Here is a 144,179-nt window from a genome sequence, read left to right on the forward strand (position 1 = left end):
GGGCCACCAGCAGAAATCAGGAGACCAACCCCATACTACAGGTATTGGATCTGTTATCCGAAAACCCATTATCTAGAAAGCTCCAAATTATGGGAAGGCCATCTCCCATAAACATAATAACATAGTAAGTTAGGTTGAAAAAAGACACACGTCCATCAAGTTCAACCTTTTAACTTTTTTTTAACCTGCCTAACTGCCAGTTGATCCAGAGGAAGGCAAAAAACCCATCTGAAGCCTCTCCAATTTGCCTCAGAGGGGGAAAAATTCCTTCCTGACTCCAAAATGGCAATCGGACTAGTCCCTGGATCAACTTGTACTATGAGCTATTTCCCATAACCCTGTATTCCATCACTTGCTAAAAAGCCATCCAACCCCTTTTTAAAGCTATCTAATGTATCAGCCTGTACCACTGATTCAGGGAGAGAATTCCACATCTTCACAGCTCTCACTGTAAAAAACCCCTTCCCAATATTTAGGCAGAACCTCTTTTCTTCTTATCGGAATGGGTGACCTCGTGTCAGCTGGAAAGACCTACTGCTAAATAAAGCATTAGAGAGATTATTATATGATCCCCTTATATATTTATACATAGTTATCATATCTCCCCTTAAGCACCTCTTCTCCAGCGTGAACATCCCCAATTTGGCCAGTCTTTCCTCATAGCTAAGATTTTCAATACCTTTTACCAGCTTAGTTGCCCTTCTCTGGACCCTCTCTAATACAATAATGTCCTGTTTGAGTGATGGAGACCAAAACTGTACGGCATATTCTAGATGGGACCTTACCAGTGCTCTATAAAGTGGAAGAATGAATGCTTCCTCCTCTATGCCCCTTTTATCATCTGGGTTGTGAATTGGTTGCAAATGGAAATGGCATTAGTATACACAGTAAGCAGGGGTTCTCCCATAGCCCTAGGTAAGGAATCCCAATGGCATCCTACCCGGGGAACGGTGATCTTGCAGTTCCCTGAGGCAAATGAAACACAATATGGCCACTCCCTGTCTCCATAATCCCCAATGCTCTTTCTTCTGCTAACAATCACAACACCACTGAGTGTAACTTTGCCGTAGGGCATAATTAACCTTTTCTCTATAAAATCTATCTGGAAATCTCACACAATGAATATAAACAATTTTATGAGCTGGTAACATAAAGTCCTGTAGATCCATTTGATACCTGGTGTGGCTGGAAGCTAGTAACAGTGATAGATTGAAGAGTCTTAATTGTTTTATTTGCCTCAAATCAGCTACACAGCAACAGCACATCATCTATTTTAAAGGAAAAACAGGAGTGTTATCAGTGACAATCACGTCTGCTGCATCTCTACTATAAACTGTGCTCCTTGGTTTCCAAGCTACCGACCAAGATGACTATGTTGTTCATTAGCTTCTTGCTGTTAGAATGCCATCTAGTGTTTTGTAGCAATAAAGCAAATCAAAGACAATTTCACTACTGTTTATAAAGGGGAAATAATCATAAACGTACAGTGGCTCTGTATTGATGCAATGAATTAGGCATCCCTACTAACAGGAGTGTTTCTATACCTCTTTCTGCCCTGAGGCAGCCTTTCCTATGCTGCCTCCCTCAATTACCTTCGGGAGCTCCATTGTGGCCGAGGGTGGAGGGGCTGGATCTCTATTGCGCTCTCTGCACTACAAGAGCCCGAAATACTGATTTAAAAATTTGAATTTCAGCTCTTAAAGTTACCATTAACCTGTGGTAACTTGCAGCCTCTATTACTCTACTCGCCTCCAGTGGCGTAACTAGATATTACTGGGCCCCACAGCAAATTATTTTGCAGGCCCCCAAAATGTTTAGATGTTGACTTGATTCTCCAATATTTATTGAAATTGTATATGAATACAATACATAGGGCCCCTATACCTCCTGGGCCCCCCTGCAGCCGCAGGGTCTGCTTCCTCTATAGTTACGCCCCTGCTCGCCTCATTGGAGCAGCACCCCTGTCTACTAAGTAATTGTACCTTGCAGTAAGTTTCTCTTAGTGAAAAAAGGGAGACCAACTTATCTATGTGACCTAGATAGGTAGAATAGTCCCAGTAGCCAAAGTTAGATATTGTAGGTGGGCTAGAGTCTTATTAATAAAGGCGTAAGTGTCACCACCAGAAGGTATAAAGAGCTGGGCAGGAACCCTCTTAGTGTGGAGGCTAATTGTGGGTCAAGAGACTGAAGTAGTCTCAGAGGTGTTTATGTCCTGATAGAGGGACTGGAGGGCTGGAACCAATGTATACAATATATAGGAGCATAAGATAATAAAGATATTTATTGGGTAGATTTGGTGTAGGGCTGGTCCCATTGTAGTGAAGGCAAGACTTGCTCTGGACTCTACTGGCTGAAACCCTTATGTGAATTATTAATGGCGCAGGTACTTCTGGACATTAAGGAGGTTATTTATCAATTAATTAACAATTAATTAACAAATTAATTTTCTTATATACAGCACCACAGCCTGAACCAGCATCATGAGAGGAAAATCAAAAGTTGCCTGTCACAAGAGCCAAATTTGAGAGGCTCAAATAAGGATGGGACCTGTGTGAGACGTATTTGTTGAGTGTGGGAGTTAGACTAGTGTGTGTAAACTGATATTTAGTAACAAAAACCTCCTCACTAATATGATGTGTTATACTGTTATTTATAGTCAGTATGCCTATTGTTGTGTGGTCATAAAGTTTTCTTGAAACCTGTGCATTCTGCCAAGTTTCTCCAGGATGTGATGTTATACAGTTTTTCCTCTGCTTGATGTAAGGAGAATATAAGTATAAGCCATACCTGCAGCATCATCCTGATTGTTAGCCTGACTGTTACTACATCTCCAGATTAATTAGATATACTCTGCTAACAAGTGGGAACTGGAAGTTCATAAAAAAGGAGATTTCCAAAAGCAATTAAGTTCTCACAATGAGAAACTTGGAATAAAGAAGGAACCCCTGCTCCATCTCTCATTAGGTCTGTTGAGGATTGGTCAGTGAAAGAACCAGAAGTAAGTTGAGTTAGGAGTTGGGTAGTGGAGCTCAACACCAAGTGCCTTGCAACATCGCTTTTTTGCCTTTTGGCTAATATCTAGTGTAGCACCTGTTCTTGTCATTAGGGGCTCCAAGGGGCTGGGACTGCTGCCATGTGGCAAGTTAAGAAACTCGACTCAGGAGGCAGCAACTCACGGGTTACCAGGTAAAAAGCCGCTCCTGGTAACTTAAAGAGATGATTTTTAAATCAGAATTTCACTTTTCTAGTGCAAAGAGCGCAATTGCACTCTCTGCACTAGCGATGTGCCCCCCCCTTCGACCCCAAGTTAAAGGAGAAGGAAAGCTACGGAGGCATTTTATTGCCAATAGATTAGCTGCAATAGTGCAAGCTAGAATGCTATATTTATTCTGTAGAATGTTTTACCATACCTGAGTAAAAAGCTCTAGAAGCTCTCTGTTTGTTTAGGATAGCGGCTGCAGTATTAGCTTGGAGTGACATCACTTCCTGCCTGAGTCTCTCCCTGCTCACTCATAGCTCTGGGCTTAGATTACAGCAGAGAAGGGGGGGGGGAAGAGGAGCAAACTGAGCATGCTCAGGCCTGGGTCAAGGAGGTTTAAGGTGAAAACAGGAAGTCTGATACAGAAGCCCATGTGTACACAATAGAAGGAAAGAAATGCAGTGTTTCTTTTGACAGAGGACTCAGAACAGCATTACTTTGAGGGTTTACTGGTATATTTAGGTGGACTTTTTCAGCTATAGAGTTCATGCTTTTTGTGCCCCAAGCCTTGTAGACCTGCGGTGCCATAAAATCATGGTGGATTACAACACTGATGGCATTTAGAAGTTTCATTTGGCAATTTATGCTGCATACTGCTCTTATGCCCTGGCCGATGGCAAGATAATTTTTTCAAAATGCAGTAGATAGACTGTGGCTGTACACAGCCTCTTTCTTATACATTTTTATCTACTTATTCATTTTTTATTCAATGGCTGTCATCTGAACTTTATTTTTATGTTTATTTTCAATTGGATCCCTTGGACCTGGTGGGCCTGAAAGCTTTATTTCATTGTGGGACTTAAGGTGGCCATACACTATAAGATCCGCTCGTTTGGTAAGGTCGCCAAATGTGCAGATCTTAACCCGATATGCCCACTAACGGCTGGCCGATATTGGATGAATCCAAACGTTCGGCCATGGGGCCGAACAATCGGATTACAATACTGCAAATGGGCTCAGACTGGTTGCAGGACCGCATCAACTAGCCAATGCGGTCCTGGATTGTAGAATAAAATCAAACTTGACCGATCGATATCTAGTCGATTTTTGCCCTGACATAGATCGGGAGGACCCGTCGGGAGCCCCCACACAAGGGCAGATAAGCTGCCGGACCGATATCGGCAGCTTTAATCTGCACGTGTTTGGCCATCTTTAGTGATGAAATACTAATCAGTACCTTTTACAGCATGGTAACTAATCAGAATAAATCCATGTTAATGCCTGCTTAGTGTGCGCCTGTGCGAATTTCCGCATGCGCAGAAGCGCACATAGCACAAAAAATACATAGAGTCGGGCAGAGAAGGGAACTGGCGCCCTCCCAGCTTTGCGCCCTAGGCACGTGCCTACTCTGCCTACCCCTAGTTCCGGCCCTGATTCCAGATATTTGCATTCTATTCTCTATTATATAGTTACCTGCAAAGAAAAATACAGATCTGCAAATGTACAGGAGAAACCAAGCCATATATTGCCTTCTAGTGGGCAATTAGGACACTGCAGGCACGGAGCTAGATGAAGCCATATAATGCATCACAACAACTAGGTCATGTTCATATAATCTCAAGCGGACAGAGGCCCCCCGGTGGTTGAAGTGTTATGAAAAATGGTGGAATGCCAAGTGGTAGCTCAAACACAGAAGGCCTCATTTAAAAATAAAGGATAAAATTGTATTTGCATTCCCATACAAAAAGTCCTTGAGGTTAGAGCCTTATCACTGTAATGTCCAAAATCAATATTTTCTCTCTACAAGGAGCAATGAGAAGGTGTATAAGGTGCAAGGGCATTGTGTATGTATACCTGCCAAATATGAAGTCCAGGGTTTCCACCAGTGTTGGATGAGATGTGAGACCTCAACGCTACATGCACAGAACCCCCTTCTAGGCTACTGTTGGGTCCGGATGCATGCAGATCCAGGCACACGTGTATTGGAGCTCTCTATGACAGTTCAGGTTCGGTGTGGGCTAGTGATGTCACTGGATCTGTAGACATCCAGGTGCAAACACGCTCCTTGCCTGCCTCCTTCTCCCAGCAGGGGCACTGGACCCAGCAGCACAAATAAAAAGAAATATTAAAAGAAAATAATAATTGAAAAAAAAGTTACATCGCAATGGCCCCTAAGATAAAGCCTAAGGTAGTCTGTGCATTAACCCTCCCCTGGTTCCTACTGCTTGTTGCACTACATATGTTGGGCCAAGAAAATCGTTCACAAATAAAATGGCCTTGCTCACCCGCATGAGGGCCTTGATTATGCACATAAAATGCACCAATGTCATCATGTTTTATTACCCTGTAGGGTTGATAAATTGGTCCCAATATTAATTATGGGCATATGCCACACAGGGACAGTAGTAGGTGCTCTTGGACAGGTTTATTGTTTTCTGTGGGGCAGGTGGTCTGTCCTATTCCTTTTATATAAGGATTGACTTCAAGAATTGATTCACCAAATATATGTGCCCAAGTCCATGACCCTTTGTAGTGTGTTGATTTTGGATGGAATGGCAGAGATAGTAGAAGCAGTTACTGCAGCTAAGCAAATTGAAAGAGTGAGACTTGGCATAGGCGCCAGCATGCTTCAGCGTAAATGGGCAAACAAAACAAGGCCGTTGGCTGCATGACCGTGCCTACTGTGCAGTATGAAGATAGAGTCCTGGTGCACATTTTTATATGTTTCACATTTTATTATTAATCAAAATATGGCATATACCAGAGCACAGGAGGGGAGTATTTTTTTGCAACAAGAAATGTGATTAGGCACCATTAGACTTTTAAGGCTGAAAAAATACCTTGAGTGCATACGATATAACCTTTGCACAAACCTCTGTTTGTTAATCCTGAGAAAGGCAAATAAAAGGCCAACTGCCAGTTTAGCCCGTGAATCCATTCCTGCTCAGCTGTACAGTTCTCTTCATTCAAAATTACTGATTTGACATAATCCCCTTTGTGAGAGTTTATGAAATGCATCCAGTCTATGACTAGTTCATCATCACCTCCGTGAGTATTGAATTCTGTCCTATGCCTTTACAGAAAAGGGTACATGCCCATAAACTCCCCGAAATAAGTAGGAAAGTGCAGAGGAGATGCGCTGGAGTCCTGATTCCCGTCACTGGAAGCCAATTATTGTACATTCAGAACAATGGGAGATTCTGGCAGACTCTCTATGATCCAAGTGTGTGTGTGTGTGTGTATATATATATATATATATATTGGAAAAAGAGAATGAGGGGATAATATGTCAGTTTTGGTCAAAAACAGCTGGACCTTATTGCTATGTGTATGGCTAGCTTTAAAGGGGTGCTTGGCCATAGCTAAGCAACTTTTCAATTGGTTTTCATTATTTATTTTTTATAGTTTTTGAATTTTCTTCTTTTTCTGACTTTTTCCAGCTTTCAAATGGGGGTCACTGACCCCATCTAAATACAAATGTATTGTTATTGCTGCTTTTTATTACTCATCTTTCTATTCAGGCCTCTCCTAATCATATTCCAGTCCGTTATGCAAATGAGTGCATGGTTGCTAAGGTAATTTGGATCCTAGCAACAACACTGCTGAAATAGCAAACCGGAGAGCTGCTGAATAACTAGCAAATAGCTCAAAAACCACAAATAATAAAAAATTAAAACCATGTGCAGATTGTCTCAGAATATCACTCTCTACATCAGTGATTCCGAACAAGTAGCTCGCGAGTAACATGTTGCTTGGATGTTGCTCCCAGTGGCCTCAAAGCAGGTGCTTTTTTTTAACTTACAGGCTTGGAGGCAAGTATCGGTTGCATAAAAAACAGGTGTACTGCCAAACAGAACCTCCTGTGGGCTGACAGTCCACATAGGGGCTACTAAATAGCCAATCACAGTCCTTATTTGGCACCCCAGGAAGTTTTTGCATGCCTGTGTTGCTCCCCAACTCTTTTTATTTTTGAATGTGGCTAACGGGTACAAAAAGGTTGGGGACCCCTGCTCTACATCATATTAAAAGCAAACTCAAAGCAAAGATAACAAATGTATCAACTAAATGCATCAATTTAGAACAGTTAAAGAGCCAGCGACCCCCCCCCCCAGAGCTGCTTTAGAAGGTGAAAAATGAAACTTTACACTTCAATATTAGAAAAACGGTCACACATCGAAAATAGAAAGTAATTGGAAAAAGTCTTTATTGCTGGTGAACTTTCTTAAACCAACTAAATTGAAAAAAGTGTTTGAAGATGAACAACCCCTTTAACCACAGTAATTACTGTGCAAATTTGCACCTGGGCAGTAGTGTTGTGTCAAATAAAAGTTGACCTGCACCCTACACTGGAGAACCTGCACCCGACCCTAAACCGGTTCACTCTCCTATTTATACAGTGTACCTGTTCCTGCCCTGCTGTGATGTCATGAAAGGAGGTAGGAAACGAGTATATAAAGAGGCATAAATCTGGATGGAAGTGGGGCACTAGAAGGTAACCACAGTCATGATGTGGCTTCTAAAGCAAATAAAGTTCTGTCTTGCGTAAAAAGGGGCATAAACTCAAGGGGTGAAAACATAATTCTGCCTCTTTATAGGTCCCTGGTGAGGCCTCATCTGGAGTATGCAGTGCAGTTTTGGACTCCAGTCCTTAAAGGGCATGTAAAGGCATGTGCACAGTCTTAGTCTTGCAAAAATGTTTAACAAAGTTACAAGATGGTGACCCCCTGTAGCCAACTTTGAAAGCAAAAATTATTTGTTTGATTAGGCTTATGGTAAGTTCATGTTTATATTAAGTATACAAAATACAGCATTTCTAGCCTTATTCTATTTTAGACTTTACATGCCCTTTAAGAGGGATATAAATGAGCTGGAGAGAGTGCAGAGACTAAGTGCAACTAAATTGGTTAGAGGGACGGAAGACTTAAATTATGAGGGGAGACATGTCAAGGTTGGGGTTGTTTTCTCTGGAAAAAAGGTGCTTGCGAGGGGACATGATTACACTTTACAAGTACATTAGAGGACATTATAGACAAATAGCAGGGGACCTTTTTACCCATAAAGTGGATCACCGTACCAGAGGCCTCCCCTTTAGACTAGAAGAAAAGAACTTTCATTTGAAGCAACGTAGGGGGTTCTTCACAGTCAGGACAGTGAGGTTGTGGAATGCACTGCCGGGTGATGTTGTGATGCTGATTCAGTTAATGACTATAAGAATGGCTTGGATGACTTCTTGGACAGACATAATATCAAAGGCTCTTGTGATACTAAACTCTATAGTTAGTATAGATATGGGTATATAGAATTTATGTGAAAGTAGAGAGGGGTGTGTGTATGGATGCTGGGTTTTCATTTGGAGGGGTTGAACTTGATGGACTTTGTCTTTTTTCAACCCGATTCAACACCCGTCTGTGTCGGCAAACAGTGTGTGTAAGTCGGGCCGAACCCGCCTGACCCGCGGGTAAACCTCAGTTGTGTGTGCCAAAAATTTTTGGTTAGTGCCACTTTTCTCTTTGATTTTATATAGTGGTCAGTGATCCCAAAGTGAGCGCAAAGTTCTGCTCAGAAAATTAAGTGAGTGATCGATCATGATGTTTCTCTGGTCAGTTCTAAGTAATGTCTTTAAGTCTCTGAAATGAACAGCAAGTGGCTCTGATAATGTAAAAAAACAGCGTATGCAAATTGCTAAAGTGTTCAGAAGAACAATCAGCAAATTGACATTGATTAGTTTTGAGGGTTTTCATTTAGTTTAAAAGGCAAACTGAGCTCACCATTCTACTGCAGCTTTCCAGAGACATCAACAAATAAAAGAGATGCTCCCACTATCACTTCTCTCTGATCTCTTTTCCTGAGATACAGACCTATAGGACACACTGAAACCTGTTAATACTTGTGTTGTTACCCTGGGGTAAAATCCACAGCACATCAAGTAAATACACGCTTGCATAAATAGCAACCCATTAATGTGCCCTGAGAATAATAATCTGTGCATTGGTTCCTGCCATGTTGGAATGTGCAGCTGGATAACTTCCAATTGACTGCACCTTCCATTAGCCCCCCAGCTCATAATACCTGCTATTGCATATTGAGCAAATAAATCCTACCAATCAATTCTGTGTAACAAAGGGGTAAGTAGAAAGGCAAATTTACATATGAATATAGAGGTGTCTTTACACAAGGTCATAAGAGCAGCAGCTCTTGAGGGGATTCAGTTGTCAGAATTTAAAATTTCCCTTTTCCTTGAAGGCAATTTGCAATGTTGTGTAATATTATTAACAATAATGGGCACTTAAAGGGCATGTAAAGTCTAAAATAGAATAAGGCTAGAAATGCTGTATTTTGTATACTAAATATAAACATGAACTTATTGCACCACAAGCCTAAACAAACAAATAATTTATGCTTTCAAAGTTGGCTACAGGGAGTCACCATCTTGTAACTTTGGGAAGTAAGGCGGGGGCGCCCCCTGCTGTTCATAAGTATGATTGTTTCCCTGCTCAGCAGTAAGGGACCGTCTGACAATTCCTATCCACAGCAGTAAATGAAGGGAGAATTTCACTGCATACAGTCAGGTTTCTTATAAAAACGGTACACATTTTTTAATTAAACTATATTGGAGATAAGTTTCTTTTTCATTAAAGAAAGTAAAAATGGGATTTTATTTTTTTGCGTTTACATGCCCTTTAAAGGGGTTATTCATTTTTAAATGAACTTGGGGAAGCCCATTTATCAAAGTCCGAATTTACTTCATTGGGAATGGGAATTTGTTCATGTTTTTTTTGTAAAAAAATAAATGTCTATCCTTAGGCTAGCGACACACGCAAGATTCAGGGAGATTTAGTCGCCCGGCGACAAATCGCCTCTTCTTCAGGTGACTAATCTCCCCGAAAAGCCTTCCTGCCGGCTACCACGGTTTTTTACCGTGTGCGGTCCTAGCCACCAATATTTTTTAATGGGGCGCCCTGACAACAAATGTTTTTTGTTATGGGGGGGGCCCTGACCACTAATATTACTTTTATGGGGGCCCCGACTACAAATGTTTTTATTTACGTGTGGGGTCTCATGACCAAAAATTTTTTTTTTATTAACATGTGGGGACCCTAGTCACCAATGTTTTTTTTTTACTGTGGGGTGGGAGGATGGACCTGTGGGTGGGGCTTGCAGTGGGCTCAGCCCAGGAAATGTTGTTGTATGGGGCCCTGTGATTTCTGATGGCGGCCCTAGGCTTCTGTATCAGCCCAAGGCAACCACAGCACTTGCAGTGAAGATTTGGGCCTCTGAAGATGCCCCAGTAGCTCCCCATATTCTTTTCTGCTGATTCACTGCACATGCTCTGTGCTGCTGTCACTTACTGAGCTTAGGGACTAATAATAAAAATATACTGTATATTGTATAGCCGATATAAGTTATGTTACAAGGCTGTTCATTAAAGGGGTGCTTCACTATCAGTTCATATTAGTATGTTCTAGAACGGCCAATTCTAAGCAACTTTTCAATTGGTCTTCATTATTAATTTTCATAGTTTTGAAATGATTTGCCTTTTTCTTCTGGGCCTTTCCAGCTTTGAAAATCATTGAAAAAATGGAGGTCACTGACCCAATCTAAATACAAATGCTCTGTAAGGCTACAAATGTATTGTTATTGCTACTTTTTTTTTTTTAAATATTTTTATTTGTATTTTAAACATATGACAATGTTTGGTTATACCTACCTGGAGTTCCCAAGTTATGAGCTATTATGTTAATTGTCTTTACACAAAGAAATAAACAATGCTAGACCATTTTGAAAAAACAATTTAGAAAGAATACGGAAACAGAAAAGAAAAACAAAAAAAAGAAAGAAAGTACATGGCATAAGTGTAACGGTTTTGTTCATGGGTTTGGTACTATATGTCGCGTTTTTGAGGCTGTAATGTTGGTTTGGTCTACGGGAAGCTCAGGTAAGTAGACCCTGAGAGATATTTCGGTAGTTTAACCAGGGGCTCCAGGTTTTATTGTAAGCTTTGGTTTGGCCAGTTTCGATGCTTTCCATAATTAGTAGGTGTAATTACTACTTTTTATTACTCATCTCTCTATTCAGACCCTCTCCTATTCATATCCCAGTCTCTTATTCATATCAATGCATGGTTGCTACGGTAATTTGGACCATAGCAACCAGATTGCTGAATCAAAAGCTAAATACCTCAACAAAAAAAAAGCAATAATAAAAAATGAAAATCAATTGCAGAATATCACTCTCTCCATCATACTAAAAGTTAATTTGAAAGTGAACAACCCCTTTAAGATTCACATCACATGGCAGCATAGAAACCAGGGCAATCTGCACCAGAACTGATTAATATTCAGCCCTGTAGCATCAGCTTCTATGACAATAATTGTAACCTCACTTTCTGGTAATGAACTGATGATCCCTAAGCTTAGTTTCCTAGCAGCAGCCCAGAGAACACTGAGCATGTGCAGTGCCACTGACACTTGGTCAAACAAAAAAACGGGGAGCTGCTGTGACCTGGATCATTGCTGTTATAGGGCCGCTGCACCTCTGGCTGGTACAGTAAGGCCAGGGTGATAAATACATCATTTCTAGCCATTTTTTTTAAAATATATTTTTACTTCCCTTTAAGCAGTGGAAGAGTTGTAACAAGATTCTATTTTGATTGGTCATTGGCTTTATGAAGAATCATGGGATCTGTACAGAACTGTCCAACACTGAGGTTACACACACACTGAAAGTCCTTTCTGTAGAAGTTAAATGCTCAGCAGCGTGAAACCAATTACAAAATATTTTGCCAAAAGTGATTTTCTCCCTATAACAAACAGAATGTACCTGCTTTTAAAGTCCAAGTCACGGCTCTGTATTAATCAGCTGGTACAAACAGTATAAAATGTTCCTGGGGACACACGTACTGTACATGGGATTTCAGAACTTGACATGTTGTTATGTACAAATTAGAGGAATATAAAAGCACTATTATACTGTACAGTCATATCTACAAAATGACACATAAATACAAACATGTAGATGAATATTAACAATTTACACATATAAAAGTTAAAAAATACACAAACGCAGGTGACTCCTTTAGGCAAAATTCACATTTTCCATTTGAATCCCACTGATCCGAGACACTGAAATTACAGTTGGGAATTTCCCACGACTAATTCAATGGGAATTGTTCCTAATGAACTCCTGTCTCTATACACATATAACTAATAGGTATACACCGAATCCACTATTTTAGATTCGGCCGAACCCCAAAATCCTTTTGTCTGAATACCGAACCAAATCTGAATTTGCATATGCAAATTAGGGATGGGAAGAGGAAAACATTTTTTACTTCCTTGTTTTGTGACAAAAAGTCACGCAATTTCCCTCCCCACCCCTAAATTGCATATGCAAATTAAGATTTGTTTCGGCCGGGCAGAAGGATTCGGCCGAATCCTGGATTCGGTACATCCCTAATAATTAGGGATGCACCAGGTCCACTATTTTGGATTTGACCAAATCCTAATTTGAATATGCAAATTAGGGATGGGGAAACATTTTTTACTTCCTTGTTATGTGACAAAAAAGTCATGCAATTTCCCTCCCTTCCCTAATTTGCATATGCAAATTAGAATTTGGTTCGGCCGGGCAGAAGGATAGGGGGGGGGGGGCTCCCATGATATGTGCAGAAAAACACAAAGGCCTATTTATCAAAGTCCAAATTTATCTCATTTTCTTAAAAATACTCAGACCAAATCTGCATAGGTTTTCCCCCCCTTTTTATCAATAAATTTTCCCCAAAATTTCCTGTGCAGGGAAAAAAACTGAAAAAAACCAAATCGGATTCCATCCTCGAGGTATAATAAATCGTGAAAAAAAAAAAATGTTGTTTTTTTGCATTCAGACTTTAATAAATAACCCCCTTAATATGTCAGGATGGGAAGCACCACCAGTGGATAAAATTTAGTTGCATTGGGCTACCGTCTGTGGCAAGCAATACAGCAGCCCTATATATTATTATAAGCAAAATGATAAAGACACATGCTCTGAGCCTTTTTTTCTTGCTGGTTGTGAATCCTCAGGCAGCTTTGTTGTGTCTCAGTCTCACAAAAGAATAACAATCATTAAACCAAATGAAATCAACTGCCAAAGGGAATATATCTAGCCATCCCATTAGAGCTTGGAGAATTATATCTATGAGATGATGTAAAAAACAGCCCAACACCAAAGTGCCTCGTTGCAATACTAAAGAAAAATTAAAACATAGCAGCATCCGGTTAGTGCCTACAGAATGGGGAAAGGATTACACACTCAATTAACAAAAAGATTTTTTTTCAGTGCCTTTTTCATTATTTGTGCCCCTGAGGAACAGCACTATGGTCGAAACGCGTTGGGCTCACCAATAATTTTGTAATTTTTTTTTCTTATGTAGTACAATTTTTTTGTTAATTGAGTGTGCAATCCTTTCCGGGTTATTTACATTTTCGTTTTGGAGACCCTTATGGGGAGCCTCCTATGGATTAGCACCTCGCAGTATAATTTTAAGGGTGTGCGCCTTCTTTCCCAGTCTTTTTACTTGTAACATGTACAGTAGAAGTAACACTTGGACTACTCATTGAGGTCATGTGTTAAAGAGGAGTGCTCTATTTCTTATTGGACTACATTAAAACAAACACAAGGTTCTTAAGCTCCAATCTCTCTCTCAGTCACCAAGTTCTTCCCCAGGGTCCGTGCAAGCTTTCTGTGCTTTCGGGGCTCAGTGGTTGGTGGAGGTGGTGCCTTGTTGTGCAGGATCTGATCGATGCATTGAACGCACACTGCAGTGGCTTCCCGAGTCTCTCTGGACAGCTGAGATAAACTAAGGAATCCATGAGGCAGGTTCTCCACTACCTGCAGTGTGACTGGGCGATTTAGTGCTCGCAGACGCTTGGCAAACATGACCGAATCATCTAACATTGGGTCCAGAGCACAGGCCTTGAGGAAAAATAAAAAGGAGATGTTGGGGGTTAGAAAGAGAAGATAGAGGAGAAGCATGCAATGAAATCTTAAGCCATGCTTATTTCATGGCTTTGTGTATTCCCAGTATTTCATATTGACTCATAGTTATGCCCACACTATAGTCTGCCAATGAATGCGTTATTTGCAGCTGTCAATCATATGACTGTACGTTAATGTCATCATATCTTTTTGGCTAATAGTAAAACTGTAATTGCAAATATGAACTTTTTTCATTGGACATTTGTGCAAATTCTTTTTTGCACTTAGCACCCACAGGTCCGGATTAGTAGAGAAGACTCCAAGGCCCGGGCCTAGGGCGGCAGGAGTTTGGGGGACGGCATGCTTCCCAACCACACCAAAACACTGGGGAGGAGCAGGAGATACGATCGTTTTTCAAAATTTCCTGTACGCCAATCCCCATTGCTCTGGTCCCGATGATGAAAATTTTATTGAATAAAAGGGAGGGGATGAGGCGACGATTGACAGGGGTCTAGATGTGCCTGATATGTAAATCCAGCCCTGCAGGCAGGTTTGGTCTTCAGAATGGAGCTGAATACAGTGACAGCAGCGTAATCATGTGAGAAGCACAGGTAGGCTTGTAGGCTGGGGGCGTCATAGTAGGTGTAAGGTACAAGGCAGAATTGAGTCTATGCAATGCTAAGATTGTGGGGGAATGCAGTATATTAAAAAATGTGTCCTACTTTGGTGATCAATTTTACTAGGACTAGGCAAACTTTGCTCATGTCATTTCATTCTTTTATGTGTATGCGCAAATGAAACGATGAACTGTGATATAATTATATAGGATTTATTATGGCCATCAGAATAACCCTGACTAGATTACTCCATATATAGTATTAACTAGACTGTGCAAAGTTAACTACAATGTAATTGTCGCCCCTGCTTATGTACTTACCACTATATGAACAGGGGGTAAGCCTTGCAGCATATTGTCAGGAGCCAGCAGGGGAGACATGTATGGGTTGTGTACAATTGCTGAAGTCTGTAGAGTCATGTTAGCAACACCATTCTGAGAGCGCAGAGGCTGGAAACCTTCTGGGAATCCGAGCAGGAGTAAGGATGTATTGTCCTCATTGCAGTGAAATGGAGGGATGTTCTCTTTCAAATGTATAGGGCTTTCACCCTTTAAGAATTGCCCAGATGTGTCACTGTCACTTTCACTCTCTGACAGAAAGAAGCTCCCTCCCTGCATTTGGGGGCTGAGAGGAGAGAGCTGCTCTGTGCCATCCTGACCTGGTTGCACTGGCAAGGTAGAAAATGGCCACTGGACTTTTCCACAAGGGCCACAACCGTTCTGTATTCCTTTAGCTGTGCTCTGTTTGTGGGCTTTGTGTGCTAGATGTTGGTTCAAATTTTCATCCTGCTCAACATACTGATGCCTTCTTAAATCCTGGCAGGTCCTGCTTTTTAAAGAACCCCTGCCGTGAGACGCACTCTCTCCCGTTAGGGCTGCCTCCGAGACACTTGTTCTCATGGATTCTGCAACATTATGGATGAAACTGTGGTTAGGCAATGATGGATGCTGGGGGATACAGAGGGAAATAAATATAAAAACAGCAGTGCCTGGGGGCCCAGATGGAAGGCCAATAAGGATAAGATATAGGGATAACTACATATGTACTCAACAAAGTAGTCCTGACAACCCAGTGTGAAGGTCCATTTGATTAAAGTATGTGGTGAACACATATTTTTGCATATTCTTGGAATTAGTACTAATTGCCTCAAATAATAAAATTTTCACATACTTGTAATAATAAGGGCCATCCCTTGAGATCGTATGATTCACGATGCACACAAACAAACCATAAATGTTAGGTCACATGAGCCAATTAACAGACAGAGTTTTGTCTTTTGCTTCCACACTTCTTCCTGTTACAGTTAGAGTTGCAGTATTTCTGGTCAGGTGATCTCTGAGGCAGCACAGAGACCATCACAAAATGGTAGTTAAAAGGGCAATATTTACTTAAATGTATAAACCAGTTTGGTTAGATTCTTTAATATGCCACTTAATTTGATATAAACTATCTGTTGCTTAAATATTCATTTTGGGGGTAAAGTTTTCCTTAAAGCTCTGGCCAGTCATTTTAAAAAAGAACAAGTTACTGTATCATTTTTTTATGTAAAGGGGAACTACCATGGGAACAGTTTACCGTAAGCTTTATCTCATAATAATTTTATGAAATTAGAAATGCTAAAGAATTTTTAATTGATCAAACTTTTTTGCTACTTCTATGAGATCAAGCATCTTAAATTCTTATTTCCTTATTAAGTGGTGGCACCACTTCGATGAAGCTGCAGAAGTGAATCATGAGCATGTTAGAAAACCGCATCTGTTCCATGTTAGTAAACCCAAGTTAAAGTTAAGCAATTGCAGCTATCTCAGATATCCTGTGGACTATTCTGGGAAAATACAGAAAATTCCTCGGTCTACACAGCTGCAAATATAGGACAAAGTCCTGTAAAAAAAAAAACCTTCAGAACCCACCTAGGTTCCCCTTCTCTTTTCTCCCCTCCACAAATGAACTCAACCAGGATGTGGCTCCATGACGAATATCTCTCAAAAATAAAGCAGTCCCTCTCTTTACTTGACTGAGGGCACTCTGCTTTTCAAGAGAACGATCATCAATTGGGACTCGCTCGGTGCCTATAAAAGCAGGAACATGGAAAAAGAGTCACGCAAGCTCACTATATCAGAATATGGGCAGGTTCACAAAAATATCCTGATACCTGCATAAGCGCTGAGACATTTGGACAGCACGCTGAGAGGAAGTAGGGGGTCCATTAGGGTCAACAGGCGGGAAGGTGAGGCAGTTGCTTGCAGCAGCGTTGCAGGGTAGGCAGCCATGATCCCATCGGGCATTCTGATACCAACAGAGGCAGCACGAAGTGACACAGTGATACACAGATTACCACCAGCACTATCACCAGCTAAGCAGACACGTTCTGCTGTGGAACCTGAGAAAACATAAGAATGTCCAATATTATGGGGCCCATTCACCAAGCTTGAGTGAAGGAATAGAGGAAAATAGAGGAAAAATAGTTTGATTTTCGAATGTTTTTTTGGCTACTTCAACTACGACCTTCGAACGATTCAAACTAAAAATCGTTCGAATATTCGACTATTCGATAATCAAAGTACTGTCTCTTTAAAAATTTCTTCGACCCCCTAGTTCGCCACCTAAAACCTACCGAGGCCAATGTTAGCCTATGGGGAAGGTCCCCATAGGCTTTCCTAACTTTTAATGATCGAAGGATAATCCTTCGATCGATGGATTAAAATCCTTAGAATTAAAACTCGAATTTAGTTTCGATAATTCAAAATTTGAATTTGAATCTTTTGACCAAAAAAATAAAAATTAGAAAATTTGAATTTTCACTTCATTCCTTTATAAATCTGCCTCATAATGTCTCTGCTAAGAAAAACAGATGGTACATTGTTATATATACATGCAAGTATTAAAAGAATATGCTATCCCATATTTACTATATAAAGTATATAGAACAAGGGAATAACGAAAAGTTTCAGCAGCAAGGATCACAATAATACAATACGAACACCCCATGACACAAAATAGCGCAGATAATAATAAAATAACTAAATTCACTAACCTAGAAGTCGGCAATTCTTCAGTGCCCAGCAATATGCATAGAAACATTCCTCCAATGCCCGTGGGAAGGGAGCCTCAGGTGCCAGAGAGTAATCGACAGACAGAATTGGGGCTTCCAACTCTTGGGCCCAGGTTCTTAGGTAGGGTTCATGGGACTTGGAAGTCTGAGCCACAAAACCTCCACCGTGGAAGTGAATGATGAGGTCAGGAGACAGGGGAGCTGGACGGGATCGAAGACGTAGGTCCAAGCTTAAAGGACCCTCAGGTTTTATAAAAGCACTAAGCTGCTCGCTCTCCTGTGGGACAAATACAGACAAAATATAAACTGATGTAAGTATGTCTGAGTCATGGTTGGTAATGGTGAGGAAGACTGCCATGATTATTCATATGTGCTGAACAGAGGTCGATGGACAGCGTGACTAATGATATATATATATATATATATATATATATATATATATATATATATATACTATATGTGTATGATCATGGTGCGATTAAAGGAATTGTTCAGTGTAAAAATAAAAACTGGGTAAATAGATAGGCCGTGCAAAATAAAAAATGCTTTCAATATAATTAGTTAGCCAAAAATGTCATCTATAAAGGCTGGAGTGACTGGATGGCTAACATAATAACCAGAACACTACTTCCTGCTTTGCAGCGCTCTTGATTTCCACTGGTTGGTTATCAGGTAGCAACCAATCAGTGACTTAAAGGAGAAAGAAAGTCTGTTAGAACTTGGCCAAACGAATGAAAAGCCGAACGTTAACTAAAAAGTCGGCTATTTCGTTCTACTGCAGATGCGTTTGCCAGGGGAAATTTGAAGAAAGAAGACGCCGGAAGATCTCTCCGTGGTGCTTGCTAGAAAAACCTCGGGCCGGTGAAGTTTTCTACCGATAGGAGGCCCGAGGTTTCAGGTCAATACAGAAGAATAACTGAATTGCTTTTGAATCTGAGCTGAATGCTGAGGATCAATTACAAACTCACTGAACAGTTATGTCCCATGTGGCCCCCCCCTTCAAGTCGCAGACTAATTCAAATTTAGAGAGCTAAAAAGCAGGAAGTTGTATTCTGTTCTGTGAGATATCTGCTCACTCAAGCCTTTATAGATTGATTATAGATTATTATTATAGATAGATTATCGATTGTAAATAATGTGTTCTGTTGAATTGTCTTACCTGCCCTTCCCGCAGCTGGTAGGAAATTAAGCGCATATGTACAGGCCCGGGGCCAGAGTGAGCCACAGGGGGATTAATGGTGACTGTAAATTGGGGATCAGATGATAGAGGCATGTCCAGTGGTTCGGGGGGCACAGACAAACATTTGTTGATACGCACGTTGGTTGATGCAATGCCAACTATGGACTGGAGAGGAAGGGGGGAACAAAAATGCATTGAAGATACAATAGTGAGTAAACAGATAAGGAGACAGAATATACAGATTATCTTAGTACTTTAAAAAAGTACTTTCCCTATTAATATTTCTTAGGGAAGCACCAAATCTAAGACTTGGTTTGGAATTCAGCCATGTTTCGGCCTTTTCAGCAGGATTTGGATTCAGATGGATAAAGTTACATTTTATCTGCATGTAGTTATCTTTCAATCATTGTTTTCCGAATTTACATATGCAAATTAGGGTTCAGATTTAGGTCGATATTTGGACAAATCTTTCACAAAGGATTCATCTAAATCCTAAAATAGTGGATTCGGTGCATCCCCTAATGTTTTTGCCTTTCTCGCTGTGCTACCATGGGGAACATCAAAAAAACTGAAAAAAAAAAACTGTATACCAAAAAACTGAAATGGTTCACTAGCATCTAACTGAATGTTCTGATTGCACTAATCCAGTAAATGCTGGCTGCTAAGTGATTGACTGTTGGACTGGGACAGATTTTGCTCATGTTGCTATACAACCCTAAAGCTGCCCTAGATGTTGAGATTTTTAAAACATGTGATCCACATCGTGAGACCACGATTTTCTTGGAACGATCGTACGAATTGACGATCAACTAAAAAGACCAATTTGGCAGGAAAACAAAGGGGAGCTGCCTGCTTGGCCCTGCAAACATAGATAGATTGCACAGGGGCCGACAAAGATTTTTTTGACCTGGTCGATCAATTTCCTGACAGATGTCGGCCGAAAAATCGTAAGATATACGATCGTTCGAATCCCACTAACCGCACGATAATTTCGAAGGATTGGTCGGACTTCTCTAAAATTGGTCGTTCGGAAAGAAGAATCTTCGCTGTCTATGGGGAGCTTAAGTGTAACGATTGTTGGACTCTTGGAGATCCAACCTTTGTTCAATCCTTTACCTCATCACAATGTTCCATATACAGAAAAACACTGATCTACCATTAGATCTAACAGTAGTTCCAAAATTATCTAGGGAATCAAAGAAGTACTCTAAATCCACCCCCCCCATTGTTTCAGCCCCCCAGTTTGTGCCCAGTTCTTACTGTAAGCACTTCCATCTCAGTGATATTCCAGAAGGACTTCCAGAAGTTCACGTCCAAATTCTGAGTAATTCTTTCAAATTCTGCTCCTCGAAGCTCTGGGTCAATTGCATATCTCCCACTTATAAAGAAAGAGCTGGCAGCCACACCTTTGGTGGGGGGAGATAAACATTAAAGGGTTAATTAAACAATACCAATGGAATGCAAGGTGATATCACCAATGGACTTTTTATACACATGGAGTCTCAAGGTCAGTTATGAGTGTTTCTTCTCATTAGTGGGCTATGAGTATTACTCGTTAAATCCTTACTTACCATAGTAAGTCCCAATAGCTCCCTCATCTGCCAGTGAGAGCATTGGGAGGAGGAAGAAAGCAAATAGTCAGTAGACAGTAGCATCCTTCTTTGACACATTGGATTAAACAAAATCATAGTCACCAACAACCTGAAAATCATGCATATTCCCTAAGGGGGTTATTTACTAAACTCTGAATGCCAAAAATCCAAAGAATGTGTTTTTTTAGTATAAAATCCGAATTTGCAGTGGAATTTTTTTTCGGGATTTATTATACCCCGAGGATGGAAAAAGTCAGAATTTGGAAACGCTGGGTTTTGTACAATATTCAGAAGATTTCATGGTTTTCGGGCAAAAATCTGAAAAAAACGCATGATTTGTTTTTTCCACTAATTTTTGGGTTTTTTCCCCGCAAACAAAATTTTTGGAAAAGTGTATTGATAAATAAGGAGAAAAAACCTGTATGGATTTGGTCTGAAAATTCAGAAAACATTATTAAAAATTCGGACTTTGATAAATGGGCCAAAGCTAGTCCAGGTCTCATCATCAACGGCGGTGTGAGAATGACACAACTGTAACTATAGTACAGAATAACTAGTCTTATTAAAAGGTAGTAATAGCACCAAAACGGAGGACGATGTTTGCTAAGGGAACAGCATGAAGATTTCTTTGGTCTGGGCACCCCAGATCCCGCCCATTCCACACAACAGTTAAAAGACCACACAGACATCAGTGCTAAAAAAGGTAACCCCCACACACAAGCTATTGGTGGTCAAAAAAAAAAGTTTTTTTTAAAAATTGGTGGTCAGGGCCCCCCTATCAGTTAAAAAAAAAAAATACAATAGCACTAGGGGCTCCCTTAAAAGTTAAAAAAAAATTGGGGCCCAAAGAAAATTTTTAAAAAAAACATAGGTATCAGGGCCCCTTACAAGTTAAAAATAAAATTTGAGCCACAAAGAATATTTAAAAAAAAAAAAACATTGGCGCCAAGGCCCCCCCTAACAAGTTAAAAAAATTGGGGCCCCAGAGAATATTTTTAAAAAAAACATTGGTGGCAGAGGTCTTTAAAGTAATTTGGGCCCCAAAGAATATTTTTTAAAAAATACAACGGCGCCAGGGCCCCCATTACAAGTTACAAAAAATTGGGGCCCCAAATAATATTTTTTTTAAAAAACATAGGTACCAAGGCCCCTTACAAGTTAAAAATAAATTTGGGCCACAAAGAATATTTAATAAAAAAAAAAACCATTGGCGCCAAGGCCCCCCCTAACAAGTTAAAAAAATTGGGGCCCCAGAAAATATTTAAAAAAAAAACATTGGTGGCAGAGGTCTTTAGAGTATTAAAATAATACATTGGTGGCCAGGGGATAAAAATATAAAAAAAACACAAATTGGTGTTCAGTAGAATTGAACTCATGGCTTCAGGACTTCAACTTCGCCTCCTTTCGTGACTTTGGGCCTTTTCGCCACTTCAGGACTTAAATTTCGGCTGTTTTCGTGACTTCGGTCTTTTCGCCCCTTCAGGAGTTCGGCTTCAGCTATTTTCGTGGCTTCTGGTCTCTTTGCCGCTTCTGAAGTTCGGCTTCGGCTGTTTTAGTGTTTTTTCGCAGCTTCGGGACTTCGGCTTTTCTGCATTTCGGCTGATCGTGACTTCAGAAAGGGCCGCATGGCTTTGGCGCTGTCAAGGTGGCACGGCTCTTTCAAAAGTGCAGCACTGCTGGGCCTCCCTTCAGGCCCGGGCCACCTGTACCCCGCCCCCCCCTGATGGCGGCCCTGACTGTAGAAGAGTGATTTGCCCCTACAAAACCTCAACAGGCAGTGCCAGTGGTTAGCACTTTAGCAGAAGGAGGAGTGCCATTGTAAGGTGGGATACACATCTTACTTAGGAACAAACAATTACTATAATTGTATTAGATATAGAAATGGATGGGACACGTCATGGCTGATGAGCAGGTTCCCTGAAATCAACAACTACTTTGTGATTTGCTCCACAGAGCTGAAACACTAAAAGGGTCAAAATTAAAATTAGAATTTTCGACTTTTTTTAAGTTCAAAACTGTTAATTTAGACTAGGGAGTTATTCAAATTCGGTCCAAGGATCGATTTGCAGTCTTCCTGATATTCAAGTTTTTTTTGGAGAAAAAAACTCGAAACGAGTTTCTTAAATTTGAACCGAATTTGATCGAATTCATCCCAGTTTGAAAAATTCTATTTTTTTGTAATAAATTTCGATTGGTCAAATTTATGGGAGTTTTTAAAACCTCACATGAATTTGAAATTCGACCATTGATAAACATGCCTCTATGAATTTGATATATAAATGATTAAAAGGGGCAATTTTTCTTAAAAAGTTCATGTAAATCTAGAGTAACAATGTCAAATGTACTGATTCATACTTTGATATAAAAGGCCAGCAAGTTGCAAACCATCTGTGTGCTGGAATCATACACATGCTATTCTATTTTTTGCACTGCTGTAGATCATGCAGTAATATGCACAGCAGCAATAGGTTTATGTATAATCTGCACAAATTGTTGTGTGAGAGAGAAGGTATAACAAACATGTACAGGCAGGGCTGCCATTAGAAATAAATTCAATAGGCGCAAATTTGCGGTGAAAAATCAGCTGCGTCAAAAAAATGTAAGAATAGTCGCGCAGAAAAAACAACTGACGCGCATCGGAAACTTTGTGACTTTTGGGGGCACGCGCAGTTGGAGGCATTTGCCGGTACGGAGCTACTGCGCCCACGAAAGTCAAGAAATTTCCGTGTTTTTTTTTTTGGAAACTTCGTGACTTTCGGCGCATGCGCAGAAGATCCTTACCGGTAAATGCCTCGTACTGCACATGTGCCAAAAACGCTGGTCAAAGCAGGAAGAAGAGCACTCGGGAGAAGATGGCGCCCGTGAACTCCGCAGCAGAGGACCTGCGCCGAGGGGTGAGTAACAAGTTAGGGGCATTTGCCCGGGGGGCCTACACAGGGGAGGGTTCTTTCCCCGTACAGGTTGACTTCTCCTTTAAAAGCATGTGATTTTTGTCATACAAACAAGGAAGTGATTTTTTTCTTTCACCCAAAGCACTAATTTACATATGCAAATTTGGGTCAGTATTTGGCTGAATCTTGTGGATTTGGTGCATCCCTAAATAACATGTACAAAATATACAATATGTAGAGTGCTTCATGAAAAAAAATGTGACTTGTTATAAGATCTTTTCCCACAAAAGTTTCCTATACTGCTAGATTGACTAGGTTATTTCAAACAGCTACAGAGCCTAACAAGCAAGCACACACCAGTCTCACATATTGCAACAATGTACTTACTGATCCCTGATTCATGGCGCTTGTAATTTTCCCCGAAAGACACCAGTCCAATGGAGATGGTCTGAAGGAAGGGGCGAATCGAAGGCGTGAACTAGAGGCAAATGACAATGGTTAGAAAGAAAAGCCTATATCAAAAGATGTAAAACTGGGGCTTGTTTACTGACGTATTTATTGGGGCTTATTTAGTGGGCAAATTTGCACTTGGGTAGTAACCCATCAGTGATTAGCTTTTTTCAACCAACTGCAACCTGGAAACTGATTACCTGATTGGTTGTCAGGTATTATAACAGTAATCCTCAGTAAACAGTAACTTTTCGGTCTTATGTATTAACAGCAAGCAAATTGCAAAACAATGGCACCTTTTTTAGCCAAAATACACCGAATCCACCGAATCCTTCATGAAAAATTCGTGCGAATACCGAACCAAATCCTAATTTGCATATGCAAATTAGGGGTGGGAAGGGAAAAACATCTTAGACGTCCTTGTTTTGCGACAAAAAGTCACGTGATTTCCAGGATTCAGATTCGGTTCGGCTGCGAAGAAGGATATAGCCGAATCAGAATCCTGCTGAAAAAGGCCGAATCCCGAACCGAATCCTGGATTTGGTGCATCCCTACATATTTGTGCCTGGTGCAAGCTAGTGATCTGCGGGTTGAGAATTTCTCGACCCGCACCCGACCCTTCCCGAACCGCACCCAGCCTGGGCCCGCTGCTGCGCTCTTTTTATAGTCACGTCACAAAAGGGGCGGGGGCAGGCAGAAGTCTATAAATTCTGAAAGCCGGAAATACTAGGTCCCGGAAAGCAGGAGAAGAACTCGACCCGGCCCGTCCTGAAGATTTTGTGCAGGAGTCGGCCGTGGCTGCAGTTAGTCACTATTTATTGGGCCTGTTTGGGCCATACTTGAAATGCCAGGGCCTATTTTGAAACCCAGTTCAGACCTGAACACTGGCTGCTATATGTTTACATTCTCTTTGACAGTACATATATTTATTAACACTAGGGATTCAGATGCATCACAGTCTACAGACAATAGAACAAGTGAGGCAAGCAGATGGGCAGCACCTCCCCAACTGGATTTTTTCTGGGAACATGTATTATGTTAAATAATGGGAAATAACTTGTGCAGAGTATACTGTATTTCAGAAAATAATGAGATAAATTTGGATTTTGATAACCCCCAATGTTTACAAGGCATGCCCTAATCCTTTACCCTTCAAAAACACCAATGCAAAATTAACACTTTTTAGAACAAAATTCCCCCTTAGTAATGAATATCAGTCAGACATCAACCTCCCACCCCCAAAAAAACAAAACAAAACAGGAAGCACAGGGTCAAACACATCTTTGGGTTCTGGCATAGAGGTTACATTTGTGTAATTACCAACAAACAAAAAAAGGATTAAGGGACATATGCACCCTGAGAGGCTACGGTGTCAATACAGATTAGAAGCTGCCACTATAATTGCAAAGTGATGAGAAACAATTTAGTGTTTCAAGGAAAACACCTTAATCCAAAACGAGTCGTGCTCAGCATCCTGCTAACTAATGCAAGAGGGAAGGTAAAATGGAATTTCAATCAATGTCAAATCAAGGGGAGAGATTCAAACGCTGTGCAAATACAGCTTTCATTTCAATCAAGTATCAGCTCATATGTTAGCCCAAAACTGATATTCTGATGTAAATCGGTCCTAGATCTACAGGATTCTGATTGGATATTATGGAAAAAAAGGGGGTCAACTGTAAAAAAGAGTGCAAAGGTCCCCTATTATTCATTCAGCTCAGCAGGCTGTAGACAAATCTGGTGACAAATCTGGACACAGCATCATCATCATCAGAAGCCAGATAGGGTGGGGACAATTTCAGCTCCTCATCTGGACCATGAGTCTCCAGCGGGATGAACCTAATATATTATATAGTGTTACTTGGTTGCAGCCTTCTGTTGCATGTGAATGACCCAAAGAAATGTTGGCTACATCTCTCAGCATTTACTTTTGGATGTGTAAAAGGAACAGCTGTAGGTCTTAACAATTGTATCCCATTTAGGATATTAAAAGTTACCCTGGGGCTCCATTTCATGCTTTGTTAATATGGTTATTGATCTTGGTAACTACAGCCATAAATAACAATTTACAGATCCTTATCCAGGGAAACCTCAATTTTACATACCTTGATGTTAAGTTTTCCTGAATTTTACAGTTTTTTTCGAGTTCCCACCATTTCATAATGCATTTCCCTGATTTTACATATTGTTTCCCAGACTTTGCATGAAAATTGTGTCATGATATTGTGGGTGAATGTAGGTGGTGAAAATTGAAGTCATTCACATGCAAGCTAAAAGGAAAAGGTGAGTCACGCAAATGGCCAAAAACCAGGCAAATCTCCCCTGATCCAATCACTATTGCAGATAAGAGCCAGTGATGTCACATGCCTTGTGCCAGCAGAAAATCAAGGCTGTGCATAATGTCGAGGTCAGGGGAGTGCAGTGCCCGGGTGTAAAAACAAAAAAAAATGAAAAGTAAATAGCTGCAGGCTGCCGGGGAAAGACAAAAGAGGTGTAACCTGAGAGTGGGATTTCAGGACAGACAAGGTAACAATGAGAAAGAAGAGTTAAAAGCAATTAAGTGGAATGACAACAAGCAAGAGAAGACAAGCATATAAAGCAATGTACTGCTGACCAGTAGGCAGGAAGGAAAGTTTACTAAAGGTGGCCATACACAGAGATCCACTCGTTTGACGATGTTGCCAAACAAGCTGATCTCTCCCCGATATACCCAACTTGAGGTGGGCGATATCGGACTAGGGATGCACGAATCCAGGATTCGGCCGAATCCTTGTGCATGGCCAAACCGAATCTGAATTTGCATATGTAAATTAAGTGTGGGAAGGAAAATCATGTGACTTTTTGTCACAAAACAAGGAAGTAAAAAACATTTTCCCACCCGTCCCTAATTTGCATATGCAAATTCGGATTCGGCCAAATCCTTGTGCATGGCCAAACCAAATATGAATCCTAATTTGCATATGTAAATTAAGTGTGGGAAGGAAACTTGTGACTTTATGTCACAAAACAAGGAAGTAAAAATTTTCCCCACCTTGTCCTTTCCCGTCCCTAATTTGCATATGCAAATTCAGCCGAATCTTTCATGAAGAATTCGGCGCATCCCTATATCGGACTGATCTGATCGTGGATCCGATCGTTCAGCCCAACGATCGGATCATAATGCAGGAGTATGTGCAGTCAGATCATAGGACCACATCAACATACAGATGCGGTCCGTGATCCAACGAGATTTTTAGCCCTGCCCGATTAACATCTGCTTGATTTTCGGACAGATATCGATCAGGGAAGCCCATCGGAGGGCCCCAGACTCTGTCTGCAGCTTTTATCAGCCCGTGTATGGCCACCTTAGGGCTAGGGCCACACGGGTCAAAATCAGCAGACTGATTTCAGCCCTACCGTGGGCAGTGGCCTCCCTCTTCTGTTTGCATCAGGAACCACTGTGTTGACTGTGCGAACACACTTGGTGGATTATGACAAGGAAATGCTAGATTTGAATTTCATGTCAAAATCCGCAGAGTCTGTTTGTGCCGGAGCAAACACAAGGGTTCTGGATGCGAAACAAAAGGAGGCTGCTGCTCACAGTAGGGGCTGAAATCGGCCAATAGATTTCAGCAGGATGATTTCAGCCCAGTCTGGCCCTTGTTTTAGGAGTGCATCAGTCTGGGAAGGATACATGTTGAGATAGTAAAGGTTATATAGGCCTAGCATACACTCAATGGCTATCTGAAGGATATGCAAGGGGTAGGTACCTGGAATCCTAAGCATCGGCCATAGAAGCAGCCCTTGTGCATGGTGCTATACTCTTTTAGGAACTCTTCAGATAAGCCCCGTTCCTGCCAAAAGAAAAGGTCTCCATGCTGGTTGGATGTAAGCAGGCGCTGTGCAAAGCAGAGCAGAGCACGGAGCTGTATGAGTGCAGAGCCATAGGCCTCTAGCTCGGAACAGTTGTGTGCAGCACGGAAGAAGAGGCTAAGCCGGTTGTCTGTCACATATTGGCACTTGTGCAGAATGTGTTGGGTACAGGAGAGCACCACCTTCATCAGGCTGCGGTACCCATTTGCTGGAGTGTAAGGGTCCAAGTCAAAGAGGGGGCATACAGCAGTTAGGGCACGTAATGCTGGTTCTATCCCTCTGGTTTGCTCTTGAATTCGGGAGAATGCTTGCACCAAGCGGGAGCCCACTTCAGAAGCAGACCCTCCAAAGTGGCTTATGTTTTCATCACAGAGGGTGTCCACAGCCTGGAACAGGGGCCGATGATCCATCTGTTCGGGGGGCACAAAGACCACACCTGCAAGGGCAAAAGACAAATACTGTATTAATAGCTGAACTTTCAGGTGGTGTTCATGTAAATACTTACAGTAAGACACAAAAAGGTCCTGTTTGCACTGTATTCTCACAACACTAGTTGCACGGCACACAATCTGTCACAATCTAGGATCCGGCTTATCAGAAACCCCAAAACCAACTGGTTTCAGATTGCATCAATAAATAGGACAAACGGAGTCATTATCTGTGTGCTTCCAGTGGAGAGCATTAATAAAGTTGCCAAAATACTGTTCCAGCACGGTGCGCCCATGACACCTTGGGATCCGTCAGTCATTTGCAGTCAGGAGCCACCAACAATTGTGCAAAGCTGCCATGTTAATTTACCCTTGAATAAGTGCTGTGCTGATGGAGTGAGCCCAACAATTTCAACACGGTATCGAATTGCCTATTTTGTGGTAGGCTAATAATAATAGCGGGTGGTGGTGGAATCTTTTTGAGGGCAGTTAAACCCACTATGATTCCATTTTTCTCCCTACCCTATGCCCATGATGCACCCATGCAGATGAGGCCACCATTCTGAAGTCATGGCAGAACAGCAGCAATCTATATCGAAACATGGGAAAAGCAGGACTAACAACATTGCCGGACATTTGCCATAAAGGAAATAATGTACTATAACGGGCCAAAGATTTTTTTTTACTGGCCTAGAAACCTACAGCATCCAATTTTAAGATAACATTTACTGGTCATGCGGATCTCATTTGTTGTTATGGGTTAGACGACCTGGGCAATCTGTTCTTCTATTATTACATTTCCCCCTTATGAATAGAATACTTGCCTCAGACTGAGGAAAGCTTGAGTCATTTTCCTTTTTCAGATACATATTGTAAAGGGCAAACCAAGAATCTCCTTGTGCCTAAGATATGCCCAGTGCAAGAACACTATGCGCCTGAGCCTGGAACATTAGCGATATACAAGAACAAATATAATCACATGCTCTGTTTATTTATTTATCATTTATTCCAAAAATAACAATGCCCGTTTGTGCTGTTGACTCTTATTTCAGCAAATTTTTGTTCCTAATTAAAAGTACGTACAAAGAGGTCCACCAGAATAATGCACACTATAACTGAATATTATAATGGAAAGATTAGAAATTCAATACAGAAGACTGAAATTAGATAACAGACACTGGGCTTCAAGGGCATAACCTTAATAGACCTATTAAAACCAACCTATCAGTAGAAAGGGAAGATAGCCTATATTATTGTCAAACAAATTCTAACAGACAAATATTTGGCATTTAGGATTGGGCTTTGATGTGTACCGTATATACTCGAGTATAAGCCGAGTTTTTCAGCCCCCAAAATATGCTGAAAAACTCTACCTCGGCTTATAATCGGGTCAAGTGCAAAACCGGTCGCCGGCGTCCAAAAATAGTCTAGAAAAATAATCGCCGGCATCCAAAAATGAGATGCCGGCACCTCCAATGGGAGCAGAAACCCTCAATTTTTTGATTGAAACTTACCAGAAGCTGCTGCATTTCTCACCCTAGGCTTATACTCAAGTCAATAAGCTTTCCTAGTTTTTGGAGGTAAAATTAGGTACCTCGGCTTATACTCGGGACGGCTTATACTCGAGTATATACGGTATGTCCAGAAGCCTGAGAAGCAATAAAATGTGCAGGGTAACCGAATACTGTTTGGTGACATGAAGCCAAGGGATAAGTATGTGGGCAATGCAGAAAAACTGCACTCATACTAGGTACATTTAGCTGACTACTCTGCAATTAACTCTATAATATGTTACCTTATTATAAACTCCTTGTAAAAAATATTCCATTTTATCATGTACTTGCAAGCCATGTAGCAATGTGCTTCCCTATATGTATCAGTGATCTAAACACTAATGCCATGGGTGCATGTACACTGTGCAAAATTGAACCACTTAGGGCCCGTAGATGGGACACTTCCATCAGTGGCTGCCTTAGCTGGGTGGGTGTTACAGATGACGATCACTGCATAAAGGGCACCCTTTGCCTTCTCCTATACAGTTACATAGTTAAATCGGGTTGAAAAAACACTATCAAGTCTTTCAAAAGTCCATCAAGTTCAGCCCCTCCAAATGAAACCCAGCATCCATACACACACCCCCTCCATACCCTTGCATAAATTATATATACCCTTATCTATACTAACTATAGAATTTAGTATCACAATAGACTTTGATATTATGTCTGTCGAAGAAATCATCCAAATCCCTCTTAAAAGAAGAACCACCTATGCTGCTTCAAATGAAAGTTCTTTTCTTCTAGTCTAAAGGGGAGGCCTCTGGTGCGGTGATCCTCTTTATGAGTAAAAAGGTCCCCTGCTATTTGTCTATAATGTCCTCTAATGTACTTGTAAAGTGTAATCAGGTCCCCTCGGAAGCGCCTTTTTTTCAGAGAAAACAACTCCAATCTAGACAGTCTACCCTCATAATTTAAGTCCATAATCCATCTTCCGTGTCCTCGGTAAACTGACTGGGAGATCGGCAATTTCTGTGTAATTTCCCAAATGCGCAGTTGTTGCAAACTGGCAAACTGCTCCAACTGCGCATGCGCAGAAATACCGATCTCCCAGTCAGCTTACAGAGGACCCGGAAGATGGATGCGTGAAACTTCGCTGGAAGAATTTGCAACGAGGGGTAAGTATGGAGTATGGGGCATTTCCCCGGGGGGGGGGGTAGTTAGCCTGGGGGTAGGGGGTCTACGTGGGGTGGGGGTACAGGGTTTTTTGCCCACAGGTTAAATTCTCCTTTAAGGACTGGAGTCCAAAACTGCACTGCATACTCCAGGCCTTACCAGAGACCTATAAGGGCAGAGACACACGCTCAGATTCAGGGAGATTTAGTCGCCCAGCGATAAATCGCCTCTTCTTTGGGGTGACTAATCTTCCCGAACTGTCTCTGCAAAGTGGCAGTATCCTGCATAGAACCTATAGTTCTGCACAATTTTGTATTATCAGCAAAAATAGAAACAGTACTTTCAATGCCCACCTCCCGGTCCAGGTCATTAATAAATAAATTGAAAAGCAAAGGACCAAGTGCTCCACTAATAACACTGGTCCAATTAGAAAATTATAGCATGGTTCTATTCAGTGAGATTAGTACACATTTTTGTTATGCATACCATAGTTTCCTATAAAGTCATTACAGACACAGAAAACAAAGAATGCAGCTACAAGAAGCAGCTACTAATCTCCCTGTGTGAGAGCATGGCAATAAAGAAGCAGCAGGGGGTAAGTATGTTGGATCAATACAAAGGTGAATCCCTGTTCAAGTGCAAAGTTGTTAGGGTTAAAAGAACTATAAAGAAAGACATGCATTTAGTCCTGTAACCCTAACTAGTCTGACTGGCTGTGAAGTCCGATCCTTTGACCCTCCTAAATAGAACAGAGAGAGAGGCACCCAAGTGAGATAGGAATCCTGGCTACAGAGTGTGGTTTAGCTCTTATCTCAGGTCATAGAAAACCCTTGGAGAAAGCAGAAATAAATAAACTGTATTTAACATAAGTCCAGCCTGGGCCTGAGCCCTCCTACAGATACATGGAATGAAGAGCTTTGGATCCCTGACATTTACAGCTTGCTTTCAGTATATTAGTGGAGGCTGGAAGAGATCTCAGCCCACATTGTAGCATGACGCTTGCCTTTCACTGTAAAGCAGTAACAATGCTAAGTTCAGCCTGAGCCCATTCACTTCCAATAGCAGATCTCTATTCATGTGTCCCTATACCTCTATACTCTATTGCAACCCCAGTATCCTTTTACGACATTTATATTCTTATTTGGCATTTAATGCTCCCCCCCACAAGCCCCCTCAATGTGCCCCCAGGTAACTGACACTCCTGATGAAACAAGTCAGTGCCAAATAACCACAGTGTTCTTGTAGCTGCTGACTGCATGTGCTGGGAGTTGTAGTTCCCCTAGATACTATATAGGAGGTTACTAGGAAGAAGCACTAGTGACCTGAGCATCATTAAAATGTAACTAGATCAGACACAAACACTAGATGGGAAGAAGTGGAAGGGAAGGCAGCTGAGCAGATAGTGCTGGGGAAATGCAATGAGAGGGGCATGGGGGTAGTGACCCCTCATTTCTCACACTGACACACAGCCAACTATAGGCACATACATACATACACACACATACACATGGCCAATCAGCAGGGCAGTACAACAATTGCCTCAGACACAACTATACTGCTGAACTGAGCTGCATAACAAGCAAAGGGGCAACAACACCTCCCCCACACATGTGGAGTCCAGCTGCAGCCTCGCCAGTGTCTTATCTATCCAACAGCCAGTACATGGGAGAGACTCTGCTGCAGCACAGGAAAGGTCACTTGCAGGATAAGGGGGAGCAGAGGAGAAAGTAATGACAGCAAAGAGACAGACTGAGGAAAGTAAATAAAAACTGAAGTGGCATAATGATAGTGAGTGAGAGGAGCAGTCTCCCCTTGTCTCTATACCTGCAGATAGTGCAGCCGCTTCTCCCCTTGGCACTTTCATAATGGGACCTTCCCTGTCAGAGATATTCAGATGCAATGTCCAACCAGTCTCCTCCACACACAGCTATAAACCTGAGCAAGAGGGAGGGGCAGCCGGGGACCTCGCCCACTGGCACATTTACATCTCTCTCTGGGACTCGGCATCTCATTCACTCACATCTGCTCTCCAACACTCTCATCATCCTCACTCACTATCAGTCACATAATACACCGACCTACTCCTTCACTCACCTGCAGCACATCCCTCTGACACCTACCTACTGCTGTCACTCACCTGCAGCACATCCCTCTAACACCTACCTACTGCTGTCACTCACCTGCAGCACATCCCTCTGACACCTACCTACTGCTGTCACTCACCTGCAGCACATCCCTCTGACACCGACCTACTGCTGTCACTCACCTGCAGCACATCCCTCTGACACCGACCTACTGCTGTCACTTACCTGCAGCACATCCCTGTGACACCTACCCACTGTCACTCACCTGCAGCACATCCCTCTGACACCTACCTACTGCTGTCACTCACCTGCAGCACATCCCTCTGACACTGACCTACTGCTGTCACTCACCTGCAGCACATCCCTCTGACACCTACCCACTGTCACTCACCTGCAGCACATCCCTCTAACACCTACCTACTGCTGTCACTCACCTGCAGCACATCCCTCTGACACTGACCTACTGCTGTCACTCACCTGCAGCACATAACTCTGACACCTACCCACTGTCACTCACCTGCAGCACATCCCTCTAACACCTACCCACTGTCACTCACCTGCAGCACATCCCTCTGACACCTACCTACTGCTGTCACTCACCTGCAGCACATCCCTCTGACACCTACCTACTGCTGTCACTCACCTGCAGCACATCCCTCTGACACCTACCCACTGTCACTCACCTGCAGCACATCCCTCTGACACCTACCTACTGCTGTCACTCACCTGCAGCACATCCCTCTGACACTGACCTACTGCTGTCACTCACCTGCAGCACATCCCTCTGACACCTACCCACTGTCACTCACCTGCAGCACATCCCTCTAACACCTACCTACTGCTGTCACTCACCTGCAGCACATCCCTCTGACACTGACCTACTGCTGTCACTCACCTGCAGCACATAACTCTGACACCTACCCACTGTCACTCACCTGCAGCACATCCCTCTAACACCTACCCACTGTCACTCACCTGCAGCACATCCCTCTGACACCTACCTACTGCTGTCACTCACCTGCAGCACATCCCTCTGACACCTACCTACTGCTGTCACTCACCTGCAGCACATCCCTCTGACACCTACCCACTGTCACTCACCTGCAGCACATCCCTCTGACACCTACCTACTGCTGTCACTCACCTGCAGCACATCCCTCTGACACTGACCTACTGCTGTCACTCACCTGCAGCACATCCCTCTGACACTGACCTACTGCTGTCACTCACCTGCAGCACATCCCTGTGACACCTACCCACTGTCACTCACCTGCAGCACATCCCTCTGACACCGACCTACTGCTGTGACAGCAGTATCTTGTTTATCTGATAGATTGATGCCAGTGGAAGTCTACATGGACAAGTGCAGCTCATCCAGAGAACAAAAACACTTGCATAAGGTTCCTGGAACCCGGGTAATGTCACTGGGACATTTAATAAAAGCAGGTGAATCCTATGTACATGTTGTTCGGGTGGGTAGGCAAACAATAGGCTTTCTGTCTCAGTGGATCAGTTTGGCCCTGCCTGGAACAACTAAATCACGAGCGAGAATTAACACATTCCCCACTCTGTGACCTGTGCTCAAAATGACCTCTGCACAGCGAGGCACAGATATAAACCCGGGACTCCAGCCAAAACAACCGACCATCGTGCATCCTAATCTCAAGCCAGGGAGTGCAAGAGCATCCCAACCCACACATTCCCAGCACAGGAATGCCACATCCATCATGCTCTAAATGAAGATTTACCTATAATTGGGGTGAGACTGGTGCTCTTTATATTCTTGGAACTAATGCACCATTGTTTTCAGATGTCTAGAACCTTGTTAGAAACTAAAGGGGCCCTGGAACTGAGAACTGAAAAGTCCAATAGGTACTGATCTAGAATAATGACATGGCAGCAACGTTCTCATCTCACACCTATATGTTATAAACAGAACACTTCTAGATTGACCACATACAGTGGAACCTCAATTTTACTATTTTCTCTCATTTAACATTGTTGTTTTATGGTCCCACCTTTATATTTTGCATAATACATTTCTCCGATTTTTAATTTTCCTGGATTTTACATAATTTTTTTTCTGGTCCCCTGAAAAACATAAAATGGGGGTTCTACTGTAATGGAAATGGGCAAGTTACAGTCTCACAGTGCCCTAGGCAGTAAACCAAATGAGCCAGACTTGCTATACCTAAAGCTATGGGTAATGCAGAACTACTTTATATTATTTTCAACTGAATGAGAAGAAAGGGAACGACAATATTGCCCATCATACACAGGTACTCTTTGACAGTACTGCTTTCATAATGGAAGCAAATTGACAAAAAAAGGTCCAGCAATGGACCCTCCTTCAGTGTTTTTAGAACGAAACTCAAAGACTACCTCCGGAAGCACCTGGATAACACCTGAACTGTCACTTACTGTATATGACAGTGTCACACACTGTAACCTACAGCGCTTTAATACCCCACCAAATTGTGTCCGTAAATTACCCTCCCATTTAGACTGTAAGCCCCATGGGGTAGGGTCCACCATCCTTTTCGCTCCTTGATACGGAGTTACTTATTAATGCAGCGACCCTTTGTTTGTTACAACGAATTTATTGTTTTGCTGTACAGTGCTTTGTCCTCAAGGAGCGCTATACTAATAAATAAATACATATGTGCAGAGTTAGCTCTTGCCCTAATACCCTCTCCAAAGCAGTTTGCCTTATAATCAGGATTTGGAGCATGATGTGCTTCAGTTCTCAGTAATTCCTCTCATGCCGGCCTTCCTCAGGGACCCAGGAATAGTGAAAAACAAGTGAAGCAGTGATGTCCTCTGTACAGAAAAAGAAGCTCATGGGCGGAAGACAATCTCGGGAGCTAGGCTATGGGAAAAACAATATTATTCAATGAGCCAATGCATTGAACAACAACACGGGACCATGTGGGTATTTGCCAATAGGGAAGAACTACTGAGAACATGGGATCACGCAGCAAATATCAACAGTGCCCATGTTGGAGCATAGAGAGAAACTGGCAAATATAAACAAGATAGGACCATGAGAATGTAGGAACAAAGGGGAAACTTCACAACTTTTTCTTTAAAGCAACAGTAACACCAAAAAAATGAAAGTGTTTTAAAGTAATTAAAATATCATGTACTGTTGCTCTGCACTGGTAAAACGGATGTGTCTGCTTCAGAAACACTACTATATTTCATATAACAAGCTTCTACTGTATGTAGCAATGGCTTTTTTTGATGTAACTGTTCCTTTAAAAACTTCTCCTGTGTAGCAACGATTAGTAGAAATCTCAAGTCAGTAAGAACCATGTTTCCAACCAGATATGCTTTAAGTTTACTATAACATAGCACCTTCTGCTACCTACCTCTGCTCCCTCTGTACTAGGCTCTGCAATGTTTCTATAAACAAACACACACACTAGGTTGACACAAAATAATACAGTAAAAAATACAGATACAAAGCCATACAAGTAAATAACTAAGGTTTTCCATATTGCTTATACATGGGGCTATGGCTGCTTATGATCTCTCAGCACCACCTGTCCTATTCAGCTTCTGCTGTCACTATTACACAAACACCTATCAACATTACGAAACACATTAAAGGAGAACTAAAAATGTAAAAATGATTGTGACTAAAAATGCCATATTATATATACTGATCTTATTGCACCAGTTTAAAGGAAAACTATACCGCTCAAACAATGTAGGGCTCATATGTAAAACCCTGCTTCATGTAAATAAACCATTTTCATAATTATATACTTTTTTAGTAGTATGTGCCATTGGGTAATCCTAAATAGAAAATTGCCATTTTAAAAAATAAGGGCCGCCCCCTGGGATCCTATAATTCACAGTGCACACAAACAAACCAAACATGTTAGGTCACATGAGCCAATTAACAGACAGAGTTCTGTCTTTTGCTTCCACACTTCTTACAGTTGTATTATTTTTGGTCAGGTGATCTCTGAGGCACAACACAGACCATCATGAAATGGTGGTTCAAGATGTAAAAGGACAATATTTTCATATATATATCAGTTTGGTAAGATTCTTTAATATGCCACTTAATATGATATAAACGATATTTTGCTTAAATATTCATTTTGGGGGTAAAGTTGTCCTTTAAAGTTTCAGCTTGTCAATAGCAGCAATGAACCAGGACTTCAAACTTGTCACAGGGGGTCACCATCTTGGAAAGTGTCTGTGACACTCACATGCTCAGTGGACTCTGAGCAGCTGTTGAGAAGCTAAGATTAGGGGATGTCGCAAAATATCACTCAGAAAATGAGGTTGTTGTGTAATATAAGCTGATGCTACAGGGCTGATTATTAAATAATGATGCTAATTGCACTGGTTTCTGTGCTGCCATGTAATAATTATCTGTATTAATTACTAATCAGCCTTATATTGTGACATTTCTATTCTATGTGTACTGTATATTGTAAGTGGGTCCCTAAGCTCAGTAAGTGACAGCATCACAGAGCATGTGCAGTGAATCAGCAGAAAAGAAAATGGGGAGCTACTGGGGCATCTTTGGAGACACAGATCTTTATTGCTAAAGGGCTGTGGTTGCCTTGGGCTGGCACAGAAGCACAAAACATAATGTACAACATTTCTAGCTACTTCTTTAGTTAGGCTTTAGTGCTCCTTTAACTCATGCAAAGGAAATTACGTATCAAACATAAACAACAGTCAGTATATGTACTGAATTTTGCTCTACACACTCCCACACATACGCACAGGCTCAGTATACAAACAAAAGAGTGATTTTGGTAGGTGTGAAAGGTCAGGGTGAGCGAATAGATGGCTGGACAGTGGTGGTGTGATGGGCTGGACTCACTGTCACTCCATAGCAAGGGGGGAGGGGCCACTGCCCCAGTCCTTGTGTCCTCATAAGACATTCTGCACTTTCACAATAATAGGAAGAGAGCCCAAATTAGGAGTAAAAAGTCAATAAAAAAAAAGTATTGCAGGTTTATGGTAAAGCACAAACATATCCTTTTGTAGTGTACAAGGTAAGCGAGTGTGATATAAATACCAGGAAAATAAATAAACCTTATCTTTCATTATGCAAAAACCTGTTTTAGGTAGAGGACCCCTTTAAAGGGGTGGTTCAGTTTTTAGTTAACTTTTAGAATGTTATAGAATTGCCAGTTCTCAACAACTTTTCAATTGGTCATAATTATTTATTTAAATTTTAAAATGACTTGCCATCTTCTTCTGACTCTTTCGAGCATTCAAATGAGGGTCTAAAAACAAATTCTCCGTCCTGCTACAAATTTATTGTTACTGCTACTTTTTCTTACTCATCTTTCTATTCAGGCTCTCTGCTAGGGTTATTTGGACCCTAGCAACCAGATTGCTGAAACAGCAAACTAGAGCGCTGCTGAATTAAAAATTAAATAATTCAAAAACCACAAATACCAAAAAATGAAAACCAATACAAATTGTCTCAGAATATTATGCTCTACATCATATTAAGGGCAGAGACACACGTGAAGATTCGGGGAGGTTTTGTCGTCTGGCGACTAATCGCCTCTTCTTTGGGTGACTAATCTCCCTGAAAAGCCTTCCCGCCAGGTAGAATCTAAATCGCTGACTGCATGGCACTCAGAGCACATTGTTTTCCGAAGTCCCCTCGCGAGGCGTTTCGGGGAGATTAATCGCCCGAAGAAGAGGCGATTAGTTGCCGGGCGACTAAATCTCCCCAAATCTTCTTGAGTGCCCATGCCCTAAAAGTTACTCAAACAACCCCTTTAACTAAGCAAGCAGTTGCCAATAGAATCCATTTTTTACTAGGGTACATTTATCTGGTAGTTGAGACATGGTGCTCCAAATTAAGGAAAACCCCCTCATCAGGAAAACGTTAGGCACAAGCATACAGGAATACAAATTCCATGCTTTTACCTGTCTGTAGCAGGGATTCCTGCTCTCCAACTGTCAGTAAACTACAGACTCCCCCCAAATTTGTGAACCGTAGTATAACAGGCAGAGCCAAGCCCTGATTTCCCACATTACAAATGTAAATAAAGACATCAAGCAAAGGAAACAATCTAAGAGATGTGCAGCTGTTCCTTCTAGATGTTGTCCAGCTACAGGTATGGGATTCATTATCCAGAAAACTCTGAATTACGGGAAAGCTGTCTTCCATAGACTCTATTTTAAGCAAATAATTCAAATTTTTAAAAAAGGATTTCCTATTTCTCTGTAATAATAATAAAGGACCTTGTACTTGATCCAAACTAAGATAGAATTAATCCTTATTGGAGGCAAAACAAGCCTAGTGGGTTTACTTAATGTTTAAATTATTTTATAGTAGACTTTATTCAGATAACCCCAGGTCCCGAGCCTTATGGATTACAGGTCCAAAACTCTAAGCATTATTCCCATAGGGCAAGTCATACAGAAATACTGGGCCCTATATTTTTGCGGGCTATATTATGCCTCTGGGCTAACGGCAGGACATCCCAAACCGAACAGCATTTTGCAGAAAAAACACAAAAACTTGAGTCTTCTTCCATAGACACAATTTTATCCAAATACAGGGAGTCCTCGGGGCAAATTTACTAAACGGCTAAGTGACTAACGCTTGGAAAATTCGCCAGTGTGACGTCATTTCGGAAATTCGCCAATTTAATAACGGGCGCAGGCGTTACTTCGCTAGCATTAGTTCACACTCTTACGCCTGGCGAATTTGCACTCTGGCGAATGGACGTTACTCCGAAAATTCACTCAGGAAAGTCGTTTAGCCTTTGGGGGTGCGGCACCTTCAAGTAAATGTATTTACTTAACTGAAACCCCGGGCCGGGATTACTTCTCTTCTGGCTTCTTCTGTCTTTAAATTTTCCGGGGCAGACGCATGTGCAGTACAATGAAAAAGCCTAATTTTTAGTTAAAGTTCGGCTTTTCACGCTATTGTGGATGCGCAGCCGAGAGAAAACAGAAGAAGCCAGGAGAGAAGTGCTACATGGTGCTCGCCGGAATTTACTTGCCGCACCCCCAAGTGCTAAACGACTTTCCTTCTCCTTTAAGAACAAACCTACAGACCCTATCTTGTACGTAACCTGGGGACTGCCTGTAATCAAAATTAGAAAAAATATTTCCTTATTCTCTGTATTAATAGAACTGTACAGGTATGGGACCTGTTATCCAGAATGCTGAGGAAGAATCCAGAATGCACGGATAACGTTTTTTTCCGTAATTTGGATCTTCACACCTTAAGTCTACTAGAAAATCATGTAAACATTAAATAAACTCAAAAGGCTGGTTTTGCTTCCAATAAGGATTAATTATATCTTAGTTTGGATCAAGTACAAGCTACTGTTATTATTACAGAGAAAAAGGAAATCATTTTTAAAAATGTGGATAAAATGGAGTCTATGGGAGGTGGTCTTTCCTTAATTTGGAACTTTCTGGGTAACAGGTTTCCGGATAGCAGATACCTGTCCTTGCACTTAATCCAACTAAGATATAATTTATCCTTATCGGAAGCAAAATCTGCCTGCTGGGTTTATTTAATGTTTACATGATTTTCTAGTATCGTTTCTGGAAAGATACGAAATCCCCAGTTCCCGAGTATAATAGGTTCCATATATGTATCTCAAAATGATGATTACCATCGAATATTTCTAAGTCACATAAGCATTACACAGAACAGTGCAGGGTTTCATCCAAAAAGCTTTATAAATGAGAGCAGCATGAACAGAGGCCTTGTGACATCCAATGTGATACAATTACCTGCTTTAATTTGAAAATGGGAGTACTGGGGCATCTTTCATTTCTCTGCAGCACGAGGAATCCAGCATTCTGGTCTGTAGGTACAATATGTACACACACACAGTGGTTGTTGCGCTATTTGTCCTCACAGAGAGGGATATATGCACATCATTGTTATTATAGCCTCTCATCACATTGTCAGGTTGATCTTTAGGCATCTCAGGAACAGGTACAGACATGCATTGGCAGCACCCACTGGACCTTCTAGAGTTAATGTCACAAGATGCAGGGCAACAAAAAAGTGACAACGTTGGTTGATTGCTTAACATCAGAAGGCCTGAAGTGGTGAGATTGTCAAATTGGCTTAGATATGCCTATCTGGCTGCTGGATGAAGATCTTAAATGTAAACCAAGTGTTATCTGTAGGGATGCCATCTTTACCAGCGGCTAAACCAGAACAAAAGGGGCGGGGCAGAAAGCATTGGGGTTGGGGCATTGATGTTGGGGAGGGCATGATGACATCTGGAAGGCACGATGACATCTGGAAGGCACAACAATGTCGGTGTTCTTCCTTTCCTTTGGCTATTTCCATGACTTTCATCGCATGCGCAGTTGTTCGGGAACGGAATATTGCTACAACTGCGCATGTCCCAATACGGCAATTACTTACTGAAGCTCTGAAAATGGAGAGGTAAGTAAAGACTTAGGGGCAATTACAGGAGTTTACACCTAGGCTTTGGGGGAGCAGGAGGGGCACTATGTAGGGTAGGGGTTTTTATGAACAATGTGTATAATGAAAGATTCAATGGAGAGCTAAGTAGTTCAATTCGTTTTTTAGTTTATTGGAGATGCATCGCCCAACATGTTTCGGACCACATGGGTCCCTACTCTGGTGCAAATATTTATTTTTGGAATAAGGGGTTTCGTTCTCCTTTAAAAAAAAACAAACTGTTCGGGTTAAAATCGAACAGGTGGCAACCCTAGTTATCTGTCTTTCCTCAGCACTGACTTTTGCTACCAGGCTAATATCCTACCAACTGTTTATCCATTTAACAGTGCCAGGCAAAACACTGGTCACAGTAACCCTGATAGTAACGCACAGCAACCAACCAGCAACCAGTAAGAGTAAATTCTATCTTCTGACTGGATGCTATGAGACAAGATCTGTAACAAATTTTGTACCTAGTGATGTGCAAAGCAAACCTTGTTCCACATAAAGAGGCCATACACATTACATTTATGATCTTTCCTGCAACCAATCGTACGTTTTTCACTACAAACGTGAAGAATTGACTTGTCTTGAATTGACTTGTAGAAACAATAGAATTCTTCCCTTTTCTGATGATTCAGCAGTATCCCCTTGCAGATTTTTAGGCACCTTTCCAAATTTTTTGTCTTGGCTGATCAACGAGACAACAGATATTTAAGTCTTTTGCCGATATTGGTTGCCGCAATTCCCACCATACACACACCGAATATCATCTTTTATTTTGTATACTATCCTCCAAGTCTTCTCCTTAAGGTGGTCACACAAAGTCTGACTTTAGGACCAATCAGGCTGGGTTACTTTATCATAAACATTCTATCACATTTTCTTTTCAATCTTCAAGCTTCTGCTGTAATATTGTAAATTAGCCTTTAAAGGGGACCTGTCACCCTAAGAAATAATTCCAAATTATTTTCTATCATGTTAGTTGAGCAAAATGAACTTTACTTACACTGTATTTATTATTTAAATTTTGTCTTCAGTCTTGGAATTACACAATCACAGCAAGCAGGCAGGCAAAATTTTGTAGACACCGTTATTAAGACAAATTGTGTAGCACCCCAAAATCTTGTGTATGCACCAGAATGGGGAACCTAATGCCCTTCATAATTATAGAGCCTGTGGAGGGAAATGTGAGAAGTGCAGTGAAATGTAGAAAGTTCTGAATGGAAAGTGAACGTAAAAGACTATGGGGCAAATTCACTAAGATTCGTAGTTGCGACAGGCGTAAATTCGCCGCACTTCGCCAGGCGTAGTTTCGCCAGTGCTCCGCAAATTCACTAAAATCCGAAGTTGCGCACAGGGGTAGCGCAAGGTTGCGAAGTTGTGCTAGCGTTGATTCGCTAAGCGAAGTTACGCTAGCGATGGTTAATTTGCATACGGCGCCAAATTCAAATTTCAATGGAGGAATACGTAGAATCACTACAAATGCCTGGGAAACCTTCAAAACATCAAATAAAATTTTTTTTTTGTCCTACACATGTGCCCACTGTATAGTTAAGTTGCCATGAGTTAGGAAATGTAGGGGGGAAGGAGGGGAGCCCCAAAAAAAATTTCGATCTTTTTCAGCCCATCACCCATAATATAGAAAAAATGCCAGCGTTTTTTGTGACTTAGAAAAAATTTGAACTTTTTTTGAAGCAACCCCTATCTACTCTATTGTGCTTCGCCTGGTCTGAGGTGGCGAAGGAAGTCTAGCGTAAAAGGTAGCGTTCAGTACACTGCGCGCGTTAGTGAATTTACGTAGTTATGTCAGTAGCGAAAATTCGCCAGGCGTAAGGGTGCGAAGTAACACTAGCGAATTTACGCCAGCGTTCGTTAGTGAATTTGCGAAGTAACGAAAATGCCCAACGCTAGCGAATTGACGCTACCGTTAAGCGCTTCGGCGCTTAGAGAATTTGCCCCTATGCCTCAGGCATAGAGGCAGGGCAGATAATATTTGATTGACAGTTCAGATTTTAAAACAGCTTTATAACAATATGGAGACTTATTCTTAGCAACATTTTGATTAGTCTTCATTTTATATTCTCTGTATTTCATATGTTTTCTATTACTCTTCAAGTCCCTCATTCAAGCCTCTGCCTGGCTGCTAGGTTAAAACTAACTGGAAGCTGCTGAACATAAAAACTAAATAATTCTTGCAAATTGTTTACATCATAGTAAAAGTTACTAAAAGGTGGACTACCCATTATATATTTAAGTACCCTCACTCCTCTAAACTTTTTGCCTTAATACCACATATCTAACTATTCCAACACCCAACTAAACTATGTCCTTGTTTTGTGTCCCTTCCAAATCCTAAAGCAGGTTCCTTGTCATCTGGCATCAATCTGTATTTGTTTGTGTCACAAAATGTATTATCACATTGAATAGTGTGCAATTCTGCCAGAAAACTGAGAGTCCCTCCTGGCACTTTTATGCCTAAGGCACATATATACCGTTCCCAAGACATGTAGAGGTTTGTTCAGGAATATGTAAGCTGTAAATAACAGATTTATATGGGCAGAACGGTCATGTGCTGTGTAGCTTAAAAGGAGATTGAACTTTGAGCAACTAAAAATAACTAGGATATAGGTTTGGTGCACAATGGCTGCAGTATTTACATTCAAAATCTCTACTGATTTGGGAAAAGCTGCTTTGCATGTGGATTTCACCAACTATTCATTAAGTATATTAGCTATAAAAGCACATTTAACATTTTCTCAGAAAACTTAAGAAAACACAAAAAGCCCAACATTTTACAGGCAGGTTGGCTGTCTCCTTATTAATTGACCGTAGAGTGTAGGGAAAAAAAATCACAGGGTCCCACAATGGGCATTCAGCGTGGCTCTTCTACACAAGGGGAGCAATTATTAATCCACTGGTCATCTGGACCCTTGGATAGTGGGTCCTGCCAACAAATAGACTAAAGCCCCAATGAAAGAAATGTTCATTATATTAAAACCCTGCACACAATACAACCATTCCTGTCCCAACTCCACACAAACTCCCACTCCTTTCCTGTACCAAAGTCACCTTATTAAATTCTTGGAGCCTATTCTGCCATGGGGCCCCAGCAGTACCTCCTGATGGTGGCCCTACCTTAGACTGTAAGCTCCAATTTGGCCGGGACTGATGTTAATGATGCAGAGTGACATTTCAGTGACATAAAGGGTAATATAGGGTTACAACTAAAAGTACAAGCATAAAGTGGATAATGCACCCTCCTACTGTAATATATACAGTAAGAATATTATACTAGTCATTGAGGAATTACGTGACCAGGCTGCAGGCCGGATGCTTTTATGCAGGTCAAGTATCTCTAAGAGCATTAACATTTTGCAGAAAAATGGCTGGTACATCCGTGGCACGGAGTCTGATTTTCCAGGGCTTTTTAACAAAGAAATATTTGCTAATGTTAAACTTTTAGACAAAAGACAGACTGTGTGCAAGGGCAGAAAAATTCTAGAAGAGATCACCATAAGTAATTAAGGGCACATTTATAAAGACGTAGGAGAGTACTGTTATTTTTAAGGATATTAATTACAGTTTGGTCTGGTAGAGAAATTACCAAACTGTAGATTATATATTTATTATTTAAATATTGCCCTACCGTTGGTGGGCAGGGGAAAGATCAGCTCGTTTGGCAACCTCGCCAAATGAGCGGATCTTGTTGTGTATGGCCACCTTAAGTTTGTTCTGACTCTAGTGATAGAAATGAACAAGGCACAATAAAATGACTGCAAGCATTGACCAGGTGCCTATAAAATTAACACATTAATATGTAGAAAAAGGTGATGTACATAATTAAACAATGAACCAGTTTGGCTAGTTCATCATCAATCCAATATTTAGTAATATTACATTTTAGATAAGTACAATATAATTATTTGTATAGATACTGGCCATCCAAGTAATGCACCAATCCACCAGAACACTTAGGTTGGGCATACATCTAAAGACCAGCCCTTCTGGTACAGTCATCAAACAAGCTAATCTAGTGGTTGGGTTCCTGGGCCAATTTCTGGATCATAATGGGAGCCTAAAGGTGGCCATACACGGACTGAGAAAAGCAGCCGACAAAGTCCATCCATAAAGGTGTCCATATCGGTGCAGGACGTGCAGTGGCTTTTTAATGTGTTCTCCACCATGCAGGAATTAACATTTTTGTTTATGCCAATGTACGAACGATAAAACATCAGATTTATGTTATATAAGCCCCAAATAAGAACCAGAACAGAATTGGTTCCTTTTTCTACCAAAGCTTCAACCCACTTAGAACCAGAAACGGGCAGATACAAACAACTAAGCTGCCAACCTAACTAGCAAAACAAGCCCAATGGTGTTGCTCTGCGCAGAATGTGGGAAAGGTTTGCTTAAAACAGGTTATAATCTGCACAGGATGTTCCCTGAAAGTATGTATAACTGCATACACCAGTTAAGCACCACTTAAACACCAGTTACACACCAGTTGCTGGAGCTGTGGTTAGATCAGGAGTCCCCAGCTTTTTTTTTACCTGTGAGCCACATTCAAATGTAAAAAGAGTTGGGGAGCAATATAGCATGAAAAATCCCTTGGGGTGCCAAATAAGGGCTCTGATTGGCTATTTGGTAGCCCCTATTTGGACTGGCAGCCTACAAGAGGCTCTACTTGACACTATAATTATTTTTTATGCAATTAAAACTTGCTTTCAAGCTTGGAATTCAAAAATAAGCACCTGCTTTGAGGACCATGAGAGAGCAACATCCAAGGGGTTGGAGAGCCACATGTTGAGGTTGAGCTACTGGTTGGGGATCACTGGGTTCAATAATTGTGGGGAAAATGGGCCGGAAAGCAGAAAGGGAAACGAAACCTACATAAATCAGTAGTGCCCAGTTTGGAAGCTGCTCAGATGCTTTTCTAAAGTGACACAACTACATTCTAAAAGGAAACTTCCTCTGCACGTGCCCCTCCATTTTACATTTAGGGAGGTCTGAAGGCAAAGCACTGGCACACAATTTGGCAAATCTGCCAGATCCAGGGACCCTCGATAATATCACTGAGGCTGTTCTGCAGGGATTTGCGCAGCCAAAGGAGTATTAGTTTATAGCACACCCCAGTGTTTACTACGCGCATAGCCCAAGAAAGTTTAAAGTTAGAAACGGTGGGAAAACAGCTGCGCGAAGCCAATGCACACAACCAAGTCCAGATAGTATGCAGCGATAAAACTGATACCAAGCAATAAAAATCTTACCCGCACAGTGGTCCCTCCCAGTTCTGCCTTCCCCCTCCCCACCTGGCGCCATCTTGTGACGTCATCCGGCATTTGCCCAGAGGGACCCCGCCCATTGGATGTCGTCAAGTCACGCCCGTTGCAAAGCGGATAGTCTCTGCGCATGGCGGTGGCACAGGAGCGCTGATTGGTTATATCAGGGGTCAGCTGACTCGTGAAAGTATTTATGCTTCGCAGGCAGCGACGATTGTTGTATTATTGAATAAGGGAGGAAAGGGCAAGAATGGCGGGGAAAGGGGAAGACTGGGGAAGAATAGACTGGGGAAAGGGGAACAATGGCGAGGAAGACTAGGGAAAAATGGAATTGGGGAAGAATGACGCGGGGTGGTGGGTTGAATCAGGGTCGGACTGGAGCCTTTGGGGCCCACCTGGAAGTCCCGGGGGCCCCTCTGACGGTTAAATTCCTGGCATGCGCATGTGCAAAAACCCCACCGTGCATGCAAAATAAAACTGAGCCATGCTCCAAAAGTCACAGTACAGTGACGCGCGTGTACGTAAATATGTATGCGTATGAGCATAACAAGCACAAAAGCAGGCCAGTAATGGGGGGGCCAGGTCTGGGCCGGCTTTTTTCCCAGTGTCCCGCCGGCCCAGTCCGAAGCTGGGTTGAATTAGGTTTGCCAACTTTTCTGGAAAAAAATGCCGGCCTTTATATATATATTTATATTTTTCCCTATTAATAACGTTGGGATCAACCATCATTTTTACCCGCCAGGTGGCAACCCTAGGATGAATGGTGCTATAGGTTGTGTATCTACGTAAAGGATTAGGGAAGTGCAATTCTTAGTATCCCAGTTGCCAAGTGAATTGTAATTCCGACAATCTTTCCTGCCTGTGTAAATGGAATTCTCGGGGCCCAACTGAAAAATATTTTTAGGGCCCCTAAAACACTGAGAATTAAACCTATTGTAACCGCTTGTTGGCGCAATGCCTACTGGCTGTCCCAATACTTCTTAAGGTGGCCATACACGGGCCCATAAAAGCTGCCGACAGACTGTGTTGGCAGCTTATTGGCCCGTGTATGGGGCCCCCCAACGGGCTTCCCCGATTGAGATCTGGCCGAAAGTCGGCCAGATCTCGATAGGATGGGACGAAAAATCCCGTCGGATAGTGGCCGCATCTATTCGTTGATGCGACCGCCCATTACTATTCGTTAGGATCCGATCGTTAGGCCCTAGGGCCCACGATCGGATCAGCCCGATATTGCCCACCTTGACATATCAGGGAGAGATCCGCTCGTTTGGCGACATCGCCAAACGAGCGGATCTCTCCGTGTATGGCCATCTTTAGACTCCTCAGCATCTACATGGGATCTGTAATTACACCCTCCCTACCAGTGATCTAATTACTGGGCCCCACACCAATATGTTGGGGGATCCTTCCCCACCTAACAAAGTAAACAAAACACTGCTTCTAGCTCATCACCCCTCCCTTCTGTTTCCCCTAGACCTCCTGCCCCTTCCCTGGCAGTTGCAAGGTCTGTCTCCTCTATCACCCCTAATTGCTGCCTTAATTTTGTTTCAAACTGCTGATTTAATATAAAAGAAAAGAAAAAGAAATGTGACTGTGGAATCTGAAGTATTTCAGTTTATGTGAACAAAGCAGGGGGACTGGGTGTTCCCAGAGCAGTCAGGATATTATTTAGATGATTATCTTGCACTCCTTGGGCCATTGGCTCTGTTAATCACAGAAAAAGTTTTCTCAAACTGTGTCGCCTTGAGGATATGATATTCCACAGTTGTAGCTTCCACACTACACCCTCTATCCTTAATATATTGGTGTATGCTGGAAGTTGTAGTTCACTAAAACAAGAATGCCAGGCTTTTAATTGCTGCAATGGCATAAGCCTGCTGGGGCTCTTTCACTGTGCTGTGATTTTGCAAACAAGCTACACAACATAGTTTAAACTTTGAAATACATGGTGCCACTGAAGAATTTTTAATCTACAGAATGCAATCTGTTAAAGGCTGAGTGTTCCTGGGCCATTCTCTATTTTTTCCCCAAAATAAAAAAATTGCCTTAATCATAGTACAATTAGGTGATTTTGGACATCGATTTTGGGTCCAAGTGGTGCGCCTATGCCATATTTGGTATCGGTGAATATAACTTCCAATTTTACCATGCCACCTTTAGGCAGTTGGATTATTGCTCAATGGAAATTTGTCTTTGGGTTAATATGATTCATACCCGACAACATTGTAGTTATGAGACACTGGAATCTTATTTTAACCAACTCTTTAGCCACAAACTGGTTCTAAAGTTGTATAATTTACAAAATTAAACATTCCCACCCCCTTTGATTTGTGTTTACAGAGTTTGTTCTTATCACAGAGTACTTTGCAATGTAATTATGTTAATAGTTATTGAGAGAGTTTCACATACTTTAGGGCTGGGCAAGCTGTAACTTTACTAAAAGTGTTTCTGTGAGAAATTAATTCACTTACAGGTTAATTTTAAAGGGGACATTAGGGGGCCCATTTATTAAAACTAATTTTTCTGGTCTAGTTTTTAAAGGGGAAAAGATAAATTTTTTAGAGGAAAAGAAAGTTTTCGAGATTTATTATGCTCTGAAGCTGCTAAAAATAAAAAAATTCTCTAGCTGGATCCTATCGAAATCATGTAGAAGTCAGTGGCAGATTGTCCCTTTTACAATTGGAACATGTTTTATACCTTAAGGATAGTTAAGGGCTGTTTGTGCTGGTTTTCATTTCATTCAATAATTCGAGTTTTCGAAAAAGACACTTGATTTTGTAGCAACTTTTTGTTGCACCGAGATTTTCTAGAAGTTTTATTGCTAAATTGAGGGTTTGGAGTTTGGTCAAAATTTTTTTTTAGAACAGTGAGAAATAGTCGACTTTTAGTAAATAGGCCTCCCCATGTCAGTCGAGGTACCCGCAACCTTCCACAAAAAATATGACAGTGTGCTTTGCACAGAGCTGTTGTATAACTGTATAGTTCCGATAGTACAGCTCTCAATATTGTGAACCAGCAATATCAATTTACCTCTTCCTGGCTCCTGCTTGTAGTTCCCCTCCTGGTATGCGTAAGCAAAATGCTAAAATGTTTCGTATGAAGTCAGATCCACCAGTGATTCTTTGCTGACCAGTTGAGCATGGACATAACACGGCTAAACAAGGGAATTCACAGCCGCAGCCTTCAGATATAGGGAATCAGAAACATGACTCCTTGAGCCTGCAAACGCTAGATTTAACTGTGCCTAAGCTATGTTTGTGGGCAAATAATTTGCAATGTATGGGAGAAAAGTGCACAAGAGAATTTGCAATCAGCAAGTAAACAGCTTCCAAAATGTGCCATTTATAATTGCATTAACTTTGTGTATTTCTAACTCCTGGCCCGTACTAGGTAATTTGTAAGAGAACACAGCGCAATATAATATAATAATTTGCATCTCATGGTGAAACAAATCTGTAGTACATGTACTTTATACATAGCATCAAATTGTTAAATACAGAGTACCACTTGATGATGCAGTAGCATCTGGTTTCCATTTTCACAAGAGCAAATGGATTTTTTTATATTAAATATTGAAATCTGACATGGGGCTAGACATATTGTTAGTTTTCCAGGTGCCCCCAGTCATGTAACTCTGATAAACTGCAGTCACTCTTTACTGCTGCACTGTAAGTTGGAGTGATATCACCCCTTAGCTTTCCCCCCATCAGCAGAACAATGTGATCGTAACCAGATAAAAGCTCCCTGGTAGATATAAGAATAGCACTCGATAGTATAAGTTCAGGTCCCACTGCGACTCCTTCAGTTACGTTGAGTAGGAGAAACAATAGCATGCCTAAAAGCAATTCCATCCTGAAGTGCTGGCTCTTTCTGAAAGCACATGACCAGGCAAAATGGCCTGAGCTGGCTGCCTACACACCAATATCACAACTAAAAAAATACACTTGTTGGGTCAGGAATTACATTTTACAAGGTAAAGTGAATTATTTGCAATGTAAACTGTGTAATTTAGAAATAAAAACAATGCCATAAAAACATGATAGAATCCCTTTATATTAAGGAATATTAGCCCAGAACTTGGATAGTGAACTGGCTGAAAAATAGATTACAAAGAGTGGTAGTAAATTCCAGGCAGTGTAATTTTTTGGCAAATAAAGTTCAACTTTATTTTAAGCAAGCCCTATCTACACTTTTGCACTTCACCTGGTCTAAAGTGGCAAAGGTAAGTCTGGCGCAAGAGGTAACGTTCAGTAAAATGTGCAAGTTAGTGAATTAGCGTAGTTACCTCCCTTTGCCATAGTGCAACTTCGTCTGGCGTAAGGGTGTGAAGTAGCGCTAAAGTAGGTCCACTTCGCTAGCGAATTTACACCTGCAACCGTTAGTAATCGGCGAAGTAACGAAATGACATCATGCTGGCGAATTTGCGCTAGCGTTAGCCAATTCGCTCTTTAGTGAATTTGCCCCATGATTTCTCTTTATAGGTACATTAGAGGGCATTATAGACACATGATGGGAAATCTTTTTTTCCCCATAAAATGTATCGTTGCACCAGAGGCCACCCCATTAGACTAGAGGGACAGAACTTTCATTTGAAACAACGCACAGTAGGTGGTTCTTCACAGTATGGACAGTGAGGTTGTAGACTGCACTGCCGGATGATGTTGTGATGGCTGACTCTGTTAATTCTTTTAAATGTGGCTTGGATGATTTCTTGGACAAGCATAATATCCAAAGCCACAGTGATACTAAAATCTACAATTAATATGGATATTGGTGTATATATAGTTGGTGAGTGAATGGAGGGGTCAGTGTGAGTGTTTCTATGTAAGGATGCTGGGTTTCATTTGGAAAGGTTGAACTTGACGGACTTTGGTCTTTTTTCAACCCAAACTAACTATATAACTAAGTCAGTCTTATTACCCCTTTAAAAAAAAAAAAATTGCATATTAAGGGTGCAGTAGGAATAAGACAGGAACTACAGTTTTTTTTGAAAACTCAAAAATATATGAAAATTCTATTTCTGTTTATAAAACTTTCATTCTAACTGAAATATTTCATTTTCCAGCAGGTGTTAGACATGTTCCAACTTTGGCAGTTCTTTTCCTATTCCATAAAGAAATTCAACCTCCATTTATATGACATTTTGAATTAAATTTCTTCTCTTTATACTAAGCAAGATTCACTGTTTCCTATAGGAAGCTAATATCTCTGTTTTGGGCAAAGTGAGAGGGGAAAAAAAACATCACAATCTCTTCATGAGCCGCTAAAGTTTTTCATTGGAATACTATAAAAGAAATTGTCTTTAAGTACAGTTTTAATAACACAGTTACATTTTCATTCAATTTTCAAAAACAATTTATGCCTTTCATCAGCTTTGAAGAACTTTTTGGTATGTTAGAAATGGGCAACTTTAACAATAATCATCAAAATAGAAACGACTATGTACCTTAGAAATCAACATTCTATAAGTATTCTTATATATTGGCATAATTTATCAACCTCTAATACACATAACAGGAGCTTAGAAGGAGAGAAAAGGAGAGAAAAGACATGGAGAAAATAGTAAGATGCACACAGAATACATAGTAGTGCAGCATTATTCTGATTCTAGGCCGAGCCTCAGTTCTGTAGCTGCTAATGCCTCATACACACCAAAGAAGATGATTCGTTAAAATAGATTCTCTGTATTAGGGCCCTTGCTCATGGTGTTTTAACCTGTATTAATGTGCATTGGGAAAAGGAGCCCTAATAGAGCAATTAAAGCACTTAGCCAATAGTTAATTCTTTATTTTTGTACAAATTCTAGTAGCCCTTTGCAGTTATAGTTATTACTCTCTTGATCCCCTCACTTTTGGTTGCTGTCCTTGGCTCCGACTTTTCTCCTGCTTCTGAGCTGAAGCAAATAGGCAAATTGAAGGTGGAGGAAAAAAAGACTTCAGTGTAGAACTGTATATATCATGGTGTTGCTTTCCATATGGTGGTTTAAAGCGCCACATTCTGAAATAGAAAAGAGATTGAGAACCATTAAGGAAACTTCTTCTCTTGTATACTTGCCAAAATTAAAAAAAATATCAAAAACCCTCATTGACAGGTTCATCTCAGTAGGTTGCCACGCTTATAGTGGCCAAACACACAAGTATGCCTACAGGTGGAGCACACTCTGCTTAGACTTGTGGAATACACTGTCATACCCATGTGTCCTAAAAGTGAATAAGTGTACTATGTGCTTTCTGACTGCTGGACGAGAAATTATAATGTACTTTCAGATGGTTACTGAGTTCTGATCAAAAAGGTCTTCCAGAGAAAAGTTCTGCCATTTGCTATGAACCTAATGGGCCTTTAGCACTAGCCCTTTCCTATTAATCTTTATGGACCTTTAGCACCAGCCTAAGGATTTTTAAAACCATTGATTCAGTCTTTAAAATGTATATTACTTCTAAGGTGGTTATATATTGAATATCAAGTTAGCGTTTTTCTCTCTATTCAAACACACAAAATTTTCTAAAACCCCAAATAGTTAGGATTTATTAATGAAAAATAAAGCCAGAAAAAACTCGGCAAAGTTAATCTGGTGAGTTTCTACAGAAGTCACTGGGAATTGTCACTTAATATACTGTATTGATTCATTTCCCCAGTTTATAAAAGCATATTGAGTTTTTCAGCTCATTGAAAATTAATAGAACAATGCAAGTTTTTTTTTGATACAAGTTCTTTTGTGAAAAAAATGCTACTGTAAATACTGTCACGGTTTTTTAATGTAATGAAAATGGTTAAAAAATTCTTGTGCATTTTGTTGCTGGTTGTTTTCTTTTCTCTAGACCCCAAAAATGAGGATTAATACCTCCCTGTGATTTTTTTCTGAAAATATGATATTTGAGGATTATTTGGCTGTCGTTTGTTTAGAGGACAAGAAAACGTAATTTATAAAAATACCACATTTTATAGGGCACACTAAACCATTACTTCTGAATGGTTCTCTGTAGGGATTGTCAGAATTCTTTCCCCATAATTTACATCCAGCCTGGTCACTGACTGGCACTTATGTTCATGTTCCCTGACACATTTGTACTGTTGGGTGACATTGCAAGGACACCTGCAAGATGGCATCAAGGAAGTATAGAAGAAGATTGTACTTTCAAATGATTGTTAAAAAAAGCATGTGTGACTGAATGTAAGGAAGTGCAGCAGTTCAGGCTGGCCAGTTATATACTTTATATCAAGGATCCCCAACCTTTGCAACCCGTGAGCAACATTCAGAAGTAAAAGGAGTTGGAGAGCAACACTAGCATGAATATGTTCTTGAGGAGGCCAAATAACTGCTGTGGTCATTGGCCATTTGGTAGCCCCTATGTGGATTGAAAACCTACATTGAGGCTCTGTTTGGCAGTGCACCTGGTTTTTATGCAACTAAGAATTGCCTCCAAGCCTGGAATTCAAAAATAAGCTCCTGCTTTGAGGCCACTGGGAGCAACATCCAAGGGGTTGGTGAACATGTTGCTCACGAGCTACTGGTTGGGGATCATTGCTTTATATGATGAGGTGTTTTGAGATAAGCTGTTAGATGTTGGACAATACATTGAGTTTTCTTCTCTGTGGCTATTGCTCATTTATTAACATGCTTGCAAAATTGTATCATGTCAGTTACTGATACTAATGTACCCTTCTGACTCTAGAGTACTTACCCTAAATGATAGGGAGGGCTTGATCATGTCATATTCATTATTATCCATACATTCTAGGGTCTGTGTGGAAAGACACTTGTTAATTTAGAAACAAATAATTAGAATGAATATTGGTTTGCCAATAACACATTCAGAAAACATTCACATTAAGTTATTGTTTTATTTATAATACACATGTATAACATCTATTATCCAGAATGCTCAAGGTTTATCAATAATCTTTCCATTATTTGGATCTCCATTACCTAAGTCTGATAAAAACATTTAAACACCATATAAACCCAATTAGGTTGTTTTGCTACCAGTATGGATTCATGCAACTTAGTTTCAAGTACAAGGTACTGCTTTTGAATTTTTTGTTTAAATGGGCTCTATGGGAGATGGCCTGTAATTCTGAGCTTTCTGCATAATGGGTTTCTGGATAACAGATGATATACCCCTAAGTGTAGTGGATGAGTTGTCTGTGTTCTGTAGTTATTGTGCTGATAATGGCCTAGGGGTTATTTATCAGGTCAGGTGCAGTGTAGCTGCCACAAATAGTGTACTGAAACGTTCATACTATATTATACTACTCACAGATGAATCATGGATTTTGCAATTAAGATGTACTGCTGGGGCAACATTTATTAAAATGTGGTATGGGTTAGTGGGCTGCTGTGTTGTGTACTAGGAAATGTGGCTTTGCCGAAACGATAATATATCTGTACAGAAGTCAGTGGTATTATCTTTCCTTCTGTCTCGCCTTCTGTTCTGAATGGAGTTTAGATGCAGATGGTGCCTCACCGTATATGGTTCTTCTTGTGCAACTCCAGGACTATTCTTTAAATATAAAAAAAGGTTAAAACAAAACACTATCATTCTTGGAAATAACTTTGTTTCCCCCAAATATATATGGACCCCAGAGACAGTTAATCTCAGATTATAGGGTGCTCCTTATTGGAGTGAAGTAGAGGTTGGCAAGGCCCATCCTGTAAGCCAGTTAAGTTGAGGTTTGGGCAAAATACCAACTGGCTCTACCCTAACTTTATGGTGCGAACACGCTTACCAATAAGGTCTTTAATGAATAAAATGCAGAAATATGGACATGAGGTTTGGGATTTAACAAAAAAAAGGATGCCTTACCACTGGTTGCTGTACTGTCGTTGCAATTCGAGGCCCATTCTGTAAAAAAAAAAAAAAAGGTAGAGATGAAACATAAACAACATTGGAATTGTGGTGTTATTAGACTAATGGGGAAAAAGTTTATTGCTTATTACATTTGTCAAGGTATTTGATGGATGGTATGTTGGAATATTACTACAGATGACATTTTGTGCAACTTTTATTTATTTAATTTTATTATTTCATAAAACCATAATTTTGCATCATTTGTGCACACTGATTTCAGTGTTAGTGATACTGATACTAAAAATTTTCTTTTCAAAATATTTATCTACATTTAGGGGCACATTTACTAAGGGGCGAATTTCGAAGTGAAAAAAACTTCGAAATTCGACCATCTAATTGCAATAGTTCGAAATTCAAAGTCAAATTTTTTTTTGATCGAATATGGACATATTAGATCGAAGAAAAATCATTTGATCGATCGATTAAATCCTTCGATTCAAACTATTTAATCGATCGATCAACGATTTAAAAAACAAAACTTTGACTTCTAAAAACTTAGCCAAATGTTGGCTATAGGTTCTAGGAGGTCCCCATAAGCTAACATAGCAATTCGGCAGGTTTAAGGTGGCGAAGTGTCGAAGTTGAAGTTTTTTAAAGAGACAGTTCTTCAATTTTCAAATACTCGAAGTTTTCAATTTGAATCAAAGTCGAATTTGGCCTATTCGATGGTCGAAGTACCCAAAAATTACTTTGAAATTAAAAGTTTTTGAATTGGAAAATTCACTTTTGAATTCACTTCGACCCTTAGTAAATGGGCCCCTTAAATTTACCTATAGGTCATGTTGATTATTTTTGTGCTGCTAGTTCTGTTACTTGATGTTCCTAAACCTGACTGTTTTGCCAACCTGACTGTCCCATCTCAACCTGTCAGTTAGAGTTTCTAATGCTAACAGACTCCTGGGTGACAGGTCCACTTTAAGGGTTGTCTTTGTCTTAAAAATTCCAAATTAGATGCAGAGGATCTCTCACCATGTATGGGTTTTGAACTCCAGACTGTGGCTATGAGAAAAGTAAAAATGAAACACAAATTACATTACTTCATGAAAGTTTGCAAGAAAATGGTGACATGGCTGCTATTCAGAGAAACCAATGTTGCAGTCGGGGATTGTGCCCCTTTTATTAATGCCACCAACAATCAACGTTTCGGGGGGAACACAGCCTCCCTTCTTCAGGATAAATTTATCCTGAAGAAGGGAGGCTGTGTTCCCCCCGAAACGTTGATTGTTGGTGGCATTAATAAAAGGGGCACAATCCCCGACTGCAACATTGGTGTTTGCGGACCGTTTTTTGAAATTGCATAGCAGTAAGGAGACCGGGCTTGGTCAACGGAGGACCAGCACCACCACGCAGAAAAGTGGAAGGAGGTGTGCGGTAATAAAATATTTTATTGCTATTCAGAGAAAGTCATCTGTAACTGATCAGAAAAACCTTTTCTACAAGTGTTTTTCTTTATACCTGTACTTAAGTACAATTGGAACTAGGTTCCAAACACACAATGTCAGCCATTACAGAATGACCGCAAAAATGAGTTTCAAAATATCTTATTAATTTAAGTAAGCTTTTAATTTTTCATTTAGTTTCCCTTGACTACACAGTAAAGCTGGCCATAGATTTTTAAAAGATCCGATCCTCATCGTGAGACCACGATTTTCTCGGAACGATCATACGATTGTACAAATTGACCATCAACTAAAAAGACCAATTTGCCAGGAAAAAAAGGGTAGCTGCCTGCTTGTCACTGCAAACATAGATAGATTGCACTGGGACTGACAAAGATTTTTTGACCTGGCCGAAGAATTTCCTGACAGATGTCCGCCGAAAAATCGCAAGATGTTTGATCGTTCGAATCCCACTAACTGCATGATAATTTCGAAGGATTGGTCAGACTTCGCTAAAATCGGTCGTTTGGCAAGAAGAATCGTCGCGTCTATGGGGAGCTTAAGGCTAGTGCAAGATGGCAGATATATCATCACAATGTCCCAAGAATGTAATTTTGAGTTATCCGCACATGTTTGCAAGGTGAGTTACTATCAGGGTTGGACCGGCCCTCCAGGACACCAGGAAAATCCACAGTGGGCCCGACCCTGTTGGGCCCTGCCACCTGCCTGCAAGTCAGCTGCTTCCAGCAACCACCTCTTGCAGTGGCTGGGTGGTGGGCCCTTGAGTCACCTCTGCCTGGTTCTGGTTGCTATATGCAGTGCCACATGCTATAATGGATAATCTCTCCCTTAAAGTCACTGAAGGGTGATACAGGTCAGAGAAAACAGAGGGGCAGATTTATTATGAATGGAAAGTAGGTTTGGGTAAACAATATTAAAGCTTTTAGAAATCTTTATCGCACTTTTTTTAAATGTATTTTTCCTGCTCTCTTTTATTAATCCACAGTTGTTTTTTTGAAGAAATTCAAACCGTGGCAATTTTTAGGTGGTAGCTTTTTTTTCGGATTTAAATATTTTTTGGATTTTTTGTCAATGACAAAAGAATCTGCATGCGATAAAACCCCTTTCAATTTATAAAAAAGTGTGAGAGATATTAAATGCGCACTTTAACATAATGGTATCCATACCTGACTAGGGATGGGCTAATTTGAGCCATTTTGTTTTGCCAAAAATTCCCTGCCGTTGAATTGTCGCTGACTGCCATTAAAGTTTATGGGTGTAATTTCCAAGGCGAAACAAGGCAAAAAAATTCACCCATTCCGATACCTGACCCATGATGAATTATAAATCTATATATAATATATTACATGAATTATATATATATAAATATGTTACATTAATTATCTATAAATATTTACATATTTACGAAAAAATCACATAAAATGGGATTGTGGGAAGCAACCTCAAAGATTAATATAACAGCCCCTTAGAAACAGATTTATTAACATTCAAGTTTTTACAATGATTCACGTGTTTTTAAGCTAAAATAGTGAATTTGAATTCGTTTCTGAAACTCGAATGTTTGATATTTATAAATTGCATAACCCTTTAATATAAAAATTTGCCATTTAAAAGGCGGCTAATTTATGTAGAAGAAAGCCAATGGGAGTTGTTTAACAAAATTAAACTTTTCAATTGAGTTTTTGAGTTTTGTGGTTTTTACTAAATAAGTGCACATTCAAGTCTTTGTTTTTTCAGTGAAAAATTCAACCCAGTATTTTGATTTTTGATAAATAATTGAATTAATAAATATGTCTCTTCCTGTGTTTGTTTTCACACAAACACAGACATTTTTACTAGGTTCTCTAATTTGTATGTCCTACTAGAATTGTATAAATACAATTATTAGTGTCTTTGTGCTTATTAATTAGTTCATTTTTAATTACTGGTTAATTATTTTTCAGCATGGTTTTGGCAATAATATATATAATATATATATTTTAATATAATATATATAAGGCACATTGCAGTTACTCTTCATTTCTCTGGGATTCATGTTGTTTATTGTTTTTTTTCAAGTCTCGGGCAAGGAAATAAACTAATCAGGTTGCTAGGGCTTAATGTGGAGGTTATAATTGGACCTGATGAGAAAGATAAGCAATGTTACACTATATAAGATTGCAATCAGTTTGACTTTTTTTCTGGGGTCGGTATCCATGGCAACAAGATAATGTTTAATTTCAGGCTCGAAAGATCAAAATAGGAAGCCCAATAAATTAAAAGTGCAATATATATATGTATAGACACACTGAAAATTCTTTAAAAATGTTTCATCTTTAAACATTCAAAAAATTAATTTGTAGGTGAACTTCCCCTTTACCTCTTTATACATCACAAAAACCCACATGAAATGCTTTTGGTGTTGTATACTGTATTTAGACAACAAAAAGCTTTAAACCAATTTTCAATTAACATTTTAAAATTGTTGTAATACTCACAAACTCCTTAATTGGTGTTATATATTCAGCTTGTTGCCTTTTATCTGAAAATATGAATTAAAATGTATATCAGTATTGTGCATTGAATATAATGTAATATTCCTGGGAATCAGCTCAAGATCTGCATGAAGTCAGGGAGAATGCAGATATTCTTTACTCATATACTAGTATAAAACCAAGTTGGGCTATTACAGTAGTGATGAGCGAATTTTTTTTCGCCACGCTTCACCACGATAAGGACGGCCATAGACTACAACGGGTGAAAAAAATTGTTGACCCGCAAAAATAAAATTGGTCGCCCATAGACTTCAATACAATTGGCAAATTTTCAGTGAAATGAAACGGGTCAGATACGCCCATTACTATATTTCAGATAACATCGCATAGATTACCCAGGTCTAGAATCTCAGTCTGAACTCTTTCTAGTAAAACTGCAATATTTTCTTACAATAGTCAACAGCAATTGAAATGCAATACATAAACTGTAAGCCTAATCTTAATTTGAACCCATAAGTATTTGAGACCCTGGTCTGGAATGATAAGCGGGAAGAGATAGAGAATATAGCTTTGCCTTGAATGGGCAGTCACAGGAAAGGCTTTAAAGGAAAACTATACCCCCAAACAATGTAGGTCTCTATAAAAAGATATTGCATAAAACAGCTCATATGTAAAACCCTGCTTAATGTAAATAAACAATTTTCATAATAATATACTTTTCTAGTAGTATGTGCCATTGGGTAATCATAAATAGAAAATTGCCATTTTAAAAAATAAGGGCTGCCCCTGGGATCGTAGGATTCACTGTACTCACAAACATACCAACAAACCATACATGTTAGGTCACATGAGCCAATTAACAGACAGAGTTGTGTCTTTTGCTTCCACACTTCTTCCTGTTACAGTTAGAGTTGTAGTATTTCTGGTCAGGTGATCTCTGAGGCAGCACAGAGACCATCACAAAATGGTGGCTCAAGGCAAGAGATGTAAAAGGGCAAGATTTACTTTAATATATATTCCAGTTTGGTAAGATTCTTTAATATGCCACTTAATATGATATGAACTATCTGTTGCTTTAGTGTTCATTTTGGGGGTATAGTTTTCCTTTAAGGAAAGACTTAACTGCTAAACAAGGAAATTCAGGTAAACTGCGGTGTTATAGAGACAGAATATTGGCGGGCTTGATGTGTACATTCTAAAAACAATTGGCTATTTTTTTATATCACAGGACATATCCAGAATATCTAAGGATGCACCAGATCCATCATTTTTGTATCTACAAAAAACCAAATCACCCACAATGGATTTGGCTGAATTCTCAACTGAATCTGAACCCTAATTTGCACTTTCTAATTCAGACCAATAGTGAACAAAAAATTGTCATGTTAAGTCACATAACTTTAAGGGTTCAGATCTGGTTAAGATGAATACATGGATGATGATTTATGAATTTGAGTTTTTTCAAAATCTAATCACTAAAAACCTCAGATTTCAGATTGGAAGTTTTCTGCTTGGTTGCATTATGGGGAAAAAAAACTTGATCACAATGAAAATCTCATTGTACCATTCATTTTGACAAATTTAAATGTTTAACCAAAATAAATGTCTTAAATACCCAATGACTAAACCAGAAGCCCGCCAGATTTAAGCAGTACATTTTTCATTATACTTTCTGAAATGTTTTAAAAACTCAAATTGTAAAACATTGCATGTTTAAACACGAGTATCTCAAATCTCAGAAAAAATCAATCTTGAATTTTAACAAGTAGGCCCCTTAAAATTCATCCAAATTCTAAACTGCATCCTGGAGTTGGTGTCACCCTAAAAAATGTAGTCCATAAACCAGTGATCCCCAACCAGTAGCTCGCGAGCAACATGTTGCTCACAAACCCCTTGGTGGCCTCAGGAGCTTTTTTTTTAATTCCTGGTTTGGAGGCAGGTTTTGGTTGCCTAAAAAACAGGTGTACTGCCAAATAAAGCCTCCTATAGTCTGCCAGTCCGCATAGGGACCACCAAGAAGGCAATTACAACCCTTTGTTGGCACCCGATTAAGTTTTTGCATGCCTGTGTGTCTCCCCAACTCTCTATTTTTGAATGTGGCTCACGGTAAAATATAGGTTGGGGAACCCTGCCATAAACTAATTACAGACAATAGAGGGCAATAGAAATTCAGCATGATATCTGGTTCCCACACTCCTGAAATCACTAAGTAATCTTTCTTTCTTCACACCAATTATCTGGAGATATCATTAGACTGGATTGTTGTTGCCTTTCTTGTCTAGAGAATGGAGAAGTTGGTTTTTTTCGTATATGTAACCACAACTACATCTACTGTTATCTTCAGACTAGATAAGGAGAGGAAAGATATTACACCACAGTTTATCGTAGATCTGCTCTAAATCTGAACTGAAGAAATTCAAGATATCTGATGACACTTTTATATACAGCACCATTATTTACAATCTCAATGACAAATGCTGGGTACTAAGATTTTCGGTAACACCTCCCTGATTAAATATCCAATATCATCTTTTAATTTGATTGAAAAGTGCCACAGTCTATATAATAGAACAATCATGTTATACATTCTCTTTCTCTAATACAATAAAGCTAAAAAACACAATTGGAAATGTCTCCCAAAATCAGTCCTTCTCTAGGATAACACTGATGCACAGAGTGCTCTGCTGTGGTCATCTTCACTCACTCGGTGTACACATAACAGCTTGGAACAAAACCTATTTGGTATTAGGTATGTTATGGGTCTGCTGCTGCACTTTCATATAATTAGAGGTAGCATTCTTAAATGATCTTCCATAGTTACATAATTTCATGTATACTTTTCCATACTTCTTACCACTTGTGAGTTTTTTCTGGAGTAGGACGATGATAAGATTGATAATACTACCAGCAGCAATGGCACCAATAACAATTCCAGCAACAGCACCAGGACTCAGGAAAATACCAGAAGACCCTGCATGGAGAGCAAGAGACAGATATGTCTACCTAACATCCTGAACAATATTTTGTTGCAAAATGCAGTTGACCTACATAAAAAACAATGCATCAATATATCAAACTCGGTAGTCTTTATAGACATATTATAAAGAGGCTGATATTAATAATCATAAAATAATTCCAGTAGATTGCCAATGCCAAATTATATCCCTAGCTGTAAAATTAACAGGATGTAGCATTGATTTCAAAATGATTTACTTGATCATTAACTAAAGAAAAAAAAGTTGTCATGGTATGGAACCCTCTACCCTACATGGTTTCAGTTCAATTACTAAACTCAACGTGATCCTTCTGCAAAATTCTTTAAAAAAATATAGATAAAGAAATCAGCTGTGATTCAGATTAATTTACAATGTTAATGTGCATATCAATTGCAATTTTGCAGGCTTAAATGCAGATCCAGGATCACACTGATTCTTACTATTAAAGATTTATCTTTCTGCTAACTTTTTGCTAACATCTGTCTCTCATGAAACCATATTTATGTCTTAATTAAATATTTTTGTCAGACATACGCACTGATAGTTCCTAGGTTAAAACCTTACTTGCTTTTGTATTTGCCTTTTGGATTAGCCATCGGGAGCTTTAAAGTATTTAAAGTTCACTTCATTAAAGAGATAGTTAACAAGTGGATCTTGTTGATCTTGAAAACTTTCTGGTTCTATGGCTGCTGATACCAAATCCATGTGTTGAGATGATGAAATTTTCAATCGGGACAGATCTTTCGAAAATGCCCTTACTGTACAACATTTTCACTTGAAAAATGGGCACTAATCTTAAAACAAATTAATTCACAGCTATTTTTAAAAACACTTCTCCATAGTTTTTGAGCAAGCTTATTCCTCTTGGATTTGCTAAGGTATTCAATATTGTGTTCTTATGTACTTATGTACATACTTATGTACATACTTATGTTCTTCTTAAGGCCTTTCTTATTATATGGTAAATTTGAGTTTTTTAGATTCACTTACATTTTATTTCAGGATTGTTATTAGAGATTTTGGTGGTGATAATCACGGTGATTGTATAATGTAAAATTTACTCTTACCTTGACCTTCACTTAGACGTAGAGTAAAGTTGAAGCTTGTTTTTCCAATCAGATTTTCTGCTGTGCACATATATTTTCCAGTTACATCACTGGTCACTGAAGTGACCACCAAATAAGAAACAGAATCATTAGAAATTACTGTGAAGTTCTCTCCCAGGAGAAGAGGTACCGGCTCAGGTGTGAGTCTGTACCAGGTGAACGTTGCAGGAAGCATTTGTTGTGGGACAATGATGTTTTCTTTCCTAATTTCATAGGTCAGAGGTACAAACAAAATGGCTTTCTTTCCCCAGTCACCTTCAATTACTGTGTCACTGGTAAGCCCCGAGGACTTTGGGGTGTCTGCAAAAAAGCAAAAGAGCAGATTAAATCACTTGTTTACTTGCATTACTCCCAATGGACCTTAATGGCAAGTTATTTTCAGGAGATTTGCCACAAAAGAGTAGTACAGTTTTCCTGCTGGGGATTAATCTCCACCATTGATGTAAAGGTAAAAAAAAATAGCTTTTGGCATGTACTCATTCAGTTAGGTTTACATAAAAAAAGATGCATAAACACTATCTGAACTGTGAAAAATCAGATTTTCTTTTTTTATACAAGCATACCTGATTCAACAGATTAAAAGGAAGTCATGATAATCTTTTTCTCTCTTTGATTTGTGGGAACTATTTCCCAGCCCCCCCCCTTAGGCTTGAGTCATTCAACCCCTCCGACAACAATGGAGCAGGCACTCAAAAAGGCAAGACTTCCACCAGGCAAATGTTCAAGTGAAGAATTTATTGTGTCAAACAGCCTGACGCGTTTCGTGTTTCAAACACTTAATCATAGGCCTATGATTAAGTGTTTGGAACACAAAACGCATCAGGCTGTTTGACACAATAAATTCTTCACTTGAACATTTGCCTGGTGGAAGTCTTGCTTTTTTAAGTGCCTGCTCCATTGTTCGTCGGTTTGTCCGCCCCCCTGTGCTGAGGGCTCAGGGCGGTGCACCTGGGCCACTTCCTTGATGTGGTGGGTGACTATTATACATACAAGAGACCAGAAAATCATAGAAGCTTCTTCATTCAACCCCTCTCTCACCTTCTTTGATTCTGAAGTGATGGATTCTGGAACTTGAAGTACCCCTCGTTTTCAAACACTCTATGCACCACCCACTATGGAGGGCAGCATGTGACTCAGTGGGTAGCACTATATTGCAGCACTGGGTCCTGATTTTGATTCTAGCTTGGGCACTAACTGCAAGAAGTTTGGGAAGTTTCTCCTTGCTGGTTTCCTCTCACACTCCAAAAACATGAAGGCAAATTAATCAACTACTGATTAAAATTCACCATTGTGTGTGTGAACATGATAAGGACCTTAGATTATTAGCTCTACTGTGGCAGAAACTGATGTGAAGGATGTATAATCTTTAAAATGCTATGGAAATATTATGGTGTTACAGTATATAAATACAAGGAAATAAAACAGAATAATCTTTTGAATGGAACAAGGCAAAGAAGGAGTTCAATGGCTCTGTGAGACGATGGAGGGTTGGGAAATGGTTCCTATTAATCAGAGAGATTAGCATGGTTTCCTTTGATCTATGGAATCAGGTATATCGTTCAAAAAAAAAAAAAAAAAAAAAATATATATATATATATATATAAACAGAAATAAAACCGCACTCCAAGGTCTTGATGTGATGAAAAAGGTGATAAAGTTTAATTCAACGTTTCGGCACGCTTAACTCGGGCCGTCTTCACTTCCTGAAGACGGCCCGAGTTAAGCGTGCCGAAACGTTGAATTAAACTTTATCACCTTTTTCATCATATCAAGACCTTGGAGTGCGGTTTTATTTCTGTTTATTATGCTATGCTATAACCAGCACCCAGGCGGTTGTATATATTGCGAGTGCTCCACTACAGACTGTATATATATATATATATATATATATATATATATATATGTTTATCTTTAGAAGTTCTGAACGTGTTGGTTGTACGCACATTTTTACTCTTACATGAGCTCAAAAGGGGTATATTTTTCCCTTTAATGCTAACTAGGGTGACATTTAGGGGCAAATGAATCAAGGGTCGAATTTTGAGGGGTTAAATCCCTTGAAATTCGACTGGAGAATAGAATCGAATAGAGAATTCGGGCGAATTTACGCGCTGGCGAATAGTCGAATAGGCGAATATTCGCCCGGCGAATAGTCGAGCGATCGAATATTCGATCGAAGGATTTTCATTCGATCTAATGCCTTTTTTTATTCGATCAAAAACGTAGAAAAAAAGCCTATGGGACTTTCCCATAGGCTTTTAAAGCTACTCGGTATGCTTAATCTGGCGAAGTAGGCAGTAGAATGATTTTTATAAGAGACAGTACTTCGACTATAGAATGGGCGAATAGTCGCAGCCGTTTTTCGCTCGATCTATTCGAATCATTCTACTCAGGCGAATTTACGCCAATTCAATAGTCGAGGAGCACAAAAAACTCCTGTATTTCCTGTATTCATTCACCTGAGCTTAGTGAATGTGCCCCTTAATGTGAACATTCACTTCTGATCTGGATTGACAAAGCATAACAGGTTTCTTTTTTTTTAAATAAGGGAGACCTTAAAAATTTGGAGACTGCAAAGGGGGGAAGCAAAAGTCACCTATTATCAGTGAACAGTATTGTGTCCATCCCTGGCGTCCTTCACAATTTAATACATTTGCAGGAGGGGTCAAGGAAACATTTTCAGTCACTTTGTCTGTTCCTGATTCCTCCATGTAAGCAAACGTCAAACTGAGGTCGGCAGCAGGGTACCCTCCTGGCCAGGAACAGAAGAGCTGTATGCTATCATCCAAACGCACCGCCCCACAAGTAATCTGCCCATCTGGAGCCCCTGTGGAGGAAGAGTCAAGGGGATACGTGTCATTCTGTGTTTGCCCAATCGCCATGTTGAGTAGGTGTTTTTATCAAAAGTATTGGACTTTCTAATAAGCAATGAATATCATTTTACTATTCTGAACACTGTGTCAAAGAATTGCCATATTGCCAGGTAAAATTACAACATTGATTTTTCTTTCTTAGAAAAATAACCTTTTATCAAAAAGATGCTTTATTCAGAAAGTACATATTGGCAAGCATTCTGCAGTTTTTCTTAAATCTGACCACTGTAAGTCACTATTTCACTAGACAGCATAATCTGTCAGTGTAAACCGTACCATATACTAATGGAGAGTACAATAAATTGTCTCTTAAAGTGGACCTGTCACCCAGACACAAAAATCTGTATAATAAAAGTCCTTTTCAAAAATCATGAAATCCAATTTCTATTTTTTATTAAAGCATTCATTGCTGTTGTAAGCTCATTTAAAAATCGCAGCTGTCAATCAAATATTGTCTGCCACTCCTCTATGCCCCACTCCTCTAGTGTAGTAGGTCATGTAGTGACACTTACTCAGCCTGCTCTGATGAATAATGCCCAAGTGCACACATTGATGCAAGGGAACCCAAGGAATTGCTTTTTACTGTCTGGTGAAATGCAAATTTGAGGATACAGGTATGGGATCCGGAAACCCATTATCCAGAAAGCTCCGAATTAAGGAAAGGCTATGTCTCCCATAGTCACTAAAAATAAAAAGCCAGCGCCAAAGGCACAATTGAACCTTGGGCCTATTTTTCTTCTAGGATATCTCTCCCATAGACCTAATTTTATCCAAATAATCCAAATTTTTAAAAAGGATTTCCTTTTTACAGTAATATTAACAGTCATTTTAAAACAAAATCATCCCTTATTGGAAGCAGAACCAGCCTATTGGGTTTATTTAATGTTTACATAACTTTTTAGTAGATTTAAGGAATGAAGATCCAGATTACGGAAAGATCCATTATCCAGAAAACCCCAGGTTCTGGATAGCAGGTCCAATGCTTGTAATACCATTATTAATGCTGCATTCATTAGCATGCTGGAAGCTAAGTCAGGCCTACCTTGCAAATGTTGGCTTAAAAATGTCTCAGATTCACATGATAATTCATGCAATAGCATTAGGTTCATAAAAAAAGAGATTTGTGTCCAAAAAGGGCACTTGGCAACGTGTTGTGTTTGTAAATGAGCCTTTTCATATCTATAAAGGTTCAGCAGATGCTCCTCCAGCTGTTACTGTAGAACATCAGTCCTGAGCATTTGCTGCCTGGTTACATAGCAGGAGGATCCTGGAAAAGGAGTTCCAGAACATTTTGCAAGTGTTACTTCTATTCTATGCAAACTACCTAACATTTGCAACACCTTCCCAAAAAAAGGTTATTTTATCATGGCACAGAAATAATGCTCAGCAGTACCCTATAAGAGTGAGGGCTAGAACAGTTTATCTTCGCTTGAGCCTTTGTAAAGGCAACTCTATAAAAGAAGGACCTTCCACAGTGAGGCCAAAGTTGTGGCATTGAGGCCCTAAAGTTTTAGCTGACCATCTGGAACTGATCATCAACTTTGGCATGGCCAAAACTATTGTCTTGCTTTGAGGTCTTTTGTTGCTTTGTATACTGCTTTCTGGTGACTAAAGATTCTCAAGTTATTGAGCCATAAATACCTCTGCTCTATAAACCAATATGGTTCTTGAATTCTTCTGAAGAATTATACATATTTTGTAAAAAGCCAAGACGGTTTATGACGCACCAAAACCTAAAGGTCTTCTAATAGTTTAAGAATACTGTAAGACGAGAAGCTTTTTTCCAACCGTACTAAACCCTATATATTTGCTTACACTGCTGACAAAAACAGGGAATTGGTTTCCCACAGTCTAAATACACACTTGATTTATAGCTCTGCCAAGTTACAGAGAGTTATAGCTGAGAATGTCACAACATAATGTACCTTTTTCTATACCTATTTATACTTTATAGTTCCTCATTTCATGTACTGTACATTGATAATTTGGGTGTGTGCCATTCCACTAAGGCCACTTCATTCCAATTACTTCCAAATACTTGCAGCTCATAGTAGAAGCTTGATTATGGAATTTAAACATACTACTTTGTGTTTAGAATTGTTGACAGTCATCAATGTACTCACAGCTTAGTGTCAAAATAGGGCTTGTCTCTTTGTTTAGATAATTTGCAACAGTGCATGTGAAGTATCCACGATCCTCTCTAGAGACAGGACTGATAATTAGAGTGGAGTTATTATTGATCAGGCGATACCGGGGGTTGAGAGGAAGGTCTAATTCACGGAGGGTCCAGGTGTAGTTGACCTCTGTCCCAAGGGATGAACACTGTAGAGCCACGGAGTCCTTATCCACTGTCACTGGCTTTGAGGCATTATTTTGCAAGGTGACATTGGAGACTTTTACTGTTAAATAAAATGAGACATGTCAAGGTTAGTGATGAATGAATCTGTTCCTGAACAGTGTTCGACAATTTTTTCTCACTCCAAATGCATTTAAGTCAATGGCCATTTTTCTTGTGGCAACTTTTTTGTCTTTGCAACTTTTTGTCTTGGCGACTTTTTTCCTCAATGGGCGGTTTTTCTAACTGACTTTTTTTGCTGCGGTGGATTTTTGTGCAGTTTTGCAAAAAAAATTTGCTGATGGCAAAATGCAGAATTTCACAGCGAATCCATGCCTGGCAAAAAAAAATTTGCTTATCACTAGTCAAGATGACAAGTATTTTCAACCCAGTATATTATCTTGATTAATACATTAGGGGGCTGACTTAGTAACATTCAAATTTCTGTTTTTTTCACATATTGAATATTTTTTCTAGAAATTCAATATTTATTAAGTGTAAAAAACAAATTCAAAGATTTCCAAGTAAAAGTAGTTGAGATCCTATAGAAGCTGCGTTCATCCTATTGGACCATTTTTTGTATTCATTCAGACTTTTAGAGTTTTTTTGATTTTTTTCACTAGTAATTGTCTGAAAAACTCAAGTTTTTTGATTTTTAATGCATCACTCAGTTTTTTTTTGTTCATACTTTTTATATTATGATCTTATGATAAATTACATGGCATACGTGGCTTTAGAGAAAATGTGTTTATTTGTGGTTTCAAAAACCACTACAATGACAATGTTGATAAATGGGCCCCCCCATGTGAAAAGGATTATAATAGTAATTTCCATAAAATATTGTTGATATTAAATAATGTTTCAAATATAACTTTTTCTCACATGTAATCCTTTGTAAACCAGCAGCATTGATCTCAGAATATCCCAGAAATGTGAAGAGGAAACCGCACATCTCTACTTGTATGCACTACCAGCTTTATAGATTACCAGAATGGGAATTTGTGGTCTGATCACGAAATAGTTGTGGCTTAATGTGCTAATGTTTTGCACTGTGGGAAGTATTCAAATTTTGATCAGGGTAGTAATCAAGGTCGGACTGGGATACTGGGAAATTCTGTTTTTTTAGGTTCTGCTTCGGTTTGCATTTATTTCTAGTACTATTACTATTTTGTTTCCAAAATAAAAATGTGTGAAGGCATGATAATTAGTGATGGGCGAAAAATTCGCAAAACGGCATTTTTTCGACGCCGGCGCCCGTTTCTGACGCCGGCGCCCGTTTTTTCGGAAACATTTTTTTGACGCCGGCGAATTTTTGCCGCGAATTTTCACGGGCGTTTCGCGAATAAATTCGCCCATAACTAATGATAATCTATGTGGAATTCACAGTCTGTTTTTTCCAAAAAACAGACTGATACAAGGTCCCTGTTGAAAGGAAACCATTTAAGAAATGGTAATTATTTTAGGACTTTATTGGATTCAGGGTTAAGACAGACGCCATATTTATTACAGCACAAAAGCAGGAGAAACAATGAAGGTTGTTAATTGTATACTGCTAGCTGGGTGATTTTCACAGGAACAATTTGCACTGTGTAAATAGGGGTTTGTTGTCCCTTGATATCAAGATATCAAGTTTGTTGGCCTTTGGTACCCCAGTCTGACACTGATAATAATAAGCCCATTGCCCCGATCATGGACTAATGCAGTGTCAGTAAGACTAAGGTATTCAAGAACCACTGCAGAGTCCCACTATCCTCTGGATGTGTTTCTCTGATTCCATCTAGAAAAATGTATTGTCTGTTCAAAGTACAACTCAACATGGATTGTGCCTTGTGTGTATTAATCCAGATGCAATCACTGCAATATGCTAAAAGGCCTTTGTTGCAGAACCTTTAGCTAGGTCAACTGATTCTGAAACCTTTTATGGAATCGACCACTTTATATTTAAGGTAGTTGGTGCTGTTCTGAAAAATGAACAGGGGGGGATAACTTCTCTATAAAGAAGGCCAGTTTAATTATAGACTGGATTGTAGGACTCAAACAATCTTAATCTTTTTGTTGTCTAGCTATTGTATTGCTTTTATTAAAGATTTAAATTAAGATTATTTAAAAGCCAGAAGTCTGGTAAATTGTAAACTTACTACAATTTTTAAAGCATGGAGTACTAAATGGTACGAACTTGCATTCCATAGTTCTTATTTAATAAGCCTTTGCATCCGGGCATTAATGTGTTCTGAACCTTGCACCATATTAAAATTGTTTTTTTAAATAAAAAAATCTTAGCCAAAAATAAAGCCTTTCATCTGTCATCTGTATGATTGATTTTGGGACACTGTTTAGATGTGCACTGGAAGATTTAATTATTTGGAATAAAGGTTGCTGCTTGAACTTTTTTGTGCCAAAGTTTGCTTCAGTTTGCTCTCACCTGCCACATCCAGCACAACTGAACTGCTGCTTCTACTGCTGACTGGATTATTGATAATACAAGTGTAGTTTCCATTGTCATTTTCTGTGATTGGATGAAAATCCAGAAGCTGGCTGGTGTTGTTACAGGTTATGTGAGATGCAGAGCAGGAAACACTTTGACCATCTCTGAGAAAAGTGTAACTGTACACAGTCTGGCTCCCAGCATTGCATTGTAATGTTAGATTGTTGCCCTGCACTGGGCGAGTAGTGGGATTAGCAGTAAGGAGTGGAGGATTCAGAGGATCTGTTGCAAAGAAAAAGACAAAGATAATTTACACATAGGCAACAACTGTTTTATATTCCCAAAGTTCTGATAAGAGTCAAGTTTTGGTGTAAGAAGTAGAAAGACATTCAGTTCCACCTCTGTTGTCATCTGACAGCTACCTTCAACAAAAATGTGGATCATACATCTACAACTCCCCATAAAAATACAAAACTGCGATATTAAAAAAAAATCTAAAGTGATTAAAGGAAAGTAAAGCCCCACAATTGACATCCTGTGCCCTAAAAATGTTTACTTATTTAAAACTAGCAGCACACAGAGCCAAGCTTTTGTTATATTAGTAAAGAGAGAAGCCAGGTATGTTCCTAAATCAAGTAGCACATGGATTTTTTCTCAGGCAGTTATTGAGTCTATTCACATAGACCTGAAATATAGATAGCTTATTATGCTGGATAAGTAAAAGGCAACACAAGACTTTCAAATCAGAGGCCATCTGGTTTTGGACCTCGAAAAATATGAAATACCTTGGAGACGTAGTAATCACGCAAGGTTTATAGACATGGTTACGCTAAGGGACAAGATTGAAACCCCAGATCTACCCATGTACCGTTACCTACAGTTACCACATATCTATATGACACAATTTGGGTCGGGTGAGCTGGAGATGGGGGAGCCAGGGCTGCTGACTCAACTAAGAAAAGAGGATCCCACCAAAATGGTCTTCCATCTCCATGCCCATCCGCAGTCCACCAACGCCCCCCACCCCCCATTCCAGATGGCCTATAGACTGGCAGATGGACATACCCAATTTGTGTGACGACCAGTGGGAGGAGGCAACGGAAAGGCTCTACCAATTTTTAATAAGCTCACGGGATAGGCTTATTCATTACAAATTTCTGATGAGAATCTACCTTACCCCTAACAGGCTCCACAAAATGGGGAAAATACCACTCCCAACATGTAAGAGGTGGAGAAAGAGATGGTTCGTTTTGGCATATGGTATGGACATGTCCTATTGTATCCAGGTATTGGGAGAAAGTCACCACATATATAGTGAATACCCTGGCATTGCCCCCTCTGAAGGCTCCTGAAATATGCTTATTGGGCCTGATAGATGACATACTATCTGCTAATAGCACTAGAGTCCTGGTGCGATCCCTACTTTTCTATGCTAAGAAAACAATAATAATGCAATGGATGGCTCCCCAATAAGATTTGTCTACATCAGTGATAGGCAACCCGCGGCTCTTCATCCTGCTTGCTGCGGCTCGGTCTTGCCTGTCACTCCTGGGACGTCTATACAGCCCTCACACCTGCTGGCAGCTTCTTGAGTGTGCGTCCGCTGTAAGCCAACGGTTAGCTTACCGTGGTTGCACACTCAGGAAGCCGCCAGCAGGTGCGAGGGCTGTATAGACGTCCCAGGAGTGACAGGCAAGACTGAGCCGCAGCAAGATGATTCCTCATGGTCCTTACTGCGGTCCCACACCTTAATTTATTTCAAAGTAGGCCTACACATGCACACTGCACTTTTGTTTGTTGTATTCTGTTGTTGTAACAGTTAAAATTAAAAAAGGGTTGAAAGTTTATAAGCTGTGTTATGTTTTGCGGCTCCAGACTATATTTCTTTAGTGGAAGAGGGGGCAAAATGGCTCTTTTGGTAGTAAAGGTTGCTGACCCCTGGTCTACGTCAATAAGATGCTCCAACTAATTAAGTTGACATACAAAGCTAGAGGTCAACCTGACAAGTTTGAAAGGATATGGGGTGTCTGGCTGGAGGCCCACATGTTAACCTCATCAGGAATGTACTGTAGTATAAAGCATGATGTACACAAGAATGTGTTGTTATATTTGCTGCTGTAGCTTCCCGAGGTTTTATAAAAATCTTCTTTTTTTGTTCTTGTTTCCCTCCCTCTTTTCTTTCTGTACCCCCTCCCCTTGTTGAAACAAAATCAATAAAAATAATACCTGTTAAAAAAAAAAGGCAACACAAGAGTGCCAAATCAAAGAAAGGTTCCATCTGATTCCCAAAAACTATTACGTTGGACATCTTTTAGAGATTTTTTCTATATACTTCAATGAAGTGACACCTTCAGTCCTCCACTGAACCTAATGGAATCCATTTAAACACTTTTAGCTAGAATTTACACCTTTACAACCAAAATAACACTTTATTTTATATTTAGACTGTATTCTACTCTTTGGTGACTTCTTACTTGTCTTTCCTGTATCTTGTCAAAATTCTGTAAGGCTCATCTACTTTACAAGTTAAATCCCCTTTGTTTTCCTCTCTGAAAATTTACACTGGTTCCCTGTATACAGTATAAACCCTTATATTTTTGTCCATGTCTATCTCCATATACAAAATTTATGCTTCTAATGACCCTAAACCTTCTTCCTACCCCATAACGTTCATATGTTTTTTTAGAAGAATTCTTACGAGCAGCACAATGCCTGGTAATACATTATTGCACAAGCATGAATATTTGCCTTATGTTGCAGAATTTGAAAATAGTTTCTTTAAACTCACAAAAACTAATGTCTAAATTCCTACCAGCATTTTCTGCCATTCTCTAGTGCATAGGACACACAATAGTTCTCTCACATCCCATGCCACATCTTACTCATCCCGACTCTTACAACCTTGCTTTTCATTGGCTTTGCATCATGAATCTTTCAAAACCAATCTCACCATACACTGTTATTATTATAGCCTTTTTAAAGTGTGGAACTTTGTTTGGAACTAAGATGGCCCTGAGATAGAACTCCATATTTAACCACTTAGTTACATAGAGTATAGCAAAGTGTATAGTTTAGTATCATGAAAGTAAGTGTAGAATAGTATAGTGGTCTAAAATGTTTTTAGGGATAGGTCTTCAGAGCTGTTGCAAGAAAGTTACCAATCTCTGTGTATAGTTTAGTAACTTGACTCCATGATTCCACCATCTCATAAATATTTACCAGTTGGTGATCCTTGACAATTTGTTTCAGTGACATATTTACTATGTACATTTGTACTAAAATACCAGTTTACAGTTATAGATCCCCCTGCATTTTAGGGATAATCACTGACTGTAATTATTTGATCAAAGAAATTGACCGTACAAACTCCAATCCACATTTTGAAACAAACAGCAGCCAATAAGCATTTATTGGTCACCTGACTGAAAGCAAAGGATAATTATTGCTGTGTGCAACAGGGCTGTGACCGGAGTTTTCATCCATCAACCTGCAATAAATATTTTCTTTATCTTGCACTTGTGCACTTGAAAATATCTGCCAGGGAGAAAGAACAGTCTGATTTGTGTTTTTATTTTGGGAGCAAAGTTTCACTGGTATCTGTGAGAAATGAGGAAACTGCTTCCATTCTACATGTTTTTTTTCTCCTTTTTATCAACTCACTGTAAAGGTTGGAGAGAGAGGCTCAGGTTGGTCTGAGGGAATTTAGTAATATCTGTGTCATTGCTACTAGACCATAACTATGCAGAGTGACGGTTCCAACACTTTATTTCTTGACAAGGGGGACCTTTGTTTAAAAATGTATTTATTATTAAAAAAAGCACAATTTAATCGGATCAGGTTAAATCAAGCAAAAAACTGAGTAGTCCAAATTTTTCAGGATTTTTACCTGAAAAGTTTGAAATAGTCTATAGACCACAGAAACTTCCAAATAGGATAGGGTCCTCTCCCATTGACTTATAGACAACCTCAGCAGGTTTGAGATGGATTATTTCGGATTCAGATTTTTTCTATCCTCACGGGTATAATAAATCTCGAAAAAATTCTAGGTTTTTTTTTTCCACTAAAAATTATTTTTTTTTGTATTCAGACTAGTAAATAACCCCCTAAATGCAGCCTTTTACCCACAATTGCAGCTAATTGCAGTTACACGCAAAATTATACTTTTAAAAATGTTTATATTTATAGTGCAATATATGTTCAATCACAGTTCTGCATTTTTACCTGTTCAACACATTTGCTGAAATTTATGGTGTTTTATTTGTAGCACTCTGAGCATGATTCTTTAGTCAGAGCTCTACTGAGCTTATTAATACAGCCTGTTGTGGGAACCCAGGTAACTCTAGGGTTGCCCTTCCGTCGGTAGGTGCTCGTAATGCATACCTGCTAATGCGTTCATTGCATCCATTTTTGCAGGAGCACACTTGATGCTGCATTCATACAACTGAGCCCAACCATATATGCTGCTACAGAGACATTGCGACAGGTTTCTTATTCTAATGGCAGTAAAAGAGCAATCAATCAATAGCCCAATGGCTTAATGAACATGAAAATGACTACATACTACAGTACAGTACATTTACATTTTTTTGGTCGCTTGAAAAATATAACATTAATGTCCTAATTATGCAACTCAACCCTAAGGCTTATGGCACATGGGACACATAGACCTATGCAGTCTTGGCCTGCAGCTTCTTTACACTTGTACAAATTGAAAAACTATCTGCCAAAAACCAGGTCTGGTTGGTATTAGGTACATTTGCAGATTTTAAGCTGTTTTACTCATTCTGGTGTCTACAGTCACATACATGTAATATCATCTCTTTCTACTTACTGTGCACATGGAGAGTGACTGGAATGGAGGTAGTGAGATCGTTAGCTTTGTTTTTAATGCTTTGCATATAACTTTTGGGATCATTGCTCATTAGGCTATCCAGCCTCAGAGTTGCATTTTGAAACAATTCACATCTTGTAGCACAAATTGAGCCGTAAGTGGGACTTTTGCCATCTTCAAGACTTGCAAGGGTAGTGCTACCAGTTGTCCATGTTATCACGTAATGTGGCGGTACGTCCAGGTAAGTGAACATGAACACAGATCCCCCGACAGCTCCATCGAAATGACGGGCAGTCAAAGTAGTCACTGAAAAATAATGGAAAGACATTAAGAAGTGACTAACTCTGCAGTGTACAGGTCTAGAGATAAACGTTTCTCATTTGGCTGTGTAATAATACTAGCTCCAACTCTGTTAACCACTGTACAGTTTACAGTAAGCTTGCTGGTAATGAACACACTTTTCCAAACTGCTTATCTAGTAGTTTATTTCATTAGAATCATATGCCTAACCTATTTCATTAGAACCCTGTTTAATAATGACTGCTCATGATTATCCTTCAAAGGGAGATCCTCGTAAGCATTCAAAAACTACAAATCTTTTTTTGAGGTGATTCTGCCCCTGCTGTTGTTGTGGTACTAAATGTGACGTTTTTCAGGCCAGTTTCTTTTTATTTCTATTTATTAAAGTCTAAAAAAAAATTTATGTTCAGACTTTTAAACTTTTTTTTTTTGTAATTTATTAAACTACCATCTGAAAAAGTCTCAAGTTTCGGGGCATCAAATCTGAAAATGTTGGACTTTTTGGAAACAAATTCAGAAATTCAAATTTTATCGAGTCCTTTCCCCCACAAGAAATTTTCGTGAAGATGTATTAATGAATGGGGGGGTCCATTTGTTCTGAGTGGTGAGAAAATTTCCGATTTTGATAAATTACCCCCTGAATGTTTGTAATTTTTCATTTTCCAGAATCAAATTTTTTAGTTTTTAAAATCATTTATTGTATTAATTTCTAGAAACCTCAAAGATTTCAATATTTCTTAATTGTAAAAACCACAAAAAGCTCCTAATACAAAACTTCACCATATAAAAGCTCATTCCATCAGTGGGTACCGTATATACTCGTGTATAAGCCGACCCGCGTATAAGCCGAGGTACCTAATTTTAACTAGAAAAATTGGGTAAACTTATTGACTCGCGTATAAGCCTAGGCTGAAAAATGATGGACTGGGAGACTTGGCACTCTATTAATAAATACCCCCAGAGCTCACAAAAAGGGTGAGGGGAGAGGGGAAGGGTGGGAGAGAGGGAGGAGGAGGAGGATGAAAGGAAAGCAATGGCAGGACAAAGAACTGAGAGGGAATAGAAGAGGGAGAGAAGAGCAGGAGAACATAATAAAATAAAAGCAATACGGAAAAATAGAACAAAGAAAGTTCTAGTCACTTGTATAATATTGGCTCCATTTTATTGCTGTACTAATTAATAATAATAATAATTAAGGGACTGAAGAAAATAACTTTGAACATGGGACACAACAACTCCACACAAGTCAGGGATATTAATATAAGTGGATTTAAATAGAATAACTGATGGCCGACGTAGTACCTCAGGCTGCGCTGGTTTTCTTCCTCCTGATGTAAAGGAATCTAGTGTGTTTAGGGCCCAAAGATTTTAAACTTTGCTGGGGCAATGGGAGTGATGTTTAAAACTTTTACAGTCAGCGCGCTCCGCTCGCCTTCTCCCTGTCACAGCCGAAGTAATTTGATCCGGCAGCAGAGACTGTGACAAGGGAGGAGCGGCGGCAGCAAGGGAAGCTCTGAAAAGAAAAATCTGCTGCAGAGAAGAAAAGCTCCGAGGGAGCAGGAGACACTACTTACGGTAGGATGCGCTCAGGCCCGGACTGGCAATCTGTGGGTTCTGGCAAATGCCAGAGGGGCTGCTATAAGGTCCCATAGAAAGTCAGTATTTAGTGGGCTGGTGGGGGCTGTTTGGGCCTCTATGTGGGCTGATTGGGCCTCTATATACCTGAAATGCCAGGGCCTATTTTAATTCTCAGTCCGGGCCTGGACGCGCTGGATTAGGGCAGTCTTGCAGGGGACACGGAGGAGCTCATGAAGCGCAGCCTCTTTTACAGTGAGCGCGCTCCGCTCGCCTTCTCCCTGTCACAGCCGAAGTACGGTAATTTGATCTGGCAGCAGAGACTGTGACAAGGGAGGAGGAGCGGCAGCAAGGGAAGCTCTGAAAAGAAAAATCTGCTGCAGAGAAGAAAAGCTCCGAGGTAGGACGCGCTGGATTAGGGCAGTCTTGCAGGGGACACGGAGGAGCTCATGAAGCGCAGCCTGTTTTGCGTATGACCCGCGTATAAGCCGAGGTAGAGTTTTTCAGCACATTTTGGGTGCTGAAAAACTCGGCTTATACGCGAGTATATACGGTACTTTGTTATATATATTCACTCTTTATATTTAGATCTTTTAATAAATTAGTAGAAATTTGTGATCTTTATATTTAGATCTTTTAATAAATTAGTAGAAATTTGTGATTTTTTAAAATGTGAGTTTATTCGTGGTAGAAAAAACCTTTAAAACCTCACAAATTCGAATTTTTATTAATAGACCACTTTTTAAAGTAATGGTAATGGCAAACCTGCATTGTTTGCAAAAAGCCAGTAAAGACAATTTAAAGTGCATATTGTGTATTTTCGATGCTTTGCTCCTAAACTTTTAAGGGGTTATTTACTAAAACTGGAATATTTCTCATTATTCTATTAAATCAAAAATCGACTAAACTTCCATCCACTATTTTACCTTATTTATCAATAAAATAACTCAAAATCTTGTGCGGGAAAAGACTCTAAAATCGTGAAAAAATTAATGACGTACAGGTTTTTCTTATTTGAGGCCAGAAAACAACAAATTTTTCGGTTTATCACCCAAATAATACTGATTTTTTGGATTATCACCCAAAAACTACAGATTTTTCAGATTATTGTATGAAACCTAGCGCATATCATGATATGTTCCAATTGTAATAGGGATTTGCCATTGACATGACCGTGGCAGGTTTGAGATGGAGTATTTTTGGATTCAGATTTTTAGCAGCCTCGGGTATAATAAATCTCAAAAAATTAAAGTTGTTTTTCCTTTAAAACCCTGGCCAGAAAAAAATCAGGTTTTAGTAAAACCCCCCCTTAAAGTGACTAAATTGTTTTTCCAGCATGGTTGTTGGTACAACCAATTGCCTTGAAGAGTGTGACAAAGAGGCCACATTGGTTACTATAAGCCAGTACAGATGGCTTTAAATACACATTAGGAACCATGGATTAGCAATTATTGTGCTTGATTGCAACATTGGGAACATAATTATATACTTTGTCATTTATCTGACCTTAATCTTATAGACTCATGTGAGTTTCTGGCATGTAGAAGATTCTAATAATGACTGTCTATAGGAAACTTTTGCTCATGCTATAATGTTATTTTACTAATTTTCACAGAGCGAGAAAATATGACAATAATAGTAAATTGCCTGAAAAAGGATATTTTTTCAGCCTGATGAGAACATGTTTAATTTGGTAAATTTGTCCCTTAGTATTTAGCTGAATCAAATCCAGAATCTGAAGTAAATTTAATGTGTGCTTGTTAAGGTAAGTTAAGTTCTATGAAAGGAAGACTATCGTGCCATATTATTCAGTGTATATCAGCGGTAGATTTACAAATATCCGTTTTTACTTGCAAACATCAGGTTTTACTTGCCAAATGATGTCTTGAGTTTTTGAGGTTGTTTTGATCGCTAAATCTTGAAAATTCAAGACTGGAAAACTCAAATTTGAAAATAATTTCATTTTTTAACAGAGAGAAATGAAATTGTGGAAAAATATGATCTCAAATGTTAATAATCGTGTTTTGGTGAATAAGCATAGTGGTAGCTATGCCTGGCGAAGTGGCAAAACCCTCGCAGGCAAAAATTCGCCCTCTAGTGAATTTGCCCCCACTAATTGAGGGGAAACCAACCTTTAACTCAAAGAAACAATTGTCAACCCCCCCTTAGGCTCACAGAGTTATTTAAGACCTCTCTCAGTTGTTGAATGACTCTACCAGACTAATGGAAAGTGATAAAACGCTCCCTGCAAGAGATAGGGTATCATGGTTTCCTTTCACTCTTAAATAAGGTATGTTTGTGTAAAAAAAAAATGTAACATTAAAAACACAACTGAATGAGTGCATAGTCAAAAATATCCCCATGATTAAGTTCGCATGCTATAAAGATTTGCTATTGATAACTAGAACTAGGATCTGATGATTGTTTGTGTCATTTACAATTGAAGGAAGGAGGCAGCAACGTATGTAGCAGGAAATACATTTTATTCATCCAGTCCTTATTTCACTGTAACTTACAAAAAAAATTTAATTGATCATTATCTCCTCAGTTGTACCAAACATTAATTTTTTGCTAGGAAATATGAAATAAAACATCAGGTTGGTAAAACAAATATGTAATAAGGAGCAGTAGAACATAAATTCAGTTCACTGTAGTGCTGGGAGGGTGAAATAGTTTTTCCAGGACATGAATGAAATTAAAATATTTATATAGCAGTACGAATAAACAACAATATACAGTGCCATGCCAGACTGAAATACATCAACAAAAAAATTTAAGCTAAAAATAAAACCGACATGTCCAACATTCTCTAACAGCAGCAGCCAGCACATAGTCACACACCAAAATATTGGTAGAATCAAATTTTGGAACCAATTCACTTCATTGATCTACCACCAAAGTTGCCATTATTACAACTTTTCCATGTAAAGGAATTTACTGTATATTCGTCTATATTAGATTAGGTTAAGCTTAGCAGGGCAGAGACTGTATTTGTCCTTTACCTCCTGTTATGTGGAACAAAATTTCTTATATTTATTTGACTTGTTTGACCCCACCTGTTTGTACTTTTATGCACTACTTTTATGTAGTGTAAAAAGTGCTGTGTATACTAAAAGTGCACATTGGCAATAAATGAGGTTCGTGCCACATTTCAGTCCACTATACCCTCAGGTTACTATGTGCTCTCTTATACACAAAATTAAGTGCTCCATAATGGGATTTGGCTGTGTAGACCACTCACTAGTGCTTTATATTTGTGAATATGACAAAGAGATCATCTCCAAGCTTTCAAACATATACTTTCTACCCCCAACCCAAAGTTCCCAAATATATGGAATAAAGAACATTGACTTCAAGAGTGCATACACATGGTTGTTTCATTTTCTCCTGTCATGTAGAGGTAGGTAGACACTGCATGAAAATACTTTCTGTACTGGACAGTCTAGTTTTCCCTAGGATTTTAATTATCTAACCTTCTACATATACAGTATATATTTATACAAGGAGTATTTTAAAATGATACTAAGATTTCTGTGAAGCCCTTGGCCAAGCTGCATTAAAGATCATCTACTATAAGTTTTCAAACTTATAGTAGATGTACCACCCCACACCCAAAGTTCCCCATTAGTCAGAACATTGAATTCAAGAGCTCATACACATGGGTATTTTGTAAAGCCCTTGGTCAAGCTGGGGCATAGAAATCCCTTGGAAGGAGGAATCTGGCTCTGAACTTACAGTTGGGTGACCATTGACTAAATAATGTTAAGTTAGGGACAACAACTTGAAGATTGTATTAAACCTTATTACTTACTGACTAAACTCAGAAAACATTAGTCATCTCAGATAAATCAGAATTAGTGGCTATGGCTTAGGTTTGAGGCAAATCCCATTGTCTTACCTGATGTCAACACAAACAGTGTCCAGAGATTCCAGTGCAAAGAGCGACCACCCATCTATTTTGAGAGTGTGGAAAAGTGCACTCCTTATGTGAAGCAAAGTAGTACTGTGACTATTATAAGGAAACACACACTCTATTATGTATTATCTTATCTGTAACTGTGAGATTTCGGCAGTATATATTGCATACACATCATTACAGTAGATAACAACCAGGAAGATTGCTTTTGTAGAATGCTGGATGTAAAGGAACATTTCATGCTTTTACTACTGACAATTACAAACTTGTAAGTCTTATCTTAGGTGCTTTTACAAATGGCACTTCTACTTGTGGGATTATTTATGAAAAATCAAATTTGTGTAGATTTGTTTTTTTATACTTCAAATAAATCTACAATTTTCTTATTTATGAAAAAATCGGAATATTAAAAACTCGATTGAATACAATTGTGGTAACACTGGGATCAGTGTGACAAGGGAATAATGAATTGAGAATATCATTGGTATTGCTGTGGTTAAGGGGGAGATAGGACACAGTTGTGATTGAGTGAGGGGGAACACTGAGATTGTGTGATAAAGGTAGGCATAATCTAATGAGATTGGTAATATAACTATCCACTGTAATATTGTGGGTATGGGGGGGAGGGCACAGATATGAGTTAATGTGATAGCACTGTATAATGAATCGCATAGGGGGGTAATATATGTAGCTACACACAGTAGCCCATGGGGAAGTATTAATAATAACACGGAAGGGGTCACGTAACCGATGTATATACAAGGGCTGTGGAAACTATGGTGGGGAACTCCCTCAGCCTCTATACGTACTACTGACTATAGGAGGATGTAATGTATTGTGTTTATGTCTTTTTTTTCTTTTGTAAAAATTTAAATAAAATAATGTTTAAAAAAAAAGAATACAATTGTGGAAAAAACTTAAATTTGTTGAGTACATAAAAAAATCCAATTTGTGAGTTTACCAGCTCAAAAAAACTAGAATTAAAAAAAACGGCTTGACTTTTGCCTAGGCCAACAAACATTGACTTCTTCGTGAACTCCCCAGCATTTATAGATGCTGAATATTTACATTTGAGTTTTTTCTGCTTAATAAATTACCAGACATTCGAGTATTTGAAAATATAGTTAGAATCTCTGAGTTTTTGTGCAAAAAAATTTGAATTTGAACCTTGACCACCCCTTTAGAGTTTGGATTCCCAAATATCATGCAAAGGGTCATGCAGTATAGTAACCTTGACACAACAGATATTCTAATGAACCTCACAACTAAGGTAAGAGAAAGCATGTACAAAGTCAATTGCTCTCAGAAATAATGGGGTTCAATCAAAGTTGGCAACAGGACAGTGCAACAAAAATTGGATCTTTAAGCCATAACAGCATGAGATCAACGAGATGACTCAAGACTCAAGGTTTAACATTTTAATTTTGAGACTGTTTGAATTAAACTTCAGATATATATCAAGGTTTGATATGCCTCTTTGTCTAAGTCACTTAAAATATGGTCATGCAAAATAATGCCATGTATGTAACTCGAATGGTCTGTGTGCGGAAGATCCCGTTAAGTTGCTATTCCCCCATCATGTGGGTGGTAGGTCAGGGGAGGTGGAAGTTTAGCAAGACTTGACCCCCACACAAGGGGTTTAAAACAGGTGGGGGCAGGAGATGGAATGTATCCATTGCTTTGTTTTTTCACAAGGCCAATGGCCATGAGGTTTGTGGTTCAAAAAAGATCAAAACACATGCAAATTGCACTCCGACACTCCGACAAATGAGTGTCCCTGGTGCACATCGAAAGAGGAATTAGCAACCTCGTAACCAATATGTAAGGAAAGCAATTCATTGGCACACGGGGTGATGTTGGCAGGGTGAGCCCTTGCTAATTTATTGTGGGATAACAATGTTTTGGGGTAGACAAATGGGTTCTACCCTGAAACGTTGCATCCCCCAATAAATTAGCAAGGGCTCACCCTGCCAGCTTCATCCTTGTGTGCCAGTGAATTGCTTTCCTTTCAAAAAAGATCAAGACTTTCCCAGCTTACTGCCTAAAGCTCCCGATAGACGCGACGATTCTTCTGATTTTAGGGAAGTCCGACCAATCCTTTGAAATTATCGTGCGGTTAGTGGGATTCGAACGATCGTACATCTTACGATTTTTTGGCCGACATCTGTCAGGAAATTGATCAGCCAGGTCAAAAAATCTTTGTCGGTCCCAGTACAATCTATCTATGTTTGCAGGGCCAAGCAGGCAGCTCCCCTTTGTTTTCCTGGCAAATTCTTTGTTTTACTGGTCTTTTTAGTTGATGGTAAATTAGTACGATCGTTCCGAGAAAATCGTGGTCTCACGATGAGGATCTGATCTTTTAAAAATCTCAACATCTATAGCCAGCTTAAGGGGTGGTATTGAGAGTCAGTATGAACCCTGGCTTTTGTTTTTATATTTCTCAAACCCATAAGCTATAGCCTGTTACTATGGTTATAGCAATGGTGCAATAAATATAATTGAGTTAAAGAAGTAGTAACTCGTAAAAATAGCTAGTATCATTTAAATGGAGAACTATCAATCTGGGGAATAATAAGAAAGAGGTACTTGTGTGACGCATACGTTTTGGATCTGTGATTATACCTCAGGTCATAACTAATGCTTTGTAATAAAGATATAAGGCAAATTCCATCCATAAACCACTATCAGAACTGCTGTTTACAAGAATAAATTAGACTCATACAGGAGCTGAAGGCTTCCTTTTCTTTAAACATTAACAGATAATGTATAAAGAGCCCATAAAGCAGGCGCCTGTGTTCTCACATCTTAGAGAAACTGCCCAGTATGACTGTCAGTGCCCCTCTCACTACGATCACATTTTAGGGGTTATTTATTAAAGTACAAATGCTAAAAACTTGAAAACATTGAGTTTTTTTAGTATAAAATCCGAATTTTTAGTGGAAAAAAAACCCTCAAATTTTTCGAGATTTATTTTACCCCCGAGGCTGCAAAAAGTCAGAATCCGAAAATCTGCCATCTCAGACCTGCCGAGGTTGTATATAAGTCACTGGGAGAGGTCCCTATCCTATATGGAAGTTTCTGTGGTCTGCGCTGGAATTAACCTGAAAATCCAACTATTATGGGCTTTTCAGGCAAAAATTTTGGGAAAAGCCAGAAAAAAATCAAGCAATACGGGAAAAAAAATCAGAAAAAATTGTGCGATTTGGGTTGTCGCTCAATTTGATTGAGTTTTTCCGCGATCTGATGAAATCAAGCTTTTTTTAAATAATTAATAAGGTCAAATTGTGTTTATTCGTACTTTTTTAAATTAAATAATCAGAAAAACTCTGATTTTGGTATATAAGCCCCTTTATGTTTAAGCTTTTGCTATAATGATTCTCCTTATATGCATTGGGTTTGCCAGTGCCCTATTACAATGACCCCATCATTCCTAACCATACTCAACCTAATATTAATGAAATAGCTATAATATGCTACCAGTGGGCTTTACATAGAGATCTTCAGGCAGACTGGGGGGGGGGGTCAGACACGATGCAACGGTGGGCAGTAATACAGCTTTCAGAAAAATGTCAGCTACATTAAAAGGAGTGACCACAAACTGCTTGCCAAGGACATATACATTGTGAATGGATGAAATGTTGAAAATCATGTTGCTCACATGGATCAACAATAGATATTGACACGAAAGGTAAGCATACCAGTATATTTATGCAATGCCATGTAGAAATATATCCAAACTGAATTTGGTTAAATGTACACACCATATAGATAGGCCTGTCTGTGGAAACTGTCCTTGTTGTGGCTAGCTGCACCAATGCCTTCCTTATGTATTTATGGGTGGAAGGTGCTGGATGTTTGAGCATCACTACAATTGCATAATCTAGGAGCGATGTTATTTATACTACAGGTATGGGACCTGTTATCCAAAATGCCTGGGGCCTGGGGTTTTCTGGATAACAGATCTTTCTATATTTTGGATCTTCATACCATATGTGTAATATTTTTTAATTTTGTGAGGTTCTCTAAGAAAGAGTTTTTTTTAACTCATAGGGGATGGTGCAATAGACTCTATTAAGGTCCTCCTTTTTTAGGCAATCGATAATAGCATAAATAAACACTGTAGTAAGTAGGGCATTATTTCCACAAGTGTTAGAGGGCAATCTTCATTGGTGGTAACGGGAAAAACATACAGTTGGTCATATAGGTTGTTACAATTTTGTCTATTTTACAGTAATATTTAGCAAACAGCTACCCCTGAATACAGGAATCTCTTTGCCATAATCAATTTAACAGTGAGTAGTGATGTGCAGGTTCACCCGAAAACCAGTGGTGACCCATGTGATGAAATTTGGCCAACCGTTGCAGGTTAGGGTCGGGTGCGGGTCAGACTGGGGAAGTATACTCCCCACTACTTTCAAAGATTTTGTATCTTGGAACCAGAGGCTTGTGCTGAAGTAGCATACAGAGTGAGAAGATGATGGTACAGGTGGGGTGTGGGTCCTACAATGGCAACATTTTTTTTTGGTTGGGTGCAGGTTAATGTTTTCAGGTTAGGGTTGGTGTGGGTTGAGCTTTTTCTGAACAGTCAACCTTTTTCTTGTGCAGTATGTATATAATTGTCTACCCATTCCAATTTATGTTATCATTGCCCTAGATAGGCATTATCCTGTTATTGAAAATGCCTAGGATTTTTGACGTTTTTGCCCACTTTTTAAAAAACTTTTGCTCACTTTCTTTAAAACATTTGCCCACTTTTTTTGAAACTTTTGCCCACTTTTTTTTTTAAAACGTTTGTGGTGAACAAGCCTGTTACTTTCTATGAGAATTACTGAGCTTTTTAAGGGGAAATAACGCCCCACAATAACTACATGTTGGAGAGTCTGTAGTAGCAACACTACCGTCGGTTATTATTAATGGTGGACTATATAGCTGCTTGGCTGTCTATCTCTACCAATGTTTTATTCCTAGAGCAACTCAACATAGGCATCAAGCTAATCTATAGCTGGTTCTAATTCAAAGGATTTTCTACCCTGGTGTAGAGTGAACTTGGGAAAAAGCTCTGGAACACACATCCACCCTTTGAGTGTACCCTATTACTGTAATACAATAAATACATTGATCAATGCATAATAGAAAGCTGATTGACAAATATAATACTATATATTACACTTGCCCACATTCCATTAATCCTTATAATTATTTAGTTTTCCTTACTGTTGCATTGCTATGACTAGCACCCAATTGTCAGCTCTTGCACACCGCAATGCAACTTAATCATGTTCCGATGTATGTATTGCACAGAGGATCAAATACGGTGTTCAGTGATAAATCCAGAAGATCACTTGGTCTGAAGAACGAAGCAACTTTAACTCATGGTATAGTAGAGAAGAGGATCAAATACAGTGTTCAGTGATAAATCCAGAAGATCACTTGGTCTGAAGAACGAAGCAACTTTAACTCATGGTATAGTAGAGGATCAAATACAGTGTTCAAGGATAAATCCAGCAGATCACTTGATCTGAAGACCAGAACTGAAAACGACTTTAACTCATCTTATACTGTACGTATATAGCCACTCTAAAAAGCAAGATTTATAGTATGTTTGATACACAATGGGATTTTTAATAATAATAATAAAAATAACATGAATAATAGACTAACTGCCTCCAGTTTGTAGGGTTAAGCCCAGAGGTGGCGGATGTAGAGAGCACTGACTTCAAGTTGCCCTAGGTATGCCAGACGTTATTGTATGGAACACAGGAGGTAAAATAATAAAGCAGCCACTTCCAGAGTTCCAGTCCCACCACTTGTGTCATGTCTCCCATTTCAAATTGAAGCACAGTTTTAGCTTAGCTTTTTCCCTTCTTTTTTCTCAGTTTGCATGCATCAAAAATGATGCAGTCATTTCACCATTTATATACAGTGCCATCTCGTGGTCAGAAAAGATATCTCTTATTTTCACTCACAGCCATTTATCATGCATTCCCTGATTCAGAAGAGTAAAGGTGGCCATACACGGGCAGATAAAGCTGCTGATATCTGTCGTTTTGACCGATTTGACAGCTTATCTGCCCGTGTATGGGGGCTTCCGACGGTTCTTCCCGATCGATATCTGGCCACGATATCGATCGGGAAGGTTGGATTTTTACCCGACCGACCCGTCGGAGCCACTTGGCGCATCGTAATTCGATCGTTTGGCCAAACGGCCGAACGTTCGAATTACCCCCGATATAGCCATGCAGTTAATGGCATATCGACGAAAGATCCGCTCGTTTGGCGATGTCGCCAAACGAGCGGATCTTGGAGTCTATGGCCACCTTAATGGTAGTGATCAACATAATGTCTGACCAAGCCAGGGAAACCAAGAATCATAGATGGAATATCTTCGTTGCTACTAGTGTATTTTTTTCATATTTGACCTGTGTCCCAATGTCAAGATGGAACAATATTTAGGGTTAAGGTTCTAAGGCTGCAGTGAAACCAACAAGTGATCTCTCTTGTCATACTTACTATGTGCTTCTTTAATTCCAAGCCTCCAGAAGTTTAGGTAATTACAGGCAATGCCAGGTGTAAAAATTAAGATTTTGGTTTGTAAAGAAAACTCCAAAAGCGATTTTCATCAGATTTTGTGTGTCAGATTTTATCTGATCCACACCACGCAAGCCAAACAACAGCAAATGATTTTGTGATGCTACAAAATCTGATCCCCCTAGGCTACCATGTAAAGTCAGATGAGATGAAGTTGGATGGAGTCTTTTCTCCATGCATTTAAATAAACACAAATGTCCTTTGAAATATAAGTTTTAAATGCTCTCTAATCCATTCTTAGTCTATGCTAAATTTATATTCCTGGCCTTTTGGTATATTTTTACCATTTTATTTACAATTCTAGTTTGATATTTTGCAAATTTATTTTTGTAATAAAACATATTTTTATTTTTCTCTAGAATTATTTTGAGAACATCGACATTCTTGCTTTGGTAAGTATCAATTTGAACTAAACAAATCTCCTATCATTTCTCCTTTGAATAATAATCAGATTTGCCCCTGGGTCTATAATCACGGCCACCTTCCCTCTTTTAAACCCAGCTCCTATTGAAATTAAATCACAAAATCACATATTACCATTAACTTTATATGGAACATTCCTTAATATATATTTTTGGTAAAACCCTTTTAAATCTGTTTCCTAACCAGGAAAGTTGTGAAATCAACCCAGTTAATTAATTAACGCCAGGAAATATACCTTATCCTTATAGTCTTCTAAGTATCAAATATATATATATATATGCCTGTGTGTATATTTGGTACATACATATTACATATATTTAATGCTTCCCTGTGCTCTGGAATTTGCAGTTATTATGATATACTAATGTTCACTTAGTTTCTGGAATTTGCAAAGTACAATTTGTTCTACTGCATTTTATTTCCATCCAACTTTTGCTAAGATTATCTTACTGTATGACAGTAATAATCATGTCATGTTTACAAAAGTAAATCTGCTTTCCCCTCCTGGCAAGAGATTTCACCTTTGAATTAATATCAGAAGAAATCCCTATACTGACCCTGCATTTATTTATACACATGAATTAAAAGCACATTTTTCAAAATGAAATATATCTTTAGCAGTTACTCACCTTAAATTGATCTTGAAGAATCATTTCATTCTATAAAATAACACAACCTTTTTATCTTGTACCCAGCCCGATCCGGAGGACACAGTAGAAATCAGCCTGGTAAGTAGGAGCGGCGATGGTATCCTACATTATTATTATTCGCTTTCCTGTGATGACTTTAATAGGGTTATTTATCAAGCTCCAAATATTTAGTCGTTTTTAGTGCAAAAAACCCCCCAAAACTACGAATTATTCGAGATTCATTAAAGTCCGATGGTCTAAAAACTCAGAGTCCGAAACCCCGGCATCTAAAAGCTCTCAAGGTCCTGTATAAGTCAATGGGGAAGGTCCCAGTGTCTGCACTGATGTCCGATATCCGATGATTTCAGGAATTCAGAGCAAAAAAAAAAAAAGTTTTCGGGGGAAAGCCCTGAAGTTTTCGGAATTTTGCCCGACTCTTGTTTTTTCAGGCTTTTTTCTTCATAAATAAGGTCCATCTGGGAATTCGGAGTTGCTTGGAGTTGGATATTAGAAATACTGAGATAAATTCAGACCTTGATTAATAACCCACTAACTGTTAAAATCCTCATTACTATGTTGAATTTATCTGATGAGACCCTTTATCATTTCTTTATAGTGAGAAGTTAAATATTATATTTATTACATGAACATTTATAATTTTGTCTATATTTCATTTTCTAGGAGTAATAACCTGAACGTTGAAGAACCAGGACTACCATCGGGGGGAGGGACAGGGGCAAAACTCTAGGGGTCCATTTGTCATTCTGGTACTCGGCCCCAGGAGAAACATCGGTCCCCGATGGAAGTCCTGGAACCACCATTAATAAACAATACATTTCCATCTTTATAAATGACCTACTGTGTTTGCTTATTAGGGAGACATGGATAAGTGGAAAACAGAGGGGTGTTTTTTTTCTTGAGACAACCAAAAAAGTCTGTGTTTTGACCTGCAACTCACATGCTCCTTTTAGTAGGAACATGGTTGCATTTTAGCTCATGATCCTGTATTGAGACTTCAGCACTGGGAATAATCTAGAAGACACGACATGTGAAAAGTTACCTGCTAATGAGATCTGCAGGGAAAACATGTCCATGGAAGGGATTATATTTAGAAATACAACAATAATCTCCTGCATTATTTTATGGGAGCTTTCCTCAAACAATTATACTTATGTGGAAATAGAAGGTCCTGTTTATATGAAATAAAAAAGGTTTTATAATTGTGTATTATTATCCTTTATATAGTGCTGACATTTTCGGCAGAAATGTATACGTCACTGATGCATTCACATGCACTATGGTCAGTTCTGTCACGAAACAGAGACACCAACAGAAAGACAGACACACTGTTGCAACTGCCTAGGGTTAAGAAACAGTACAAGAGATCTTACAATGTAAAATGTTTATTTTAATAAATTATGTACATCATGTTAAAAACCGCTTAGTGCCTCCTGCCTTTCATTCCTAATTGAGGGCTCCTGCCCAATTAATGCAGAGGAACCCTGGAGCTACCAGCATCTCCTGACCAGGTGGTAGCTCCACGGCCCCTGCAGTACCTTGTGTTAATTGCTGTGGTCCAGTTGCATCAAAAGAATTGGGTGTAAGCATCACTTGCACACCAGAAATAACACCAAACAGGCTTCTAAAATATTCTGTGCAATTGTGCGGAATTTGTCAAAAGGGCAGCTGCATTCATTTTGGGGGATTGGATGCAATTACTGTAGGTGCATCCAGCATATATTACTCAAGGGCTTATGCCTAGGCTAGCAACTGTAACAGAGGTGGGGGAGCAGAATGGAAAAATGTATTTAGCATTAAGGCAATGGAGAGTCATCCCCAAGATACTTCTTGACTAAATCCCACTGGCGGAGGAGGGTTGGTGTTGGTAGTGGGTAGCATATCATGCCGTCAAATCGAAAAAAAATCACAGTTTTCGGTGACAAATCTGAAAACTTCATACGATTCAGATTTTTTCCTTATTTTATCGAGTCTCTTCCTGCAGAACAAATTGTTGTGAAAGTTTATTGATAACTAGGACAAAAAAAGTCTATGGATTTGATTGGAGTGGTTTTTAGAAAATTTTGGATTTTGATAAATAATTTCTAAAGTGTGGGAGAAAACAGACTGAAATGGGGTGATCTAGAGAGGCAAACTGAAATGGTCAGATATTACAGGTGAGATCTATGAGAATAGGTTCCATTGTGATATGAAGGCTCTAAACGTTGCAAATTAATAAAGTGTGTAAAATGGTATTTGGACAGTTGTAGCCCACCCAAACAAAAATGTTACCCTCATCTGTTGAGAAATAGAAATGTCCCAGTATAGGTATGATAATTGTTTTGTGTGTGTGTTGGGAAACAAGGCGTCAGATATCAGTAAAAGCCTGGGATATCAGCCGGTCCGGATTTACATAGCAGGCTCCCCCAGGCCTGCAGTTGTTCGTCACCCCCATCTCCTCCCTTTTATTCTCCCACATTTTCGGAGCAATGGGGATTGGCACACAGGAAGTTTAAAAACCAATTGTATCTCCTGCGTATCCCCAGTTTTTCTGAACCAATGTGGGTCGTTGGGCAGCATGCCGACTCCCTAAAATTCTGCCCCCCTAGGCCAGGCCTTGGTAGCCTTTCCACAAATCCAGGCCTGGATATAGGTCGTCTCGTCGATTGGGCAGGACTGAAAATTTCGATTGGACACCTTTGACGGTTTCCGAACATTGTAAAACTGAATCATCAGACAGAGCTAAAGAATTATTTTTGTGTTTATCTGCATATCTGACAATTCAGCTCTTGATGTTAGTAGAATGGATGAAAAATCTTTCATACAACCATGTTAGCTTTAGATTTTATACTAAAAACACTTAATTAAGGAACATTAAAAAAGAAAGATAGCTTTTAGATTTGACATCCAACACAAGAGCAAGCAACCTCCAGCCCCACCGTGCATACCTTTTTTCTTCTCAGGGAATGATGTTGGGGTCATCAGCAATGGTTTCAGGCAGGGAGCTGGTTTGGGGTCCACCAGGTTTTTACCCCCTGTAAGGGGGTGTGTGTGTACTGTGTGGATCCTACATGTAGACTAAACTTGACAGGTTCACCAAATGGCACCCAATTGGCCAAGCAGTATTAGCTTTGAACTATTGTAATTCAGGGCTGCATTGGTTCCTATAATGGCCTACCTGGGGTCACATGATTGGCCCATTCTGGAAGCTGGCTTTGTCATTGGCAGAAAGATTCAAACCCTGTTCTGCATTAATGAAAGGAGTTGTTCTCTTTCTGGCTTACAAATGTGGCTACCTTTTACTCAAGGAAGATCACAGATACTGCTTGGCTGGAACCATCACAGATGTCCCACATTTTCAAGTGACCAATAATAGCAGCACCCAACCCTGGCATCATCCACAGGCTGGCTACCATCCATACTCTCAGGAAACTTGTAATGTGGAAGTCCATGCTGCATTAAAGAGCTTTATTTCCTACAGGAGTTGTGTGTATCATACCCTATGCTCACACTCCCTGATGAAAAAAGCTGCCCCTCCCACCATTTTCAGGGACAAATAAAATATATGTGTGGGGGGGGGAGCGTTGTGTATCACACCTGGAGAAGCTCAAAACTGGGGTTGGGGCCCCTGTTGAGGCATAAGGACCCCGAGTGGTGTGGGGGCCCTTGGGATGGCAGCCCTAGTAAATCACACCTCATAGCATTTGGTCTGGTCCTTTGATATGAATTAGGGCCAGCATATCAATTTGCTTTCTTTATGCCTGCCATAGCTGACACTTTTCTCCGATTGTGATCAGCCTCCATGATCCAATCAAATTGTTAAATAAAATATCAAGCTTTGCTCTTTTGCACATGGGACGCTGGCGACCAGTAGATGGCAGTCATGCTGTATGCTGAGTGCCTCACGAGGCATCTTCGGGCGACTTCGTAAAACGAAGAGCTGTGTGTGCTTTAGTGCAGGCGACTTTTCATTATAGCGGACGGGAAGACACACGAAGGCAGTTCAGGGAGATTGTCACACAGAAGAAAAGGCGATTAGTCGTAAATCTCCCCGAATCTGCCCATGTGTCACAAGATGTATGTTAACACTTTACTAGACTAAAAGATATTAAAAATTAATTTTGGATCTGGAAATGAACACAATAATACCCTCCATCACAATAAACAAGAGGCTGTTTCTCATTTCCTTTGCAACAAGGTACATGACAAAAATAGTTTAATAGTATATATTTGTATTTATACAGTAATAACATTTTCCAAAAGTGCTGTACAATAGAAAGCAGGCACACACTGAGACTGAATGGTACAAAGAAAACATATGAATAACAAAGGGGTCAGAAGGCACTACTGGCAAGAACGTACACACTAGGTCCACATTCACTAAGGATATTAAGAGAAAATATATTACACATCTCCAGTGGGACCGGTACCTTTAAAAAAATAATGTATACCATTAAGCAAAGAAGTCCCCTGTAACTCAAGTCACAATCACACAACCTGCCTCTTATATTTTTGGAAGGGGGGGGGGTGATATTCCATCAGATCAATAATCACCTAATTTAGGAATGTCCCATCTGAAATCCTCCATATGTTATAGACCTCCCATTTAATAACCATTACAAAATAGATATGCCCTCCTGTTTGTCTCGTCTCTCTGAAGACCTTAAGGAAACAGCTCTTTATAGAAGTTTCTGGAGACAATCTCAGATGATGGCACAATCAATATTGAGTCTTCCACTATGGGCTACAAATACAAATCTGCATACATTTGGTCCATAATGTATTTCACATTATTTAAACCCTGTCCATCAACCATAACAGTATATAAAAATAATACTAACAATACTAATTTCCAATTTCAGCCCTTAAAGAGTAGCTCCATCTTGTGTCTAGTTGGGGGTTATGATGGTGACCCAACCCAAACCAACAAATGTAAGGCTTTTATTCTTATTAGAGGTGGCTATAGTTGAGTAAATCAAACAAATCCTCATTTTACACCTAAGTTTCTAAAAAAATTTGGTAGTAAGAGTCTCAGCCCCCTAACCCACCCCAAGAAGTACAGGATGGAAGAGGGGCTGCTCCCAGGCAGGTAACAAATACCGCACAAAATAGCTGAATAATACCCACAATATATATATACTGTGCCCCATAGTCACACACTACATAATTCTAAGATATTTCTATCTATAACAGATGTGCAGGACACAGAGTATTAAGTTGTCTTTTTGCATTCACTCTTTGCAGGACCCATTAATGCTGCCTACAGACAGGCCCATAGTCTATCAGAAGACTGGACTGAAGCCTACAATTTAGTGATGTTCCTTTCCTGGGGTGCTGCAATGCATCACGTGGAACTTTAGGGATTCTGATATGTACTACAGGGGACTGATGTACTGTAGACCCTTCATAGACAAAAATCTCCATCTGCCTATGCTTCCATACATGCAACAGATTTAGGAGAACTCAGCGTCAGTGCATTCTAATATGGGTAATAATATGGCTTGCTTCTTGAGTACATTAAGAGCTATTTCTGCCTGTGAGATCAATATTTATATTTCTGTGTTGATTAAAGGCTGTATAGTCGCTTACTGTACAAGTGATTACCAAAGACAGCAAATGCAAGCCTACATTGATCTGAAGCACACCTGCCCCTTAATAAATACTCCTGGCACCCATCAACTCATCAAAGCACTGTACTAGAACACGCACTAAACAGCACCATATAAATTATTCCAATTACTAAGGCTCACACCATTAAGATGGGAAGGGGAGGGAACAACAAAGTACTAGTTTTGCCCAGAGAACCTATGTGCTGCAGGCCTACTCCTACTGACTGGACAATGCCCTCTGTAAGGACCGAGTGAACTGTTCCTCTTGGCTACCAGTAGTGCCGCACAGTCTATGCAGACAACAGTAAATAAATCAATAGATAACGCTTTCACATTTTAAAAGAAGTCTGAAATACATCACTAGAAGCTTCCAGACATGACAATAGCTTTAACCTCTTAATCCAGAAGAGGCAAAAATGTGAAATATATAACATTCTGCTGCACCCAGATGTATTTGTACTATTTAAAATGAAGTTTATAGGAATAAAGAGAAGCAGCATAATGAGTAATTCAATATACAGCACATGTTAACTGGTTACATACTGGATTTTATGATCCTATAGTTGCTGCATTAGATGGAACCAATGCCAAAGTAATGTCACAAAATGTTACATCTGGGGCAGATATGTACTGGCCTTCAGCTTCAGGACTCCCAACGGAGCAATTAAGGGAGTAACACAATGAACATTTCTGGTATATGATATCTTCTATTTAAAATGTGTTATGGCTGAGGGTGGGTTGTTAATGGTCTTTTGCTAATGAAGAGCCCGTGGTCCCATAGTGAAGAATCGAAGGTCTTGTTTCCTACAGAATTCTTTGGTGTGACTCTGACAACATGGAAATAACATCTGCATAAAAACAAACAGGTCCATCATCTTGAGACTTCGATTGAATCCCATTGCACAGGAAAGAGAAAAATAATCAGTGTTTCAGGTAGATGTATTTGCAGTCCTTGTAATTAACAGAGATGGGTGGAGTGTGATCCCTGATGTGCAAACATTGCTGTATAATGCAACCCAATCTGCTGCTCAATACTGAATTGTGTACAGGGTGATTAGAACATTCCAAAAGTAATAGTAATAGATGATGCTAAGATCCAACTGATAATGTGAATTAGGTGTAAAAAAGTGCACTGCTGGGGGTCCTGAATCATTATTAATTAGCTCATGGATTAGTCTGAGCTGCATCATCTGTCCTTCTCCCTGAGACAGTTACCAGCCTGCAGGTACCAAAGTACATGGTAATGACCATACTCCCACAGTGGTACTCCAGAAACTATTGTGCTTGGGTCTTCTCCAAACCCGCCCCAGATATGTCTTGTTTATGTCCAATCCCTGTAATGATGAATAGCCGTTATCAGACCCCCGGGAGACATATCAGAAAATTCAGGTATCCTTACGTATGGAATCCTGAGAGCAGGAAGTCACTGGTGTCTCACTTCAGCATACACAGTGTTGTCAAATGGAGGTACAATGTGATCATTACTTTGGAGACCCTGTTGTGCACTGAAATCTATGGAGCTGTACTGTAAAGCAGCTTCATCCTGGAAGAAGATATGCATAATGGTTATTAAATCACATTGTGCTATGCTGTAGCTCTGCATTGGTCATCCTTGTAGACAACCCCAATCTATAGATGGGTCATACAGTAAGCAAGCTCACTCATGTTTCACCACACTCTACAGATGTGAAAGATAGATCCATGGCTTAATATTATTCTGCTTTGCATCTACTGATAGGCATTGGTGATGGAAATATATATATGTCTGCTATATTTAATTTTTGCTGATGGAACACCCGTTGCTGAAGGTCCAGGGCATGATCCCATGTTATACTTGCTAGGCTTCTACTCTTGGATCAGCATTATATTCTGTTTATATACCCTAATATAAACCATAGCAACCAGTCAGTCTACTGCAGGCTGCATTTGCCCAGTGCCAACCCAGCATGGAAGAGAATAGTGATTATTATTTAAAGAAATAAACATATGTCTTTCTTGACATGACCTCAGCTGGGATTAGGTTAAAAAGTTGAGTAAACACTATCTGAATGTCTAAAAATAAATGTTTTGTGTAACCCCATTTCAAAGTTGAAAAAAAAACATGGTTTCCTTTCAGCTTAAGGAATCAGATAATTTTAGGTTTAGGCCATGTTTACTCACCTTTTCTTCATAAACCCAACTGAATGAGCTCATTTAATAAATGGGGTATATTTTCCCTTTTATGCCACTTTATTATTATTATTATTTCTGCTTTCTATAGATTTCAGCAATACCTTAATAACTAAGAGACATGTAGCAACTACATGCCACTGACGGGATATCATTGCAAATCACGTTGCGGGTTGCTCAATTTGAGGTACAAGGAGGCCAATACATCATGCAAAAAAGACAAGCTAAAATCAATATGGAAAAGGATATTGCAGCAAGAAGTAAAAAGAATCCAAAATTGCTTTTTAAATATGTAAATAGTAAAAAAAAAGAAGCAGGAAGAGCCTGACCCTTAATATCAGAGGAGGTCAGCTGGTTGATGAGAACAGAACAAATCTGAGATTTTTTTCATCTGTCTACACAACTGAGTAACCAGTTAATAAAGGTTTTCTTCTTAATAGTCCCAATTCTAGTAATATAACGAATAATGCATGGTTCACACGAGGAAATTCAAAAGAGACTAGAACATGTTAAGATAAACAAATGACCAGGGCTGGATGGTATTCACCCATATTACTTAGCGAGCTTAGCTCTGTGATTGCCAAACCTCTTTACCTAATTTTTCAGGATTCGTGGAGGTATGGCATGGAGCCAAGAGACTGGCAAGATGTTAATGTGGTGCCTTTATTCAAAAAGGGATTCTGTTCTCAGCCTCAAAACTATAGGCCAGTTAGTCTGACATCAGCGGTAGGAAAACTTTCGAAGGGTTAATATAGTATAAGATACTGGACTTCATAGCAACTCATAATAATATGAGTTTGTGCCAGCATGGTTTTATGCGTAAAAGAGCTTGCAAGACTTAACTTAACTTAATTTCTTTTTATGAGAAGGTAAGCAGGGACCTTGATTCTGGGCTGCAAGTGGGTGTGATTTACTTAGACTTTGCTAAAGCATTTGATACAGTGCCACACAGAACGTTACTGGTTAAATTGAGAAATGTTGATCTGAAACATAGTATTTTTACCTGGATAGAGAACTGGCTAAAATATAGACTACAAAGAGTGGTGGTAAATGGAACATTTTCTAATTGGACCAGTGTTAGTGGAGTACCGCAGGGCTCTGTACTAGGTCCCTTGCTTTTCAACTTGTTTATTAATGACCTGGAGGTGGGCATTGAAAGTACTGTTTCTATTTTTGCAGATGATACTAAATTGTGCAGAACTATAGGTTCCATGCAGGATGCTGCCACTTTACAGAGTGATTTGTCTAAGTTGGAAAACTGGGCAGAAAACTGAAAAATGAGGTTCAATGTTGATAAATGCAGGTTATGCACTTTGGCAAAAATAATATAAATGCAAGTTATACACTAAATGGCAGTGTGTTGGGAGTTTCCTTTAATGAGAAGGATATAGGGTTTTTGTATTCTGGGCAGTGTCATTCTGTGGCTACTAAAGCAAATAAAGTTCTGTCTTGCATAAAAAAGGGCATTAACTCAAGGGATGAAAACATAATTATGCTTCTTTATAGGTCCCTGGTGAGGCCTCATCTGGAGTATGCAGTTTTGGACTCCAGTCCTTAAGAGGGATATAAATGAGCTGGAGAGAGTGCAGAGACTAAGTGCAACTAAACTGGTTAGAGGAAGGGAAGATCTAAATTATGAGGGTAGACTGTCAAGGTTGGGGTTGTTTTGAAGCAACGTAGGGAGTTCTTCACAGTGAGGACAGTGAGGTTGTGGAATGCACTGCCGGGTGATGTTGTGATGGCTGATTCAGTTAATGATTTTGGCTTGGATGATTTCTTGGACAGACATAACATCAAAGCCTATTGTGCTTCTAAACTCTATAGTTAGTATAGATATGGGTATATATATATATATAATTTATGTGAGTGTATGGAGGGGTGTGTGTATGGATGCTGAGTTTCATTTGGAGGAGTTAAACTTGAGGGACTTTCAACCTGATTTAACTATGTAGCTATGAAATTAAATGGACATCAACCTTGTCTTCAACTTCCAATAAGAGGCACATTCTCACATTAATTCCAATAGACCACTCACAATTTTTCATCCCCATCATTTTTGCCTTTGCCCTGTAACATCTTCATACATCCTGGAACTATCTATCAGGCTTTCCAAAACATTATTGCAGTGCTTTAAAATCAATCATAGGATAAGAGTTAATTTATACCTGGGATTTTATTGGCTTGCTTTTATTGAATTGTTTGGTATTTATTCCCACCTGGAAATTTACAGTGCTGCCAAGAATAAAACAAACCTCATCCATTTGTAATTCACCATCCTTTCCAGCAATCATTAAAAACTCACTCAAATTTATGCTCTCTTCTTAATATACTCAAAGTAGCTCATTCCAAATGACCTAAATTGAAAATCCTATAGAAAGACGGATTTACAAAAAACAGGATATATCTATGTCAAATCTGAAGCTTTTTTTTTAAGTTCAATAAGACAGTTCTTACCCTGGCACCTTGTATATCTCTGAAGAGGTTTTTTAATGGTTGCGCTCTCTCTGTGTTGTACTTACCATCTCAATTCCTTGTGCGCTCGTATGACCTGAGGGAGAGAGAAGAGAACATTGTTAAGATATATATATAATAGTAATGATTGGCAGGCTATCACTGTCAAAAAAAAAATGCCTTCAGTGCATTATCGCCTTCACTGAAGTGTCTCTTGAATTCCAACGGAAGATCATTGTACAAGATGCATATGCATTATCCATTTATTCTTATTATTCTTAATTATTAATATATCACCAAGGGGGTTATTTATCAAAGTCCGAATTCATCTCAATATTTTCTGCTTCAAACTCCGATCAAATCCGCTCAGGTTTTTTACACTTATTTATTATTACATTTTCCCAAAAATTTGCTTTGCGGGAAAAATCTGATTTTTGCGGGTTTTTTTCAGATTTTTTGATCCGATTTTCATGAATTTCACGTTTTTTCCCCGAATTTTTACCCAAAAACTTCTGGGTATTGCACGAAACCCAGCGCACATCAAAAAATCATTGGGACTTCTCCCATTAACTTATATGCAACCTTGACAGGTCTGAGATGCCGGATTTTCAGACTTTTCCATCCTCAGGGTTTCATAAATTCTGAAAAATGTGTGATTTTTTAAAAGTCAGATTTTATAACAAAAAAAAAAATCAAAGATTTTTCATGATTTTTGCATTCAGAGTTTAGTAAATAACCCCCAAGTGTACAGGTATTGGACCTGATCTCCAGAATGCAGAAAACATGGCGTTTTCCAGATCAGGGATCTTTCTGTACTTTTGATTTCCATATATTAAGTCTGTTAAAAATTATGTAAACATCAATTAAACCCAATAGGATTGTTTTGCCTCATGTAATAATTAAATATATCTTAGTTTGGATCACGTACAAGCTAATGTACTGTAATGAGATGGGCCTCCCATAAATCCAAGTTTTCTGGATAATGGATCCCATACCTGTATTCAAGAATCCCATTTTAAGAAATAATGCACTCAATTTCACTTTTTATCTCTTCATTCATTTAACATTAGGGATGAAAGTTTAATTAAGCTAGACACACAAAGGTCTACATTGGCCCCTGCTGCCTGCTCACACTTATAACACAATACAAGGGATATGAGAAGTATTAAGGAACCTTGTGAACAGATAGCCTAAGACAATGGCAGCTCGGGTGAGGCTAAGACCTATAGCATGCTAGGCATTTTGAACTCAGTACTCTCAGAAAACACTCACTTTGGCTTTCCCGAATGTCACCAATAAAGCATTTCTCCTTCACTTCAACAGGAATCCAGAAAGCACATTGAAGGATAACTACTACATGTATCCCTGAGTGTCCACCCTGTGAACTATACGAAAATAGTAGTAACCAGTATTTGCTGTATTTAAATGCGTTGTTTGAGTTTACCCCTGTACACGGTGGGCCCGGGAGCACACGCCCCAGACCTTCAGCAAAGGGAGCAGACACCAGAAAACATCAAAGGAGGCTGGCACAGGCCTGGACCCACAACAGTAGTAAAGCCAAAGTCAGATTGTAAGAAATTAAAAAGCTTACATTTTATTTTCTATAATTAAGAACTGAGGCCTTGGTTCTTATTTATGGAGAATAAAATGTAAGATTTTAAATTATTTACAATCTGACTCCGGCCTAAACACCCGTGAGTTTTCTACACACGTATTCAAATTGCACCGTCACTGGAACCTTTTTGTATAAGGCTAGCATGGACCCCATGGTTTACTTTTTAAAATACATATATCTAAATAATATAATGCATAATATACATCTACAGCTTTGAGCTGGTTAGAACATTTCATGTGCCAATGCTTATTGTCAGGGAAATTTTGAAGAACACTTTGGTAAACAGAGGAAAAATATTACACCAGTAAATAAATACACTAGTAAACCCTCAAAGTAATGCTGCTCTGAGTCCTCTGTCAAAAGAAACACCACATTCTTTCCTTCTATTGTGTATACATGAACTTCTGTATCAGACTTCCTGTTTTCAGCTTAAATTTCCAGGGCAGGGCTTGAGCATGCTCAGTTTGCTCCTCTCTCCCTTCCTCCTCCCGTCCCTGCTGTAATCTGAGCCCAGAGCTATGAGCAGGGAGAGATTCAGGCAGGAAGTGATGTCACATCAAGAAAATATGGCAGCTGCTATCCTAAACAAAAGAGTGATGCTTCAAGTGTTGTTTACTCAGGTATGGTAAAGCATTCTACAGAATAAATAGTGCTATAGCTTCCACTATTGTGGCTAATCTTTTGGCAATAAACTGCTTTGCTAGCTTTCCTTCTCCTTTAAAAATCTATTTCACTGTGTAGCACTTATAAACCCCACAAAACAATGTTTAGCCATCCAAAGACTTTGCAGACGTGAGACTGTGGCTTCAGAGTCTCATGGTAACTGACATTTAATTATATTCCTCACAGACCAATCAGATTGTATCTACAGACACTCAAGAATGGATTGCAAGGAATTTTCTGATTTAGAGTACAGGAATCTAAAGTGGCTTGAATTAAATGTAAAGAGCTTGCGAGAGACAGGGCTACATTTTTTGGTGCTGGGGAAATCTATTTTTGAAGCTGATTTGCTTTAAAAGTTATGGAACTTCAGTTACATTAAAGAATTCTCCAGTCCAGTACTGAATCACATGTGTATTTTCAACTGCACTGAAACTATTTTGACACTATATAAATTGCTCAATCTTATTTCATGGGTAATGTGGCTATACCCAAGCCAACCACATACCCTCTCCACCCCATCAGCCCATGGAGTGAAAATACAGAAAGCATATAAGAGGCCACATAGCCAGCCCACCCAAACACATGATCAGAACATCAGGATGTGAAGAATAGTTGGGGCTCCTCTTCACTTCCTCAACTTCTGATGCACCATGAACTGGCTGACATAATTCAATATAATATATTCAAAAAGTAACCAAAAATTAATTTGGACACCTATGTGAAATTTGTTTAGATATATATTTTATACACACTACACTTTTCGCCTGCAATAAAACTAAAATAGGTTCAGAGTTTTAAGGCCTAATTTAGTAATTCAAACACTAAGGGGGTTATTTATTACAGTCCCATTTTTTCAGGTCTGACTTTTTAAGGGAAAAACACAATTTTGTAGATGGAAAAAAACGATTTTTTTCAAGATTTATTTAACTCTGATGGTGTTAAAAATGTAAATAAAAAAGTACTCCAACTCAGACCTGCCAAGTTCAGGTAGAAGTCAATGGCAGATGTCCCGTTGACATTTTGAAGATATTCTGATCTGAGCTGGGTTTCGTACAATAATCTGCAGATTTTGGGCGATAATCTGAAAAATTCAGACTTTTCAGGCATCAAATCCAAAGAAATACTGGATTCTGATTTTCTTCATGATTTTATATTTTCCTGCACAGGAAATTTTCGTGAAAATGTATTGATAGATGGGGGGAATATTGATTTATTCGGAGTGGTTTTCAATAAATAGTTAGAAAATTTGGGATTATGGTCTAGTAGGCCATGGGGCAAATTTACTAAAGGGCGAAGTGACTAACCCGGGCGAAAACGGTCGCTGGTGTAACTTCGCTATCGAAGTAGACTCTAGCGTTACTTCGCTCCTAATGCCTGGCGAATTTGCACTCTGGTGAAAAGATATAACTACGCAAATTCACTAAAATGGGGATTTTACTGAATTTTACCTCTTGCACCACCTCAAACCAGGTGAAGTGCAATAGATTAGATAGGAGTTCCTAAAAAAATCAAGTTGAAAATATTTCTAAGAACCAAAAAATGCGAGCGTCTTTTCCTTTTTCAGGGTGATAGGCTGAAAAAGAGCCTAACATTTTTTTGGGGTAACCAGCTCCCCCCTACATTTCCTAACATATGACACATAAACTATACACTGGGCTCATGTGTAGGGCAATATAACAACTCTATTTTATTATATTAAGGTTTCCCGGGCTTGTGTAGTGTAATGTATTTGCTGCAACATATAAGTCAATTGAACTTTAACTTCCCACCGTATGCAAATTAGGCAACGCTAGCGCAACTTCGCTTCTTTTGGAGCAGTAACGCTAGCGCAACTTCGCCATCATTCGCTGCCCTGGATGCAATTTTGGATTATAGTGAATTAGCGTTGTCCTGGCAAATCTATGCCTGGCGAAGTGTTGTGCTGTGAGCGAAGCCGTCGCTAGCGAATTTTCGGAGGTTAGTGAATTTGTCCCCATGTTTCTTTTATGTTCTTTTTTCAAACCTGGAAATGAGAATTTTTTTTTTTTGACCAAAACAATTTACAAGTTATTTACAAGGAATTAGGCAAATCTGAAAACATATTGAATCAATTTGCTGATCACTTTCCCCAAGGTGAACAAACGGGATTCCAAGATGGCTGAAACATAAGCACCTCTAGATAAACTGAAATTGAGCTATTCTGATAAATCTTTTGAGCTCTCCATGGTTAAAAAACAAGAATAAATGGAGAGCTAAAAGAAAAGAAAAAACATTATAAGTCAAGAGTTTCCCAACAGGTCCATGGATCAGTATGGTAATAAGAATCTTAAAAAGGAAAATACACCATTGTTTTTTGGGACTTGCCAGAGGGAAAACTCGCCTGGCGTTAGAGTGGAAAGCAATGGTAGCGTCTATCTCCTTTGCTAGCGAAGTGACGCCTGCGACTGTTAGGAAATCTGTGAAGTCCCTGCAGGCGGTGACGCTAGCGAATTGACGCTAGCGTTAGCCACTCCTCCCTTTAGGGAATCTGCCCCTTTATCTGCACATCTATGCATATTCATGTGCAAAGGTTTAAAGAACGTAACCCCCTTATTTCATAAAAAGGAACAAAGCTTGTCCAGGTGTCTTGTCCTATTGCAACCATAAGATATTGGCTTTTTAACAGGTGACCTGTAAATGTTTCCTGCTGATTGGTTGCTATAGGTAACTAGACCGGCACCCTTTATTATCTTTTTAGAAAGGCACAACGTACAGTTCATCTGTGCCTAAAATGACCACATACGCATAAATGTGATCAAAACAAAGTTTATGTAAACTTAATTTGGGCGCTTCTCTTAGCATGTCTAAAATTTACATAAAAGTTCCATTATTAGTCATTTCTGCCTGGTTTTCCGAAAACTGGGCAACCCTTCTGAAAACCGGCTGTCCAGGTCAATGCTGAACAGGTGCCAACCCTAATAGGGACATGAGGAAGAAGCCGTAGTACCTCTTTCCCTCTAGCTGTTCTGCTCATTCCGGCTGATAAACAGAATGATAAATACAGTACATAGGCAGCCATATGTGGTCAATATGTGGGTAAGGATAATGTTGCTATAGCCTGCAGCCAGGCACGCTCCAGCCTGTTAAGCCGCCCCCCCAACCATGGTGCTTACCTTGAAATTGCCGCCGGGGGTCCGGGGAGGGGCGCATCGCTAGCGCAGAGAGCGAAAAGTTTGCTCTCTGCGATAGAAAAGCCGAATTTCCAGTTTAAAAACCGGAAATCCGGCTCTTAAAGTTACCAGGAGCGGCATTTTTGCCACCCCCGGCAACCAGGGGTTAGCAGTGTGCACAGGGCTTCCCTTTACAATATTTTTAACAAATGTGAAATTGAAAAAATAATCACCTTTATGCCTGTGAGTTTGTTTGGATGAACAACATGCAAGTGTGCCAACCAGTGCTGTAACTAGATATTACTGGGCCCCACAGCAAATTATTTTTCAAGTCCCAAAGATGTCTGGAGACTTATTTTACCAGTATTTATTCAAAATGTATTTGAATTCGGGCCTCATGGGGCTAGGGTTGCCACCTTTTCTGAAAAAAATTACCAGCCGTTGGGGGGGGGCAGGCACAAAAGGAGGCGGTCCGTGATGCTAAAAGGGGAAGAGCCACGCATCGTGACGCAAAAGGGGTAAGTTCTGAGCGAATTGGGGGCAGGCCAAGGGCTTTTTAAAGTGTATTACAAATTCGAATTCGGCTCAAATACGATTACGCCGGAATTATGGTACTTTTTTCAGGATAAAAAGCATGTTGAATTGTGTCTAAAATTGCATTTTGCACTTGCAGTTGTTAATAAGATAGTGTGGAATCATATAATAGTCACATTTAGAAGGGTAATGAAAGTGGGTCTTACTGTCACAATTACAATGTGAGTTATTGTTTCTAGGCAGAACGTATAGATCCTCCATTGCATTTTCTCACCAATTAAACACCTCTTGCTTTTCTATCATATATAGTTCATTTGCATATTAAATAAAAAATAAAGCTTTATTTGTCTGTGAACATGCCCCACTATCTTCCTTCCCCCTACAATAGTAAGTGTATTTCATACCATCTTTATACAAAAGGCAATTTCCCACTGTAGGTGTTAAAAACCCTTATATTTCCATAGCTTTATACTGATGAATGACATAATACTGTGTGGCCTATTTATTAAACCTCAATTTTTTATGGTTTTTAAAGGGGGAAAAAAACCCTAACATGTTTTGAGATTTATCATGCTCCAAAGCTGCTAAAAATGTTAATCCAAAAATACTCCAGTTAAAACCAAGTAAAAGTCAATGGCAGATGATCCCATTTACAATTGGAACATGGTTTATGCATTCATGGTTCTCTAAAGTTTCTGGCTTTTAACGCTGTTTTTTGTCCGATAATCCAAGTAACTCAAGTTTTTTGGACAACTCCAAAAAAGTCGTACGTTTCAAATGTCAATTCGAAAAACTTGCACAGTTCAAATTGAAGCTCGATTTTGCCCAAGTGTGGACACCAGTATTACATTATAATCTGGTGTTGTTTTAACTGAAAAGTAGCATTTTGCTACTTTGTGATTTATTTGGCCATTCCTTGTCCTTGAAACTGAGTTGAAAGCCAGTTGAGCATTAAAGGCCTAAAGTAAATCTGACCTAAAGGAAATCCTGTTACATAGGGTAAGGTCACACTGAGCGTTTCAGGGAGATTTAGTCGCCTAGCAACAAATCACCTCGTCTTTGCGGCGACCAATCTCCTCGAACGCCTTCCCTCACTCTTGCACTGGCTAAAATGAAAAATCGCCGGCGATAAGCAAAGCGATGTGTTGGGTTTCCAAAAAAAGTTGCGGTATTCAGGCGTCAAATCCTAAAAAGTCACGGATTCAAATTTTTTTACGATCTTATTGAGACTTTTTGCGCACAAATATGTTTCAGGAAAATGTAATGATAAATGGGGGGGGGGGGAGTCCATGTGGATTGAGTCGGAGTGGCTTTCCAAAAATAGTGAGATAAATTTGGATTTTGATAAATAACTACCCTTAGAGAAAATTTAACGTGGAAAACTTTTCTTACCATTCTCGGTAGATTTCTTATCTTTCTTGGAGGAGCTGTAAAGAAAGACCGGAACACTGACCATACTGTTTGCAGTGTAGAAAAGAAAAATCAAAGAAGGCTGAAGACAGTTATAATAAATTGTAATAAACTGCACAAGTGCAGTTTCGTGTAGCAACCAATCAGACCTTAGTTTGGATGAGCTTAAAGGAACACTAATACCAAAAACTGAAAGTTTCTGAAAGGAATGGCAATATAATGTAGTGTTTGCCTGCTCTGGTAAAACTGGTGAGTTTGCTTCAGAAACTCTACTATAGTTTATATAAACAAGCTGCTGTGTAGCCATGGGGGCAGCCATTCAAGCACAGGATACACAGCAGCTTCTTTATATAAACTATTGTTTCCGTTTTAATAGTGCAGCACAACAGTACATTATATTTCATTACTTTAAAAGACTTTCATCTTTTGTGTTATTGTTCCTTTAACTCAATTTAGGAAATGAAAGCAAAGCTCTGATTGCTTGTTATGGGTTACTAAACTGGTGAAGTTTACTACAGGTATGGGATCTGTTATTCAGAATGCTCGGGACCTGGGGCTTTTCAGGATAATGGATCTTTCTGTAATTTGGATCTTCATACCTTAAGTCTACTAGAAAATCATTTTAACATTAAATAAATCAAATGGGTTGGTTTTGCCGCCAATAAAGATTAATTATATCTTAGTTTGGATCAAGTACAAGGTACTTTTTGTTATTATTACAGAGAAAAAGGAAATCATTTTTTAAAATTTAATTTATTTGGATTATTTGGATAAAATGGAGTCTATGGGAGACAACCTTTTTGTAATTTGAGCTTTCTTGATAATGGGTTTCAGGATAATAGGTCCCATACCTGTACCTTCGTTTCTAAATCTGCTACAGGAACTACTAAAGAATAAAGCCCTAGATAATACAGAAAAGCTGGGGCCATTTAATAAATGGATAGTTCCTTAAAGGGGTAGTTCAACTTTTAGCATATTATAGGTTGACCTACACTAAACAATACTTTAACTGGTCTATATTATTTATTTGCAATGGTTTTGTATGGTTTCTCTTGTATTAACCTTCCTGTCCTGTGTCTTTTCAGATTGCAACTGAAAATGCTATTGGTTGTCAGGGTCACTGACCCCAGCAAACAAATACAACAGAATGGCTGTACAGCTTTATTTTAATAGTTATTCTTGTTTTTATTTATTTATTCTGGTCCTCTACAATGATTCTGCCAAGCTACTGCCTGGCTGATATATTTTTACTAACAGGGATGACCAACCAACCACTCATGAATATTCATTCATCTTTTATGATAGTGGGTCGTTCCCCTTACATTCATGTGTTTGTTATTGTAGACCGCAGGATTCTAAGACAATTTACAACTGATCATAATTTTTGTTATTTTTAATTATTTCCAGGATTGGGGTTGTCAGGTCAATTAAACCACCTTTTTCATTTAGTGCATTTTTCATCTCTACATTTTTCAAAAAGCGAGATGCAATATTTAAAAAAAATAAAAAAACTTTGCCCTGGACGTTTTTCCTTCTGCGGCTGAGAAACCCTAAGGTGTCATGGAAAAAGGAGAAGAGCAGAGAGGAAATGAAACATAGGTGTAATGGAGTTTTTTGTGTGTTTAATGTGTAGGTAGAACATACCTGTGACGTCTTCTTATGCCCAGCAGTAAGAATAATGCAGTGACAAGAGCAACGACAAGTATAACAGCAATCACAATGCCAACGATTGACCCAGTTCCAATGGGAATGTCATTAGGATCATTCTCTGAAAGAACAAAATATTGCATTTTGAAACATCTGTATAACAATATTATTACTCCCAAGCGTCTATTTATACCTATTTTGGTGGGACAGCCCAGAATCTTGCAAAAGAAAATGATGGTGCTTACCAGAGAATGTTCGTATGACGGAAATAAAGAAAGGCTTGGTTTAGTGGAACATAAGGGGCCGATTCACTAACTTCGAGTGAAGGATTCGAAGGTAAAAAACTTCGAATTTCGAAGTTTATATTGGGCTACTTTGACCATCGAATGGATCGTTTGACTATTCGACCATTAAAAAAAAACTTCGACCCCCTAGTTCGCCATCTAAAAGCTACCGAAGTCAATGTTAACCTATGGGGAAGGTCCCCATAGGCTTGGCTAACTTTTTTTGATCGAAGGATATTCCTTCGATCGTTGGATTAAAATCCTTTGAATCGAAGGAATTATCCTTCGATCTTTCGATCGAACTATCTGCGTTAAATCCTTCGACTTCGATTTTAATTCCTAGTCGAATATCGAGGGTTAATTAACCCTCGATATTCGACCCATAGTGAATCGGCCCCTAAATGTGGTTAGACCTAGCCCAAGTGAAGAATGGATAAAGTCAACAATGCTGGGAGGTTTGCTGAACCGTAACATGTTAAATCTACAGTCTTAGACCTTAAAGGATACATATAGGATAAATGAAACCCCCTAATTTTGTAGGCAATTATGTATAATATATGGCAGACATGTCCAAACTCCGGCCTGCGGGCCAATTGCGGCACGTTTTCACTTTAAGACTGGCCTGCAGCCTTAAACAAGGATTCGCCCATTCAAGGGCAGACCCGGATAAAAATTGGCATGCAACTAGCCAGCCCGAGCCAGGAGTCGGTCGATGAGCAGTGCTGTCTATCTTCTTGCCGCAACTGCTGCACGCAATGATGTAATCGTACATTCATGACATCACTGGATAAGGCGCTAGTTCTGACAGGAGGCTGCGATTCCACCCATGTGCCTTCTAATGTTTCTTGTGAATGCACATGAGCATGGTCACCCACTCATCCCCCCAGGCAAAATGTTTATAAAATATGCTTCAACATATCAATCAAATAATAAATCGAAAAATATAAATCAAAAAATATAATCAAATTAATCGGAGGGCTCCCTTCTGAACGGACATTAGACTGGGTCTCACCGAATATCATTCTAAGGTCAGAAAAATAGAATATAGAAATGAAAGGAATAAGAAAATAAAATATAGCCTCAATGAGAAAACAATAAAAGTTTTAAACAAGTATATACAGTAGATGAAAAAAAAAAACCAGAAAAAAAGGGAAAAGGGGAAAAAATAAAAAAAAATTAAAAAATAAGGAGGGACAAGAAAATGATTTATAGTGCGGAAAGTTCACTTCACTTGACAACATATATGTGCAATCAATGTGCTTAATTTACAGAAAAGTTGCAAAGTGCTACAGTGCATTCAGAATACAGGTATGGGACCTGCTATAAAGGATGCTCGGTAACGGGGTTTCCAGATAAGGGATCTTTCTGTAAATTGCATCTTCATACCTAATGGTTGAAAGAATGTCAGACTGAATGGTCGGCCCCCACACATTTTCACCTCGCCAAATCTGGCCCTCATTGCAAAAAGTTTGGACACCCCTGATATATGGTGTTGATTTTACTTTTGGCTGAAAATTCATTTTGCCTTCAAAAATTGCCCCATTGGTTGAACTCCCCATAAATGTTCTCTGGTCAATGTCCGAGTTTCAAATGAGGGGTGGGTGTGTCATAACGGTCCCTGCCAGAAGCAGAGTAGGAGGGGGACAGCCAATCACAGTCCTGCAGTCACACAAGCAAAGGCAGGCTTCAGTTCCCTATCAGGTCAGCCTAGCTGCTGATTGGTTCCTATAATACAGTGCAGAGAACTGAGTGCCGTCGGCTCCCCTGCACAGCCAGACAATTCAAGGAGCAGGAAGTGGAAGAAAAGGGAGGGATTATTAAGGTTTATGCAGAAATATTCAATAAATCAGCCTAAAACACTACTTTTTAAAGCATATTCCTTTTATATTTAATGCACTGTTTTTTTTACACCAAGGGGTTATTTACTAAACTCTGAATGCAAAACTCAGGAAAAATTCATGATTTTTTTTTTTTATAAAATCAGACTTTTAAAAAATCACGAATTTTTCAGAATTTATTAAACCCAGAGGATGGAAAAATCTGAATCTCAAAATCCGGCACCTCAGACTTGTTGCGATTGCGTATGAGTCAATGGGAGAAGTCCCAATGATTTTTTGATGTGCGCTGGGTTTCGTGCCATACCGCGAAGTTTTCGTGTGAAAATTCCAAAAAATCGTGAAAAACCGGATGAAAAAATCGGAAAAAAATCGCAAAATAGGATGAAAAAATCGGAAAAAATCGTGAAAATCAAATTTTTTATGGCAAAATAAGTGTAAAAAACCCGAGCGGATGTATTCAGAGTTTGTAGCAGAAAATATTGAGATAAATTTGGACTTTCATAAATAACCCCCAAAATGTCTCCTTTAAATGAAATCTCTTTATGTCTTCAAAGGTCTCTGTTCTTCAAATTTCCCATTATTCTCCTTCTATATAACGGAACCAAAATGGCAGTTAGAGAATATAATTTCTCCTGCTACTGACAATTTATTTTTCTGAGAATTAAGTGAAATGTGCAACCCTATCATGTGGGGACCTAGTATCAGTTCCCTAAGATACACCGAAGGATAAGGGACTATCCATTTCATTATTTACAATGCAACTTGCTATATTCTTATATGTTTTTAATGTGGGCAGGTATGGGATCAGTTATCTGGAAACCTGTTATCCAGAAAGTTCCAAATTACAATTTCCTATATTTCTGTAATAATAAAACAGTACCTTGTACTTGATCCCAACAAAGCTATACTGTAATTAATCCTTGTTGGAAATAAAACCAGCCTATTTTACTATAGTATTTATTAGTCAATTTTTTTTCTGGTTGGAGTTTCAAAGGGAAAAACACATTTTTTTCAGAGGAAAAAAAAACCCTTGATTTGTTTGTGATTTATTAAACCCAGGCTGCTGAAGTCCGAATAAAAAAGTCTTAAACAGACCAAGGTCATATAGAAGTCAATGTCTCGCTTACAATGAAGATATCCTGATCTGCACTGGGTTTTATACAATTACCCTAATAATTCATGGGTTTCGGACGATAATCCAAAAAAATCGGAGTCTTCGGCGTCAAATCCAAAAAGAACGCACAATTTGGTTTTTTTTAACGAATTTATCGATACAAGAGTTTTCCAAGTTACTTTATTGATAAATAGGTAAAATGTGAATGGGAGTTTAGTCAAAGTGGTTTTACTAAAACAATGAGAAATTTACGGATTTTAGTAAATAACCTTCTTAAGGTATGAAGATCCAAATTACAGAATGATACTTTATCTGGAAAACCCCAGGTCCCAAATTCCCTAATTCCTTTCAACTCTAGAGAAAGCTGGCTGAGGGAGTGAGCGATTAAACAAACTCCAGGTTGACATTTAGGGGGGCCAGTTCTGTGTGCCGTCCCCACTCCGGACCATGTCTGCACAGGGGGCGGAGGGGGGGTGGCTCATCCTTTCGCTGTGTGCAAAATGTAACTTTTGTCAAATTGAAATTCATTTGAAATAACACACTTACTACTGCCCATGTGTAAGGGCCCTTAATGGTCGAAAAACGCAAATGTAAATGCTTATAAACAAACACTCTGGCAGATTTACTAAACTCGGGGGAATAATTCAAATGGAAAAAAATTCAAATTTCGATTTTTATTCGATCGTTCGATCAAAGCTTTTGTGGTAAATCCTTCGAATTCGATATTTGAAGGATTTTACTTCGAGGGTCGAATTCGAGGGTTTTTTAACCCTCAAAATTCGACCCTTGATAAATCTGCCCCTTAATGTACTTAATTTTTCTTAATGCATTTCCAATACGTTTAGGGATCATTAACATTTTCTGAATTTTCTTACTATTTTCTGAAAACCACCCAGACCAAATCAGCACAGACTTTTTCCCCCTATTTATCAAGAAATATTAATGAAAATTTCTTGTGCGGGAAAAGACTAAGGAAAAAATCTGAATCATCTGATTTTTTCAGATTTGACACTGAAAACTGCTACTTTTTCGGATTTGCTGCCTGAAACCTGCGATTTTTTTGGATTTGATGCCAGAAACCACGAAATCTTCAGATTATTTAACGTTTCGTTCCAGCGCAGATCATGATATCTTCAAAATGTCAACAGGTCACCTGCCATACACTTGTACATGAACTTGGCAGGTCTGAGTTGGAGTACTTTTTTACATCTTGCAAATATAAGCTGAAGCCTGCGTTTCCTTTCTGTATATCTGATGTATATTTACAGAGGGACAGTGACAAGTATCAGAACTTACCATTCACAGTCACATATACAGAGGTTTCCTGCGAGAGCTTTATCACTGAATTAGTCACTATACACGTATAATTTCCTGCATTCTCATATGTGGCCTGGTGGATGTGCAATATGTTATTTTGTAAGTCTAAGTTAGTCCCATTGAATTTCCACAGGTAGGCTGGTGCAGGAACAGAATCAGCAGAACATTCTAATGAGAAGGATTTTCCAATTGTCACTTGTTGTGGATCTGTCATTTTCAGATTTTCTGGACCATCTGCAATAACACAAGACCCACATATCATAAACCATAGGAGGAACAAGGCAGAATAAGGCACATAACCCATATATCATTAACAAGTAGTGATGGGTGAATCTGTGCGACAAACATTGAAGTCAATAAGCGCCATAATAATTGACGTGCATCAATTTTGACAATTTTTATACGTGTGACTATTTGGTCCAAATGCATTAAAGTCAATGGGCGTCCAAATAATTTTGGTGAGCGACAATTTTTATGAGCGTGACTAATTGACTAATCAATTTTTTTGATGTGGCGGATTTTTCGTGAATTGCCAACGCAGTTTCATGAATTAATTCGCTTGCAGTGAAACTCGGAAATTCGCCGCAAATTAGTGTCTGGCAAATTTATTTGTCCATCATTATAAACAAGCACAGATATGAGTGAAAAGGTTAAAGTGCGACTATATATAACTCTTAATAGTTTCGACAACTGTGTACAGCAGGTTTAAGCAGCACAGAAGTCCCTTAACTACCAGTCATTTCGTCCAAGCAATAGAAATAGCAGATCATAGCATGCAGCAGGGAGTTCTCTATTAGTCTTTCCTATCCTTCCCACTAATCACCTGAAGTGGTAAATTTAAAGGGATACTGTCATGGGAAAATTTTTTTTTTCAAAATGAATCAGTTAATAGTGCTGCTCCAGCAGAATTCTTCACTTAAATCCATTTCTCAAAAGAGCAAACAGATTTTTTTATATTCAATTTTGAAATCTGACATGGGGCTAGACATATTGTAAATTTCCCAGCTGCCCCAAGTCATGTGACTTGTGCTCTGATAAACTTCAATCACTCTTTACTGCTGTACTGCAAGTTGGAGTGATGTCACCCCCTCCCTTTCCCCCCCCCAGCAGCCAAACAAAAGAACAATGGGAAGGTAACCAGATAGCAGCTCCCTAACACAAGATAACAGCTGCCTGGTAGATCTAAGAACAACACTCAATAGTAAAAACCCATGTCTCACTGAGACACATTCAGTTACATTGAGAAGGAAAAACAGCAGCCTGCCAGAAAGCATTTCTCTCCTAAAGTGCAGGCACAAGTCACATGACTGGGGGCAGCTGGGAAATTGACAAAATGTCTAGCCCCATGTCAGATTTCAAAATTGAATATAAAAAATCTGTTTGCTCTTTTGAGAAATGGATTTCAGTGCAGAATTCTGCTGGAGCAGCACTATTACCTGATTCATTTTCCCCATGAAAGTATCCCTTTAAGGTGTTAAACACCTTTGTGTGTTTCCACTTGATGAACTACTCATTTTTACTGCTCATCAACCGACTCCATAGGCCTTTTCTAGAATCGTTCATAACTAGTGCTAATTTAGCTACTGCTAAATTTTTCGAAACACTGGACGCCGGCGGATTTATACAGCAGTTTTGAGAATTTATTCGCCGGAGGCAAAACGTGCAAATTCACTATTCATCACTGAGCGCAAACTGATCACTGTGTTACTGGACAAGTCCCTAAACCTGCCAGGGGCCTTGGCATATACTTTGACTTGAGACAAAAGCTGTAAATATATAACACTTATACTGTATGTATTTGGCCACACAAACCTATAATATGAATGTTGATAAATGTCTACTAGAAATTTTAATCTTGCTACTGAATGCACTGACTTTATTAAATAAAATGGATGATTACTATTATTTCAGTTAGTTACACATTTATTTGAGTTATTTGAGTCAGTTACACATTCATATGTTAGACCATACAGTAGTTACTTACAGTTTACAGTTAATGTGTAGGGATCACTGATAATCTTACTGACGGCATTTAAAGCTTCACATCGATATTGTCCGGTATCTGAGCGAGAGACACTGGAGAAACTGACAGTCCTGTTATCTGCAGACAGAATCAGTCCGGGAGGGACAGGGGCACCATCTTTGCTCCAAAGGATATTTTCAGCATTATTTGCACTGCATGTGAGGGTGACTTTCTCCTTCTCCTGGGGTTCCTTATTGTTTGTGCTGATCACTGAGGAAGTGACAGGTTCTAGAGATACAAATGCACAAAGTCACAGTGGAAGAACTGGTTAAAGATTTGGGGAAAAGATCATTTTATAAACTGCACAACAAACAAGGCAAATAAAACAAGTTTAGGTGTCAGATATATAATTCTGCATACAAATCATTATGATTACATTTATTCCATGCCAAAAATGTCACTTGCTATACATGAAATATGATAGCCAATGAAGGAAAATGCTCTTGAGATGGTTATGGCTTTCAGAGGAACGGGGGTTATAAATTCCACTGCTTCTTCTGAATTTCAGTGAACAGACATTAAAATCAGTAGTCTGTTAATGGTCTCCATTCTGTCCATTGTCATTAGAGGAGATGTTGGACCTAAATTCCCTGTTTCTGGTATCTATTGTTCAAGCATTATGTATAAATTCAATAGGTTGTAGAGAAACAGATATGCTGATGCAGAAACTGTATTGCTGAACTCAAGATTTTTAACATGCTCCAGACTGTGTTGTGAGGTTTTGTTTTAGATTTTTGTCTACAAAGTCTATCCCAAACCCTAAATTTGGGATATATACAATCTACAAGTAAGTACTGTGCAAAGAGTAGGCAGGTTTTAGATGGAGTATTTTCATATTCAAACTTGGAAGAGATTCGGGGCAGAATAAATCACAAAAAAACATCTTTTTTTACTGCACCTTTTTCAGATTTTCAGCTTCAAAGCAGAAGCTGCAAAAAGTCATTCTCAGTCTCCTATCAAACTGACCAGCTAGGGTTTTAAAGCCTCTTGATTAGCCCGCTGAAGTTTATCTGGCACCGTTTGTGAGTGTATGGCTATTTCTACTACAGTGCTATTTAAACAAAGTAAAATAATGAAAACTTTTCTCAGAAATGGGAGTATCCTTTTTTTATATAGAGGGGATCTAAACACTGCAACGTTTCGGGGTGATCCCCTTTGTCTCCTGATGTTTCATTACAGCCAAAATGACATAACATCAAGACGGCTGCCATACTGCTAGGGAGCAGCATTCTCATTGGTTAATTATTTTGCATCTGTAATTACGTTTTTAGTCATCTTTAGAAAACTAAGGGACATAGTGGGACTGGGACACTTTTATGGAGGTTTAGATCCCCTTTAACAGGACAAATCTGCCAGGGCAGAACTCCGCAAAGCGATGGCTGCAATGCGTCGTGCCGGTCGGAGGTGCCGAATATAATGTAAGTGATAGAAACATCGCAGCTACAAACTACATGCATCCAACACGAATGTCGGATATGAATACAGCACGCTGAGTCTTCATCTAACAGTCGTGTTATGTGTAGTTTGTAGCTGTGTTGTTTCTATCACTTACATTATATTCGGCACCTCTGACCAGTCGCCTACATCTCCTCTCAGCTCCTCGCACGCCCATCGTTTCGCGGAGTTCTGCCCAAAAACTCGTGTTCTAAATCAGGAAAGTGTCTCTCCTTTTTTAACACAGAATTCTCAGTCCCATACCAACAACAATAATAACCATGATGTAAAATAATACAAACTCATTTGCTTATGATATTCCTTTATATCAGTTACCAGGTCTACATGCAGTTGCTAATGAGATAATTTGTGCACAGCATTTGGATGAAGTGAGTTGTTCGGTTTGCACTGTACTTTGCATTAATAATTCAGTCCTCCCAGATTTGAAGGTTATCTTATCATATCTTAGATCTTTATGTATAGATGAGGCAATTGGCTTTAGGTATGGTAGTTTAAGTTTAAGGGAACATTTTCTTAAGCTATGGTCTCCATATCTTCAAATTCTGGACTCTGAGGATAAAGTCTATATAGATAAATTTCTGTATAATTCTGACGAAGACTCTTCTTTTTATACCCATTGCAGTTCCAGGATTAACTGATGATTTGATGATTTAGTATATTATTTTAATAAATGCTTGTTTGTCTAGTTGGTAGAGAGGAGGATCTTATTTTATCTCATCTTATTTGTATTTTCTTATTTGATTTTCCTTGATGAATATTGTTAAGGTCAATCTTTGGTGTTTTGTTCAAAATGAGTTGTTATGTAATATTCCTTTTATTGCAAAAATCTACAAATGTCTTGATGAGCTAATAATTTCCTGCTTTTATTCGTTTTGTTTATTAAAAATGCCAATAAACATAATTGAAAAGAAAGAGAGCAGAAGGCAAAAAAAAAAAAAAATTATTAAGTCCTAAATTATATTACAGATATAACAGCTTATATACAAAGACAAAGTGAGTGTAAAGTGTAAAATTGCATCTATCCAAATGCTGCTTACAATGGTTCCATAAACATGCATTACTTCAGTAATTGAGCTGTATAAAGTGCACAGATTACTCACCATAAACTGTCAGGAGAACTGTATGTTGAGCTGTACTTTCTATAGTCTGTATAAACACTGTGTAATTCCCCTGGTCTGTAGGAACCAGGCCTGAGATCTGCAGTGAGCCATTTGGGAACTGACTGGCCCGAGGGAAATACTGAAGCCCATTTGTCACTGAGTTTACAGATGGAATAACACTGAATATTTGGACATTAGCATCTGTACTTGAACCTTTATACCATGTGAACAGTCGTATTGTGCCAGTGACTCCAGTGACACTCAGGGTAACAGACTGATTAACCACCGGATTCTGAGGGATCAGCTGAACCCCAATTCCATGGGCTGAATCCATCCAAACACTGAGGCAAACTGAAAGAGAGAAATTAATATATTATAATGAAATCTCAATTTTACATACCATGATTTTAAGTTTTCCCACATTTTACATTTTTTTTTTGCAGCCCTCCAATTTATAACCTGTCCCTGATTTTAGATTTTCCTTCACACCATTTTGTCCCGTTTCCTTGCGAAAAGTAAAATATGGGTTCTACTGTAGAGTCCTGCATGGAACCAATTTGTTAAACCCAAACCCGACACGCAACCCACATACTTACCCACGTGGACCCGACCTGCAAGTACCTTATCCGCAACCCCATCCGCGACCCGCTTACCATCAAGAAACAGGAAGTGCTGTCATTGTAAACCGGAAGTGACATCATTAGAAGTAGGCGTGATCAGAAAAAATGGAGTAAAACTTGCTATTGACAAGACCCGCGACCTGACCCACAAAACTGAAGAACCGCCGACCTCCTGAAACCTTTTGCAGGTAACCCACCGGTACCTGACCTGTAGGACTCTATTCTACTGTATAAAATATCAGTAGTTGCACCTTGGCAGCACTTACTGTTTGACAACATACATAAAAAAGTTGACTGCTTCTATCCAAGGATTACAGTATATTCACATCTGTAATGGTTAATGGGACACTGGGTGATTTCGCACATTTTGTCGCCCAGGTGTTTTCTCACTTAGTGGGTAACAAAAGACTCAGAATCAGGATCGATTCATATGGTAACTGCCTCTTAGATCAGGCAATAATCAACCAAATTGATAAGTGTGGGCATTTATGCCGGGTGTTTCCAAATATTATGTTATCTGACACCTCTTTGGTGACAAAGGGGCATATTTACTAAGATTAGTACACCCAAGTTGTCAATTACTGCCAAAGTTTCTTCAAACATCAGTTGTATTTTCACGCCAAGACCCAAAATGTGCTACATATCATAATTATAATATTTGCAGATGCCAGCATAATGGGCCAAAAATTGTTCAGAAAAATATGCTGCATATTTATGCCAGAGTATTTTTCAATTGGCTACAAAGAAAGGAACACAGTTGCCAGCGAGCAATACATGTAAATAGCAAGGTTAGCATATAATTGATTACTCAATAGCTCACTCTACAGTTGTGATGGGCAATAACGCTGGAGCTTTACCACCATAAAGCAATGATGTAACTGTCAGAACTATTTACAGGTGAAAAATGGTAGAGAAATAGACCTGGCTAGGGCCGGACTGGGAGTAAAAAGCAGCCCTGGCTAAAAAAAATCAAAGCAGTCCTCATATAAATGTGAGACATTGGCGGCCAGCACCCCCTTCAAGTTAAAAAAAACATGTTCCTTTTACAACTGGAAGATAACATGATCTGCGCTGGGTTTCGGGCGATAATCTGAATAATTTGTGGCTTTTGGACAATAATCGGAGTTTTTTTGCATTAATTCCAAATAAATTGTACGATTCGGATTTTTTCACAAATTTATGGAGTCTTTTCCAGCACCTGATTTTTTAGAATTCATTTATTGATAAATAAGGTAAAAATGTGGTTGGGAGTTTGGTCAAAGTAGTTTTAATAAAATAATGAGAAATATTTGGGCCCTTGTTTATCCCCTGTGAATGTCAGTTTTATGGCATTTGAAGTAGTTTTTTTTTTTACAGTTCACACCTTTTTTACTACCATTTTACGTTTTTGGGATTCATGCACCCAAACACAAATGTATCAGCAGAATTTCCATTTTTTAAACTGTAATGCTAGGGTAGCTGGTGCTTTGGCTTCCAGCACATATTGTGCAGTATATAAATTGGATGGTGCTTGCGCCGGAAGCTAAAGTAGGTGGGGAGGTCTTATGCCTAGGGCAGAAACAGACCAAAATACTGCTTTGACAAAGCACTGTACATTTATTAATACATTTGCAAACACTGCAATAAATAGAAATATACACAGTTACAGAGATTATGTGACATGTTAACAGACAGGGGAACAGAAGTGAAAGTGATTCTGACACTGGGAGTCTGGGTTGCACTGCAAGCTCTAACCTGGTAATGCTCACCCATTACCTGGTGTCCATGAATGTCTGAGTTACCCCTCTTTTGTTTTATTATAATGATATGCAGAGTTAATAGGCAACCTGGCTCTGACCAGAGCTACATCAAGATAGCTTCTCATAGTCCAAAATGTAAAACATGAGCTCCATGACCCCTAGCTTCAACCCAGTGATAAGCCAAAAAATTGCACTGCAAGTCCTGGATGGAGGTGCAAAAGGCCACCACCGCTTTCACATAGATCAAAAGATGGACTGTACAATCACAGGCTTAACACAAAAGGGATCATATACAAAGATCAGTGAAAAGGTGCAATCATGCTTATTCAGGCAGTGCTTCTTCCCTGGGTCTGGCCGCACTCTACAAAATCGTGCCAGATACAAAATCTGGTGTGCGGTTCAGAGCTCAGTGTTATTGAACGTGGACCTGCCCTGACATAGGGCACAGATTATAATCAGGGTTGGACTGGGCTGGCGGGACACCGGGAAAAAACCCGGTGGGCCCCCGGCTCTCGTGGGGCCCGCTGACCCAGATCCGCACCCACATCTGCGATAAGAAGCCTTGGTAATGCCGGAATAACATTGCGCGCAGGCACATGCGCACAAACTCAGACCCCCGGCGCATGCGCCAGAAACGTAACTAGAGGGGGGCGGGCCCTGGCGCAGGACGCGCAGCCGGGCCCCCCTCCGTACACCCGGAACTGGCTGGGAATATGCAAAGCGGCACGCGGACTGCCGAGGGGCCCTGAGGGGGTACGGGCCCTGGCCCGCTCGCACCCCCTGCTCCCCTGGTTGTTCCGCCACTGGCATGCGCACAGTCTCGCATCGCTGGCGCAGCATGGGGGGTCAGAGGGGGACTCTGGAGCAGGGGCCCTGGTTGGCCCCACACCCCCCCAGTCCGAATCTGATTACAATTACTACAATTATTTACAATTACAATTATTACGTCCTGTTTGCTCCACTCCCAACACACTTGAATGATGCACAAGTTAGGAGACAGGTATGGTTGAGATGGGAACATCTACATGCCTCCTCCAAACCTCTACTTCAGAGACCTGTGCCAATGTTATAAAGCAGAAAAAAAACATGAAGGATTGTGCCTGTTTTTTGCAGTTTGCACACAGTTTGCCTTCCTGTTTATAAATGAGCCCAATATTTATCTGCTGAAGTGGAAGAAGGGTAAACATCGCTCAGGACTCCTACCCCCTAGGACCAATACCCAGGGAAGCACCAACATCCCCATATGACTGCCCCCAAAAAGCATAAGAAAAGACATTTTAAGTGTTCTTAAAAGAAAGTGATGTGCTTTAGAAATGTTTTTGAAATTAATATTTAACGTTAACCCTCCAGGGCATTGATATTTCTGTTTGTTACTGGCATGAGGGTTTGGGGATAAGCTGTTATATATGATTGATCTAGACAAGACATTAATGCTTGATAGACTTATGATATAGGCGTGTAAAACATACAGGCCTTGGGTTTTTATTATTGGGGCCCCAATGTACTTACTTCTGCTTTCATTTGCAGTAGCCACTGCCTTTTCCTAATCCCACCCTGTAAATGTAACCAGTTTTAATAATCCCTTCTCTTGGTTTATGTGTCATCACATCATAGGCCTTACCCTATATTATTATACTTTTCATCTGTTATGACACGTGCTGGAAGTATTTATAGCTCTTTGCTTTTATCTTTTCTTTCGAGCGCTATGATGCTGCTGCGTGTGTTGCCACGGTAACAGTATCTGTATTGCATCAGTCTTTTAGCCCTTTCCGTCTGATTATTATTTCTCTAAGCTTCTGCAATTCCCGGAGAGCCACTGTGTCACTGTTGTCTCATTAGATTCCAGAAGAGAAAAGAAAAACCCTTGTAACTGCTTGTATTTAATAATGTCGATAACCAAGAGCTGCCGCCACATTTTCGCCAAATTATCTATTGCTCACGCGTCGAGTCAAGGGGTTCTTGAACCATTTGGCATAAATAAAATTTCAGCGACATGGCCAGTAACACAAAATAGTTAGCATATATTTATTTATCGACTATATCTGTCGTAAAGTTCCCAAAAATGTACCTCCTGTCCATTGGAGCCTATGTTAATGGCATAAAATTATAAGTCCATGTGATATTCTAATGGGTCTATTGTGTGAAAATTCCAGTGTCAGTAAATTTAACTAAAAAATTGAGATCAATAAGGAAAAACTGGCAGCAACTGAAAGTGTTTTACGGCAGTCTTGGCCATTACATTACATTACTTGGACATTTACTGCAGTCTGTGTGCCATTAGCCCAGGGACGCTCTATTAAAGGAAACTTATACCTCCAAACAATGCACAGTAGGACACCCAGCTACTTGTCACGGTTACAAAATAATAGTGATAATAGGCTTTGCTAAGACACTTGGGGGTATATTTATCAAAGAGTAAAGTTAGAGATCTCCACAGTCCACCACAAATTCATTTCTTTGGGATTTTTATCAATGGGTGAAAGTGAAAGTTCATCCTTTGATAAATATGCCTTTTGAAATCCCATAGAAATGAATGGAGAGTGGCGGAATTTCACTCTAGTGGATTTCACTCTTGATTTTTTTTACGAAGCCTTGATTTTTTTATGGTCGAGTTTTTTAGGGGGAAAACTTGAATTTAAAAAAAATAATTGAATTTTTGGAGATTTATCATGCTCCAAAGCTGCTAAAAATCTGAAGCCGAAAAATACTCCAGCTAAAACCTGTCGATATCATGTGAAAGTCAATAGCAGATGGTCCCTTTAACAATTTGAAGATGTTTCTTGCCTTCATGATCTTCAAGGGTTTTGAACTGGTTTTCATTCGATAATCTGAAAAAGGTTTTCTGGTTCAAATCGGAAAAGTTATACGAAGCAGTTTTGTTGCAACTTTTTCCCCGCACGTGTGGTTTTTTTTTCCGTTTAGATTTATTGGTAAAATAAGGGCATTCGGGTTTGGGAGTATGGTTGAATTTTTTTTTTATATAGTGAAAAAAAGTCACAATTTAGTAAATTCAGGTATGGGACCTGTTATCCGGTATGCTCAGGACCTGGGGTTTTCCGGATAACAGATCTTTCTGCAATTTGGATCTTCATACCTTAAGTCTACTAGAAAATCATTTAAACATTAAATAAACCCAATAGGCTGGTTTGCCTCCAATAAGGATTAATTATATCTTAGTTTGGATCAAGTACAAACGACTGTTTTATTATTACAGCGAAAAAGAAAATAATTTTTAAGCATTTGGATTATTTGATTATAATGGAGTCTATGGGAGACGACCTATCCGTAATTCTGAGCTTTCTGGATAATGGGTTTCCGGATAACGGATCCGATACCTGTACCCCCTTGTTGCAGCCACAAAATGACCTGCCATAGACAATACTGAGAATTGCCTCTGCTAAAACATGTAGAGGGTCATTTATCAAGGTTCAAATTTGAATTTTTCAAATTTCAAAACTTACAAAATCAACTGAAAATTTGTTTGCAAAAAAACTCGAATTATATTTTCAAAAACTTGAATGTTTGGTATTTATTACACAAAGTTTCCAGTTAGGTAAAATTCTTTAATATGCCACTTACTATGATATAAACTGTTGCTTATATATTTATTTTGGGAGTAAGATTTTCCTTTAAATGGGTAAAAGGGACATCTGTCAAGATAGCCACTATCATCTATTAACTTGAATAAAGCACCCCTAGAGGAATAGCAGATCCTTCATTTTAATTCATTTGGAAAAAGTCCTTCTATATTTCCACTATTATTTTCTTTTCTTTATCTTTCCTTCAACTTTATGTTTGAAAAGGACTGGAGCCCCTGCCTTAAAGGGATACTGTCATCGGAAAACATGTTTTTTTCAAAACGCATCCGTTAATAGTGCTGCTCCAGCAGAATTCTGCACTGAAATCCATTTCTCAAAGGAGCAAACAGATTTTTTTTATATTCAGTTTTGAAATCTGACATGGGGCTAGACATTTTGTCAATTTCCCAGCTGCCCCTGGTCATGTGACTTGTGCCTGCACTTTAGGAGAGAAATGCTTTCTGGCAGGCTGCTGTTTTTCCTTCTCAATGTAACTGAATGTGTCTCAGTGAGACATGGGTTTTTACTATTGAGTGTTGTTCTTAGATCTACCAGGCAGCTGTTATCTTGTGTTAGGGAGCTATTATCTGGTTACCTTCCCATTGTTCTGTTAGGCTGCTGGGGGGGGGCAGATATCACTCCAACTTGCAGTACAGCAGTAAAGAGTGATTGAAGTTTATCAGAGCACAAGTCACATGACTTGGGGCAGCTGGGAAATTGACGATATGTCTAGCCCCATGTCATGGAGCAGCACTATTAATTGATTCATTTTGAAAAAAATTTTTTTTCCCATGACAGTATCCCTTTAAGCTGGCCATAGACACCAAGATCTGACCGTACGGATCCTCACTTCGTACGATTTTTTTACCCTGTGTGGAGAGTCCCGACATTTTTGGTCTCATGGAGATCGGTCGTTTGGACGATCGGACAGGTTAAAAGATTTCTGTCGGCTGACGATAATATCTCGGCATGTATTGCCAATCTGACGATATCGCTGTGATCTTCCCAGTAGAATTTGTCGGCCATACTTTCGCATAATTGCTGTGACGGGCAGGACATCGGCTGGTTTGTTCTCTTTTCTGCTTTATTTTATCTGAATGGTTAGTGGCAGGTCGGGAAAGGGCACTGACCGATCGTCCGTCCGATATTTTACTCGTCTATGGCCAGCTTTACTCCTCTTGGGCACAGAGCTCTTGCAGGCCAAGTAGAGGAAATTCATTCTTTGACTTACAATATACACATAAGGCAGAGAATGATCACTTTTGGGGGCAAATTTACTTAAGGTCGAATATCGAGGGTTAAATAACCCTCTATTCAACTGTCGAAGTTAAATCCTTTGACTTTGAATAGCGAAGTCGAAGGATTTAGCGCTATTCGTCCGATCGAACGAAAAATCGTTCGATCGAACGATTAAATCCTTCGAATCGTTTGATTAGAAGGATTTTAATCCAAAACCATTTAAAAATACTTCGATCGATCGCTTAAAATCTTTCGATTCGAGTGATTTTATCGTTCGATCAAACGATTTTTATTCGATCGAACCTTTTGCGCTAAAATCCTTTTACCCTCGAAATTCGACCCTTGATAAATCTGCCCCTGTATGTGATAGGCTTATCCATATTTTCAAACACAAAACTGTAAATGTACATGACAAGCCAGGCTTGGTTACAGGAGCGGAGCATTATTTCCCTATTAGATATAATTCACACCCTGCTAAATATATAAAAAAAAAAAACTGAAGAATTTCTTTAAACCATTGTTACCATAGCAACTGAAGCAACAGTCTTTGAAGCAGCAGAGCAACAAGCAGTAATTAGAAATCCATAGAGCCTGGGCATGTCACTTAAAGAGGCAAAATTAACTCTTGGTTAGATTAACTCTTGGTTAGTAAGTGGTATTCTGAAAAAATGTGCTATTTTTATTCTTTGTGGTCTTTAAATTATTTTGCTTTTATATGGCAGCCTAGTATCCTACCTGCTCTAGCAACCAGGCAATGAGGAAATACTTGTCGCCCCAGGGTGTGAGAAGAAGAGCTGCTCCCAGGGTGTGAGAAGTCCCACAGCTATAAGACTGGTACAATTAATTCTGCCATCTTAAATCTGGACCTTAGGTGCCCTTTAATTTAGGAAAATGCCAACTAAATAATGCCAATAGGAAAAGCAATAAAATAAAGTATGTGAGGAAGGTGCAGGAATGGCCTGCTGAGCAGTGATGGGCGAATTTGTCCCATTTTGCTTCGCCGCGCAAAAGGCGAATTTTGATGCCCGCATCAATTCACATCAATTTTGACGCTCGCATTAAAGTCAATATATGTCCGAATAATGTTGACGTGCAACAGTTTTGACGTGAGTGACTATTCCACCGGCAAATTTTTCACCGTAATTTCGCAAATTTATTCGCCAGCGGCAAAACATGGAAATTCGCAGTGAATTCACGCCTGGCGAATTTATTCGCCCATTGCTACTGCTGAGCACATAAGCACTTTTTGCTCTCAGGATACATGTTTTTTTCCTGTCAGTTTTACTGAACAGATTATCTAGATAAATGGTACTGATGAACCTTTGCCCTGTGCTCACTAAAGGGAATGATAAACAAAAGTTGTTGAATTGATTTAAGCCAGAAGATTCCAGGACTCAGATTTTCACAATTTTTTCAGATTTTTCACCCGAAAACTCAGATTTCTTATGCTTTTTTGCCCGAAAACTTTGAGGTATTGCACGAAACCCAGCGCACATCATAAAATCATTGGGACTTCTCCCGTTGACTTATATGCAACCTCGACAGGTCTGAGATGCTGGATTTTCTAATTTGGACTTTTCCATCCTCGGGGTTTAATAAATTTTATAAAACCGGACTTTTAAAAAAATCACAAATTTTTCAGAATTTATTAAACCCAGAGGATGGAAAAGTCAGAATCTGAAAATCTAGCATCTCAGACCTGTCGCGGTTATATACAAGTCAATGGGAGAAGTCCCAATGATTTTTTTGATGTGAGCTGGGTTTTTGGCAGTACCCCGAAGTTTTCAGAGTTTTCAGGCAAAATTCTGAGTTTCTGAAAAATCCGAAAAAATTGTGAAAACGGGATGAAAGATCCGGAAAAATCGGATCGGATTTTTTTCCCGCAAACAAAATTTTCCGGAAAGCGTATTAATAAATAAGCCCAAAAAACCTGTGCGGATTTGTTTTTTTTTAGAAAATATTGAGATAATTTCAGAATCTCCAACTTGGATATAACAAGGGGCATAGCAGGGACGTAACAGGACATATCTGTTCAGACATGTAGTCAAAATCCTATTTGTTTGTGGTTAGAAGTGAGACAGTGAAACACAGTTCTATGTCTCAAACCAATGGCTTATATTGGAAACTAGTTTCGATTTTCATTCACTAGAATCAAATGCAAGCAATAATAAATAGCTTTTCTCCTGCAATAATAATCACCAGTTTAAGAGCAGAAAGGGGAATAAAGCAACACAATAATGTGACTCATATGCCACTCACACACCCACATACACAACTCCCTACATCTCATTTGAAGTAAAGCTCACAGATGGTGTGACTGTACAATGTATATGGAATAGGCAAGTGATGTCTTATCAGAACCAGCTGGAGAGCTTTTATTCTCCTTTTGTGATGTTTACATGAAAGTACATGCAAATATTCTCAAGTAAATCTTAAAGTTCCACCTGAGACACTTGATACTGATTTCTGCTGGTAGAACTTCCTTAGGGGGTTATTTACTAAACTCTGAATGCAAAAATCACGAAAAAATTTGTGATTTTCTTTTTTATAAAATAAGACGTATTTTTCGGAATTTATTAAACCCTGAGGATGGAAAAGTCAGAATCTGAAAATCCCACATCTCAGACCTGTCGAGGTTGCATATAAGTCAATGGGAGAAGTCCCAATGCTTTTTTGATGTGCACCGAGTTTCGTGCAATACCCCGAAGTTTTCTGAGTTTTCGGGTGACAAAATCGTGAAAATTAGATGGAAAAATCCCCCCCAAAAAATCAGATTTTTTCCCGCAAAGCAAATTTTCGGGAAAATGTAATAATCAATAAGTGTAAAAAACCCGAGCGGATTTGATTGCAGTTTGTAGCAGAAAATATTGAGATAAATTCGGACTGGACCTGACATTCAGGGTCCACTTTCACAAAATGTAAATGTGAAAATGGGTTGTTCACCTTTAAATTAATTTATAATGATGTAGAGATTGGAAATCTGAGACAATTTGCAATTGATTTTATTATTTTTGGCTTTTGTGTTTTTTAGCTTTTTATTTAGCATATTGCAATTTCAGCAATCTGGTTGCATGGGCCCAAATTCCCCTAGCAACCATGCACTGATTTGAATAAGAGGATGAAACATGAATAGGAGAGGACTGAATAGAAAGATGAGTAATAAAAAGTAGCAATACCAATAAATGTGTAGCCTTACAGAGCATTTGTTTTTTTAGATGGGGTCAGTGACCCCTACTTGAAAGCTGGAAAGGGTCAGAAGAAAAAGGCAAATAACTCAAAACGTAAAACATAAATAATGAAGACCAATTGCAAAGTTGCTAGGAATTGGACATTCTAGAATACTGCATACTAAAATTTACCTCAAAGGTGAACCACCCCTTTTATAGTGGCCTATGCAGAAATAAGTTGCTGGAAATAGTTGGGCTGTGGCCCAATATAGTCTTCTGGTAGTCAGGCAAGCCAGCGCAAGCTTGAACATTGCCAGCAGCAGAGTAGGTTGTTGGTAAACACCACAATAAGTCACAGCAGGAAATCTAGTTAGTCTTTCTGTCCTGAAAGATGTCCTAAAGATTTTCTGACTTTTTCCATTAAGGCAATGTAGAAATGAGTATAAAAAAAAAAGAGTTAGTACTCTCTAGCTATTTATCAGCTTGAATAATGTTTTTAGGGGAACATAAACTAACGGTTCTTGCCTTCTCCCTTTCACTTCTATAGGAAACAGCTGACAGTGCCAGTTCTTCCCAGTCTTATGATGCCTAACGAGTAAATTCAGGCTGAAAAGCTTCATGGGCAGCTTCTCAGACTTCTCCACCATCTCCCAAATATCACACAGAGTTTCATTTTGCTGGAATGGCGTTAAGGATGACAGTACATGTGATGTGGTGTCACCCACAGAAAGAAAAAGTCACAGCAGGCATTAAGCCCAACACAGTAAGCTATATATGTCATCTGCACACTCTGCAGGAATAAAGGATCTTCCCTCTCATAACCAGCATGTGTAAGCTCAGTGTGGACTTGATTCAGTTATTCATTCAGAAATCTAAATTATTCATGCAACCGCTTCTGTCACAGGCAGCCGGCATAATCCCAGCTGTCACTGGTCCACACATCACAGGATCCATGTACTGGCTAATATGGCACTGGGATGCTTTACAGAAGCTGAAGGGTTCCCTGTTGCCGGAAAAATGAACCCAAGTACATAGCACAGAGCAGCCAGGTAAATAGTTGGATCTAACTCATGTCAAAGGAAAGCAGATACTCTAACTAAAAGTTGTACAAAATTGAACTTGAGTTTGGTTTTAGTTCAGTGAATGCATATGCCAGGGCACCACTGCAGTTGTGTTATAATGCCACTATGAAGTCACTATAATGTGGTTGCATCATGGCATTATGCAATAGTTCAAACATGGTGGGGAACCACAACTCCTCTATGTCAGGCTGTCTTTGTGCAAGCACCCAACTTTATGTCTCTGCACTTGCTGAGTTCCTGGGCATTACTATGTCTAACTGAATTCCTGCATTCAGCCATGTTTTCTGAATTTGTCTTTTTCTGGTGCATGACCCTTCCACTTATGGAACTTTGCCTGCTATCAAATCTTCCTTTTTGCTGCCAGACCTAGACCCATGTCCTGGTCCTGACTACTCTGCTCTCTAATCCTGATATAAGCCTGCCTCATAATGCTACTGCTTCATCTATGTCTATAGCTCCTCGTTCCAGAAACTCCTTTTTTTTCCACCAACCCCTGGCCATTACCCAAAGCCATCTTAAAGGAGAAGGAAAGCTACAGAGGCATTTTATTGGCAATAGATTAGCTGCAATAGTGCAAGCTAGAATGCTATATTTATTCTGTAGAATGTTTTACCATACCTGAGTAAACAGCTCTAGAAGCTCTCTCTGTTTGTTTAGGATAGCAGCTTCCATATTAGCTTGGTGTGACATCACTTCCTGCCTGAGTCTCTCCCTGCTCGCTCATAGCTCTGGCCTCAGATTACAGCAGATAAGGGAGGGGAGGGAGAAGGGGAGCAAATTGAGCATGCTCATGCCTGGGATTTAAGATGAAAACAGGAAGTCTGATACAGAAGCCCATGAGTACATAATAGATGGAAAGAAATGGTGTATTTAGATGGACCTTTCTGATAAGGCTTACTTAGTTTTAACCTTTCCTTCTCCTTTAAAAAACATTGATGTTATATCAGTTCTATTGCATCTGTATATTGTCATTTTTATTAAATGGCATTAAAGGGATACCGTCATGGGAAAACATGTTTTCAAGATGCATCAGTTAATAGTGCTGTTCCAGCAGACTTCTGCACTGAAATCCGTTTTTCAAAAGAGCAAATGTTTTTTTGTTTAATATTTAATTTTGAATTCTGACACAGGGTAGACATATTGTCAGTTTCCCAGGTGCCCACGGTCATGTGACTTGTGCCCTGATAAATTCAGTTACTCTTTACTGCTTCATTGCAAGTTGGAATGGACCCCCCTCCCTTCGCCCTCCCTTCCCCCTCTAACAACCCATCAGCAGAAAAATGAGAAGGCAACCAGATAACAACTCCCTGGTAGATAGGGACTCAATAGTAAGGATCCATGTCTCACTGCGACTTTTTCAGTTACACTGAGTATGAGAAACCTGCCAATGAGTATGAGAAACCTGCCAGAAAGCAGTTCCATTAAAATGCTGGCTCTTTCTGAAAGCACATGACCAGGCAAAATTAAGGAATTAAATTTAAATTTTACATAGTAGGGTTAATTATTTGCAGTGTAATTTACAAATAAAAACTACACCATAAAAATCGTGACAGAATCTCTTTAATATCCATTACTTTTGCATAGCAGGCTTCCGCAGTACAACTAAAGCCCCAAAGAAAATGTGCGATATTAACAGAATCTCTAGTTGGGTTCCAACACACTGGATTTTGCCTCTGATACCGTTGGTGTGTTCATATGATCTCCTTTAGTGTTGTTTTCTTTCCATTCTAATCTGCCAATCATAATTGTATTCATTGATTTATACACAGCCCATAATTTGTTCTATTTATATGGATGACTTTATATCATGGCAAGTGTAAAGGAATTACGAGCAAAGTCAATGTGGTGCCAATGTTTCAGGAACAATGCAACAAGACAGTAAGCAGTAAAGGCCAGAACAAAGAGCCTTCCATCAGAAGCAGGGAAAGCTTTTGACTGCATATTAAAGAGGCTTTTGAGGAATAAATCAAAGCCAGGGAACTGATTACAAGAATTATCATGCTTTTATGGAGGATTGCTTGCGTCAGGCTAATCTGATTACCTTCATATGGGGAGGAAAATGAGAAACTGGATCAGGATAGGACCGGTTATAAAACATATATTTTCATTCTGCTTACGATTCTGTAACAAATAAAATATTGGGAATACAGTTTGGGCTCTAGGCTTGTATCAACAGCAGAGAGTTAAAATAAAATGTTCCAACTGGGCCAACGCTTGTGCACCGCAGGGATAAGTATTTGACCCCATTCTTTTCAGTGTGGCTGATATCAGCTGCAGATAGCGAAAAAGCTTTCTGTATGAGAGGGTGATACAGAGGAAAAAATATAATGTTGTTCTTCCTCAATCATTTCTAAGGGCACGGTACAGCGTTATTCTCCAATGCACAAAAGAAAAGGGACAGAAAAAAAAAAGAGAATCTAAGATAAGACAATGAGCAGAGGTATGTTATAGGAGTGAGCTGCCCAAGCTGGGGTTATTTACATAGGGATAATGAGGAGATGGGGAATTGAATAGGCTGTGGGCTGCTTTATTAAAAACGAGCATATGAAGCGAAATCACTAGTGATTGATCCAGGGAGCTATTATCCTTTGCACACACTATAGCAGATATAAATCCTTTGCTTTGAGACAGAACTGAAATGATATTAGCAACATCCACCAGGGGAGGGACTTATATGAATGATGAACAATCTCTGTAAAGCTCTAGGTAATCTGTTGGCACTATATACATAATGGATAATAATAACACCCATTTATTTAACCCCAAAGCAGATTAGTACGAGAGCACAGAGGTGGGGAGGACGTGATTTGGGTATCTAGCGAATGCAGCCACATGATCATCCTTTTACAATATGGCTGAAAGCTGCCATATTGGCTTCCCTATGTGAATTATGAGGTCAAAGCTGCAGATTTATAAGTATAATAAACAAGAGCATGAATATTGTGTCAAATGTATCCTTATAAACAGGGCTAAGTGATGTCATTCATGTCACGTCTATGCACAGAATATTTCTTCTTCAGCAAGAACTGCCATATAGCTTGCTTTACACTAGATATGGATGAAAATCTTAAAAGGAACACCAGTCCTGCTGAAATTAAACACACAGTGGTATAAACATTTAGCCCTAAACACCCACTTAATTAAAAAAAAAAAAAAACCTTTTTGTATGCCCTGAATTATTAGAAGTCAACATTTAATACTAACTCATTACTAAACCTTAAGCATCAGTTGTTCTGCATCCTGTTAGACTGTCAGTTCTTGAGAACTGGAACCTCACATGCTACTGGTTGATTCTTTCACTGATGGTTGTTAATTTATCACAATAGCCTTGTTTGTAACAAAACAATTGTAAAGTACATGTTGCTGCTATATACTACATAGTTGCCACTATAATTATATATAATTACATGATGATTATGTCTTTGCTTCTACACTCAATGGCATTTTGCACTGATATACACAGTACCATCCCTATATACAGTATTCCAATGACATACAGTATACAGATCTAAATGAACTTCCACTGCTATACAGTACTGTCCACTGATACAGAGTATAGATATATAGCACGCTCCACTGATATACAGTATAGATATACATTGTACCGTCCACTGACATACAGGGGCAGATTTTCATAGGGTCAAATATCGAGGGTTAATTAACCCTCGATATTCGACTGCCGAATGTAAATTCTTCGACTTCGAATATCAAAGTCGAAGGATTTAACGCAAATAGTTCGATCGAACGATTTTTCTTCGATCAAAAAATTGCCAGGAAGCCTATGGGGACCTTCTCCATAGGCTAACATTGCACCTCGGTAGGTTTTAGGTGGCGAAGTAGGGGGTCGAAGCAGGGTCGGACTGGGGGGCCCGGGGCCCACCGGGACTGCTGTCCAGGGGCCCCCCGCCGGCCTACTAAAACGCGTCGGCCCAGCAACAGTGGCGTTCGGCGCGCATGCGCAACATCGACACCGCTCGGCACGCATGCGCAGCAGCGCCGTTTGGCGCGCATGCGCAGGCGGCGCTGCGCATCGCGAGAAAAAAAAGATTTTTTTTTCCGATTGGAAATATCTACTGAAGGGTTCTGGCCCGGCGGGGGCCCACGAGGGTCGGGGCCCACCGGGTTTTTTCCCGGTATCCCGCCGGGCCAGTCCGACACTGGGTCGAAGTTTTTTTTAAAGAGACAGTACTTAGACTAGGTCGAAGTAGCCAATTCGATGGTCGAAGTCGAAGTTTTTTTTATTCTATTCCTTCACTCGAGCTAAGTAAATGGGCCCCACAATATTGATCTGTAGGAACTTCCACTAATATACAATACAGACATAGCATACCATTCACTGATTTGTTTATAGATCTATAGGCACTTCCACTGATATACAGTAAATATATAAAGCACCCTCTTCTGATATACATTACAGATATACAGTAACATCTACTGATTATACAGTACAGATCTAAAGAAACATCCAGTAATATACAGTATTAGGGTTAGGGATATATATATATATATTTATATATAAATATATATATATATATATATATATATATATATATATATATATATATATATAAAGCAGCTTCCACTGATATACAGTATGGATGTATAGATCGTTTCACTGATATACAGTAAAGATATAAAAGAACTTTCACTGATACACAGTATAGAACTGTAGAAACTTCCATTTATAAACAGTATAGGTATACAGTATAGGAACTTCCATTGATATTCAGTATAGATATACAGTATAGTACCATTCACTGATATACAGTATAGATATAAAATGATATAAGTATAGAATATATTATACAGAATGCTTGGGACATGGGGTTTTTCCAGATTTTTTCGTACTGGAAATGGGTTACTGCCCAGGTGCATATTTAGCCAGTATTCATAAATGACTCAATTCAAAGGACAAGGAACGTTAAACTAAAGAAGTAGCTAGAAATATTGTACATTATGTTTTGAGCTTCTGTACCAGCCCAAGGCAACCACAGCCCTTTAGCAGTAAAGATCTGTGTCTCCAAAGATGCCCCAGTAGCTCCCCATTTTCTTTTCTGCTGATTCACTGCACATGCTCTGTGCTGCTGTCACTTACTGAGCTTAGGGACCCACTCACAATATACAGTACACATAGAATAGAAATGTCACAATATAAGGCTGATTAGTAATTAATACAGATAATTACTACATGGCAGCACAGAAACCAGTGCAATTAGCATCAGAATTTAATAATCAGCCCTGTAGCATCAGTTTATATCACAGACCAACCTCATTTTCTGTTTGATAATTAGTGAAGACCCCTAAGCTTAGCTTCTCAACAGCTGCTCAGAGCCCACTGAGCATGTGAGTGTCACAGACACTTTCCAAGATGGTGACCCCCTGTGACAAGTTTGAAGTCCTGGATCATTGCTGCTATTGACAAGCTGAAAGTTTAGGCTGGTGCAATAAATTCAGTATATAAAACATAGCTGTTTTAGCCATATTCATTTTAAGGGTTTAGTTCTCCTTTAAGTTAAAGTTGAGAAATACAAGCTACTTTCATCATACATATACTGCAAGTGCTTTGTCATGTACAGATGCATATGCATACACGAAGAATTCACATTAAAAAAATTCTCCTCCACAATCTTGTTTCAATCAATCCACTTATTATGTGCCCAAGCAACCTGATTGGAAGTCCTATATTTCCCATAATTATCCCTCGGTAATGAATGTTCTGTAATCAGGAAGCAGAGTTTTGCTTGAAAAGAAACAAGTGAGGTAGCAGCCAAGAGAACAGCTTTAGACTGAAGCCGTGCCAGGAATCTACCCATTCCATAACATACCCATTAACATAACGTAGATACACTCTACTCTGTCCAAGATGATACCAAATTAAAAATACATGATGATGTGACTTTTTGCAATTAAGCAGCATTAATATGCACTGGACTCCTGGGATCTGAGGTTTTAAAGGGAATTAGAAGCTTGTACTGATAGAATTTAGTATTCCTCACTATACCATACCTCCCAAAATTTTGGGATTTGGCGTGCAAAGAGTGGCGACATTTTTGACCATGTCCATTTTTTTATGGCCCCACCCCCTAATTACCATGTCCATTTTACAAAATTTGGCAGGTTATGAAAGTTTGAACACAATTCTGTGGTTTTATGTGTTATTACAGTTTTGATAATGAAGGAGAATTGCAAATTACAGTTTCCCCACGAGACCTGCTTATCTTAAATTGTTACAATTGTTTCTTTGCTTATTTTAAATTGTTGCACAAGTATCCAAGTGCACCTGCTGAATGTTCTGGGCCCTCTGCCAAAAGCCAATTAAGTTTTAAGAAACTTTGTATCTTTTTCTGGCTGTTCGATGCAGGAGATCACAGAGAAAGTCGGGACATTTAGGGGCAGATTTACTAAGCTCGAGTGAATAGTCAGAAACCAAAAATATTCGAAAAATATTCGAATTGGTCAAATCGAATCGAATGATTTGAACGATTCAAAGTAAAAATCGTTCAACCATTCAACCATTCGATAATCGAAGTACTGTCTCTTTAAAAAAATCCTTCGACTCAATACTTCGCCAAATAAAAGCTACCGAATTGAATGTTAGCCTATGGGGACATTGTTTTGGGCACTTTTTATGATCGAATAAAAATCATTAGATTGATCGCATAAAATCGTTTGAATCGTTCGAATTTAGCGCAAGGGTTGAAATTCGACCCTTGATAAATCTGCCCCTACAATAACAATCCTGGACTGCTGGTTGAGCTGTCAAAATCGGGACTGCCCTGCGAAAAACAGGACAGTTTGGAGGTATGCTATATGATTAGAAGTATATATTTGTACCAGGATTTGACATTGGTGTTAAAACATAAACAAGAAAAAAAAAAAACTTTGCATAATGAAAGAAACTGAAACTTTCCAACATATAGTTATTTAAACAATTCAGTGATTTTTAAAGGTATATGTAAATGAATATGTAATAGAAATCAATATCGATCTGGCTGCTAATATTTTCTGCACTGCAGGTTCTTACTCCTGAAACAATGCAGCGGAATCCAACAATTAACAGATCTGCTTTTTCTTTTTCTCTTTGATTTGACCACTTTCAATTGCAATCATATTTACAAATAACTTTCAAACCATGGAAATGCTTGAATGAATATAAATAGAAAAGTCGCATAGAATTCCATCTAGTTACACTCTGCAAGACAGGTTTTTAGGTGAAAATCCCAAACGCATTTACAGTAAATAGCAACTTTTTTTTAAAGTGCTACAGACAAAAGAGGTGGAGTCCAAGCACACAAGTCAGCATGTTTCTGTTTCAAGTTGTATTTTAAGCCACAGCGTTATGTACTTATGATGCAATTTGTACCTCTCTGGCTTTTCTTAGCAATGATTGAGAAAGAAGGATCACTCTTTTGTAATCAGATAAATACTGGTCATATTGTTGCAGGGCTGCCATCAGGGTGGCACAGGGGGTACTCCTCAGGCCCGGACTGGCAATCTGTGGGTTCTGGCAAATGCCAGAGGGGCTGCTATAAGGTGTCATAGAAAGTCAGTATTTAGTGGGCTGGTGGGGGCTGTTTGGGCCTCTATGTGGGCTGATTGGGCCTCTCTGTACCTGAAATGCCAGGGCCTATTTTAATTCTCAGTCCGGACCTGGTACTCCTGTACCGGGCTGTACTTTTCAAAAGAGCCGGGCCCCCCTTGACAGCGCCAAAGCCATGCCGCCTCTTCCGAACCGCCGAATAACCAAACAACCGAAGTCACGAAAATAGACGAAGTTGAAGTCCTGAAGCAGTGAAAAGACCCAAAGTCACGAAAATAGACGAAACTGAAGTCCTGAACCGACGAAAAGACCCGAAGTCACAAAAATAGACGAAGCTGAAGTCCTGAAGCCACGAGTTCAGTTCTACTGAACACCAATGTGTGTGTTTTTTATTTTTTTTAAACCCCTGGCCACCAATGTATTATTTTAATAGTCTATAGGCCCCTGCCACCTATAGACTAGATGAAGCTGAAGTCCTGAAGCGGCGCAAAGACCCGAAGTCACGAAAATAGACGAAGTTGAAGTCCTGAAGCTACGAGTTCAGTTCTACTGAACACCAATGTGTGCGTTTTTTATTATTTTTAAACCCCTGGCCACCAATGTATTATTTTAATAGTCTATAGGCCCCTGCCACCTATTTTTAATTTCTAGGGGGCCCTGACCACCAATGTTTTTGTAAAAACTTTTATGGGGGTTCCCTGGCGCAATTTTTTATTTATAGGGGGATCCCTGACAACAAATGATTTTTTTTTAACTTGTAGGGGGGCCCTGACCACCAATGTGTTTTAAAAAAAACTTTTATGGGGAACCTTGCGCCAATAGTTTTTTTGTTTGTTTTTTTTTTTAATTCTAATTGGGCCCTGACCCCCAATGATTTTTTTTAACTTGTGGGGAGGCCCTGACCACCAATGTTTTTTTAAAAAAAGTTTTAAGTGGGACCCTGGCCGTTAAAGGGCTCCTGCCTGTACCCCAACCCTATAGCAACCCTGGGAGATGTCAGCCAATCAAAGAATTAGAATATTCTCAGGGTTAAACCAGACTGTATCCAATCAAACAGAGCCTTCACATTACCGAACCAACATTAATATAATTACAACAATGCACCTTTCACCAATCTACTGTACATCAACACGCAATCATAATTAAAACAAATGAACCATCAAATTACAACAATGCCCAAAGCTGATATAAAAAGTATGTTTCATATGTCAAAATATGGTACAGGTATGAGATCAGTTATCCGGAAACCCGTTATCCAGACAGCTCTGAATTAAGGAAAAGCTGTCTCCCATAGACTCCATTTTTAAATAATCCAAATTTTTAAAAATAATTTCCTTTTTCTCTGTAATAATAAAACAGTAACTTGTACTTGATCCAAACTAAGATATAATTAATCCTTATTGGAGGCAAAACCAGCCTATTGGGTTTATTTAATGTTTACATTTCTAGACTTAAGGTATGAAGATCCAAATTACAGAAAGATCCACTAGGTCCCGAACATTCTGGATAACAGGTCCCATACCTGTAGTATATAAGTATATCAAAATTAAAGGGGTGGTTCACCTTTAAATTAACTTTTAGTATGATGTACAAAGTGATATTATGAGACAATTTGCTATCGGTTTTATTATTTGTGTTTTTTGAGTTATTTAGCTTTTTATTCAGCAACTCTCCACTTTGCAATTTTGGCAATTTGGTTGCTAGGATCCAAAGTACCCCAGCAACCATGCATTGATTTGAATACATGACTGCAATATGAATAGGAGAGGGTGTGCATAGAAAGATGACTAATAAAAAGTAACAATAACAGTACATGTAGCATTATAGATCATTTATTTTTTCAGATGGGGTCAGTGACCCCCATTTGCAAGCTGGAAATGGTCAGAAGAAGATGGTAAATAATTTAAAAACTATAAAAAATGAAGGCCAACTGAAAAGTTGTTTAGACTTTGCCATTTTATCACATACCAAAAGTTATCTTAAAGGTGAACCACCTCCTTAAACATATCACCAAAACCACAATCATATGTTTTGCCTCCTGTGTTTCTGTATAATACACCTACATTTGGTGACTTTTAGTAGTCTACATCACTTAAAGCATCGCAAGGCCCACAAACCCAGCAAACCCAGCTGACAGAATCAAAAAAAGGCAATATGATAATAAAAAGGTAGGCACACATAGATGTATTAGTTGTATGTGTGTTACTTTATATTATTAAATGCTTTATAACCTCATAACGCAATAAACGTTATTTGTAAATGTTTTTCAAAAATTACCACTTAACACATAGGAGCAGATTTATCAAGGGTCGAATTTCGAAGTTGAAAAATACTTTGAAATTTGACCATTGAATAGAATCCTCCGACATTCGAAGTCGGAGGATTTTATTCATCGTATGATCGTATTCCGATCGTACAATCGTACTACGATCGTACTTCAAATCGTATGATTTTCCTTCGAAACCCAAAAACTTAGAAAAATGCTCTGGCAGGTCCCCATAGGCTAACATAGCACTTCGGCAGGTTTAAGTTGGCGAAGTATTGAAGTCGAAGTTTTTTTAAAGAGACAGTAATTCGATTATCGAATGGTCAAATAGTTGAACGATTTTTACTTCGAATCAAACTAAATTCGAAGTCGTGGTATCCTATTCGATGGTCGAAGTATCCAAAAAATGACTTTGAATTTCTTTTTTTTTTCTTTTTTTTTCTTTTGTTATCCCACCGCTTGAGTTTACACTTTATTAAAGAGAGACAGAAGGAATGGGATCAGGGATGCCAAGGTGTAAATTACAAAGCAAGGGAGGTAGGGATGCAGTGAGATAAAATTAAGAAGGATAATTAAACCCCCGGGAGTGCCAAAAATGCTACAGGGCCTAAAGGAAACATATGGAGGGACAGCAGGCTGGTGGAATACAATGGGAAACATACACTGTATGTGCAGGTAACAGGGTTGGGATTGCAAAGAAATTGTACGAGTTTATTTTTTCATTCATTCTCATGATTTTATAAGGTAGAGGTTGCCCAAGCGTCAGCAAGAATGTAAATGTATTGATTGAACTCTACAGTCCCGGTTGAATTCACAGATAATGATTATTAAACCCTTATGTAATGTACAGCGATGTGACCCCGCCCCTACATACAGTTCTATGTCACCATTCCCACGTACACTTCTCTCATTAGCAACAAGTTCTGATCCATCTCAGCATTCTCATGTACAGTTGTTTCTTATTAGCAACAAGTTCTGATCCATCTCAGCATTCTCATGTACAGTTGTGTCTCAGCAACAAGTTCTGATCCATCTCAGCATTCTCATGTACAGTTGTTTCTTATTAGCAACAAGTTCTGATCCATCTCAGCATTCTCATGTACAGTTGTTTCTTATTAGCAACAAGTTCTGATCCATCTCAGCATTCTCATGTACAGTTGTGTCTCATTAGCAACAAGTTCTGATCCATCTCAGCATTCTCATGTACAGTTGTTTCTTATTAGCAACAAGTTCTGATCCATCTCAGCATTCTCATGTACAGTTGTGTGATGTCTCATTAGCAACAAGTTCTGATCCATCTCAGCATTCTCATGTACAGTCGTGTCTCATAAGCAACAATTACCCCAGCCCCAAGCACTATTTCACCTCACTGCTACCACATACCTGCTGTATCTCGCTATCCATAGGTGCAGTTCTGCAACACCACTGCCATGTACCGTTCTATAGGATGAGCACCAAGTATAGGTACATTTCACTGTGTCTCACTAGCCCACAGCACAGTCCTGTGTCGCCATTGGCATGTACAGCTCTATCCCACTAGCCCCAAGTGTATATTGTTATCTCACCACTCCCATGGACAGTACCATTCCCAGCACACCCTGCACAATGCAATAAGCAGTGCCCTCAGGCCGCACAGATCTGTATTGTTCTATCTCACCATCCTTATACACAATGGCATCAGATCACCTGAATAAAAGGCCAGTGCCACCAAATCAGCCGATGCCCGGTCCAACGCAGCACCATTAAACCCTCACACACACTCCATGGCATTTGCACAGATGCCCCTCAGATCAGCACCTCTACAGCCCACATTTCATTTGACTCTAAATCACCATCTCTAGTGACTGAGGGGCAAAGCTGTCACACTGAGGGAACCCCAAACCCACGACCACCCCCAACCCATTGTGTACCAGTGCCCTTACCTGCCAGTATCCAGCAGCAGTGAGTGAGGAGGTGCCAGCAGCAGCCACACATCTTGCCCACAGATCAATATAAATTCCCTTCTACCAGGAGGATCCTTCTGTAATTCAGCCCGGCACTGGTTTGTGGCATCCCCTCAGTATGGCACCACAGCCCCTCACCACCACCGACCTGCTTTCCTTTAGCGGCGCTTTCACTCTCTCTCCCTCCCTCCCATGGTCACGTGGCCCGGTGACTGCCCCCTGGGCTGCCCCTTGTCTGACAGTCACAGGCTCAAACTGGCAATTTGTCTGTTCAGGAAAATGGCAGAGGGGTCGCTCTATATTTTCTTCAAGTGGGCCACTCCTGATCTATCCTAATTAGAAACTGCCTTTCAATGCATCAGTCGTGCTTAAGGACTGCTCCTTCATCCTATCTCCCACTGTAGCTCCGCCCCTCCCACTCCTCTCTGTTCTGGTGCTGCTGCTGCTCCCGTGCTGTGTGTGTGAAAACCGGATGAAAAGGGCCTCCAGCAGATACTGCAGCTGCTTAAAGAGTCTAAGTCCCCTCTCAAACTAAAGCAAGTGATGGGTTACTTGACTAGTGACAATGAAGTGGTTGGGTATAGCTGGCGCAGAGCCCACAGACTAGGTAAGGCATTCCTCCCAACTGTCCCCTTTTCAAAGGGACACTCCCTCTTTTGACAGCTCAACCCGTAGTCCCTCGTTTGTACTGGAAAGCCCCGTTTTTCTCTGCACTGAACAGCCAGAAAAATTGGCTTTTGGCAGAGAGCCCAGACCAGCCACAGCAGCAGAAAAGATACTTTTTAGCAATTTCGAGTAATTGTAAAAATATAAGATAACCGGTCCCTTGGGAAAAGTTAGACTCCTGCCTTAAAGGGCAATTCACCTTCATTAGCAAAACTGTAATAACTGAAAAAAAACACAGAAATATGTTCAAACTTTCATAACCTGCTAAATTTTATAAAATGAACATGGTAATTAGGGAGCATGGCCACAAAAATGGGCGTGGTCAAAAAAAATTGGCACGATACGTGCTGCAACTTTTTTGTCCCTCTTTTTATCTCTAATATGTTGGGAGGTATGGTGGGTAATGGAACAGTCTGCAGTGGGGAAGTGGGAGAGTTGAACCTGCTGATGGTGAATAGATTAAAAGAGTCCAGAGCACAAATCAGAGGTCAGGTCAGGTGCCAGACAGAAGCCATAGTCCAATATAAGGGTCAAGGGTCAGGTGTTGGGGGGGGGGCTAAATTCCAAGCCCAATATACATTTCAGGGATCAGTAAAAACATCAGCAGATAGCTTACGCGCAATGGAAAAGAGCCCATAAGATTTAATTCCTTGATCTTTTTTAGAAAGAATCCAGTAATTGGGACCTGTTCTCTTATTAGGGTACCCCCTACTGTAAATTATAAGGATATTAGAAGTCACTGAGGGGTTGTTCTGTGGCCATATAAAGGCACAAGGCTGCAGAATCTTTAACATATTGAATTACACTTGAGAAAGGCAGCTCTTTATGCACATACACTTTTGCAGTTTTACCCCAATATATGAGTGGAAATGTACAAGTCAGACCATCGCGTGTTTACATTTTTGCTCTCGTCAAAATTATTTGGACACCCATTGATTGTAATGCATTTGGACAAAATAGTCGCTTGCATAAAAATTGTCGCTCGCGTCAAAATTATTTTGACGCCCATTGACTTCAGTGTGTTTTGCAGATTTTTCAGCGAAGCGAAACGGCCCAGATTCACCCATCACTACCAGGGGGTAATTATACGAATCTGCAGGAATTGCAGGACTATCAAAGGCAACCAAACTTTTACTCTGGGGGCCCTTCAAGGGGAGCTTTGATTTAGAGAACACTCCTAAAACATTGCCTGGACCCTTCCCTTTGGGGCCCCTTACATTGCCTGTGGGGGAGGTACCTGTTATGGTTTGGGTAGCCGAGGTTGAGTAGAGTATAACAGTGCTTTATTAGCAGAGTCATGCAGCCATTATAAAACAGTAACTTTCACTTTCAATTTTTAAGCTATCCAAGAAGCATGCACAGTATAAGTCTGAGCACAGTGACATCTACAGGCCATCTGCACAAACACCACAGTACCCTTTTGATTCTAAAGGCCCTGGAAATTTTCAATTTCAATATGCTAATAAGCATCAAAGGTTTCCTTGAAAGGGCCCCCAGTGCAAAAAGTGGATTTCTGTTGATTATCTTGATTTAGCATTAGTGCTGCAATGCCCTTCCATTCCTCTCCCCCCCCTTGTTCCCCAAAATGTAGTGTTTTTTCTGGGTTTACTGACATAAGAGGCAACTAACCCAGCAATTCCACTCTGCACTAAGAGGCCAATTTTCAGTAAGAAAATGCAATTTCAGCTCACGTGGGTTTTGCTGGCCCATATAAAGTGCAGATTCAGCAATGCCCAATATGAGCAATGCCCTGGAGCTGCTAATCAGGTTACAGATGGACTCATCATTGTGACTGTCTCCCTGCTCTGCTCCCAGGAGTCTGAAGATCAGGCAGTTAGCACCCCCTCCCTCTAAGATATCAGTCTCTTTTTCTTCCCTTCTCTACTGTTTATGCACCAGGCGAGGGAAGACTGGGCAGCCCTACAGCTTGGGGAATATTGCTGTGTGACAGACTCTGGTGAGCTTCAGCCGGGGTCTGATGTCACAATGCAATTTCCCAATGTACTACATGGTACAATGTGCTGTTCCCTATTCAGGCTAGTAACTGTGTTAACTAACAACTGGCTGCCTCTCAAGTCTTCAAAATATTGTAGCAAGTTGCATGACCACTGAACTAATAATATATATGTTTTATGATAAAATATTAGGACATTCTTAGCATTTTAAAGTGTAAACTTTATTTTTCAAATAATTTAATAAATGTAATTGCGACAGAAAATTGTGCCTGTCTGCCCTTTGCAATACTGTCCCCAGCTTGCCAGACTACAGGAACAAGGTATCAGAATATCAGATCTCATCCAGCCGAGACTCCACTTCCCACAATGCCTTGCCTGCATGGGTGTCCATTGCCTTCCTCACCGGCCATGCAAGGCATTGTGGGGATTGGAGTCTTGGCTGGAGGTGAGCTACAGTATCAGTACAATAGCAATGATCCCCAACCAGTAGCTTGTGAGCAACATGTTGCTCCCCAACCCCTTGAATGTTGCTCCCAGTGGCCTCAAAACAGGAGCTTATTTTTGAATTCCAGGCTTGAAGACAAGTTTTGGTTGTATAAAAACCAGTCCTGCCAAATACAGTCTCCT

The 144,179-nt window shown here is 39.4% G+C and overlaps 3 protein-coding genes across 6 annotated transcripts; all 3 read right to left on the minus strand.

The window, feature by feature from the left end:
* Window positions 1–13,747: 13,747 nt before the first annotated feature.
* lipe.S (lipase, hormone-sensitive S homeolog) lies at window positions 13,748–46,819 on the minus strand. Of its 3 annotated transcripts, none has more exons than XM_041571576.1 (11): window positions 46,675–46,819; window positions 27,687–28,225; window positions 23,875–23,965; window positions 20,576–20,602; window positions 20,265–20,410; window positions 18,984–19,169; window positions 17,807–18,101; window positions 16,925–17,152; window positions 16,683–16,841; window positions 15,093–15,676; window positions 13,748–14,152 (listed from the first exon to the last, which is right to left on the minus strand). In XM_041571576.1, the coding sequence occupies exons 1-11, from the start codon at window positions 46,724–46,726 to the stop codon at window positions 13,862–13,864; spliced, it is 2,598 nt and encodes an 865-aa protein (XP_041427510.1). In that variant the 5' UTR covers window positions 46,727–46,819; the 3' UTR covers window positions 13,748–13,861. The 3 variants fall into 3 exon arrangements, with proteins under 3 accessions (XP_041427510.1, XP_041427511.1, XP_018083620.1); XM_041571577.1 differs by lacking the exon at window positions 46,675–46,819 and adding an exon at window positions 32,711–32,824; XM_018228131.2 differs by lacking the exon at window positions 20,576–20,602.
* Window positions 46,820–51,954: 5,135 nt separating this feature from the next.
* Window positions 51,955–77,880, minus strand: LOC121396542 (carcinoembryonic antigen-related cell adhesion molecule 1-like). The gene is made up of 13 exons (XM_041571578.1): window positions 77,847–77,880; window positions 75,973–76,278; window positions 71,139–71,423; window positions 68,505–68,780; window positions 66,105–66,335; window positions 63,473–63,811; window positions 62,264–62,380; window positions 59,413–59,456; window positions 56,505–56,534; window positions 55,491–55,529; window positions 55,152–55,187; window positions 54,369–54,428; window positions 51,955–52,683 (listed from the first exon to the last, which is right to left on the minus strand). The coding sequence occupies exons 2-13, from the start codon at window positions 76,223–76,225 to the stop codon at window positions 52,669–52,671; spliced, it is 1,725 nt and encodes a 574-aa protein (XP_041427512.1). The 5' UTR covers window positions 76,226–76,278; window positions 77,847–77,880; the 3' UTR covers window positions 51,955–52,668.
* Window positions 77,881–93,599: 15,719 nt separating this feature from the next.
* Window positions 93,600–141,342, minus strand: LOC121396543 (carcinoembryonic antigen-related cell adhesion molecule 5-like). 2 transcript variants are annotated; one of them, XM_041571579.1, is made up of 9 exons: window positions 140,911–141,341; window positions 117,758–118,108; window positions 115,164–115,430; window positions 113,159–113,413; window positions 108,624–108,747; window positions 106,962–106,996; window positions 99,698–99,726; window positions 96,409–96,552; window positions 93,600–95,857 (listed from the first exon to the last, which is right to left on the minus strand). In XM_041571579.1, exons 1-8 carry the CDS (start codon window positions 140,960–140,962, stop codon window positions 96,433–96,435), a joined length of 1,233 nt encoding a protein of 410 aa, XP_041427513.1. In that variant the 5' UTR covers window positions 140,963–141,341; the 3' UTR covers window positions 93,600–95,857; window positions 96,409–96,432. The 2 variants fall into 2 exon arrangements, with proteins under 2 accessions (XP_041427513.1, XP_041427514.1); XM_041571580.1 differs by lacking the exons at window positions 93,600–95,857; window positions 106,962–106,996 and having other exon boundaries at window positions 96,465–96,552; window positions 140,911–141,342.
* Window positions 141,343–144,179: the final 2,837 nt, after the last annotated feature.

This window comes from Xenopus laevis, chromosome 7S (genome assembly GCF_017654675.1).
Source record: "Xenopus laevis strain J_2021 chromosome 7S, Xenopus_laevis_v10.1, whole genome shotgun sequence".
In the NCBI taxonomy this organism is placed as follows: domain Eukaryota; kingdom Metazoa; phylum Chordata; class Amphibia; order Anura; family Pipidae; genus Xenopus; species Xenopus laevis.

Excerpts from the sequence above, each read along its gene's own strand:
- lipe.S (XM_041571576.1), bottom strand. The coding sequence starts at position 46,726 with ATGGCGCCAGGTGGGGAGGGGGAAGGCAGAACTGGGAGGGACCACTGT. Across the intron at positions 20,411-20,575 it reads AGCTATTGGGACTTACTATG|GTGTGGCTGCCAGCTCTTTC; the intron begins GTAAGTAAGGAT and ends CCCCCACCAAAG. Across the intron at positions 16,842-16,924 it reads ATGTCTCAGCGCTTATGCAG|GCACCGAGCGAGTCCCAATT; the intron begins GTATCAGGATAT and ends CTGCTTTTATAG.
- LOC121396542 (XM_041571578.1), bottom strand. The coding sequence starts at position 76,225 with ATGTTCACTTACCTGGACGTACCGCCACATTACGTGATAACATGGACA. Across the intron at positions 62,381-63,472 it reads ACGTCTAAGTGAAGGTCAAG|GGTCTTCTGGTATTTTCCTG; the intron begins GTAAGAGTAAAT and ends CTCTCCATGCAG. Across the intron at positions 54,429-55,151 it reads CACAAGAAGAACCATATACG|ACCCTAGAATGTATGGATAA; the intron begins GTGAGGCACCAT and ends CTTTCCACACAG.
- LOC121396543 (XM_041571579.1), bottom strand. The coding sequence starts at position 140,962 with ATGTGTGGCTGCTGCTGGCACCTCCTCACTCACTGCTGCTGGATACTG. Across the intron at positions 115,431-117,757 it reads AGTTCTCCTGACAGTTTATG|AACCTGTCACTTCCTCAGTG; the intron begins GTGAGTAATCTG and ends TTGTATCTCTAG. Across the intron at positions 106,997-108,623 it reads GGCATAAGAAGACGTCACAG|CTCCTCCAAGAAAGATAAGA; the intron begins GTATGTTCTACC and ends CTTTCTTTACAG.